This window comes from Canis lupus, chromosome 3 (genome assembly GCF_048164855.1).
Source record: "Canis lupus baileyi chromosome 3, mCanLup2.hap1, whole genome shotgun sequence".
Classification (NCBI taxonomy): Eukaryota; Metazoa; Chordata; class Mammalia; order Carnivora; family Canidae; genus Canis; species Canis lupus.
Genome location: NC_132840.1, coordinates 49914366 through 50039031, shown reverse-complemented (window position 1 = coordinate 50039031; position 124666 = coordinate 49914366). Strand labels below are relative to the sequence as shown.

General features: G+C 43.9%; 2 protein-coding genes and 1 long non-coding RNA gene across 12 annotated transcripts; 1 reads left to right on the top strand and 2 right to left on the bottom strand.

The window, feature by feature from the left end:
* Window positions 1-63441: 63441 nt before the first annotated feature.
* Window positions 63442-82962, bottom strand: TVP23C (trans-golgi network vesicle protein 23 homolog C). Of its 6 annotated transcripts, none has more exons than XM_072821052.1 (7): window positions 82809-82962; window positions 77873-77955; window positions 76369-76513; window positions 71843-71932; window positions 70519-70650; window positions 66433-66561; window positions 63442-64629 (listed from the first exon to the last, which is right to left on the bottom strand). In XM_072821052.1, the coding sequence occupies exons 1-7, from the start codon at window positions 82818-82820 to the stop codon at window positions 64603-64605; spliced, it is 618 nt and encodes a 205-aa protein (XP_072677153.1). In that variant the 5' UTR covers window positions 82821-82962; the 3' UTR covers window positions 63442-64602. The 6 variants fall into 6 exon arrangements, with proteins under 6 accessions (XP_072677153.1, XP_072677155.1, XP_072677151.1 ...); XM_072821054.1 differs by having other exon boundaries at window positions 77873-77950; window positions 82809-82897; XM_072821050.1 differs by lacking the exon at window positions 82809-82962 and adding an exon at window positions 82269-82478 and having other exon boundaries at window positions 77873-77950.
* LOC140630578 (uncharacterized) lies at window positions 82319-94037 on the top strand. The gene is made up of 3 exons (XR_012028300.1): window positions 82319-82941; window positions 83594-83748; window positions 93828-94037. It is a non-coding gene; the product is annotated as an uncharacterized lncRNA (long non-coding RNA).
* FBXW10B (F-box and WD repeat domain containing 10B) lies at window positions 86443-124137 on the bottom strand. Of its 5 annotated transcripts, XM_072821049.1 has the most exons (15): window positions 121640-124137; window positions 119463-119639; window positions 118296-118496; window positions 118061-118188; window positions 117217-117339; window positions 114543-114652; window positions 113059-113259; window positions 106375-106496; window positions 103404-103552; window positions 102249-102391; window positions 96115-96273; window positions 92980-93248; window positions 92028-92183; window positions 88779-88883; window positions 87287-87312 (listed from the first exon to the last, which is right to left on the bottom strand). In XM_072821049.1, the coding sequence occupies exons 1-14, from the start codon at window positions 122142-122144 to the stop codon at window positions 88786-88788; spliced, it is 2541 nt and encodes an 846-aa protein (XP_072677150.1). In that variant the 5' UTR covers window positions 122145-124137; the 3' UTR covers window positions 87287-87312; window positions 88779-88785. The 5 variants fall into 5 exon arrangements, with proteins under 5 accessions (XP_072677145.1, XP_072677146.1, XP_072677148.1 ...); XM_072821044.1 differs by lacking the exon at window positions 88779-88883 and having other exon boundaries at window positions 86443-87312; XM_072821045.1 differs by lacking the exon at window positions 88779-88883 and having other exon boundaries at window positions 86443-87312; window positions 118296-118493; window positions 121640-122369.
* Between the last annotated feature and the right edge of the window lie 529 nt (window positions 124138-124666).

Here is a 124666-nt window from a genome sequence, read left to right as displayed (position 1 = left end):
AGATGGAGCATCCCTGGCCTGGCTGTTTGGATATGCTGTAGGACATGCATGAGCAAGAAAGGAAACGAGGTGTGAGAAAGTTCCATCCTTTCTCTTGAGAAGTCTAGAGAAGACTGTGGACATCTTTGTATGCAAAGGTCAGGGGCAGGGATAGGTTTGGAGTGTGGGGGACAGGTAGGTGATCTACGCCATGGTTTCACAAGACCATGTGATGAAACTTCTAAACTTCAAAGATGAAACTTCTAAAACCTTTGGCAGCTTGAAGGGATTGCTTGAGCTACTTATAGGCCCAGCACTGCAGGTAATAAGGGCTGAAGCTCAGCTGGGAGCCAGACCCCTGGAACAATGAGTTAAAGAACCAGAGTGACATTGAGGCATGACATCAACCCTGCCACTTGACAGCATGCAGACAGCGCTTCGGGAGGCCATGATGCTAATCACATCTGTGTCTATGTTGTTCATGGCGAAACTCCAAGTCTCAAAAAGAAAATCTATAGCCCGAGTTATTTTCCTCCCACAGGGCTTGCCTGGCCTTTGTTAGCTTTAGGGAGGTGCATTTTTCCCTCCTCTGTGGGCAGCAAATTCCCCACGAGTCAGCATGATGTGCATCTGGGCTCACCCACCGGCTTCTATTGGCTGGGAGAGAGACCAGCCAAGTGAGTGTGCAGTGCAAGCCGCTGTGTCACCCTGGTGCTCACCAGCCCAGATATACCCATTGGCTTCCAAGGTCCCTCAGTGTACCTCGCCAGCCTGATCACTGGCCCTCCTTTTCACCTCCCAACTGGCAGGTGCTAAGTACGGTTCCTTCCTTTCATTCAGTGCAGAATGAGTTAAAGCACCCAGGTGGTTCAAGAGTTGGCTTTCAGTCACCTGTGCATGCACCCTGTGCCAGGTACTGTTCTCAACTTTCTACACACTGACTGATCCAATGTTCAAAATCTGTGACATGGACCTAAATGGATGTTCTACTATTTAAATCCTTATTTCACAAATGGAGAAACTGAGACCAGAGAAGTCAAGTGAGTGGCCCATGGACACAGCTCCTCAGAAGAAGAATCAAGATGTACCAGCTCCAGAACATACTCCTTTAAGAAGGAGAAAACAGGGGACACCTTGGTGGTTCAGTCAGTTGGGCATCCAACTCTTGGTTTTTGGCTCAGGTTATGATTTCAGAGTTGTGAGATCAAGCCCCATATTGGGCTCCATGCTCAGCACAGTGTCTGCTTGATTCTATCCCTCTCCCTCTGGAGACAGAGGGACAGCCCAGCATGCCCCATAACATAGCATCTCAAGGTAGATTTCCAGAGATCCATGGCTGTGCTACAAACCACATTTATTTCACCTGAACACTTGTGGGTCCAGAATTCAAGGAGGACTCAGGTGGACAGTTGTCCAATCCATGGGGCACCAGCCAGGGCAGTGAGATGGGAGGGTCCATTTATAAGATGACTTCTTTATTACTTGTCTGGCATTTTGATGCTCCCTAGTCTCTCCCTTCCTTTCTCTCTCTCCCCATGGTCTCTTCCTCCAGACCCATCTGTGTGGCGTGGCCTCCTCACCAGCAGGGTGGTCCCAAGAGCTCAGGGTGGTCCCAAGAGCCAGTTAAGGACTTCCCCTAGAACTAGAACAGCCTCACTTCCACCCTCGTCTATTGGCCAGAGGAGTCACAGCATTTGCCCAGATTCACAAGGGTAGGGCAACGGATCACACCTTCTGGAGCAATGACAAGGACAAATTGCAAAAGAGCATGTGAGGTGAAAGGCGTTGTCATGGCTATCTTCAGAAAACAAAGTCTGCCACAGTGGCTATGCATGGTCTCAGCCCTGGAAGTCCATTCCCAACTGGGGAAGTACTTTCCCCAGATGCATTCATTCATCCACTCAACAAGTAATTCCTGAGTTGGGCTAATAACTCTTGCTAAGGACTGAATACAAAATTTTCTGGAAAATGAGAAAGGTTTAGAAACTATTTTAATATTTCAATTTTTTAAGTTGAATTTCCCATTCTCAGCTTATGTGTGCTTAAGCTCATAAAAAGCAAACCTTGCCTGTCTTAGGCAAGCTCCAGTATAATCTCATTTTAGGAAGTCTTTCCTGATCTCCCCTCCAACATATTGGTAGCTCCCACAGCACCTTGTTCACACACTAGCAGAACAATGCTTATATCTGATTTGTAGCCGAGTTCACATCTAATGCCAAATAATGACTGTCTCCCAACCACCCTTGCAACTAGATAGCCATGAGACTAAGTTCTGCCTATGAAATGTAGGTAGAAGTGGTATGTGCAACTTTCAGGAAAAGTCTCTGAAGGAGTGTAACTTTGTCCTTTCCTTTCCTCTTTCTTGCTGCCTAGAATATAGACATGATAGCTGGAGCTAGAGCAGCCATTTTGTACCATGTGATGACCTTGGAATGAAAGCCACTTGCAGCAGAACAACGAATTAAAGAGCTCAAGCTCTTGACACTGTGAAGGCTCACTCCCACTCTGGAGCCAATACATCTAGGTTATCACATGAGATAGAAATTAACTTCTAGGGATCCCTGGATGGCTCAGCAGTTTAGCACCTGCCTTCGGCCCAGGGTGTGATCCTGGAGTCCCAGGATGGAGTCCCACATCGGGCTCCCTGCATGGAGCCCGCTTCTCCTCCCTCTGCCTGTGTCTCTGCCTCTCTCTCTCTCTATGTCTCTCATAAATAAATAAAATCTTAAAAAGAAAGAAAGAAAGAAAGAAAGAAAGAAAGAAAGAAAGAAAGAAAGAAAGAAAGAAAAGAAAGAAAGAAAGAAAAATGAACTTCTATCTGGCCTAAGCCACTGTTTGGGATTTCCTGCCACTCACATTTGAACCCAATCCTAGCTGATAAAACTTATATCAAGGGAGTAGGGTGGCAAAATTCAGTGCAATGTCTTCTCCACTGAGCTATGTACTGAACTTCTAGTTCTTGGTGGGGAATACTAATTCTACACTATAATTCTACTTCCCAGAGAGGAAAACGGGTAAGGTCGAGTAATAACACAATGGCTTAAAACTAAATGCATCTTGTGCATTGTTTATGATGTCAAGAGTCTGCAAATGAACTCAATGCTTGCTGCTTAAAGAGGGAGAGGGGTGCTGATTAAAATATGGAATATCTATGTAATGGAAATTTTATGTCTCTGTTAGTGCATGAGGCAAATATTATACACAATGATCATAAAATTTAAGTAAAAATTCAAAGCCTTAAAAAAAATTCAAAGCCTTAAAATTCTATAACCTCAAGGGAAAGCAAGCAAAATCAAAGAAAACAGGTTATACATGAAATAGATGAGCAAAAGTAGATAACTGTAGAAGGTGGTCAATGGGCACGTGAGGGTTCATTGTACTTGTGTCTCTGTTCTTGTGTGTATTGGAGACCATTCTGTAATAAAAGTGAAAACAAAAACAAAACCACAGGGTTCTGGGCTCTGTTTTCATTTTTTGTGGGTTTTCTTCACTTTTTATTTTAAAAATATTTTCAAAGGGCTGCCCTTGTGGGAAAAATAAAAAACAAAAGGATGAAAGAGGATAAATGCATATTTAGATGTTTAGATATGCACGAGTGATTGGCCTCTGGAGTGCTGCAAAATTCCAAAATTCCAACTGCAACCAAGGAGGGAAAGGCCGACCACAGGCCAAAGATGGGTCAAAGGCCATCAGGCTGGGAACAAAAATGTCCACAACAAATGAGCCTACTTCATTAAGGAGTTATAGGGATGAGTGCCTGCTCAAAAGTGTTGAATTTGAAAATCTTTAAAACACAACAGTAGGTCTGAACGTTGACTCAATATTGCAATCCTGAAAAAAAAAAAAAAAAAGAAGGCTCCCTTTCCCCTGGTCCTTACTCTGCACAAAATTGATTGCTCCCTTCACTGTGCCCCAGGCCTTGATCATAGGTCTTTTGATGAACTTGTACTGTAGTATAGTCACTCATGTGCCTAATGGACTGCTGCTCTTTGAAAGATTAATGACAATGATTGTTGGCCTTTATTCAGGGCTTATCAGGGGCCAGGCAATATGCCGAGAGCTTCACGTCTATTACGTCACTTGGCCCTCATAGCCACCCTGAAAATTGGGTATAATTTTTAATACCCGTTTTTCAGAAGAGTAAACTGAGTCTCAGAAAGGTTGAATAACTTGCTCAAGGTCACACAAGTAGCAATGAAGTGTGTGGGCAGAGCTAGAATTTGAATCCAGGCAATTTGACTCCAGAACCTTGGAAGACAGGACTTGTGTTCCAATCCTAGTGGGAGATTCAGTGTTAACATTTTAGTTTAAATACAGCAAAATTGAATTCCACAATAGTTTAATGGGCAATACAGCATGCAGAGTTTGCTTCCCTACTTCCATAAATGCAATGACAGGGAGAACATTTTATTACATCTTACGTGACTCATAAGAGCTACTATATTGGTCAACCTCAAAATATTAGGCTAAGTGAAAGTAGCCTATCACAAAAGACACCAACTCATATAAATGTCCAGAATAGGCAAATTCATAGAGAAAGAAAGTAGAGTAGTAGTTGTCAATGACGGGGCCAGGGGGTGGGGGATGAAACAACCGAGGACACCTCCCCAGCTAAAGACTATGGGGTCCTTTGTTGGGGTGATGACAATGCCCTAAAAGTTGACTGCGGGGATGGTTTCGCAATCCTGCTACCATACAAAATACCATTGAGTTGTACAATTTAATCTGATGAATTGTTTGAAATGTGAGTTATATCTCAAAAAGCTGTTATTTTTTTTTATAAAAGGAAACTATCTTCTGAATTATCTTTCCAAATAAATGTCAAAGATTAGACTAGAAGAAGAATAGGTAAAAGATACACGTAATAACAGATAATGATAGCCTGGACAACTGGCCAAGTAAAGAGATATCCAGATAGAGGACAGACACATACACAGATTGAGACATGCTTCCTCTTTATTCTTTCCTTCTTGTTCTCCCTTCTGAGCCCAGCAACTCAAGAGTAGTAGATCTATCCACAAATCATGGCAGTTGCTAGGTAATAAGGAAATACCAAACAGCAAAGACAGTAGTAAATGCCAAACCGTATAGACATAAGTCTTCCTCCTCCAGCTCCTCTGGCACTTTCTTGCCAATTCTGGTGTCTCCAGTCATTTGGACTGCTGTTGCTTCTTTTAGATGTGCACCAAAACTAGAACTTTGCATCATGTTATCAAGTTGGAACACAGGACACCTCTCACCTAGTTGAGCTTTCAATTCAAGAAAGAATGCTGTAATAGAGCTATCCAGAATAGCAGGCAAACCCATCGGAATTTCTTTTATCTGTGGAACGCTTTACATAATTTATTTTGCAAGAGATCCGCATACTTAATTTCATTTTTCATTAGCGACTGTGAATCTAAGTTCTCGCTCCCAGAAGAAACTCTGGAACTACCCAGGGTGCTGGCAGAGGGAATGGGAGGTGAGGCAGGAGAAAGAACAAATTCTCTGAATCAACAGTCTTGGAGCACTGAGAGGTAGGGCCCCAGCATCAAAATGGCCTCCACTGGGGGCCCTTCCTGACCCATCAGTGAGGTACATGTACCATGTCACTCATCAGCTCCCAGAACCAAGCAGGAGGAGAAAGGACTCAAGTGCCTCATAAGGGGTTGGAAGCATGAAAGTGAAAGCAAAATCTTACCTGTTCCAAAGGGACTAAGCCCACTACGACCCGATTTATATCATAGGCTTTCCCTATAAGCCAAGTAGGTGGTATCAGCGTGACGCTCCACGATCCTCACCTTTTGCAGCTACATCAGGAATATGCAAGCTGTTCCCTCCATCTGGAATGCTGTCTCCTCCTCTACCTTGCAAAGTTCTACCCACCATTCAAGACCTCTGTGAGGCCTTCTCTGATCCTTTCAGGCAAAGCTTGCCACTCCTCCTTTGGACCTCCCTAACATGCGGTTCATACTTAGCTCATTGTAAGATTGTTGGCTCTTCACATCTGTTTACTCCAGTGGGTCAGTGGCTTGAGGAGGGTAGCAACCGTGTTTTAGTTACTGCTGTATCCAAGACATGAAGGGCGGGCAACGTGCCTGCCCCACCTCCCATGTGTATTATTGAATGATTTATTTTTTTAGAAGTCCCATAGTTAATTAAAATAGTGCAAGTATATTCCACTACACTCTTAGCATATTGAAAAGCATTACTTTTTATTAAAACTTTTTTTTAGAGGTTTTCAGTTTAAACAAGATTGAGGGATCCCTGGGTGGCGCAGCGGTTTGGCGCCTGCCTTTGGCCCAGGGCGCGATCCTGGAGACCCGGGATCGAATCCCACGTCGGGCTCCCGGTGCATGGAGCCTGCTTCTCCCTCTGCCTGTGTCTCTGCCTCTCTCTCTCTCTCTGTGTGTGACTATCATAAATAATAAATAAAAATTTAGAAAAATACATAAAAAAATAATAAATAAAGATTGAGAGGGTGATACAGAGATTTCCCATATACCGCCTGCCCCCACACATGCATAATCTCCCCCATGATCATATCCCCCACCAGAGTGGTACATGTTACAATTGATGAACCCATATTGACACATCATCATAACCCAAAGTCCATAGTTTCTCGTAGGGTTCACTCCTGGTATCGTATATTCTGTGGGTTTGGACAAATGTCTGACATACGTCTATTATTATAATATTATACAGAATATTTCCCAGCCTTAAAAATCCACCGTGCTCTACATATTTGTCTCCCTTCTCCCTCCCCTGTCAAATATTGATTTTTTATTGTCTCCATGGTTTTGCTTTTCCCAGAAAATCATATAGTTGGAATCACACAGTCTGCACCTTTTTCAGATTCTTTCACTCATAATTAAAATGCATTTATGGTCCTTCCATGTCTTTTCATGGCCAGATAGCTCATTTCTTTTTATTTTTTTTAAGATTTTATTTATTTATTCATGACAGAGAGAGAGAGACACAGGCAGAGGGAGAAGCAGGCTCCGTTCAGGGAGCCCGACGTGGGACTCTATCCCAGGTCTCCAGAATTACACCCTGGGCTGAAGGTGGTGCTAAACCGCTGGGTGCCCTGGGCTGCCCTTTTTTAACGCTAATAATATTCCCTTGTCTGAATGTACCACAGTTTATTTATCTATTTATCTGCTGAAACACATCTTGCATGCTTCCAAGTTTGGCAATTATAAATAAGGCGACTACAGGCATCTGTGTACAGCTTTTTGTGTGGACATGGGTTTCCATTCGCCTGGATCAATACCAAGGAAAACAGTCGCTGGATCATATAGTAAGAGTTCCATTTTGTAAGAAACCGTCAACTGTCTTCCAAAGTGGCTGCACTCCCACCGTCAATGTTGCTCTACATCATCACCAGCATGTGGTGTCATTGGTGTTCCAGATTTTGGCCATTCTAATAGGTATGTAGTGGCAGATATCCCACTGTTTAAATTTGCAATTCCCCCATGACCCATAATGTGGAGCATAAAAACGTTACACTTTCAATGTGAGCATCAAAGATATCACAGAGAGTTTGGAAACTTGTCATTTCTGCATTTTACAATTCTAGGAACTCTGGAGTGGCCTGTGGCTCTCTTGACCTCCAACAGACCCTGGGCATACATCAAAAGTCCTACACAGAAAGTATAGGGGAAGTGACTGCTGATAAATTGCTACTTCGTTGCCAAATTCCTTTAAGATGGATCAGTGCCAGGAGATGGTGGCTTTTCTATAGGAGACAAACTGGATATCTTTCCATTTCCTTTCTAGCCCTAGATTATAGGATGCTGTGTGCCTATAATAATCCCAAAAGGCGTGTCTCTGCCTACTGACCTGGCACAACAGTGGTCTACTCCCTGGCATATTTTTCCCCCAGCAACTGATGACCTAGAAGCCCCAGGCACAAAGCATTCCTGTTCCAGGCACCTCCTACTAACCTAGGAGCCTTAGGAAACTCCCTCTCCTTCTCAAAGCACACGATTTCTTCATTATAAAAGAAAGATCATAATAACACTTGCCCTCTTCACTTTGCAAGGATGCTTTGAGTATTAAAGAATGGATTTGGAAATGTTCCTAAACTGTCCAAGGACCATGCAAATGTAAGAATTTTGCTCTCAGCTTCTTCTTTATAAGCGGATTAGCCAGGCTTGATATGGAGAATAGTTCCATTTACAAGCAGAAAACATTTGACATAGAGTATACTCACCATCATATGGAGCAAGAGCGGAATAATGCACACAGTAAAAGGCAAGCCTAACCTTATTGTGTAGCAGGACAACCTTTTTTTAATCTAATGCTTCTTCTGAAAAATGAAAATAGAAATTTTTCATATTATTTGGAGTTTCAAATACATAAATATCAGAAATTAAATATCATGATTCCAATATGATCCTCTACCCACTCTCCCAGGCTGCAAGGTGCTCTTGGGGTTATTAGCTCTTCCCAAATGGGGAATTTATAATAATAGCTAAAATATAATGAAAATTTATAATGTGCCAGGCCTGATCTAAACATTTTATAAGTGCTAATTTAGTAACTAACAGCAACTTCATAAGATATGTGCTCCATTTTACAGATGAAGAGTCTGAGGCACAGAAAGTGTACGTAATTTGCTTCCAGACACAACTAGAGAGTGGCAGAGCCAGACTTTGAGTCCCCAAATTCTATAGGTTTAATCAACTCCTTAACATAGCACTGATCATTTGAATTAATTTCAATTTGGTTTTCATTCAACAATGGATTAACCTTTTGGACTATCTGTAGATTGAAGTTCTGCAATAGGAAGCCCTCCTGGTCATAGCATAGCTGCTCTGGGGGCATTGGTTCTTAGACGCCCCCTACTGGTACCCACTCCAAACCCCATAGAGGCATCCTGTGTCATCTCTAAACAACCCCATGAAGTTGTTTTTTTTTTTTTTTTAATGTTCTTAGAAAAGGAAACTGAGTCCAGTGGGCCTTACCCTAAACAATGCAGCTATGAAACAGCCAGACTGACACCCAAATCTAGGGGTCCTCTGGGGTCCAGTCTTTCTTGCCTTACCTCACCCACATCCCAGAGAGCACTTTTAGATTTCCCAGGGCCATCCAGATACTTTTCAGTCTCCTGTGAGAAGACACTCTGAATTCTCATTTCCTGGGACAGAGTAGAGGTCATTTCCATTTTCCTGAGAGGCTAGCCTGAAAGCTCGAAAGACATTTCCAATAAAAATTCAAAACACCCTGTGTTTGATGCATTTGATGTAGTACATTTAACAATTAAAAATTTTTTCTTCACGATGGAGCTAAAATCTGCTAAGCATAAAAGGATAAAGGCTTTTATGATATATGTTGGTTCAAGGTACAGAAAGTACTGCAGATATATTAAGATTAAAAGGATAGCAGGAGCCAAAAATTGCAACTAAAAATTAGACTTGCTGCTGGACTTTGTGTCTTTTTGGAAGAGGGTCTAGACGACATAAAATCCTGAAGAACTCTGAGAGGAGGTGGTAGGCACATGGGCATGGTCCACAAGGGTAACATGAAAGTAAGACCATTCTACACCTTGCATTCTCACTAAAACATGGGTCAAGGGCTTATGGTATTGGGCTGGCTTCGCAGAATGACATGGAGACTCCACTAACCCTACTAGAATGTAAGCTCTTTAACATCCAAGTCTGTTTCTCTTGTTTACTTTTGCATCCTCAGCACCTAGAACAGTGCCTGACATGAAAGAAATTCTCGCCACTTTGTTGGGGACTTGTTTAAGAAACTAGCCTGAGGGAGAAATGTGCATCAGTTCAACTCCTGGTGGATCTGCCATAGAGGAGATCTGATCTGTGACACGAACTCCACCATGCTAGGGTAGCCCTCAACTCCAGCTTCTGACCCTCTCTTCCCAGATCTCAAAGCTGCTGGGCCAGGTGATCAGCAGTCTCAAGGGGAGGTTCTAACAGTGCTCAAGCAAGTAAGAAGAATCCTAGCAGGATCACTACTAGACAGGTTAGATGTCATTTTGTTGTTGTTTTTTATCCTGGGATTAACACACAAGAAAGAAAGCATTGTGAAACATTCTGTACCATAAGCATGGGGATGATAGATAGATGATTGATTGATGATGATGATGATGATAGATAGATAGATAGATAGATAGATAGATAGATAGATGATAGATAGATGATACAATGAATTACATAGAATTCATATAAATATACATATATGTGTATGCTTATATGTGTGTGTATAAATTTATTTATATTTATTAAGAAATATACAATGCTGGCTTCTTTCTCTCAAACCTAGTTTGTTGTTTTGTTAAGATAGAATTTTTTAAGATAGAATTTTTATTTCTTTATTTTTTTATTTTTTATTTTTTGTATATTTTTATTGGAGTTCGATTTGCCAACATATAGTATAACACCCAGTGCTCATCCCGTCAAGTGCCCCCCTCAGTGCCCATCACCCAGTCACCCCATTCCCCCGCCGATCAGTTTGTTGTTTTGTTGTTTTGTTTCCAGCCTCCTTCCTCCCAATTGCATAGAAAAATTGTATGAAAAGAAATGGAAATCTCTGTTCTTTATTTGGATGGCTTCCCACAAAACACAGGATCTGCTCTCTGGAACTGAAACATGTAAATCCCTCAGCTGCAAGAGATGTGGTGTGGGCTGAACTGTGTTCCAAATAAAGAAGAAACATGGGAAGTCGTAACCCCCAGTACCTGTGTATGCAATCTTATTTGCAAGCAGAGTCTTTAGAGAGATAATCAAGTTAAAATTAGGTCATTAGGGTGGGCCCTAATCCAAAATGACTGGATTTTTAAGCCACTCAGTTTGTGGTACAACAGCTCTAGGAAACTAATACAGATAGACACTAGCTGAAGCAGAAAAAGCAATATGTCATCAGAACTCACTTTTTCTCGATTTCTCTAAGCTCTGCTTTCCTCGGTCTGGGCTCCACTCCCAGGCAAGCTATCACTATATGGTGGCCCTCAGATGCAACAGACATACAACTTTCCTGTTTCAAGTCCTCTGAGGGAAGTTCTCTTCTCAGGACTTCCAATAAAAGACCTGGAAGCCAGTCTCAGTGACTTGAATCTTGGGCATCAAGTTGGCCTTGACCTCCACTCCAGGGTCTGAGAGTGAGTTAAAGACTCTTCCTCATGTAAAACCAGGGTTCTAATCCCCTAAAAAAGAAAGAAATGGATGCTGAATGCTAGACAGGCAAAATATAGGAAGGAATCTGTAATACATTTGGACGTAAAAGAGTCATGCTTCCATTCAATCAACAAGTATTCACTGCACCAGGCCTTATTTGAGGTACTTGAGATACACAGGTGAGCAAAACAAAGATACCTGCCTTCCTGGAGCTAACACTCTAGTAAGAGGAAGGGTAAAACATTGAAAGCCACAGAAATCACTGTGCCAAATGCAGTGCCTATGCCATCTTGCAGGCACTGAATGTTTGTTGAATGAGTAAATGAATGGAAATAGAAAAAAAATGGATCTGCCAACTGAGCTCCAGCTACCTCTGAAAGTGCATGAAGGGGATCTTGAGGTTCCCAAATGCTATGCAGGACAGGACTTCGGTAGAGAAAAAGGTGGGTGGATCTCTGAACCCCAGGAAGGGGACAATAAATAACTTCATCCATACTGGAAAACCTAATGCCTAATGATGTGACTTTCTGTAACAGACACATGGAAATTTCATTACAAATGGACATGTAAAACCCCTATTACAACAGTCCTTTTATGAAGCTAAAACTGAATGTCTCTTAAATGCTGTTTTTCTGTTCCATCAGGGAACTTCTCACCAGGCTGGCCCAGTATAAAGAAAACTGCTTCTTCTAAGGTGGTGGGGGGGGGGGGGGATGAAGAGCATGAAGTCACTGTATTTTGCAATCAGGTTTCTTCAAAAGCCAAATGTGTTTAAATCCAAAATGCTCCCTCCCTGAATGAGATCACGGATGGAGTGAGTACTTGCAGCTGAGTCGGTGAGCTTTCCGAAAAAGCAGAATTCTAAAAAAACAGATTCAACACATGTAGCTCCCTCTGAAATTCTGAATCATCCAAACAGGTCCCCATTCCCCAAGAGAAGGACGCAGTCTCTTTGTTTGCTTTAAAGCAAAGGCAAAGATAGTGGCCAATGGTTAAAGCTTGAGTAGATATTCACCATCTTCAAAATCATCAATGGTGTTTTGATTTTTTGTTCGCTAATTTATTCGCTCATCAACTAATATTATTTGAGCACTGTGGTCAAGCATAAGAAGCAATGATCAGCAAAGCAGGCTCTGTTCTACTCTCAGGGAGTGTAGGTATGGTTTGTACAGCCTACAGGCATCAATCAACTGCAAATAAACATACAATCTTACGTTGCTTGGAGCATCAATGTGGAGAGTTAATTCAAGGTTAGAGAAGACTTCTCTGAAGAAGTGATAATCTAACTGAAATTGAGAGGATTGAGAAGAAGCCATCCAGTGAAGAGAAAGAAAAAGGAGTCATTCCAAGGGAAGGGACAGAACAGTTAGTCATGAAAAAGAGTGACCCTCCACATGCCTGAAATACACAAGGGAGTGCAGTGGGAAATGAGCCTGGAAGAGTTGCCAGGGACAGACATTGAAAAGAAGCCACATAAAGAAGCTTAATCTTCATCCTAAAAGGAATAGGAAGGTATTAAGTTTTAAGCAGTGGCTGACACCCTCAGATTTGTGCTTTGAAGTTATGGTAGATACAATGTAAAAAAGGATGGGAGGGTCAGGATGGAAGCAAGTAGACTATTGAGGTGGCTGTGACAGTAGTTCATGTGATGGCTGATAACCTGGGATGCTGGTGGAGATAAAGACAATAAATTCAGAACTGCTTAGAAGGTCAAAGCAGCACATCTTGCTGATTCAAGACACACAGAATTGAGTGTGAGAAGATATCAAGGTCAACTCCCGGATCCCTGGCATAACCGGATGCCCAACGAAACCAATTGAGACAGGGCACACTGGAAAAACGGAGGTTTTAAGGAGCAAGTAGCTGGTGAGTGTTGGTGCTGTTGTTTTAATTAATAGACTTTTTTTTTTTTAGCAGGTTTTTTACAGAAAAGCCAAGAAGAAAGTACAACAAGCTCCAACACACTCCCTCTCCCACAGTTTCCCATTACTAACAGCTTGCACTAGTGTGGTACATTTGTCACAATTAATGAACCAATACTGAAACGTTATTATTATCTGAGATCCATAGTTTGCATTAGGGCTGACTTGCACATTTCTACCAGTTTTGACAACTGTGTAGCATCACATATCCCCCACTGCAGTACCATACAGAATAGTTCTACTGCCCTAAAGGTACCCCGTGTTTCAACAATTCATCCTCATTCTCTTGCTCCAAACCCCTGCCAACCCCTGATCTGTTTAATGTCTCCATGATTTTGCCTTTTCTAGAATATTATATAATTGGAATCATGCCAATCAAGCTAGTCTTCTCAGACTAGCTTCTTTCACTTAGCAATGTGCATGTAAATTTCCTACATGTCTTTCTGTGACTTGAGAGCTCATTTCTTTTTATCACTGAATAATATTCCTTTGTCTGGAGCAAGTCACATCTCAGGGTTTAATCCAGTTCCTGAGGTTAAATATGTGTTTAATCAATATTTGTTGAATAAAGGAACTAAATGTCTAACATACTATGTGGTGGCATTTATATAAATAGCCACATGATAAATTCGTTGCTTGATTCAAAATATATTTCACGATTGACTATTATGTGCCAGGAACTGTAATTGTTGCAAAACAGACTAAGATTACTGCCCCTAGATGTTATATCCTGGAAGGAGGAAATAGTGAATAAAATACAAACAAAACAAGTAAGTTATATTGAATGCTAAAAGGATTGTCAAGGTCTGGGAGAAAAGAAAATGTAAAGTAAGGTCCTGTTGGCCAATGTGTGAACTTGGACTTTTCTTGAATGGGATATGGAACTGTTGCAGGTTTTGAGTGACGGAGTGACATGATCCGCCTTGCATTTTGAAAGGATCCCTCCGGTCTGTTGAGAAGGCTGGAAGGAAAGAGGTTAGCCAATGACTAGTGAGTCAAGCAAGCCATGATGGTGGTGTCATTCTAGATACATGATGGAGATGGAATCAACAGGTTTTCCTGTTGAAGGACTGGCCATGGTGAGCAAACGAGAGGAATAATCAAAGATGACTTCAAGGTTTTTGATCTGAGCACTTGGAAGGAAGGACTTGTAATCAACTAAAACATAGAAGAATGTGAGGTACCTGAGTGATTCAGTCAGTAGAGCATCCGACTCTTGATCTCAGCTCAGGTCTTGATATCACAGTCTTGAGTTCAAGCCCCATGTTGCATAGAAGGATGTGAGAGAGGAGGTCTGGGGTTGAACGAGTCCAGAGTTCAGTGTGGGGGGTGTCAAGCTGGAGATACCTACTAGAAAGCTAATGAATAGAGATGTCAAGTAGGCAGCTGGAGCAGTCTGAGCTGGAGATATAGTTGAGAGTCTTAGTACAAAAGATACCCAAAGCCATGAGGCTGAGCAAGATCACCTAGTGAGTGTAGATGGAAAAGAGAACCTGGATGTAGCCCTAGCATTCTCCAACTGTCACCTTTTACCACCTCCACTACTACACCCTGCTCCAGAACCCATCATCACCTGCATTTCAACAGCCCCCAACCAGCTTCCCAGGTCCCACACTTGCCCACCTTTTGTGGCTCTCCTCACAGTGGTGAGGGTGGTCGCAGTAAAAGTCAGGTCCTCTTGCTCTCTGCTCAAACACATTGCCGTGAAGAATGACAAAGATGACCACGATTGGACGAATGGATAAACAAAAAGTGACGTATCCATACAACAGAATATTTTTCAGAAATAAAAAGGACCAAAGTGTGGGTTCGTGCTATAACATGGTTGAACCTTGAAAGCATGGTACTAAGTGAAAGAAAGCCCATCATCAAAGATCTCAGGTTATCATATTATATGTTCCTTGTGTATACTGTGGCCAGAATCGACAAATCTACAGGGACAGAAAATGGACTGGTGGTTGCCAAGGGTCGGAAGGAGGGAGGAGTGGGCAGGGATTGCTAACAGGGAAGGGGTTTCAGAAATTACACAGTGGTGATGGTGGCATAACTCTGAATACACCAAAAACCATTGAATGGTAAATTTTAAATGGCTGAATTGTGTGGTACATAAATTACAGCTTCACGTGGCCATTTAGAAACCCTGCCGTGGCTGCCTTCCTTCATGCAGACAGAAGCCTAGTCATTCAAGGTCCCCGATCCAGCTCACGTGGTCTACTATTTGATCTCCACACCTCTCACCCTGCTCTCGACCCTCCTGCCCCAGCCTTCCCTCATATACACGCACGTCCATTCTTTGTACCTGCTTTTCCTTCATCCTCCATCATCTGCATATTTTACCCCTCACTCCACTCAAGTCCTTGTCCAGACATTACCCTCTCAGCCTGCCATTGCGGCCTTCCTTGGCATCCCACATCTGCCTATGGGGGCAGGGCACTCCTCTCCCTTTACCAATTGTCTTGTTTCCTTCTTCTTCTTTATCCTTCTCATCATCTAGTTCCCTACGTCCTTACCCATCTTTTTATTGCCCGTGTCCCACATGGGAGGTGAGCTCACACAAGGATGGGGTTTAGTGTTGGTTTTGTTCAGTGCTGAATGCACAGGACTTCGGATGGAGCTTGGCATCCAGAAGACAGTCAATAAACAAATATATCTCCAGTGAAGAAATTATTATTTCTGTGGGCTGCTTTATGTGTTCCTTCAGATTGCTTTTCTGGGATGTTCCCCCCACACACACATCCACACCCACACCCACACCCACACCCACCCCAGCAAGCTTTCTACAATGGATTTGCATTACTTACAGTCGAGGGGGAAGAATGTTAAAAAGGAAAAAAAAAAAATCCTACCACTGCTCTCTGCTGACACGGGATGAAATCCTAAAGTCCTTAGCAGATCCTGGTTTTTCTAACTGCCAAAGTCCCGATTCCCTCTCTGCCCTACACCAGAATGAGTCTTGTGTGGCTCTGGTTCCCTAAAATGAAAGTAAATGTTTTCAGAAAAAAAAAAAAAAAAAAAAGAGGTTTCCTTTGCTTAAAAATTGTTAGGGGCACCTGGGTGGCTCAGTCAGTTAAGCAACTGCCTTCAGCCCAAGTCATGATCCCAAGGTCCTGGGGTCCTCTGCCATCTGGGCTCCTTGCTCAGTGGGGAGCCTGCTTTTCCCTTCCCCCCTCCCCCTGCTCATGCGCTCATACTCTCTCTCTCTCTCTCTCTCTCCTCTCTCTCTCTCTCTCTCTGTCAAATAAATAAACAAAATCTCTTTTTAAAAATGGTTAAACAGGTTGTATCTTGTTTCATTCTATTGTGTTTGTTTTGCTATGGGCCTTCCATATCCTTCTGGAGAAAATAGAACCCTAACAAGACCATGGAGCCAGCAACACTCCCTGACACAGATGACCGAGGAGCTGTTTTCTGGTGGCTCGTCTCTAAGGATTAGAGTTCCCTGGAACAAGTCTGAGGAACACCGCCCTAGTCAAACAGGACTCATGGCAATCCAGAAACATCTCATGCTCTCTCCAGATGATGCTGCCCAAATGTGCAACCCTTCTCTGGTTGCAGAGACCCTATTGTTGCTTCAGAACTCAGTGGAACTCAGTGGCACTACCTGTGAAGTCTTCCTCCATCCCCAGCTCTAAATTAAAGTCTCACTCCCATGTGTTTCTACAGAACTTTATTTATATGATGAAAGCTCATGTCACAGTTCTTGCTTGAGGTCTAAGCAACTGTTCAAGTTACTCCAACACCAGACCATGAGTTCCTGGGGGCACCAGTGGTGCTCCCCAATCCCACCCAGGATTCCCAAGGGCCCAGCATGACACTGGGCTCTAGGAGTGTCTGTGCTCTTGGAACTGAGTCTCTGGAGGCAGGTGGGCCTCCCGTGGGGCGAGCAGAGCAGCAGGAAGCAGACTGGAGAAGAACACCACGTGTCCATCCTTTCAACTCTCCCTTCTCAAGGTCTCTGGCACCTCAGGGGTGAGTGTCCCAGAAATCTTTTTCTTACCTTTTCTCTTTCCCTGTCTTTGGCATTCTGTAAAAAGGCTGGAGGGTGGGCCCAATTTTATTGAGATATAACTGACGTATAACACTGTATTCGTTTTAGGCATACAACACAACGATTTGATATTTGTACGTGTTGTGGAATAATCACGATATGCCTAGGTATATCCCATCACCTCACATAGTTACAAATGAGAACTTTTAAGACTCTCTTAGCAACTTTCAAATGTACGGTACAGTATTAGGAACTATAGTCACCATGCCGTACATGACATCCCCAAGACTTAATTATCATAACTGGAACTTTATACCTTTGACCCCCTTCTCCTACTTCTCACACTCCCCACCCCAACCTCTGACAACTACCAATCTGTTCTCTGTATTTATGAGTTCTTTTTTTTCAGATTCCACATATGAGATCCTATAGTATTTATCCTTCCTTGTCTGACTTATTTCATTTAGTGTAATACTGTAAATGTCCATTCATGCTGTCACAAATGGCAAGGTTCCCTCCTTTTTCCTGGCTGAATAATATTCCGATGATAGATAGATAGATAGATAGATAGATAGATAGATAGATAGATCACAACTTCTTTATCCATTCATCCATTAATGGACGCTTAGGGTGTTTCTGTATCTTGGTTGTTGTAAATAATGCTGCATTGAACATGGGCACACAGGTCTCCTTTTGAGTTAGTGTTTTTCTTTCCTCCAGGTATATACCCAGAAGTGGGATTGCTGGATCATATGGCAGTTCCATTTTTAACTTTTTGAGGAACCTCCACACTGGTTTTCATAGCAGGTGAACCAATTTACATTCCCACCTGCAGTGCACAAGGGATCCCTTTTCTCTACATCCTGGCCAACACTTGTCTCATGTTCTTTTTTATAACAGCCATCCTTACAGGTGTGAGGTGATCTCTCATTGTGGTTTTGATTTGCATTTCCCTCATGATGAGTGATGTACTTTGCCCTGTACCTAGTATCCATTCATATGAAAGAGCTGCTTCTAAATCAGAGGATCTGGATTCTAGAATTAGAATCTGGCTCGGATCGTGTCTTATTGAGCCTGACATCTTCTACCAATGTATGAGTGAGCAAAGGAGCTGTCTCGAAAATTAAAAACTCCCTACTCTATCTGTGGGAGGAGGCTTGATCTGCTAGGAAAAGTACTGAACTGGGGAATCAGGAAGCTTCTGTTTGTGTCCAAACATCTCTAATAGTGTAAGGGTGTGTGTCAATCACTTAACTCTTCTGAGACTCTATTTCTTCAATTCCAAAATGAAAGGGTCTCTGAGTAGCATCCTCAACAGCTCTAAGACTAAAGATCAACTTAAAAAGGAATAGCCTTCAGAGTATGTATTTGCTGAGAACTCTATTTTAACACAATCTAACAACCAGATAGTAGAGTCTCCTGTAGTAAAGCTCCATGGTCCCCACCACAATCAATAAGAAGAGTCAGACAAGATTGTCATCCTCCTTGCTAGCCTCGTCAAGACGGTCTTTGAGGGCATGTGCTGTAATCTTCCAGCTGGGTAGAACATGGGTGATCAGGTCAGAGACAGCTTGAGTGTGACTCATACCCACCCTGCATGGCCTTCCTGTGTTTAAAACCTACCCAGAGAACCCATTCATAGGGCCAATTTAAAACACGTGGTCTTCATGTCCCACCAGGACCCTCTCTCCATCCGGGCATCCTGTCCCGATTTAGTTTGGAAAAAATCGTCGCTAGAATAAGGGCTCTGTTTCTCTTGCAGGCAAGAAGTTCGTGAGGAGAATGAGTCAATTCTTCCTGGACTTTGACAGAGCCTCTGAGCAGAGGGAGGAGGACAGGGAATGTTGCTCAGGCAATAAACAGAAATCCTAGAGAGACAATCACTGAGCATTTGTCTTAGGGCCATTCGTGGGACCCTCCCTATAGAGCGGTAAAGTGTCATCGATCTGGTTGGGGGAGGGAGTGGCCCTGACTGGGTGACATCTCCAGCAAGGGAAGGCACAGATGTCTGTGCTGGCTGAGATAAGAGGCTTCTCAGGAAGTCTGAGTCACCTTGGGCTGACTCTCAAAGCATGAAGACCTCACAGCAGCGCAGCCTGGAGGCAAACCCAGCGCTTCCTCCCAGCCTGGGGGCCCCGGGAGTCAGCATTTCCTGTTGGTGTCCTTTGACCTGGGCGGCCACCACCCCTGGGAAGTTTCCGGCCATCCTCACCCCTACACTCTGCAAGCATGGTGTTAACAGGTCTTTGTGTCTCTGCTCATCTTGCATTTGTTTCCTCCGGAATGTTCAAGCCCCTTGTATCACCCTGTGCCAGGAATCTGAACATTCCAGGGTGGGAGAGGCTTCAAGTTACTCATTCCTCCATGTGATTTCCCAATGAAGGATCCAGAGTCCTGAGTTCTGGTCCAGGACTACAAACTACTGACTGTCGTGGTCAAGGCCACTCTCTAAACTTTCCCTTCCTCCTATACCTAATTAGGGGTGAGGAGTAAGATGGAACAATTTGGGAAAAACAGACTTTCAGAACTGGGATGACATTAGGACCTTTAGGCTTCCTGCAAAGCATTTGCTGGCTGACACCTTCCATCATCAGATGGAAAAAAAATTGTTTAAGCTGTTATCATACACATACTCCTTAGTGTAAGTGAGGGAGATCCAAGCAGATTTCTGATGGAAGCAGACTCAACAATAAAGTACACATCTCTCTGGGGGATGTAGGCAGGCCTGGGAAGACCAGGGAAGGGAAGAAGTATGGAGAGAAGATCCATTCACACATTTTTTTTAGGATGCAGCCTCACCAAAGGGACTTTCAGAGATTGTGTCACACAGAAACACGTGTTAGAGCAGAACAGTCATTGGAAGGCAACTAATACACCTTTGATTTTTCCACCCTTGGCCTTGCAAGACCATGACTTCAGAATCATACCAAAGTTTCCAAAGCCAGGAGCACTGTCTGGTATCTCCACTTAACAGCTCATTGTGTTGGGCAAGACATTCAACCCATCAGTCCCAGTATCCTCAGCCATCAAATGGGGATGACAGAAGGATGACGAGGAATAAAGGAACCTGTATATGCCACGTCTGGCAATTGTTTAGTTGAGTTTTTGAAAGATCTTACTTATTTATTTAATTTAGAGAGACAGAGAGAGACTGTATAAGCAGGGGAAGGGGCAGATGCAGAGAGAGAATCCCAAGCAGAATCTGCCCTGAGTGTGGAGTCTGAAGTGGGGCTCAATCTCACAACCCTGACATCATGACCTGAGCTGAAATCACAAGTCAGATGCTTAACCAACCACCCAGGCTCAGTCTGCCACCATGTTTGGCAATTGTAAGTCTATGATAAATGGTAGCATTAAAATAATAATAATAAGAGTAATAGTAATCCCCCCGGATGTCCCAACGACTCTATCTCCCAGAACCACAACTGAATCACCCTCCTAACCAACACTCTATACCCTTCTGTAAGAGGTTTCAAAACTGGAGGACTACAAACCCATTCTGAACTGAACCTAACCTCAATTTTTCACGTGCCTGTTTCTTCAGGCCCACCTGGGGTAAAGATGGAAAACCATCCATCATGATCCTGCCCCCTCTGTGGGTGGGGGTCATTCAAGGAAATGGCAATGTTGGGGATCCCCACAAACAGACCCTTAAACTCTGAAGGAGAATTGGGCACGGCAGTGTGATCAGATAGTAAAGGGGCTGAGGGAGATGAAGACGAAGATTCTTGAAGACTTTTCCAAAAGGGAGCAGACCACCCTCACAGCCTGGTTCTTGCTCTTAGAAGCTAATGAGCCGCAAGAGGGACAGCAGCTGACTGGGTGGATAGCCTGTGCCCTCCCAGGCACCAGAAAGCAGGACATGTCCAGAGCCTGCCCCTGGGTGGCTGCCACAGACAATGCTGGGGGCCAGCTTCCACTGGACTAGTGCTGAGCTGTCCTGCGCCCGCGAGCACTAGTCTTTGTCAAAAGAATGGATTTGTGCAGCTCAGACCCCACAGAGCTTGGGCATTGTGGATCTGTCTGTCTGCATTTCAACTCTGGGCTTCACCCTCTGCTGAAAGTGATCCTCCGGACACACAGGCACCCAGAGCGGAAGCAGCAGCAATACGCAACCTCACTCTTTTATGCCAAGAGTTTTGTGTGGGTCAGGCCAGAGCCCTGTCCTGGGGGCAGTAGAGAGATCCAGAGGAATCAGAAGACCAGCCCCTGGCTGCAGAGAGCTTGCTCTCTAGCCCGGAGAAGGAACCCATAGCACCTAAGGTAACAAAGAATAAAGTGCCGTCTCTCCTGAGCTCTATCATTCTCAGAGCTGTTAACAGTATAGACTCTAGCTCAGCATGTCTTTTTTTTTTTTTAAGATTTTATTTCTTTATTCATGAGAGACACAGAGAGAGGCAGAGACACAGGCAGAGGGAGAAGCAGGCTCTCTGTGGAGAATTTGATGTGGGACTTGATCCCAGGACCCCAGGATCATGCCCTGAGCCAAAGGCAGACGCTCAACTGCTGAGCCATCCAGGTGCCCCAAGTTCAGCATTTCTTAAAATGGGCATTGAAAACTAGAGATCATCCTGGAGGCCAGCGGCTAGGAACCAGAAGATGGTCAAGCTACTGGTGCTTGGGAAAATGCAGTGAAATCTATCATTCACTACCTTTCACACATTTAAAAGGTAAAATTAAGAGTATGTACCTAGTAGTTGGTACAACTGAAATGGTCAAACCCAAAGTCCAGGTACAAGTTACGTAGACTGCGTTATTCATCTTGGCTAACTTTCATTTGACAAGGTGTGGTTTAGCTCAGCTAACATTTTCTCATTATTTGTAGGTCATTCCTTAGAATTTCTTTGATGCTGTTGTTGCTACCGGCTCACAGCATAGCCCCAAGGCACAAAATGCATCAAGTGTTCACCAACAATTCACTGTGGAATTAATTAGTGGTGGAAGCAGTGGCATAGAGTACACTCACATGATAGAAACACACACTGCATCATAGAATAACGTAATAATCACTAACTATAAGCATGGCCTCAATGGGAGTATAGACTGAGAATTTATCATTTATCATTTATCATTTATTATAGGACTGTACTAGGAAATCTGCAAATTCACTCATCTCCTACATACTGCCAGAAAAAGAAACCCATGAACGGGAATTATGACAATTTGTGTCTTCCAATTGAATTTCACTGGAACAGTGAACGATCCACTCAAATCTCTACTGGATTGTCAGTTAAGAAACTATTAAATCACTCACAGATAAATCAAATTTTGTAGAGCAAGTGCAAAATCATGTTTGCAAGAAAAAAAAATAATTTTGTCACTAATGGTGAAGAAGAAACCAAGATGTAGAAACATCATTCTAAATTATACCTGAGCAGCAAAAAACAGTTCATACTATTTCTATGGTCCTGGGCGGGGGGGGGGGGGAAGACTTATTGACAAGTCTTTGACAAGACAGATGTTGGGCTTAGAATAAAATTGCATGCTTTAATTTTAATGTGTCAGTAAATTCCTTATCAGATGATACTGTTGGGCATCATGATAGCAATGCATAGGAACAATTGATATTTTCACTTGTAATTTGTCTAAATCAGAGGTTCTCAACTAGGGTCAGTTTTGCTCTGCCCCTCCCCCCAACACACACACACACACACACACACACACACCCCAAGGGGACATTTGGAAATACCTGCAAATAGTTTTGGTTGTTATGGCTGGGAAGGGAGGAGGAGGAGTGGGGGGGTGGGGGCTACTGGCATCTGTGTGTAGATGCCAGGAATGCTGCCGAGACTTTACAAAGCAGAGTCCTCCACGACAAAGAATTATCTGGCCCAGAATGTCAATAGGGCTAAAGTTGTGACACTCTGGTCTAAATCGCTAAGGTGCAGAATATGAATGAGCTGTATGGGTAGAAAGAGAGAGAGGAGGGGAAGGGAAGGAAGGGAAGTGCAGAGGATGGGATGGGATAGGGCAGGGGGTTAAGTGAGAGAAACATAAAGAGCTTAAAGACTTTTTGTTCTGTCTTTTCTTGAAAATCCATGCTTTGGGAGGAGATATGTGGTTAACGATTATCTTCTGAGTCATGGTGTTCACAAAGCATCTCAGCGTCCATATGATGAAGAATCGGATGCCTGCGCAGCCATCCTATGGAATAGAAGAGCCTAGACCAACAGGTCTCCTCCCATGGTGACTCGGTGTCGAGATAAATCATGAAACTCTGTGACTATGGTCAACTTATGGTCATGAAAGTTCATCTTTCAAGCTTGTCTCTCGAGGAGAGGAGGCCACGCTGAAGCATCTCCCCTTCCACCCTGCAAATCTCAGGCACTGGGTGGGGAAAGTACTTTCTGGAGGCTTTGAAAGGAGGGCTTAAGGTACAACCTGATGAAGATTGCATCGAGAAAGGCCGGTTTCGGGACGTCAGGTAGCTTGTAGGGGTGCCCTACCCCACTGATTTGTTGAGGGTGGATTTTCAAGGCAAGAGCTTCATCCTCATGCAAGGAGCAGGTGTGGTTCAAAAGTGGGCCTGCTGCCTTCCGGGAACCCAGAAGTCCCTCCTGCTGGATGCCCTAACCCACCTGGGGGCTCTCTTACCCCCCCACCCCACACTATGGGGTTAATCTCATGGAAGAGAGAGGGCCACCTTGGCCCTCTTCTCTCCCCTCCATACCAAAGAGAGGGTCTAGCCTCCCCTTCCATGAGACGATTTCCATTCCTCAGCAGGAAAGTAGCCTCCAGGAGAGTGGAGTCGTCACCCCTGCATGGGATGCCCCACAGAGTCCTGCACATCCCGGGGTCAGGGGAGCAGCCACATGCCTCCAGGGGAGTAGGCAGGGGACAGAGGACCAGCAGACCCCAAGGTCCGAGGGCCAGGACACCAAAGCACAAGTCAAAGGACCTCGTGACTTGGCAACTGGACAGGAATGAAGATAGTCCACCAGCGGTTCTGGTGCAGATTGCACCATCCCCGGGACCGATGCCTCTCTCCACCGCCCCCCTGCCCATGTTAGATGGTGGATGACCGAACTCAGACACCTTTCTGGAAAGACGAAGGAGGTAGGAGAACCCAAGGTTTGAACTTAAGAAAAAAAAAAAAAATCCAGAAAATTCCTGACATGACCAAGTGTACTCTGAATCAGCAAGGTTGTGTTTTCTACATCCAGGTGGAATTGACCTCAGATTCCAGAATCTAATGATGCTGATAATACTAATATAAAGATTATAATAAAGAGAGCTCTCTTTCTTGCAAAGCCAAGTACGAGCACTGAAAATGTGAGTTCCCCTGAGCTCCCGAGCTTGGGGGAAATGTAGAAGCTCAAAGGAAGGCATGGATTTCTTTCCTATGGAGAGGTGGGGGAGAAGAAGTTTCAAGAAACGGAATACTTGCCCTTGAGGCACTGATGTCAGACAATTAAAATCCAAACCATGGCAGAGGGGGCGCCTGGGTGGCTCAGTGACTGAGCATCTGCCTTTGGCTCAGGTCATGATCCCAGGGTCCTGGGATCGAGTCCCGCATTGGGCTCCCTGCAGGGAGCCTGCTTCTCCCTCTGCCTGTGTCTCTGCCTCTCTCTGTGTGTCTCTCATGAATAAATAAATAAAATCTTTTTAAAAATGAAATAAGAAAAAAAAGTAAAAATCTAAACCTGGGGACAGCTGCTCTTGCCTTGGCTCTCCTCTGAACTACCACATGATCACATGCTCCACGCCTGCGCTAGGAGTGCTCTGGCCCCAGACACAACTGGAAAGCACTGAGAGAAAACATCTGTAACTTAGGACATTTCCTTGGAACCAATTATTTGGGCGTTGGGGTCTTCAGAAATGCTAGTACTTCCTTTACAGAAACCAGGAACTGGAAAAGACTTGTTCCAAGGGGCCTGTGGATTCCTCTCAACAACAGCAAGCAGAATTTCCATCCACACGTTAAACCCCCAGAAAGCAGCAAGCTAACCACCACCAAAAACAGTTCCTTCTCTCTGGGCAAGCGGGAAGGGACAGACGTGAGTATGTGATAACGTTTCCAAAGCCATCCTTTAACGCTTACTCCAAAACCAAGCACACACCCACATAAAACAACAGACTACAATGCTCATTGCATGTGAGCGGAGAAGTGCTTCCAAAATTATCCAGTCTGGCGACCTCATTCTGCAAATAAGAGCTCAGAGACTCAGAGACGACATGCCCTAATCTTTGTGACCAAGTTAGGTATGGGGACTCACACGGGGAATGGGGCTCTGCTGCTCTAATTCCTAGTGCAGACTGCTTTATAGTCTCTGCAAAGCAAATGTCGAATTTGGTTTTTGTTGTTTTGGTTTTTGGGTTTTGGGGTTTTGGAGTTTTTTCCAGTAGTGGCCTCCTCCGGGATGACAGACAGCAGGACAGAGCAAGGAAAGAAAACCCAACAGTGTGATCCAGAGGGTGGGAAGGGGGTGAGAGGATCCAGTCAGGTTGGTGGGCACTGGCCCCTAATGAGAAAGAGAGCTGGTCCGGACAGGCTGGAGCACTGGTTTCTTTCTTTTCTTTTTTTTAAGATTTTATTTATTTATTTGAGAGAGAGAAAGCAAGAGACAGAGCACAAGTGGATAGGGAGGGGCAGGGGGAGAGGGAGAAGTAGGCTCCCCGCTGAGCAGGGAGCCCAATATAGGGCTTGATCCCAGGACCCCAGGATCATGACCTGAGCTGAAGGCAGACGCTTAACCGACTGAGCCACCCGGGGGGCCCCTGGAGCATTGGTTTCTTTTCTTTTCTTTTTTAAGATTTTATTTATTTATTTATTCATGAGACACATAGAGAGGCAGAGACATAGGTAGAGGGAGAAGCAGGCTCCATCCAGGAGCCTGATGTGGGACTCAATCCCGGGACCCCAGGATCACGACCTGAACCAAAAGCAAATGATCAACCGTTGAGTCACCCAGGTGCCCCAGGGCACTGGCTTCTAAATGTCTTTGATTAGTGATCATTAAAAAGTTTGAGTGTTAGGGATCCTTGGGTGGCGCAGTGGTTTGGCACCTGCCTTTGGCCCAGGGCGCGATCCTGGAGACCCGGGATCGAAACCCACGTCGGGCTCCCGGTGCATGGAGCCTGCTTCTCCCTCTGCCTGTGTCTCTGCCTCTCTCTCTCTCTGTGTGACTATCATAAATAAATAAATAAATAAAATATTTTTAAAAAGTTTGAGTGTTAGATTATAGACAGGGACAATATATTTATATATGGAAGCATATGCAGCAAAAAGTAGACATGTTTTTAAGTTGATATTTTGAAACAATAAATTCGAGTAGAAGTTGACTTAGTATAGTCTGACATTATAACAAATATCCCCAGAACTTCACTGGATTGGCACAGGAAGTCTGCTTCTCGCCCATGTCAGAGCCCAGCATTGGGTGGTCAAGGGGGCTCCGGTCCTTGTGTTCATCTGAGGATTCAGGGTCCTTCTACCTCGTGGCTCTTCCTGTCACCGAGAGCCAAGTTCAGCTGTCTGTGGCTCCAAAGGCCAATACTCAGAGAGGAGTTTTGACTGGAAAGGAACTGTGAGCTTGATTCAGGAGGCCGGCCACCTGGGAAGCAGGCCGACTCTTGTCCAAAGGCCCACTCCAAGGCTTCCGCCCGGCCCAGAGATTTTTAAGGGGGCTTAATCAGTTAAGGAAGTGCAGTGGTGACATTTCTTGAGCAGGTGCAGAGTCGATGATGCCAGCTACAAAATTATCTTGGTGCTCAAGGTTGTGCAAGAAGGTCCGGTTCCTTGGCAACCAGGAGTTGTGTAAAGTTATGCAAAGTTCTTTCTGCAAAGTAGGGCAAGGTCTCCAGGTATGCCAAGGGAGGTCAGTAAAGTCATTTGTGTGACTTTAAAAAAAAAAAAATCATTTTGCTAAAAGATCGCTGAGCTGATCAGAAAGCTAAGGGGGGGCTTCAAATGGACTTGCTGGCCTCTGTGGCCTGGGGACGTTCTGGTCCTTTATTCCCCAAGGCCAGTGGTCTGCAAACCTCAGGAAAAGCAAATTGGCTCTGTTACAAATCAAAGGCCTTGAGTCAGCAAGCGAGGAGTGTGTTACCTTGAAGCAAGTTAACCCTTAAGACCAGCACGGGGGCAACTACACCGTCTCCTCTGGGGCCTTGGGGTCCTCTGTATCCCACCAGCAGCTGGGGAGAGAGAGGGAGCCTTGAAGATTGCACCTACCATGGGGTGGAGGCTGGGGGTGAGAACCAGAGCAGGAAGGGACAACATCAGAGCAGGCTGCCCTGATTCCAGGGGTCCAAACACAGTCACGTGGTCCCAGCAAACTGCAAGGGAAGCTGGGAAATGTAGTCTAGCATGTGCCTGGGAGGAAAAGGTAATGGGGTTTGCTAAACATAGAGCAAACTCTGACACAGAAGTGCCACATCTCCCCACTCCGTCCTTATCCCCAAAGAGGGTTGGGTACCCTGAGGGGTGCATGCTCCCCTGCTTTGGAAACCATTGGCCTGGAGGCCTACATGAAGACCAACCCTGTCAACCCCCTTCCTCTCCCTTAGACCAGGACCCCCAGAGGAGAACCAGATTAGGCGAACAGAGGGAAACATGAATAAGAGCTAATATCACCGAGCACCTACCCTGTGCCCAGCACTCACTGGGCAATTTATGTGTATTAACGCATTTAATCCAGCAGATGACCTGAGGAGGTTGGTGCTCCTATTATCTTCATTTTTCCTATGAATAAAAACTAAAGCTCAGAGAGATTAAATGACCTGCCCCCCAAAATCACACAGAGGCAGGGATGGGACTGGACTCAGACACAGGCTGCAGAGCCTGTGCTGTCAGCAGGAGGGGAAATGGGGCATCACTCCCAGCTCTCTGCAAGCCCTGCAGGTGGAAAGGGGGCAGGGGAGGAGCAGGCTGCAGCTGACATGGCTGACACGAAGGGGCGGTGCAGGGAGGGGGGCAGCCAGGAAGGACGGAGGCAGGGAGGGAGGGTGGGGGGGATAGGGAATGCACAAAGCTAGGCTGTTGGAGCTCACCGATGAAGCAAGCCCTAAGTCGAGGACGTCCAGCACCCAAGTAATTCCCCTTTCATGCTGGGGCCTCCCCTTGATGAAGCTCGGGGTAACCACTGGGAATACAGTGGCCCCACAGGGATGGACACGGGCTGCCCAGACCCCAGCTGCTTTCAGAGTTTACACTCATTGCATCCCCAGGACAAACTCAGCCCTTCCTCTGCCTTGACACCCGGGTCGGAGCAGGTGGGCAGGGTCCTTCAGACTCAGCCATCAGGAAGTGGCCTCTGGCTCTCCCAATGGTCTGGCTCCTCCCTTGCCTTCTGAGGAGTCCACTCTGCCCTGGTTGCACCTTGAAGGGACCTGCTTCTCCCAGGTAGAGAAGCCCTGGGTTGGTGGCTCCAGGCACTGTCACGGCGCTGTCCTTGCTTTGGACTCCAAGGCAGTGAGCATTGAGTGTTGTTTCTGCCATAATCGAGGCTCCGTGCCTCAGTTTCCCTACAGCAAAATGAGCTCAGAAACGTGATGACTCAAACCCCCAAGGAGATCCCTCAATAGCTCTATGCATCTCCACCTCAAAACCAGTGAGTCCTTTCAAGGGGGATGGACGGGTCTTCCTCTGAGGATACGTCGGGTCGTAGTTTACACTGAGATGCAGACATGCCCGGAGTCTCTTCACAGAAGAGAGGTCCGTCTCTGCCGATGGCAATGAGCCTGAGAACATCGCAGAAGCCACACCACATTATGCCACAGAGCTTCCTTGCTCTGACACCTGTTAACTCTCCCCCTGAGGAAAACCTGTGCTGGTTGGAGCTGCCATCGTGTTCAGGGATCCAACCTAGACTATGGCCCCAGCTTCAGGAAAGAAGGAGATAATGTGCCTTTTTGGCATCTACTTTGATTTTTATTTTAATTGCCCCACGTATCAACCCACCCACTTGTTTTAACCAATCTGTACTGGATACGACCCAAGTGGGTAAAAGGTGTTAAGTCCTACAGGCATTGACATACCATCAGCCCACCCTAGGACACTTCGAAAGACTCCATCACCCACATAATCCCATTTAACGCTCCAGCAGTCCCAGGGAGGGGACTGTCCCCCTCCCCACGGCATGGATCACAAAACTGCAGCACAAAGAATACACATGACGTGGTCAAGATCACAGAGGCAGCATCTGGCTGAGCCAGGGTTCAAATCTTGCAACCGCTTGACTCCAGCCTTTAATTCTTTCCACCTCACTCGTCCTCATCCATAAGAAAGAAAGAGACATAAGCCAAAGGGAAGTGTGCTAAGTGAAAAGAAAGAAAAGAAAAGAAAAGAAAAGAAAAGAAAAGAAAAGAAAAGAAAAGAAAAGAAAAGAAAAGAAAAGAAAAGAAAAAGGGTAGTGAAGGGCACACGGTCATGGAAGATCTGACGGTCCCAGGCCAATCATGTATGACAACTATTAAAGGAGACTCTTAATTCTTTGACCTCTTTGAACTTACAAAATCGTTTCTCATTCTATAATTCAATCCATGCTTGTGTCAATGATAAGTTGTTGAAAATTATTGTGTCTGAAAAAAATCTAAGCTCTCTAGGACACATGCAATTATTCATTGTTAAGCCCCGTAGGAGACAGGAAAGACATAGAAGAAGCCATTTGTGCCCTTTTGGGGTTTCTGACCTGTTTAGCCTTTAGAAAACAGTTCCTCTAAATTTCCTAGACCAAGACTTGCTTCCTCTGGTTGGAACAGTGGGAAAGTGCAGGATATAGTGGACGAATTCCCGTCAGAAGTTTCCCAGAGTCTGTCCCTACTCATCCACCACTGCTCCACCCCGTTGACCCATTTGAACTTGGGGTTCACTATGATCACTAGCTCCTCTTCTTCTGTTGTCTGTTCCTCTTGGAAAGCATTCTGACCACTTGGAGATTATTTAATCCCTCATCCAAAATGCCTACCTCCCCAGTCTCGAGCCGACCTGGTGACCTATTGACAATAGTGTCTATTTCATCCCGTGCGTCGTCCCCGGGGAGAGAGTTTGAGAACATCGTGTGTGTGGGACTGGCTGTAGCATGCCTCCAACTGGAAGCCTCCTGACCTGCCCTATGTAACCCTTGCTCAGGCAGTCCCCTGGGGAAGGTAGGGCAAGGAGAGGGCCTTACAAAAAGTCAGCTTAGCCTGGCCTGGTGGCTAGGCCTCTCGGCCCCACACCCTTTCTTCCCACACAATCCCACCAAACACAGCCTCCAGGAGCAGTGAAGGAAAGATGAAGTCAGCCACAGCAAGGCGGTGGTTGTAGCAAGCTTGAGATGAAAACAGTGGGGTTCGGGTGCAGAGGTAGAAAATGATGGGATTCAGGGGCTGCCACCCACCTGAGAACAGGTATAACCCCTCGCTGGGCAAGCTACCCTCGTGCTGGCCTGGTTCTCTCTGCCTTCGCCATGAAGGCATCTCCAGCTGCAGGAGGACAGAGAACCAGACCTCACGCACCAAACCCAGGAGCCTGTCACCACTGAGGCACGGCCTGGAGAGGGTGTGCGGCTGGCCCAGCCACCCCCCTCCCTCCTTCCCCACCCAGAGGGGCCTCAGACCTCATCTGCCCCTCGCAGCCTGCTAGGCACTAGGTAGTCAAATCCATCATGCCATCATGAGGAAGGCCCAGGAAAAAAAAAAAAGATGGAGTCAAGGGGAGTAATCATAAAACACAGATATTTTCTGGAACTAGACCCAGTTGCCTTCCCCATGAATCACCCGCAGAAGCAAGCATATGTCATTCTGTAAAATGACAAAATAGCATGCAAAGGAGGAAGGTGGCAGGCCTCCGCCCCTTCCCTCTTTGTCCCCGCCTGGGAAGGACAGGGATCCCGTTAAAGGAAGGATTGGCAGGCAGAGTTCTGGGGATCCTGTCATGCCATCCTTTGTTTGCCAAGCTCTGGCTCACGACTTCCTTCCTCCAGGCCGGGGGCCTGTCCACCCAGGGTGGGCATGCTGGGGGCTGCTGGGGCTGCCCTGGCTGAGCGAGGGGCAGAGGGCCTCCCCTCCCAGTAATAACCCCTGGGCTGGGGGGCATCTTTCTGCCTTCTTCCCCTCCCTAGTATTTCAGGCTCACTTCTCTCTCTCTCTCTCTCTCTCTCTCTCTCTCTCCTTCATTCTCTTCCAAGGAGATGAGATGCAGATTTGTGGGCTGTTAATGCATTCCAGATGCCAGAAGCAATCTTGGCCGGGCTTGGCAGTGCTGCCATTGGGCCTCTGCTCCACCCGCCAGCCCGCCAGCCACCCACCCCTCCCCTCCCCTCCCCTCCCCTCCCCTCCCCTCCCCTCCCCTCCCCTCCCCTCCCCTCCCCTCCCTCGCCCAAAAGGGCAGCGAGAGAAAACAGGCAGGCTGGCGCCACCTGCCGGCAGCATCTCGAAGCGCAGCAGCGAAGACGAAGAGGATTTTAGGGTGGGGCTGGAGGTTTCGGGTTAACCAGCTCAATTCACAGGATCCGAGTGGAAGAATTCAGTTTATCTGATGAAAAGTCCTTGAGGGAAAAGGTTATATATAAATTAGAAAACTTCAGTCCTTAGAAATACACAGGAAGGGAACTAGGGATTTGTGGAGAGTTTGGGCAGCCCTCTTGGTCTCATTTTGCTACTTTGTTCTCTTTCTTTTCTTTCTTTCCTTCCTTCCTTCTTCCTTCTTTCCCGGCTGGGTTGCCTCTAATGTCAGAGCCTTTGAAGGGTGGAGATTTTTGCATTGGATCTCATGTCAAACAAAAGAAGCCAAGAGAAGACTCCGTGTAAATTAGCCAGCATGTGTGTGGCTCGGTGAAATCTAGTAGGTAGAGGAGGAGGGAGATTTGAAGTAAATGGAGCAATGGAAATTCACGCTCCTGTGATTGTTAGGACAAAGCAATCGTGAGGATTTTCCAGGCTAGCTTATAGGTCATTGCCATGCCCGTCAAACGGGAGGAGACTTTACCATAATGGTGAGTTCTGGGGGTGTTGTGCAAGGAGTGGATAAAATCCACAGGAAAAGGTGATGAGATTTGGGATTAGGATTTGGGGACACAAGAGAATGAAGCCCCCAGAGCCAGGGAGTCAGGTTCCTCCTGCAGCTGGGTGAGTAGCACAAAAACCCAGACCGTAATTTCTCAGAAAAGGACAAAGGGCCCAATCTCCTCAGAGCAGAGAGTGCAGCCCTGGCTGTGTGTCCTCTCCCCCAAACATGGTCCTGTCCCCATCAGATCAGGCCTGACCCAGGATCCTGAAACCACCAGGCCAGCTGGGTGACGATATGAAGAAGAGAGCTTGGACACACTGAGCTTTTAAACTGGGTGTATGGGGAAGAATCAAGAATACAGAGGGTGAGATCTGCAGCAGGTCTGGAGACCAGGATTGTGGGAGATACTGAGAACGTTTCAATGAGACAGAAGAGTTGTTTTGTTTTGTTTTTTTAAGATTTTATTTATTTATTCATGACGAAGAGAGAGAGAGAGAGAGAGAGAGAGACAGGCAGAGGGAGAAGCAGGTTCCATGCGGGGAGCCTGACATGGGACTGGATCCCAAGTCTCCAGGATCACACCCTGGGCTGAAGGTAGCACTAAACTACTGAGCCGCCAGGGCTGCCCTGTTTTTTGTTTTGTTTTGTTTTGTTTTGTTTTGTTTTGTTTTGTTTTTAGTGACTTGTTGTGCATTAAGAATGTATTTCCTGGGGCACCTGGGTGGCACAGTCAGTTAAGCGACTGCCTTTGGCTCAGGTCATGGTCCCGGGTCCTGGGATCGGTTCCCTCGTGGGGCTTCCAGCTCAGCGAGGAGTCTGCTTCGCCCTCTCCCCCACTCCCCTGCTTATGCTGTTTCTCTCTCTCTCTCTCTCTCTATCAAATAAATAAATAAAATATTAAAAAAAGAAAAAAGAATGTTCCCCGCCTCACGCGTACTTTAGGTGGTTTCCTGAAGGACTCAACATCAGAACTCCCTGCGAGTTGCCTTTTTTCAGTGGGGAGAGAAGCAAGTATTTGCTGTTTCTTTGAACCAGCATCACATAAGACGGGGCCACAGGGGCTCCCCGTTGTGGAGTGATTGCACATTCAATGCATGTATGTTCTCAGCACTGAAAAGGAGTAGATAATAAAGACAGATACAGAGCTAGAGTCTCAGACCTTTTTTTCTTTCCTTTAAGATTTAAAGTAAACATGTCCAAACAAAGAAAAAGACAAGCCCATGTTGGTTTGGGTCAGATAGAGATCTGGGCTAAGATATTTTCCCCAGACACCTGGAGGGAGACCTTTGGTCCATATTGCATGAGTGTTGACGAGGCTCTCTGTGGGGATGGAGTTTATTACTGGGGTTCGAGGCTGTGGGATGTGTGCCACCGCTCCCACCAATCTGGGTAGTGAGCGGTAGTGTCCTCCTGTCTTCCTCTGTCCTCCCAAATCCCAGCACGGCGACTTCTTCCGCATGTGGCCCCAGCTAGTGATGTGTCCTCTTTTTGCCTCTACTTTTTTATTGGTGAGGTGGGGATAGAAACAGAACCATTCCCTTAGAGTCAAGAGTCAGCTAAGGAGTAAACAGGTGAAACTGTTAGCACGGAGACCACCATATTGTAAGTGTTCGTTAAATGTTAACCACTCGTGGGGAAGGAGAACTATTTACTGAAATGGGCTCACTCAGGCCCCTGGTAAATATCTGTAGTCTAATTATTCAGTTTGTTCAACCCAGAGGCTACCTGTACTGGTCCCACTGGCTGACTACATCCCTCCATTGGGGAGCTCTTCTGTTGGGCCCAAGGTATCTCTGAGTTGGGGGTGGTGAGGGGTCTGGCTTGGCATCCTTAGCCTGACTCTGGTAACTGACTCTCTTCCACCTCCTGTAGCAGGCTTCCCGTTGCCCGTCATGTGGAGGTGGGGAAAGAGAGGATGTTGGCCGACTACTCTGGCCAGCTGTGAGCTTTGTCCCCTTCCCAAAGCTTTTGGAAAGAGCAGAGAGACATTGCAGGCCACAGATGTCCACTTAGACCCCATGAGGGGGGTGTAGGCCATGTCCTGCTCAGGTCCCACCATTGCCCACATGCCCTGATCCAACCTGGCCAAGGTCTGCTCTCATTCTTCAGGAGATTGGGCTCCCAAAACCCAGCTCCCCTCCCTGTGGCTTCCCTGTTGCTTCTCACCACCTCCAAAGCTCCACCACCTGAGTGAGCAGAGCACCTACATTGGGACCAGGAAAAAGACCCAATAATAGCTTACAAATGGATAAGGGACAAGGCACAGTTGCAGCATTTTAAAATACTTTCGGTGTTTCCGGACCTACTTCTTGGTCACATCTTTTATGGCCATTTCCTCTCTTGAGTTCCTCCAGCCTCTTTATAATGAAAGGGTGAATTCACGATCCAGCCTCAGCTCCTCCACTGTCTAGACAGTGCCCTTGGCAAGTGGGGTGCACTCACTCACGGTGGGGTTGGGGGGGTCCGGGATGAGTCTCTGCGGTGTGGTCAGAAGATGCTCTAACTTCAACTTCTGATTGTTCTTATCTTCTTTTTCAGCTTCTCTTTCTGCGTGTGTTTTAGATTTTACATAGGAGAGCAGTGAAAACTCTTCCTATTTGTAAATCGGTGCATGGGGTACATGGGGTGCGTGCTCACACTGGAGGTGCACAACGTCAAAGGTTTGATGACCTGCATCCTGGTCCACGGCTCCTGTCCGTCATTCTCTGATCTGGCTCCGGGTGGCTTTTCCTGCTTCATCAATCCCAGGAGCAGTTCCCCTCCTAGCCAGGGTGATATTTGCAGCCCCTACCTGCTGGGGGTGAGGGTGGGGGTGGGCAGGCACCCACCAGCCTTCCCAAAAGACACTGGGCTTGGGAGATGGTTGGGCTCCTGGGGGGATGGAGGGGCAGCCCAAGGTCAGGCAGGCACTTGGTGACTTGTGACAGCTGCTGGTTGCAACTAGCCAGGAAGTATTTCAGAATGTGAACAGCAGGCAGCCCGAGCCCAATGTCAAGTCCCCCTGTGGCCACCCCCTTTTCTCCTGTGGGTGGTCCACACTTCCCTGCACCTCTGCAAATCCTGCCTCCATTTGCACTGTCCCCTGGGAGTGAAGTGCCCTCCACCTTTCCTCTGCCTGGTAAAATGCCTCCCATCCTTCAAGATCAAGTTGGGATCCTCCCTTCTCAGCGGAGACCCTCTGAGGGCGCCCCCCCCCCCCCCCCCCGCAGGATTAAGGCCTCCTGCGGTGCTCCCAGCGCGCCCTCACAAGGAGCGCTTACTGCTGCAGTGTGTTCTATGGGCCACACTCACTGTGGCCCACGCTCGCCCACCCCCCTCCCCAGCTCCGACCCAGAAGAAACACTATAAGCTCCTTGAGAGGAGAAACTCATGTGTGTCCACGAGCGCAAGGTGCAGCACCGTTTTATACACCTCTACGCTCGAAAAGAACCTGCCAGTGGACGATTTCCAAGAGGCTAACAGCGTCTTTTAAGCGCTGCCGAGAATTAATGAACCGTGGTGCCCGGTTTGTACCTGCATCACCCCCTGTCTTGGATGGGGTTTGCATGCAGCACGTGATCAGTAAATTCCGTTGGGTCCCTTGTTGGAGGGTCTAGCACAGAAAGCCAGGGGAGGAAGCGCTGAGGAGAGGAAGGGCCGGCCCAGCGCCCCTGAGGCCGCAGGGAGCAAAGACAGCTGAAATTCGGGGAGCCCTCTGCACATGTCAGCTGTGACCGCTCCCCCTGTGGCTTGGGGGAGGAGTTCGGGGCAAAGGGACCCAACACCCCAGCCAGAGTTCCAGCTCTGTGATGGCCTGCCTGTCACCAGAAAGCCACTTAATCCCTTTGACATTCCTCGTAGTAAATGATGACAAGTTAGTGACATGTCACATTTACAGAGTGCTAACTCCATAAGCGCTATGCCAGAACTTTCATTCTTTTTGTATTTTATTAAAAAATTATTAATAGGGGGCGCCTGGGGGGGCTCAGTGGCTGAGCGTCTGCCTTGAGCTCAGGGCGTGATCCTGGAGTCCCAGGATCGAGTCCCGCATCAGGCTCCCAGGAAGCCTGCTTCCCCCTCTGCCTGTGTCTCTGCCTCTCTCTCTGGGTCCTCTGGGTCTCTCATGAATAAATAAATACATAATCTTTTTAAAAAATTTAAAAATATCAACATATTTTTTAAATGGGAAACCTATGTCACTGGCCCTTTTTATTTTAAGGATAATGGGAGGGACAGCCCAGCCCCCCCCTTGGGACATGTGACCTTAGCCAGGCCACTTCCTGCATTTCAGAGCTTCCCAAAAGTTAATCACAGGTACCCGGCCTACTAAAGTTATATTTTATGGAGACACAATACAAGACTGGATGTCAAAGAGCTTTGAAAACCACAGAGCCAGACGGATGTGAGAGATTGTTATAGGCAAACAATGACATTACAGATGTGAAAGTGCTCGCCGCCCTCAAGAACAAGGATCCTATTCCACTCCAGTGTGTCACCATAATAGAGATAGAGTCCCCGGCTCTCGGGGCATAAATCTGCCCGGCTGGAAGCTTTCAGAGAATGTCAAAGTCATAACTCGTTAATAGCAAGGCATCTTAAAAGTCTCTACAGTTTTCAGGAACCCAATGGAACTGGCTTTAGATCTTGAAGAATTGGAATCATTAAGAAACATAAAATCCAGGATGCCTGGGTGGCTTAGTGGTTGAGAGTCTGCCTTTGGCTCAAGGTAATGATTCCGGGGTCATGGGGTGGAGCCTCAGGTCAGACTCCCTGCTCATCAAGGAGTCTGCTTCTCCCTCTCCTTCTGCCCCTCCCCACCCCCACTTGTGCTCTCTTGCTCTCTCTGTCAAATGAATAAATAAAATCTTAAGAAAAAAAAAAAGAAAGAAAGAAACAAAGTCGTAATAGAATTTTCAGTCCAACAATTTTGGGTGTCTGCACCGTACATAAACTGGAAGACAGGTTTTTATTTAATGGGTCCCATTTTCCCATTTCTCTCTGTTCTGATCAGAAAACTGGTCCAGTCTCTAAACTTTTCCAAATCAGAATAACCACTGATTCCACTGGAGAGCTCAAGAATACCATTAAACTCCTCATTTTCCCTTTCAGTAGTATTTTGTGACTCCAGGAAAATAACTTACTTGCAGTATCTAGCAGGCAATCTGATGTCTTAAAAGCATAATATCAGATTTAAATTACAGACATGCAAGGAAGACTCCAGGAATTCAAGATCACGGCTTCATCTGTGGCTATTTAGAGCCCTGGCTCTCAAACTACAGGGAGCTTCAGGATTACTGGACCACTTGTTAAGACACTGATTGCGGGGCACCTGGGTGGCTCAGTGATTGAGCATCTGCTCTTCGGCTCAGGTCGTGATCCTGGGGTCCTGAGACAGAGTCCCGAGCCAGGCTCCTTGCTCATTGAGGAGCCTGTTTCTCCCTCTGCCTGTGTCTCTGTCTCTCTCTGTGTGTCTCTCATGAATAAATAAAATCTTTAAAATATGTATATATTAAACGGCCCATAGAAGACCATTGAGACGTTTCCATGAATGTGGTATACTTCCAATTTAGAACTCCTGGGTGACACTCCTGCTTCCCAACTCCTAAAGCACCCATGGAATGTCAAGCAAACCAACCCTACTACCACGACCAGACTTAACTGCACCAAAGGAAGGTGCCCAGATTAGAAGCCACACTGAATGCAGGAGAGCCCAGCCATCTGCTGCCCTGCTTGGGGTGGCTGGAGGAAGGTGGGGCGAGACCTTGGGTGTGTGCCCTCCCCTCCTGGGCTCTCATTTCTCCTTCTGCAAAGCGAGGATGCTAACTTCCACCAGTGCAGGAGCTCTTTTCCTCTCACTGCCATGAACACAGTGACTTTGTTCTTCCACATGCCACTCCTGGTCCCCTTTTCTCTGTGCTATGTGAGGAACTTGCCAGATTGTCAGATTTGAGTTGGGGAGGGCGGGGGATGTCGGGTGCTCAGAGAGCCTGAGAACAGCCCCCCTAGGAAACCAAGGCAGACTCAGGCAGTGGGGGGTCAGACCCAAATGGCAAAGAGCTTAGACAATGTCACATTGTGGAGTTTAAAAACATGCATTTTTTAGGAGCCTGGGCTTACTGAGTCAGCGATCTGGAACATTCTCAAGAGACTAAACATATCCCAAGAGTGGACTGAATTTTAAACTATGCTTTAAAAAACTTTCTATGTGAAAACAATTGGGCATTTTTTCTTCCAAAATGGTTCTGTGTTTTTCTTTATTTAGATTTTCACGCTGCAAATAAGAAGTATCGAGGGCGTTTCAAGCCTCAGACATGGCGTTGGAGGTCATGGCCCAAAGAGTCATCTGGTCCTAAGATGATATCCAGGGCACCAAGATTTATAGCCTTAAATCTCTCGAACAAATTACACTTTCAGAGCAAAGAGGTAGAATGCTTGCCCTTGCCCTTCTGATTGCCAGTTTGAGGGTTCTCTGTCACAGCATCCACTAGCAGGACACAAGGTTATTTTCAAGCAGGGGTTTGCAGCTGCCACATGCTTAGTTCCTGGTGTCACCTGCCTTCCCCGAGCAAGGCACGTGTGAAAGACCTGTACACAGCCCAAAGCAGGTGAAACGTTTACCCGAGTATCACCACCACCCTCACCGCCCTCCTCCCCACCCTCACCACCTTTCCCCAGTTCACAGTAAAATATGCTTGGACTCCCAAGAGGCCAAAGTTCGTGGTACTGAGAACCTGAACCAGGTAAACCACTGCCTGAATCTCAGCACGAAGCAGCAGGACCTGGCAGGAAAAAGTACCTCCCCCGATTTTCTCAAGTGTGCTCTGAATCCAGGGACAGACAGCAAGGGAGGCCCAGAGACCCAGGGTCGGTCACTAACGGGAAAACCACAGCACCAAGAAGCAGCCTCTGCACTTAGCCACGGGGGCTTCCCTTCTGCCCTTGATGGGGTGCAGCACCTTACCTTGGACTCACGAACTTGAATATGAATTTGGGGAGGATGCGATTCAGCCCATAGCATGTGCATGCAACACCCATGGATTGAGTACCTACTATGCGCCGGCCATGTGCTGGGTGCCGGGGATATGGAAATTAGTAAGACATGGACTCTGACGTTAAGGGGCGCCCCCTCGGGAGGGGCACAAAGGTCGACACATAATTGCAGTTCAGTGCAGGAGCTTCAGTCATAGAGGCACAGGGAGTGCTATGCGGGCAAAGAGAGCCTGAGAGCATCAGAGAAGGCTTCCTGGAGGAGGTGGCATCTAAGCAGTTCTTTTTCTTTAGTTTCTTGGGTTTTTTTTTTAAGATTTTATTTATTCAAGAGAGAGTGAGAGTGAGAGAGATCACAGAAGAAGAGAGAGAGAGAAGGAGAAGCAGACTCGCTGCTTAGCAAGGAGCCCGATGCTGGGTCTGATCCCACAACCCTGAGAGCATGACCTGAGCCGAAGGCACAGGCTTTACCAACTGAGCCACCCAGGCGCCTCTTCTTTTACTGGGCTTTTTATTGTAAAAGTTATAACTGGGGGCAACTGGGTGGCTCAGCTGGTTGACCATCTGACTCTTGATTTCAGTTCCGGTCATGATTTCAAGGTCACGAGATCAAGCCCCACCTTGGACTCCACACTCCACCCAGAGACTTGCTTGAGATTCTCTCTCTCCCTCTCCCTCTGCCCCTCCCCCACTCATGTGCACACTCTGTCTAAAATAAATAAATAAAACCTTTTTTTAAAAAAGAGTTCTACCTGGGCTCAATATAACAAATAGAATAATATAAAGGTTTATGAGGGGGGAAAAAAGTACTAATCTTCCCCTCGCTGCCTACAGTCCCTGCTTATAATTGAATAAAGGGTAACAGTTTCCTTTCCTGTGGGGCTTTGCTCGATGCTCCTACAAATCTATACGCACATATATGGAAGAGTCTTACTAGTTTTCTAAACTCTGCAGTAAAAATGCAATTATGCTGTGCACAGCACTCTGCGCCTTGGTTTTCCCAGTTAGCTCTATCTTAGCCGGTCCTCCAGAGGCCCCAGCTCATTCTCTTTAACCAGCTGTACCTAGAGCAGCTGTGGGCCTTTCTAGCATCTTCGCACTCAGTGTCAGGGCATCAATGCATTTTTTTTTTTACTTATTCATATTTTTCACTCAGTTGTATTTCAATTAGAAATCTCACTCTTGTCACAGGAGTGCGGTGGTCAGACCCTTGACAGCGTAGCATGCAGCTGTCTTCGACGACGCCAGAGCAGATGGCCAGCAGTCTGGCTGCCTGACAGGCTCAGAAGTGCACACAATTCTTAATTCCTGCCTTTCGTTGTCAACCCTACAAATTAACAAGGTGGTTTTCACACCCCAGCTGGAATCTCAGGCAACATACCTAAGCGTTTGGGATGGATGGCACGAGGTGGCAGACTGCCAGCCAGAGGCTGCAGGCCAGCCCAGCCCAGCCAGTCTCTTCCCCATGCAGGTGGCACCAGGTGGCGCTGGGCAGGTGCACCTGCCAGGTCCAGGAAGGACCGAGCGCTGTGTGTCTGGCAGGGCTAACCTGGAGTGGAAGGTGTGGGGCTGTCGGGGTGTGAGCTCTGCGCAGAGCCTACTACTGTGTGATAAGCCAGTCAACGCTGCCACTGACCCAACTGGTCAGTCTGCCCAAGCCAGTTGGGGGCAGACCTGACATTTTATTCCTCCTGGAGGTCATTACAGGCCTGGATAAAATCTTCCACATTGGCTGGGCTGGGGATACCAGGTTCCCCTCACTGTAGGTCCCCCATCCCCCAGCAGTGTTCCCCTAGCCTGGCAAGAGGCCACACAGCCAGAGGTGGTGGACCTGAGCCCAGGCTGCCCTGTCCTTGGCCAGCTCGCTGGCCCACCTCATACCAGTCCTCGCTATGATGGTATGACTGGCAGGATCGCTGTCCCGCAAAGCAGCACCATCCCTCCTCTCAGCAAGCACATGTGCCTCGTTGGGAGGCAGACACATGAGCAAGGACACCGGTGCTACACCAGACATCAATTTTATGCTGAAATGTCGCTAAAGTCATTTAGATTCAGAGAAGGGTGGGAATTGAGTATTTTTTTGGTTGCGTCTTTGTGAAGAACCGGAATCTAGAAAAGCCAGAAGGCAACTTTCTGAACACCAAGCCAAAGAGTTGAGATGGTAATGATCCTAAAATCCAGCTTTCGTCGTGTACCTCCCTTGCTCTGGGGTCCCTCCGTGTGTCCAGGGCAGACTGCGGACGTGAGCCAGGGGGTTACAGACAGCGTCAGGCCAGCAGGGCACCAGCAAGGAGGCAAGGGCAAGAATGGGGAAGGAATCTTGGTGATTGCTGTGAAGGAAATCCAAAGGGTCTGGTAACTGGTGTGAGGTGGGATGAAGACGGTCAGCTTAAGTCTGCTCGGGCCGCAGTAACAAAGTGCCCCAGACTGGGGGCCTCTAAAAACAGAAAATTTTTGTCTCACAGGTTTGGGGGCTAGAAATCCACAATCAAGGTGCTAACAGAGTGGCTCAGTGGCTAAGCATCTGCCTTTAGCTCAGGTCATGATCCTGGGGTCCCAAGATTGAGTCCCACATCAGGCTCCCTGCATGAAGCCTCTTTCTCCCTCTGCCTGTGTCTCTGCCTCTCTCTGTGTGTCTCTCATGGATAAATAAATAAAATGTTAAAAAAAAAAAAAAGGTGCTAAGGTAGGTGCTAGTAGGGTTGGTGTCTCTGGAGGCCTCCCTCCTTGATTTGCAGACAGCCACCTTCCCTCCGTGTATGTCTGTGCCCTAACCCCCTTATAAGGACAGCAGGCCTGTTGGATCAGGGCCCAGGTAATGCCCTCGTTTTAACTTACTCCCCCCTGTAAAGGGCCTGTCTCCAAAGACAGTCACATTCTGAGGGCTGGGGTTTAGGACTTCAAAATATGAATGTGGGGGCAGGGGGTGATTTAGTCCAGAACAGTTAGCAAGAGGAAAATGAGTTTGGTTCCAGGGAGACCAAGTCTTAAGGTGCGGCCAGACCTCCAAAGTATAAATGTCCAGCAGGCTGTTTTGTAGATCTGGGCATAATATTGAGGGGAGGCCATGGCCACATGCAACTAGAAGCAGCTGCTTGCACGTCCAACTCACAGTGTGTGCTGTCCGGGGAAGCATGCAGGCATGGCTTCTCACCCTCCACGTGAAAGTCCAGAAACTCCATCCCATCCATTCACCCACCGAGCTCTGACCAAACCCCAGTGAGTTAGTTCACGCTTGGCACACTCAAAAGAGACTCCTTTGTAAATGAGAGGGCCTGTTTACCAATTAAGCCACAGAAATTCCTGGAAGGATCATGAGCACCAGCCATCCCCCTGGGACATTCCTTCCTGTTGACCATTTGAACTTCTCTCCCCTTCCCCATCATCCTGCACTGATGAGAAGCTGACTGTGGCCCCAGGACTGGGCCCCACTCCTGTTCACACTCCTTTACTTTCAATCCTAAACATATCTTATTAATACTTTGCATCCTTCCCAGCATCTAACACAGTTTCTTTCTGTGCTCAACAAGTATGTGTTGATGGTCACGCAGGTGATCCCTCTTAGGGTCTGGCCCCTAAGAGGGTGCAGTGGAGCACTTAGGAGCCCAGGCCATGGGTCAGACTTCCCAGTCTGAATTCTGTTTCTGCCAAGTACAAGTTGCGTGAGTGGAGGAGAATCAGCTGCTCTGTGCCTCACTTCCCTCATCTTATCAAATAAAGGCGATGCTCAGGTAGCTAACCTCACATGGTCGTCATGAACATAAATGAGGTGATGGATGTAAAGTACTCAGAGCAGCGCAGGACAGTACAATTATATTATACAAGTGATGGCAATTTTTAATATCCATTGTGCACTTGCTGCATTATCTAGTCCGTCTCATTAAATCACCAAGCAAGGGACACCTGGGAGGCTCAGTGGTTGAGCATCTGCCTTCGGCTCAGGTCATGATCCTGGGGTCCTGGGATCGAGTCCCGCACAGGATCCCTGCAGGAACCCTGCTTCTGCCCCTGCTTGTGTCTCTGCTTCTCTCTGTGTGTCTCTAATGAATAAATAAAATCTTTTAAAAAATCAATCAATCCACCGATCTCCCAGACACTATTTGAGATAAGTATTGCCAGCCCTGCTTAAAGAGGAAGCCATGTACCAGCAGCTATTCAACAGGTAACTGGCAGAGACAGAATGTGAGCCTAGAGCTGAGTCTTATGCTTTTTCTCTTTCTACTCCACAAATTAGGCTGGAGAGAATCCTCAGCCAAGAAGAATGGGTCCTCGGGCTCTTACAGAGAACCCCATGGATGCCAAGAGTCATGAGGTGGGGCTCTCACCCAAAACTAAGGGGTTCAAAGATGCCATCATGTCCCAGCTCCTACTCTATATGGTTGGGACCCTATACGCTAAATCAACATCACATCCAAGCTCAATAACTTTCTAATATGCAGCATCCAGAAGGCATCCCTAGTATTCAGTGCCCCCAAAATGTCCCCCTCGGCACCCATCCAAATCTCCAGCATGCCGACATGCCCACATAGCTCCAACTAGCAAAACAGATGACGGCTGGGCTCCCCAGCAGCTGGTCAAAAACATAGGTTGTGACAAGGACAGGTTGTTACTGTGCCTTAGAGAATCGCAAGCATTCCTTCAGCCCCAGGATGGCGAACAGTAAGACACTGTAGGTACTAATTCTAATTAATTAGAAGACATCGTGGAGAATCAGTGTTTCCAGAGAATGTTGGCCGCTAAGACTGAGCTCAGTGGAAGAGATTGACTAGTGGTGTCTGCTGGGAGCACAGGACGGGAAGCAGCGCACCAGATGCACGTTTGCCAATTGCCAACCCTTCTTCAGCCACAGCGCTTCACGTCCACTCAGTTGTTGATGAAGCACCTGGTTATCTGTGTGGTTTATGACAACAACGTGGATATGACACATACGTGCAAAGGCACACGAAGATGAGAAATCAAATAAATATAAATGCAATTGCTATGTAGGGGAAATTCCTGGTTTTTTTAAAGATTTTATTTATTTATTCATGAGAGACACAGAAAGAGAGGCAGAGACACAGGCAGAGTGAGAAGCAGGCTCCCTGAGGGGAGCCCAATGTGGGACTCGATCCCAGGACCCCAGGATCACGACCTGAGCCGAAGGCAGATGCTTAACCACTGAGCCACCCAGGTACCCCAAAATTCCTGCTTTAAAACCTTAGGTACTCTTTTGTTTTATTTATGGGGTAGGGATGTCATGGATTCTTACTTTTCTCAACATTCTTCACAACACAGTCAGTTGGTGTCAGCTGCCTCTTATAGAGTCCAAGCTATAAAAAATTGAGCCATAAAAAATCTTGAGAATGGGCCCCGGATGTCACTTAGCTCAGTCCCTTGGCCACGGCAGGAACACTTCTGGCAACAACCGGACACACCTGTTCAGTCCCTTTATCGACCCTGCTGGACGAGGCAGCCAGTTGAACGTGATTGACATGACTGACATGATTGCCATGAAGCGTTTCCTTAGACTCAGCCAAAATCCTCTTCCTCTAAACTCTATCCATCTGCCCTACTTCTGTCTCCCAGAGCCATATGGGACACGAATACTCTGCTCAACATGACAGGGTTTCTTTTTTTCCTTTTTTAAATTTTATTTATTTATTTATTTATTTATTTGAGAGAGAGAGAAAGAGAGAGAGAGAGAGAAAGGAGGGGTAGAGGGAGAAAGAGACAACCTCAAGCAGACTCCCGCTGAGTGTGGAGCATGACACGGGGCTCAATCTCACGACCCTGAGATCATGACCCAAGTTGAAACTAATAGTCAGCTGCTTAACTGAGAGAGCCACCCAGGCACCTCATCGTGCCTACTTTTAATACCTGGATTTGAAAAAGGATCACACTGAAGTTCTAGAAAGATCTTTGGTCAGATAAAGTCCCAGTGACCAGGAAGCACATATATTTTGCCATTTAAACTTTAATATTAAAAAAAATAAAAATAGTAAAAAATAAATAAACTTTAATATTATGTGTGTTTAGGAGGCTGGGACTCCCAGGAAAGGTATTGGCATCTTGCTTGGCATTATCCGGTAAGGACAGGGCTGCCTTGTCAGATGAGGGGCCTGCTCACTTTCCACCTCATTAGTCTTTTCAAGCCTGGTTTTTTTGTTTGCAAAATGGTGGTAGTTATACCTGTTTCACAGAAATAGTGTGGAGTAAATGATCACATACTGCAAGTACCTGGTAACGAAAAGCTAGAGATTCAGATATAAGAGAATCTTTGGAGAACTTCTGGACCAAGCATTCTTACACATTACTTGTGGGAGGCAAAATGGGATGAGTCTCTAAAAAGTCTTAGTAATAACTTTCAAAATTGTAAATGTGTAGGGAAAGAATGTTTTCTGGGGACTTTCATGTCCAGCCAAGATGTGGTTAACAAGGACTAGACTCAACCTCCCATAGAAAACTGGACAGGAGAGATGAAATAATTTTTTTCCAGGCATCAGACAACAGGCGGTGCATAACTGCAGTGGCTGAGAACAGGGAAGTAAATGAAGTGAGCCTTATAATCACCCTGGCTTTCTGCCTGGAGGCAATTTCTGACAATGAGATCAGGGAGGAGGAACCTAACCAGAGCCAGGATCAAAGATGATCTAAAGAAGGGAGAGTCCAGGCTAAGCAGGTGATCTCAAGTCTGGTCACCTGGGAACAGTGCAAGTCCTGGGTTGTTTAGCTGGGGGCAGGAAAGACTTGGGGGTGGGGGGGCGGTACATGCAAATTGTCTTCAGAGATTAGAAAGTGTGTCATGTTGGGGCACCTGGGCAGCTCAGCTGGCTGAATGTCCGACTCTTGATTTTGGCTCAGGTCTTGATTTCACTCCCCAACCCCCCCACCCAGCTAATGCTCTCTCTCAAAAAATAAATAAATCGTAAAAAAAAAAAAAAAAAAAAAAAAAAGAGGGCAGCCCAGGTGGCTCAGCGGTTTAGCACCGCCTTCAGCCCAGGGCCTGATCCTGGAGTCCTGGGATCGAGTCCCATGTCGGGCTCCCTGCATGGAGCCTGCTTCTCCCTCTACCTGTGTCTCTGCCTCTGTGTGTGTCTCTCATGAATAAATAAATAAAATCTTTTAAAAAGAAAAGAAAAAAAAACTGGGCAAAATGGGAGAATTCTCTTTTAAAAATATAAAGAACTAAACAGGCTAAGAAGAATAGAAAAGACAATGAAAAAACAATGAAAGTAACTGAATCAGGAACTTAAAACACACATACACGTACACACACACACAGGCACACACATGCACACACCATCACCATGCTTAGAGTCTTACAAGCAGATTCTATCAAACATACAAGGAAGAGATAATCCATATTTTGCACAGATTGTTCCAAAGGAAGAAAAAAGATACAGTCCTGAGCTCCTTTTATAAAGCTGACATAACCTTGATACCTTCCTACAAAGAAAACACCAGGCTCAAGCAGTAACTCCAGCCACTGTGACCAAACACTACAGAAAACAGTATTTCCATCTTTACACAAAGAGGTCTATGATATTAAGAGGGAATGCCTGCCAACTCGCTTTACAAGGCAATCCTACCCTTGTAGTGAAATTCAATAGGACAGTTTAAGAAAGTAAAATTTCAAAAAAAAAAAAAAGTACAATTTCAGATCAATCTCACTCATAAACAGAGGAAAAAAATTATTTAAAATACAAAAGCAAACCCAATCCAGCCATACGTAAAAATGGTGAGGGGCACCTGGTTGGCTCAGTCGGTAGAGCACGCAACTCTTGATCTCAGGCTGTGAGTTCAAGCCCCACATTGGGCATGGGGCCTATTTAAAAAAAAAAAAAAAATGAAGGATCATGAAACACACTGTATTTATTTCATGAGTGTAAGGTTAGTTTGACATTAGAAAATTATTTAATATAATTTACCACTAAAAGAGAAAATGACTCTCACAATGAGCACATAAAAAAAGTTTGATAACAATTCATTTCCCATTCATGACAAAATTCTCTCAGCAAGCAGGAAATAGACAGGAACTCCCCTATCTTGATAAATGGTATCTATAAAAATCCAATAGCAAATATATTTAATGGTAAAATGTTGAAAGCATTCCCTTTAATAACAGGAACAATACTATGCTATTACCACATCTTTACAACATTCTACCAGAGTTCCTAGCCAGTGGAGTGAGGCATAATCAGATGAATAATATAAACATTAGAAATAATCAAATTTATCTTTACTTGAAGTTTGCATGATTGTATACATAAAAATCCCAAAGGATTTATACAAAAAAAATCCTACAGTATGTTAAGTTTAAAACATTTAGGAAATGTGTTTGTAGGGGCACCTGGGTGGCTCAGTGCTCGAGTGTCTGCCTTCAGCTCAGGGCGTGATCCCAGGGTTCTGGGATCGAGTCCCACATCGGGCTCCCCACAGGGAGCCTGCTTCTCCCTCTGCCTGTGTCTCTGCCTCTCTCTGTATGTCTCTCATGAATAAATAAATATCTTTAAAAAAAAAGAAAAAGAAAAAAAAAGAAATGTGGTTGTAAAAGATACCATTTATGGTAACAACAAAAAAGGAAAAGTACCAGGGCACCTGGTTGGCTCAGTCAGTAGAGCATGCAATTCTTGATCTCCAGGTCATGAGTTCAAGCCCCACAGTGGGTACCTAACAATAAAGCTAACAAATATATAAAAGATCTCTGGAAAAAATTATAAAAATTTTATTTAAAAATTATCAGGGAATGAAGTTATATGCAACGTTCATGGATCAGAATAATTACTATTGAAAAGATGAGAATCCACCATGGGGTACCTGGGTGGCTCAGTCAGTTAAGTGTGAGAGATCGAGATCTCTCTCTCCATGTGCATTCACCAAGAAAAGGCTGTGTGAGAACAGTGAGAAGGTGGCCATCTGCAACCCAAGGAGAGAGTTCTCATCAAAAAACTGAATTGGCTGGCACCGATTAAGTGTCTACCTTGGGCTCAGGTCATGATCTCGGGGTCCTGGGATCGAGCCCCACATCAGGCTTCCCCACTCAGCAGGGAATCTGCTTCTCCCTCTTCCCACCACTCATGGGAAAGTGGAGAATATTTTGCCCACAATGAACCATGGCAACAGCAGGAAAGAATAGAAAAATTATGAGCAAGTAATATAATTCACTACAGATCTCTATGTAACACCATACCAAAAAAGTCTATATTAAAGGCTTAAAGACATAAATGTAAAATACAAAGTTATGAAACTTTTAGAAGAATATCTTTATGTCCTTAGGGAAAAAAAGAGGTTCCCAAGTATGAGACATAAAAAGAGAAACTGTTACAAAATGTGATAATTTCAATATTAAAATTAAAAACTTACTTTCAACAGGATTTCAAGATGGGACACAACATTTGCAACATGTATCATTGGCAAAGGATTTGTATCCAGAATACATAAAACATCCTTCCCAATATGGTATTACAAATTAGTAATAAAAAGGGAAAATTATTAACTGAATTATTCAGTACAAGGTGCTGAGACAATGGGCTGTCTATACGGGGAAATATAAAATGAGATCCCTACCTCACACTATACACCAAAATAAATTCTGAATTATTTAAAAAGCAAAATATGAAAAGCAACGCTTTCTCATTTTAAAAGAAAATCTTAGAGGGCCTGGGTGGTTCAGTCGGTTAAGCCTTTGCCTTCAGCTTAGGTCATGATCCCAGGGTCCTGGGATGGAGCCCCACATCGGGCTCCTTGCTCAGCAGGAAGCCTGCTTCTCCCACTCCTTCTGCCTCTCCTCCTGCTTGTGCTCTCTGTCAAATAAATAAAATATTTAAAAAATTATTAATAATAATAATAATAAAAGAAAATATTGGGTATCACTATGTACTACTTAAGGAGAGAGTATCTTAAATGAATACCAAAGAGACAAGTTTATAAAAGGAAAGACTGGTAAATCTGATTACATTAAAATTGTGTAAGTCAAAAAAACACACTGATCAAAGTTACAAGTGAAGTTATAGACTGGAAGAAGCTATTTGCAACACATGGCAGACAAAGGATAAATATCCAGAATATTTAAAATGTCCTATACACACCACAAAACTCAGCCCATTTGGAGAACAACCAGATGTTGCCGATGACTATAGCCCAGAGTGGGGTGCATAAGTGTACGCGTGTACCTGCGTACTACTCTCCATACCTTTGCATAATTCCTTGGACTTAAAATGCCCTTTTTATGTTTTGTTCCTGAAATTGGGAAAGAGTTCATGAAAATTAATATTTCTTTCTTTGGGCTTCTCTGGCTAATTCTACATCCTCAATAGACAAGCTTTAAAATATTATAATTCATTACGACCAGTATTGTACTAGTCTGCTTGGGTTGCCATAACAAAATGCCATCGGCCAGGTGGCTTATAAGTCCAAAATCAAAGTGCCAGCCAATTTGGTGTTTTGATGAGAACTCTCTCCTTGGCTTGCAGATGACCACCTTCTCACTGTGTTCTCATACAGCCTTTTCTTGGTGAGTGCACGTGGAGAGAGAGATCTCTCACCTACTCTTCTAAGGCCACCCATCCTATTGGATTAGGATCCCAGCCTTATGATTTTACTTAACCTTAAGTACTTCCATAAAGCCCTATCTCCATACCTGACCATCTGCCATAACTCCACTTCTGTCCTAGGTATTAGGGTATCTAGATGAGCGTGTGGTTGTTGCCAGGCTATCTCTGTAGGTAAGTCTAAGGAAGGGGGTAAAAGACAGGATTCTAGGAAGCAGTGTAATGTGATCCCAGAGAGAGGAAAAAATGTTCCAAGGTGTGTTTAAATTCTCAAGTAAGAGGTGACACCATTCGCTTTGATGTGGAGGTATGAAACAGATGGCCAAGGAAACTCCCCAAGGGAGTGTGTTTTTAGCCTAATTTTTGCTAGATGCTTTCACCATCTGGGTAGCATCTGCTATCCCATCTCTGTTTTGTTTTGCTTCTTGTGTGTGTGTGCATTTTTTTTTTCTTTTTTCCAGAAGGGGCTGCCAAGGCTCAGAAGAATGCACAGGGCTGGTCTTTCGGCGGCCATAAGCACCAAGAGATCCATAGTTACTCACTCTTACCTAACCTTGGCAAGTTTTGCTGCTTGAAAACCTTTGTGCCTTCATTCCAAAATATGAACTTGTAACTAAGCATCAGTAGCTGAACAGACATGCCAGCAGAAGCCAAAAATCTAACAGTATATACACAGTGTCCTGCAAGGACGACCGCCCAGCTCTTGCTGGTGGCAGCCCTACTCATGGCCCCAGATGGCCATGACCATCAGCTGCTTTATCCTTATCTCCTGCTGCTCCATCTAGGGATCCCCCAAAGAAAGCTACCTGTGATTTGGGAACACTGGAAGTCCATAGCCTAGCCCAAATCTACAGTTGAAACCAAGACACATATGTTCACTTTCCCCTGGGCTGTTAGATGGTGGGCACATGCTCAGTAGACGTTTATTGAGTGCCACGAGGTGTCTGGCATGGGGCTATGCACTGAGAATATAAAATTAAACAAGAAAGCTAGGATCCCTCCTGCCATAGAGTTTACAGACACCTGGAAGGCCCTGACAGCTAGTTTTATGTGTCAACTTGTCTAGGCTGTAAGTACCCCGTTATTTAATCACACACTCATCTAGGCGTTGCTGGGAAGGTATTTTGTACATGTGATTAACATCCACAGTCTGTTGACTTTAAGTCAAAAGAGATTCCCTTCGGTAATGTGGGTGGGTTTTATCCAATTAGTTACAGGGCCTTAAGAGTAAAACTGAGAGTTTCCTGAAGAAAGTTGGCCTAGAGATTGCAACATGAGCTCCTTCCCGAGAGCGCTGGCCGCTGGTTGCCCTACAGATTTTGGACTTGCCACCTGCCACAACTGCGTAAGCAGCCAATTCCTTGAAATACATCTCTTTGCATGTGTGTGTGCATGAATTAGATGTACGAGCTCATCTGTAGAGACTTATTTCATGGGATGTATCCTGTTCAGATATGTAGATACAAAAATATGGGCAGAGATAGAGAGAGAGAGAGAGATACATTTCTCTCTCCTGCTGGTTCTGCTTCTCTGGAGAACCATGATTGATACAGGGAGACTCACATGTGCACAAGGCAGTGTCCCAAGTGCTAGGACCAGGAAGCAACATACGTGGTTTGCAGCCTAAGTCAGGATCTCCAGATCTGAAACTTGGATCCATCCACGGGACACACCAGGCCCCTTGGATCAATTCTTTAGGCCTCACTTTGCTCGCATGTAAATGGAGATAGTCCTCGCCTCCTCATAGGGTTATTGCAAGGGGTCAAAGTGGTTAACAATCTGGCCTACACTGGGTTGGAAGTATGAGGCCAGGATTTAAACTCAGGTCTGCCAGGCTCCAACTTGTGTATCCTTAACCCTTGCTCTGTCACCGCACTCTGTCTATTGTTCTGCAATAGACACTTTGCCATAGACAAACCCATACATTGTCATGGCTTCAACTACGCTCTGCAGAGATGCCTCTTAAATTTATTATACCTTTGGTCCAATCCTAAGGTAGAATTCCAGGTCTCCACTGCATTCCAGTACTTGGATGTGACCACTGGCTTCAAACCCAATGTATCTTATTTATTTTAGAGAGAGAGGGAGAAAGAGAGCAAGTGAGCAGTAGGAGGGGCAGAGGAAAAGAGAATCTCAAGCTGACTTGAGGTTGAGTGAGGAGCCCGACGTGGGGCTCGATCTTACAACTCTGAGATCACAACCTGAGCTGAAACAAACAGTTGGGACACTTAACGACTATACCACTCAGGGGCCTCAAACCCAAACATATCTTAAACTCATCATCTTCCCCCACCATCAACAAATCCTGGCTTCATCACTCTCTACTTACATGATTCTGGGAAAACAACTGACCTTCTAATCCTCAGACTTCAGTTGGGGGCGGGGGGTGGGGAGGGTTGGCAAGCAGACAGACAGTTCTTATTTTTTTGTGTCTTATTTTTTATATCTCTGTGCCTGGTATATTGTAGGTACTAGATACACTATTTCATTTATTCATCCAGGATCTATTCACCAGCACTGATTTTAATTTAATTAATTGTACCACAAGAAACGTGAATTTAGTCCTAACTCACTACTTGCAGGCTAATTTTCCAAGAAAATCATTTCCCATTAAACCAAGTAAAAAAAATGCTGCAATGGGCCGGTTTCGTTTACATTTTATGTTGGTGTATTGCCATCTAGTGGACAATGTGCAAGTTACAAGCAAAAAGAGGACGGGGGCGCCTGGGGTCATGAGTCTGTTTAAGCATCTGACTGGATTTCTCCTCAGGTCATGATCTCAAGGTTGTGAAATCAAGCCCCATGTCGGGCTCCACAATGGGCGTGGAGCCTGCTTAAGATTCTCTCTCTCTCTGCCCCTCTCCTTCTCTTAAAAAAAAATTTTTTTAAAGGAAAGAGCGGGCAAAGAAAAGCACCATCCTAGAAGAAATGTTTATAATTATGAAGACTGAGTCACACATGGCATTGTTGGATTTCAACAACCATCTGAGAAACATACAGGCCATGCCTTTTAAATATAACAAATTATAAATGAACACTATAGCAAATTACCAGCTCATATAATCTTATGATCCCTCACTTGTTCTAAGCCAAAACTCAAAATAAGAGAATCAGCATTCTTTCCTACAACTATTTTGCTACATCTGAATTCTCCATGCCATATGTTAGATGAGACTCTAAATTAAAGGGAAGCCACTCGACTAGGAGTTAGATTTCCTAACTGCTTTTCCTTTAACTGCTAAGAACTCTGTTTTCTTTTCTAAGTTACCATCATCAAGTGCTTACTGTGAGCTTGGGGCCATGCTGAATATTTGACATGGATTATCTCACTTAATCCTTGTGAATCCCTCCCCCTGCCAACTCAAGGGGTAGGTGATCTTACTTATGAGACTCAGCTTACCGCCTCATCTATAAAAATGGGATAAATGACTTGTTCAAAGTCAAAACCAGGACGTACAACTGGATCCGGGACCCAGGTGTGTCTGAGTCAAACACAGGTTCTTCATGATTGCATCTTTCCACATCCAACACTCCTGCCCAATTCCAACAATGTTGTGAGGACGAAACAAGTCATGGAGAGCACTTTTTGAAGAAACAGCAATGTTTGAAGGCTTATATGCAAAAGCTTACACAAATCGATGTAAAATGCTCTGTGTTCTAGTAGGACAACCATTACTTTACAAAAGTACCATTGTGGATTGGTCTTTCTCAGTAGTAATGTCCCCTCTTTCATTACTGATTTTAGTAATTTTGATCTTTTTTTTCCTAGTCAGTTGAGATAAAAGTTTGTCAATTTTGTTGATGCTTTCAAAGAACCAATTTTGGGTTCTGTTAATTTTCTCTATTGTTCTCCTATTCTCTGTTTCTTTTAGCTCCTCTCTAATTTTTGGTATTTCTCTCCTTGCTTACTTTGGGTTTACTTGGCTCCTCTAGTTTCCTAACGTGAAAAATTGAGCTATTGATGGACTTTTTTTTTTTTTTTTTTTTTAGTTTTAGATTCATAGCCCAATTGAGAGGAAAATATAAAGATTTTTCATATCTCCCTGTCCTACAATCCATAACTTTCCACATGAGCAACACCCCTCACCAGAGTGGTATCTTTGTTAGAGTTGATGAACCTATATTGACACATCATCACCCAAAATCTATAGTTTTCCTTAGGGTTCACCTTTGCTGTTGTACATTCTGCATCTGGACAGATGTACAATGCCATGTATCTGTCATCATAGTATCACACACAGTATTTTCACAGCCCTAAAATTCATCCTTCCTCTCCACCCCAACCCTTAGCGACCACTGATCATTTTACTGTTCCCATAGTTTTTGCCTTTTCCAGAACTTCCTGTAGTTGGAATCATAATGTGCAATCTTTTCAGATTGGCTTTTCATTTGGTAATATGCATTTGCCTCCTCCATGTCTTTTTATGGCCCGATGGCTTTTTAGTAATGAATAATATTCCATGGTCTGGGGGGTGCCTGGGTGGCTCAGTCGGTTAAGTGTTCAACTCTTGATTTTGGTTCAGATCATGATCTCAGGGTCCTGAGATGGAGTGCTTCATCAGGCTCTGTGCTCAGCAGGGAGTCTACAGGAGATTCTCTCCCTCCCTCTTCCTTTGCCCCTCTCCCTCCACCCTAAAATAAATAACTTTTTTTTAAAGCAAGATATTGAAGTCTCCAACTACTATTGTTAGATTTCCTGACCACATCACCTTTCACTAGCAAAGCAACTCAATTTATCCTCCTCAACAACAGTTACCATTACAACAGTTACATTACACCAGAGTGCATGCCATGACCTGGTACTATGCTGAATATTCTATATGCACTATCTCTTAATCATTAAAATTACTAATAGCGAATCATCAGTAATAATACTTACTGAATTCTTTCTACCTTCAATTCTCTCAGTATTTGAATTTTGGAGCTCTGTTGCCAAGTGCATATATAACTGTTATGTCTTCCGTATGAATTGACCCTTTAACCAATATGTAATATCCTTCATCTCTTGTAGCAATTTTTTTGTCCATTTTGAATATGTCATCTTACAGCTTTCTGATCTCATCATTTCTGATGAGAAGCAAGCTTTTAATCTTTTTGAGCACCCTTTATATGTGATGGATTGTATTCTCTCATTGCTTTCAACATTCTGTCATTGGTTTTTGACAGTTTGACTGTTTGTGTTTAGATGTGGATCCCTTTGAGTTTATATTTAGAACTTGTGGGATCCCTGGGTGGCGCAGCGGTTTGGCGCCTGCCTTTGGCCCAGGGCACGATCCTAGAGACCCGGGATCGAATCCCACGTCGGGCTCCCGGTTCATGGAGCCTGCTTCTCCCTCTGCCTGTGTCTCTGCGCCTCTCTCTCTCTCTCTCTCTCTCTCTGTGTAACTATCATAAATAAATAAAAATTAAAAAAAAATGTTTATATTTAGAACTTGTTGAGCTTCTTAGATGTGCAGAATAATGGACGGGTTTTTTTTGCCCAAGCCCTTCATCAAATTTAGGAAGTTGTCAGTCATTAATTCTTCAACTGTTCTTTCTCCTCCTTCTCAGATGCCTATAATGTGTATATTGGTATACTTGTTGGTGTCCCACAGGTCCCTTAGGCCGTGTCCACTCTTCTTCATTCTTGTTTTTTTCTGCTCCTCAAACTGGATGACTACAGTTGTCCTAATTTCTAGTGTTCTAATTATTCATCTAACTGCTCAAAGCTGGTGAACTCTTCTTGTGAATTTTTCAGGTCAGTTATTTTACTTCTCAGTTCCAAGATTTCTACTTGGTTCCTTTTATTTTCACAATGTTTAATCTTTTTACTGATATTCTCATTTTGCACATAAGTAATTTTTATAGTTTCTTTTAGCTCTTTGAACATATTTCAGACAGTTAACTTAAAGTCTGGGTTTCAAACGGTTTCTGTCGATTTTTATCCCTGGTGTGTGAGCCATATTTTCTTGTTTCCTTCCATATCTCATAATTAGTTGAAAATTGGGTAATTAAAATAATATAAGGTGGCAATTCTGAAAAGCAGGTTTGTTGCCCTCTCAAGATTTTTTGTTCTTACAGAGATTTTTTCCGTGATTTTCTGTAAAGAATAGTTATTCTTTCTGCATTATTTGTCATGTGTAGCCACTGAATCTGTCAGCTTAGTCTTCAGCTAATAATTAGATAGGATGTGCTTAAGCACCTGAAGCAGTATCTCCCACCTTTTGCTGAGGGGAGCATGTGTACTAGAGCACATCTTCAACACTCTTGCAGTTTACAGCTCTGCCTAAGCCTTTATTTTTTCTGTTTGTGCAGAGCCTCAAGACCATCCAGAGCTGAAAGACTGGGGCCTTTTTAGGTCCTTCCTGAGCATGCAAATCCTGTATATGCATATGCTTTTCTGCATCTCTAGAAAAAGCTTAAAGCTTTTCAAAGCCTCCTAAGGACATCTCACTTTAAAACTTTTCAGTTTTTTGACCAGTCTCTTGTTTGCCCCAACTGACATCACCATTTCAGGCAGCTGTGCTGTTTACGCAATTATCACTGATTATTTCCAACAAACAACCTGCAGACAGGGTTTTTCTCAGTGAGTCATGTTAAATAAAGATAAACCCCTTGACTGGGATTTTTTAGGAAGCTGCAAGACACATTGATTGAATAGTGACAATTCTTTTGTCTAACTTCATATCTATTTAGAGGAATTCCAAACTATTCCAGTGGTTGCTAGGCCATTGTCTTTCACAGTTACTGTGGTTCAGAGATGTTGGTTTTCAAGGCTACCACAGAGCTGGGCAAAGGCAGATGGGATCCAGACCAGTTAAAATACTACAAAGCTTATTGTTCTCACAGAGACTCAAACATTTTTCTTGAATACCTGTTCCTCAAATTGTTGCAATTCTTTGGTTAATTTCTGGAGTTTGAAAAAGTTGATTTTGACAATTTCTGCCAGTGTTCTCATTGCCTTTTATGGAGGATCAGAATTTCAGAGATCTTTACTTCACCATTCTTGAAACGCTTTTCCAGGATTTCTTTCGATAGAAAATGAGATACATAAGATTTCTCTTAATGCAATCAGCATATACTGAATTCACTTAGAACACCAGACATTTCACCTATGATATACCATCCAAATGAGAAAATTGTTTGGCTTCGCAAATTTCACAGAATATCAGCACTGGTTTCCAGAGTATGGCATCCACCTCCAGTAAGCATCACAGATTAGAACACCAGAATTCAAGCTCAAATTTATCTGCTCTTCAGTTCCACCTGAGCAAAGAGGACCTAAGGGACAGATTCTCCATTAATAACTGCCAAAAAACAGTGTTTCCTACCCCTTCAGACCCACAGCCACTTGTTATTACAAATATTTTTAAATGCCCTTTTCATTATTCTAACAAATGTATAGACAGACAATATAACTTACCTTGGGCATTTTTCTGAATCAGTATGTTTAATTATAACTTAGGGGAAATAAAAGGAATCAACTTCTGGTGATATGTAATTCAATATGAAAATAACTGGTCACAACTCCTGAAGACACAATAAAGTAGCTTGCATATAGGTATATATAATTACCATGAATGAGGCCACTGCAGATGCAGACCAACGCAGCTGCCATGATTTTGAATTCCAACTCAAATGCCATGAGCAATGCTGCCACTGGTGACAAGAATATTTACCAAATACCCTTGGTAAAGTACTGAACAAAGAGTACAACCTTCTCTTATGTGATAGTTGCATTTTTGGGTAAGTATGGCATATCTACAACAAATGTAAATTATAGCTGATACACATAAAATGGACTTACAATGTAGGCTCAGATAATTACTGTCAGTGCTCACCAGCTAAAGACCATGAGGAACAGAGCTATGGTCACACCAAGTTGGGTTTATTAGCACTCTTTGTACAAGGGAGACCCCACACCATGTGGGATGCCTCAGTATGAGGGTTTTAGGAAGGACTTATTCTAGGATTTGGGTTTGTGTTAGGCCCTTTCTAGAAGGGTTCCACAAATCATTAGGTTTACTCTGGACTGAGGACTTTGAGAAAACAAAGTAATTCTACAATCTAATCTGGAAGGTAGCACAACTAATTGGCAAAGCAGCAGCAGTCACTCATGTAAGCCAGGAAGGGGGGTGTTTGGTCATTTTTTTGTGGCTTACACAGTATTGTTTCTATACTCCAACATGATTGTAGTGTCCTTATTTTCGCCTTGCTCTATCATGGTCACAAAATGGCTTTGTCAGATGTTAGTGTTGAATAAAATTATTTATGTTCAACAGAACGCCATAGCCTTAGCTGTTAGGTTAAAGGTCAGCTTCCAGCAGACAACTGTGGGGGGAGGCATGCTTTCTTTTTCTCATTATAAACAAAATTTTCATGTAATTGTTTAGTGGGAGATACAGAAGTTTTCAGGGATGCAGGACAATATGGGGCTGTAGAGAACTGTCCTATGCTCTACAAGTGCCTGGCATCCCTAGGCTCCACACGTTAAAATATCACCCAGCAAAGTGACCAATCACTGTGTTAACCAACCCCTCTCCCCAAATTACAAAAACGCCCTCCCTTGGGGGTGGCACCATCCCCCTGAGAACCACTGCTGTGAATATCCTAAGTCCAATCCCCACATTATATTGAAGAATATATATATTAAGAATACATCAGACTACACCTTCATAGAACCATCTTACCCAGTTGTATTGAATGGCTTTTAGCCAACCCAGCAGCCAGTGTCCTCTACATAAAACCTCACATGAGAAATATGTAGTCAGCACTGCTAGTTGCCTATCCCTTTCTTTTTCCCCTAACAAAATCTCACATTTATGCAAGACAGCAATGTGCCTACCGAGGTATCTGCTTTTCCAGACTTCCTGACACCTGAGTGACATCATTTTGGCTAACAAGATGTGAGAAGCAGCAGGTCTTCTATAACTTCTGAGAAAGCTTTTTGCTTTTCTGATCAAAGAGGACAGATGCAACTAGAGCCTATAATCTTCTTCCTCAAAAATAGATGAGTCATCTTCAGCTGTGACAGTCATCTTGTGACCCTGAGGCGATGAGCATGGAGACAAAAACTCGCTCTCTAAAGAACTGTTCAGTAACCACATCAACATACTAGCAATAGCCCACTTCCAGACTTCCTTTGTGGAAAAATACACAGACCCTTTTTTTTATCTAAGCCACTATTATTTGTAGGATTTTCCATTACTTGTGGCTGAACAAATTATTAATAGAGGAAATCAAGTTACAACAGACATCTGATGGAATAAAAAAAAATACATTATGTTAAGCCTTTAATATAATACTAAATTGGACAAAAAGCAGTGCTCAAACAACGTGTGGGAGAGGCGTTTGAGTGAAATCTTCATTTTTCCATAGCAGGAAGTCAACAGCTGATGTACCAAGTTGAAAAGCCAAGAAATATGTAAGTAGTGAAAGAATATTATTTAGAGGTATGGAAGTAAATACCCCAAAATATAAAAACAAAAGCAGTTGAAGACATTTGCTTCTGGAAGCAGAATTGAGTGAGATAAGATAGTTGCTTTTCTTTGTAGCCTCTGTAATACTTAATTTTCTGACTCCTGTGCTTTGTTTAAAAATTAATTATAGTGAAAAGTTCTATGAGAACTTTTTTTACTTTTTTTTTTTTTTTTTTTACTTTTCTCTTGGCAATAAATTGTAACTTCTTCAGGAAATTATAAGTGCCCTCCTTTCTTATGTAGAATAATATAAAGGTTTCAAGGAGTGCCTCCTGCTTCTCATAAGATATTATTTCTGGGCACCTGGGTGGCTCAGTGGTTGAACTTCTGCTTTTGGCTCAGGTAGCGATCCCTCGCAGGGAGCCTGCTTTTCCCTCTGCGTCTCTCATGAATAAATATATAAAATCTTTTTCTAAAAAGTAGATAATATTTCAATTTTATTTAACTGAAAACATATATTTTTAGAATGTGCTGTTCAAAACCAGCAATAGACTGAAGTTTGAAAATCACTGCACTATGGTAAAAATTGGCATAACTGAATTTCACCTGCAAATATACTGTTTGGCTTCACATGTGTTTCCTTCCTTTTTTTTTTTTTTTCTTTTGAGAGAGAGAGCATGAACGGGGGAAGAGCAGAAGGAGAGGCAGAGGAGACTCTTAAGCAGGCTCCATGCTCAGTGCAGAGCACAAGAGGGGGCTGGATCTCAGGACTCTGAGATCATGACCTGAGCCAAAGTCAAGAGCTGGACACTTAACCAACTGAGCCATCTGGGTGCCCCATTTCTTATTTTTAAATTTAATTTATAAGCACTAAAATATCAGATTTCATGTAAACATCTAGACTTTTTCATTTCTCTTGAAAAACCAAAAACTCAAGCAACAGAGGGACTATATTCCTGAGTGGCAACAAATGGCTGAAATTGAGAAGCTTCTGGTCCCTCAGAAGGTGTGTAGACTCTCCTAGTTGACAGTTTTTAACTGGTCAACTCCATCTATCTGGTCCCACCTGCACTATAGGGATAAGGAATCCAATTTCTTTTCTTGCAAAAAGAAATAGCATGGAGCTGGGCGCCTGGGTGGCTCAGTCAGTTAGGCATCTGCCTTCAGCTCAGGTCATGATGTCCAAGTCCTGGGGTTGAGCCCCACATTGGGCTCCCAGCTCAGCGGGGAGCCTGGTTCTCCCTCTCCCTCTGCCCCTCCCCCTGCCTGTGCTCTGTGTGTGTGTGTGTGTCTCTCTCTAATGAATAAACAAAAAATCTTTTTAAAAAGTACCATGGAACAATAGAAAGCTTACTGAATGAGGACTTAAAAGTTGTCTAAGTGTGACTTATCAGTTGTGCAACTAATAAGTCAAAGTAGGCTAGTAAGTCATGTTGTGGGAACAAATGAACCAGGTAATCAATTGGCTTACCACACCAGAATTTTCTCACTTGCACTGTATGTCTCATAGGAGTAGGTAGGGAGATTCTGCTCTACAAGTCCCCCTGGGGACCCACACTGGCTTGAGCACCACAAGTTGCCACCAACGGAGAAGAAAGATTAGAGATTTTCCCTTCTTCACCCAGAAATGACACTGGTCACTTTTACTCTCATTTCATAACTACTCACATAGGCTCAATTAATTAAGGGAGCTGGGAAATGTAGAACAAATGGAATACTTGGTGAACATTACTATCTCTTAACACATGCAATCTTCTGTAAATTATCTTACTTATCTCACAGGGCACCTGAGTGGCTCAGTTGGTTAAGTATCCAACTTTTTTTTTTAAGATTTTATTTATTTGAAAGAGAAGAGCACATGAGCTACAGCAGGAGCAAGGAGGAGGGGCAGAGAGAGAATCAGACTCCTGCTAAGCAGGGAGCCCCACACAAAACTCGATCCCACAATCCTGGGATCATGACCTGAGCCGAAGGCAGACAACCAACTGAGCCACCCAGACACCTAAGCGCTGGACTCTTATTTTCAGCTCAGGTCATGACCTCAGGGTCCTGGGACTGAGCCACAGGACAGGCTCCATGCTCAACAGGGAATCTGCTTCTCTCTCACTCTCCCTCTCACTCTGCCCCTCCCCCTGATTGTATCCACTCTCTCTAAAATAAATAAATCTTTTTAACTGCACTACCAGGTATTTACACAAAGGACACAAAAATACTGATTCAAAGGGACACATACACACCCCAGTGTTTACAGCAACACTATCAACTACATAGTTTCCAAATTATGGAAAGAGCCCAATGTCCATCAACTGATGAACGGATAAAATAGATGTGGTGTATAGACAATGAATATTACACAGACATAAAGAGTGAAATCTTGCCATTTGCAACAACATGGATGGAACTAGAGGGTATTATGCTAAGCTAAGTAAGTCAGTCAGAAAAAGACAAGTACCAAATGATTTTACTTATAAGTGGAATTTAAGAAACAAAACAGATGAACATAGGTGAAGGGGAGAAAAAAAAAGGGGAGAGGAAAGCAAACCGTAAGAGATTCTTAAAGACAGAGAACAAACTGAGGGTTGATGGAGGGGGTGAAGAATGGGTTAAGTGGGTGATGGGTATTAAGGAGGGCACTGGTTGTGATGAGCACTGGGTGTTGTATGTAAGTGATGAACCACTGAATTCTACACCTGAAGCCAATTTTACCATACATGTTAACTAGAATTTAAGTTAAAAAACTGAAATTTAAAAAAATGAGATCATACACAAGAAATTTGATGAGCTCTAAAGGGTTATACAAATTTAAAAGGATCACAGAACCTATGGTGAAATTAATATGCTATCACATGTGCACGCATGCGCACACACACACACACCTTTGCCTATTTATTTCAGAGGTGTGGTCACAGAATAGGTACTCTGGGAGCTGTAAAATGCAATGTTGCTTTCATCTGAATGGCACCATGCAGCCAGTTCACCTGCACACGGCTTGGGTCCACATACCCTTCCCTTGGACTCAGGGGGACCCTGGTGACTGTGTCAACCACCAGGGAAGAGCAGAAGTAATGTTATGCGGATTCTCAAACCAGTCATAAGAACACCACGGGCTTCTCTTGCTCTTAGAATCCAGTTGCTAGGTTGGGAAGAAGGCCAAAGAAGCCTACACAGAGACCACACAAAGGGGTCACAAAGGTAGGTGTTTCAACAACAACCTAGCAGAGGTCTCAGCTAACAGGCCACATCAACTTCCAGGCCTGGGGCTGAAGACACCCCCTAGAGTTTCCTGCCCCTAGCCAATGTGTAAAGACAGGCCTTCAAATCTTCCCAGCTAAGCCCCAGATCCTTTTTTCTATATAGCAGAAAAAAGCTGACCCCACCAGGCTATTTCCAAATTCTTGTCCCACAGCAAATTCCTGTCCCACCACTAAATGTTTACGCAGCAGTGTGCCATCTTTAGCACCTATAACAGTAGCATAATTACCACACAGAGGAAAGGACAAAATACATGTTTACTGAATCATTACATCTCAAATGCTATACTTACAGAAACAATCCTAGGGGATGCTAAAAATATACTGTATTAATAAGAATTCCATTAGGCTATAGCAACAGAAAAGCTAAAACAGTTAACACTTCAACAAGCAAGAAGTTTGTTCCTCACCTAAAACTTCCGACGCTGCAGCTCAGGGCTGCTATTCCGGTCAAGGAGGGCTCAGACAATCCCTACCTTATTTCTATTATTCATAAAAAGAGGCTTCCACCTCACAGTCCAAGATGACTGCTCAAGCTCCATCTATTATGTCTACATCTCACCTAGCAGGAAGGACATTTTTTTCAAGATTTTTTTTTTTTTTTTTTTTTTTTAATCTAGCTAGCTAACTATCTGACGTGGAGGAGCAGAGGGAAAGAAACTCAAACAGACTCCCGCTGAGTGCAAAGCCAGAGGCAGGGCTCGATCTCATGACCCTGAGGTCATGACCTGAGGTGAAATCAAGAGTCAAGAGTGGACACTTCACTGAACCAGCCAGGTGCCCCTAGACCCCTCCTTTTCAGAATACTTCCTGCAGGTACATCCATTGGCCAGAACATGCTCATGTAGCCACATTAAGCTACAGCAAGACAATCTGAAGAAAGCTCTCTATTGCCATGTCCCTGCTGATAAATGTCCTCCCTGGAGGATGGAAAAATGGACTCTGGGAAATAAGTCTGCCACATATTCCAAAATTCAATTCATACTTGGCTTAAGATTACAGTTTCAAATAATGACACAGCTACCTCAGGAACCATACCAGTGTGGCCCCTGTCAGACTCTCAGCTCTAAGGATTTAGTTCAGAGCTTTCTGATCAAACACATGTCTTTACAAGATTATCAACTTTCCTCACCAGATAGGTATAAGCAAAATGGCAAATAAGCACTTAATAAATTAATGAGTCTTGAGAAAGCAAAAGACATTTAGTGACAATTCCTCTAAAAACAAAAACATATCCTGGTGGGTAATCTGTGTTTCCTTAGACAAGGCACTCGATCAACCTAAAGTCCCATCTCATCAGCTGTAAATAGGTATCACATGTAAGTGGTTTGTCGTGAGGATGAAAGATTACACGTGTTAAAGTGTTTTGTAAACAGCAGTTTTATACAAATATAAAGTTATGAACCTTCAAAGCTATCACTCCAATAAAGACACTTAATCAATTAAACATCTTTTTAAATTTTTTAACAATGTATAAATACATTCCACAAAATAATCTGTTGGTTAAAAGATTCCAACAAAGTTTACAGAACCAAGAAGAGAATTTGTAGACTCCTAAAACCATTTGTAGATTGTTACATATATTGCTTTAAGAAATATCATTAATACAAATGCATGATTTACAATAGCCCCATTATAGCAAGAAAAAAAAATAGATCCATAAAATGTTTCTTAGGCATTTATTATGCCAAGTATTTAAATGATTATTCTCACTATGACATAAGAATAATACTCTTTTAGTGATAAAAGATAGAATTCATTAGGCCAAAGACCACTGAAGAGCTTCCAGGAAGTTCCAAAGTAAAATCTGGCTCTCCCTTCCAAAAAATAAATAGAACAGCAGCAATCTCTAAGGTATCCCCTAAACATAAACCATGAAAATTCCATTTATATTAATTGGGCCTTAAGTACATGAGTTATTACAAATAAAAATAAAATTTACAAACTAGTTAACCACTGGCCCAAATTTGGTTTGTACCTGCCTGTGAGCGCCTAAGATGAGAAGTTTCATCACAAAGTATATATTATGTTGTAAAATTAACAATTACCTCTAACTTACACATAAGCCAAAGTGCTCACTCTTACCATGGAACCAAAACTTTCTTCTGGCAACAATCTACAGAAATAATATGTACACATCTAGAGTTCTGAGACAGACCGAGAACATCCTCCTACATCCTACTGGATCCAATTACAAAGGTCTCCCTTACAAATGTCCATGAACACACTTTCAGTAATCCGGGATATACAGGTTACAAGGACTATGTGCATACATATGTAAGTCGTGAACCAGTTTTGACAATGTTCCTGGCAACACCATACTTTCAAACCCGAAATGCTAGAAAGAAAATGAACAGTTGATGTGAAAACCACCTTTCCATTTTTTAAAGTAAATTTTAAACTGCAAAAACAAACCCAATGCTCCTCTTTGCAACATGTACTCAGTTTCAAAAGGTTCAGAGTCAAGAATCTCTTCAGTTGCTCCCCAGTGTAACAGAACACAGGAGCTTGCTTGCACTCTCCTCAGGAAGTCTGGTCTTCTCCAGCATTCTGCAAAAGAGAAAGAAATCCTTACTGTAAGTGAGAACTCTTTTACTTGGTGAACCAGACTTCAAAGCACGAGGAAAACATTCCCTATCCATCAGCAGAGCCAGCTGCTACACTACCTTACAGTGCATGGCCCAGTTACGTTAAAAATTCTGGACATGCCAGAGAAGCAATCGATGGTTCCACTGAGACATCCAGCAAGCCAATGTCATGTTAGCAGAGCACCACCAGGTGCCACGTAACTCCACTAACCCGACCCATGTTATGGCAGGGTCAAGGTTCAATTTCCCTGTGCTCAATGTCCCTCCCTGCTTTACAAACACTAAAAACCCAAAAGAAAAAAACTAATAAACACATGCTTGATGGGAACCTGGGTGGCTCAGTCGGTTAAGCTTCTGCCTTCAGCGCAGGTCATGACCTCAGGGTCCTTGGACAGAGTCCCACATCAGATGCCCTGCCCAGTGGGGAGTCTGCTTCTCCCTCTCCCTCTGCCTCTCCCTGCTGTTCCTGCACTCTCTCTCTCAAATGAATAAAATAAAATCTTTAAAACACACACACACACATTTGACAATAACCACACAGTGGACCACAGCAAAGGTCTATCTGGGACTGTGCAAAAATCCCTCAGGAGAAGAATCACGTCCCTACAAGACTATTCGTTTTCTGTACTTTTTATCATTTATACAAGAGAAACTGTACAGTGGAATGAAAGAACAATAAATTTCAAGAGAAAACAGGTGGGTTAGGCCCTAGCTAAGTATCATGTGTTGGTGGTATATCCTTAAGAAGTCACTCAATCCACCAGGGTACCAGCCATCTAAATGTAGTTCCTGGACCAGAAGCAACAGCACCACCTGGGAACTTGCTAGACGTGCCAATTATGAGACCCCACCCCAGGTCAACTTTGGGAGTAGGACTCAGCAAACTTTCTCTTAGACTTGTGGGTGATTCTTAGGCATGTCCAAGTTTGAAAACCATTATCTGGTATTATCTGCACAACCTACTGCACTTAAACAATTGGGAGGTATCATACAAAGTAGCTAGTCAATTTCTCCCAAGCTATTTAACCATTACTACTCACCTATGAACAGTACTTTTTCCACTGAAAACCCTGACTTAAATCTTCATACTGGGAAACTAGTTAAAACTTAATGTTCTAGAAAACAAACAAATAAATCTGAGTACTCTAAAACAATCTTTAATGATACAGTCTTATGTCTCTACTTGTTCTTACTATAAATCCTAAAATCATAATATACATTCTCCAAAACTGCTCATTTTAGAGCCACTAGAATTAATGGAAAGCTACTGAACTTAAAGCAAGTTTTTTAAGGCAATTTTTTAAAAACAGATTGTTATCAACGGTAAGTTATCCCTGTGGTTTTAAAATAATTTCAGGGCAGGGTGCCTGTGTGTCTCAGTCGGACTCTTGATTTCGGCTCAGGTCACTATCTCAGGGATGTGAAATCGAGCACCTGCTGAGAGATTCTCTCTCTCCCTCTCCATCAGCTCCTCCCCCCAACATTTTCTTTCTAAAATAATAAATAAATAAGAATAAAATAATCTCTGGGCACTGACAATACATTTCTAGAATGTCCTAAAAGTCAAGAGTAATTAACATAACTTTATCATCATCTCATAGTTAAAAAATATGTGCCTTAAAAAACCTACTTTTTTAAGTATTTCACAAATAGTAAGAAACTCTCTAAGAATTAGAAACTTCATAAAATACTCAATAAGAATTAGAAATGATTCCATCAGTCACTGGCCACATCAAAATTACCCTCACATCCAGAAAACACTTACTTGTCTTAAAAACTGCTTTCCAAGATAAGATGTAGCCATGTTGGTTAAATTCTTCCTGCTGCCCACCTTGCACCTGATATAGCCATACAGGTTGGCACCTTGTAGCACCACACCCATGATAACCACCGCCTGAAAGAAAAAATAATCAATGGTTACTGGCCTAAAAGTGACCTTTCTCTGTGCCAAAACAAAACACACATATGCCAAAAAACAAACAAACAAAAAGACACCAACAACAAAGCAGATTGTCATGGGAAAAAGAAGGAAAAGGAAGCTCATGGGTGGGGCTTGTGCCAAGGAGACTCCTTAACTTAGCAGAACAGACCTATCTAATACATGCTGAGAACAACACACTCATCATCCACCCAACAAATACTATATTAAACACATATGCTATATAGCAGACCCCATGGCAATGCAGTGGATGAATCGTTCTCTCTCTAATATTTTATGTGCATCTGCAAATAAAGATTTATAAAAATTAAATAAATGAGATTCAGAAGAGGCTCAAATGTTAATTATCCCTTTAACAATCATGAGAGAATGGCCAAGAGATAAAGCTCAACAAACCAGGAGCATGCGGAAGGGCATCTCTGCTCCAAGCTGACGTGTGTGACAACTGGCTTCTGGGGAAGCAAAGCAGAGTAGCAAGGCAGCAATCAACAGGTGTTTGCCTTCTGTGATGAGCAGGGTGCAGGGGGAGGCCTAGGAGGAAACGCACTTTGGCAGAGTGGTTTCTTCCTTGGCCACATCTAGGAACCTACAGGTGACCCCACTAAGAACATTAAAGACTGAGAATAAAAAACTCAAGCCTACTTTTTAAATATCATGGAAGAAAAGTGCATTAGGACAATGTGAGGAGGTCTCATGGGTGGACCTCCACCCATGGAGGGGTGGGCTAAGTTCTTCTGTTAAAGGCCAGATAACAAATATTTTAGGGGGCCAAGGGATCTCTGTTGCAAACACTCAACTCTGCCTTTCTGGCCCAAAAGCTGCCACAGACAATACATAAACAGACAAGGCTAGGCTCCAATAAAAAGTTACAAAAACAGGGATCCCTGGGTGGCGCAGCGGTTTGGCGCCTGCCTTTGGCCCAGGGCGCGATCCTGGAGATCCGGGATCGAATCCCACGTCAGGCTCCTGGTGCGTGGAGCCTGCTTCTCCCTCTGCCTGTGTCTCTGCCTCTCTCTCTCTCTCTCTCTCTGTGTGACTATCCTAAATAAATAAATAAAATATTAAAAAAAAAAAAAGTTACAAAAACAGGTGTTGGGCTGGATTTGGCCCATAGGCCATCGTTTGCCAACCCCTGCTCTAGAATAAACAACTCCTCAACCCATCGGCTGTTAAAAGGATTACCCAGGAAATATTTCTATCTGTAAAAAGCAACACAGCTAAACAGAGTCTCTCTCTCCAATCCAGACTTACTCTCCTTAATCCTTAAGGAGCTGTACAGCTGATTTTAAGGAAGTTAGAGGATTTGAATGTTTAATTAAGGAATAGATTCAAATTCCTAGTAAAAGTAGATTTGTACTTGCTATTTAAAACTTGTGTTTCACAGAAATAAACACATTAGAATTACACAAGGTTAGTTACCTAAATAAATATAAAACTGTATTTTTATTTAAATAAATCTCTTTCAACTTCTCATGCCTCTCAAACTGGGACACTCCTAATATGCCAGGGATCACCTGAATGCATAGACTGAGCATGAGTCCTGCAACACATTTCAAAATGTATTTATAAGTTAAGCAGACATCTGGTTTAAGATGGTTATAGGAAAGCCAGACATCAAGATCTCTCTATCCCTAATATATAATAGTTTTTTTAAATACATAGGTTTAAAAGAGATTTTTTTTAAAGTCTTAAAAAAAAAAAGGCAAACAAGCTGATGCTAATAAATATTTTAAAAGAGGTGGGGGGGGGGGTGCTGGTGGTGGGAGAAAGAGCCAGCTTGGTTTTGCTCTATACAACTCCTAGCTCTAATGGAAATTTAACTGATGATCACTACCCCCAACACCTTAGAGGCAGAAGTTCAAAGTATATAGACAGCTCTGAGAAAAAAATGCAAAAAGAGACATGACTCCTACCACATAACACAAGCTACAAATCCCAGCAGTTTGCCATGAGATGGATGCCCCCTCTGATAAGGAGAAGGAGAAGAAGGACTGGCAATCATTAAGTCCATGTTCTCAGCAGAACAGGGGTAGGAAGAGGTTCCTGGAGAGCCTGAGTGACACCCCCTTACCACCCTGTAGTCTTCACCCAGGATCCCAAGCCACCTTTTTCTGCATAACCTGTCCCAGTTCTGTTTGAGGGAAGTGGAAACAGTGCTAGAGAAGAACGGGGCTGACTCCCCCATATGGATGATAAGGCTCCAGGGCCTCACAAATGATCTAAAGCACCAGTATGGAGCACATGCCCACCCAGGACAAAGAACTGCACTATCTAAGAGAAGGCAAAACTCAAGCAAGCAAATAAGTAAGTCTATAACCAACAGAAATCCAAAAGCAGAAGCCGGGAAGAGAAGTGGGAGAAAGAAGTGTGCCATCCTTCACAGCAGGAAACCAGCACATATTCACTACATTTCCTAATCCACGAAAAGAGGGTGTGATACAAACATAAAGGAAGAGAGACCTGCTAGAAAAACTAAAAATACAGAATAAACCTTCCCAACCCCAAGAAAGAATGTATGTGCATATACAACGAAAAAAAAAAAAAAAAGACCCTATATAGCAAAATAGAGACAAGAATATTAAAAATACAAGGAAAAACATAAAGCCAAAATATACCTGATATCAGTAAATGTTAAAGTCAACTATGAAAAAACAAGATTCATGGTTTGGGTCAAGTGACAGATTATATTTTCCAAAGATGTAGCAATAATACCTGTCCCACATGCTTTTCTAGAACCTCATCAAGCTACAGAGCTTATTTCCCATTCCCTTGAATGAGGACAGGTGGCAAAAGTGATGATTTCTGAACCTAGATTGTTCTCATGGCCTGAATTGTGTCTCCCCAAAATTCTAATGTTGGAAGTCCTAATCCTAGCACCTTAGAATGTCACTGTACTTGGACACAGACTTTTAAAAGAGGTAATAAAGGTAAAAATGAGGCCACTAGGGTGGACCCTAATCCAGTATGACTGGTGTCTTTGTAAAAAGAGATTAGGACGGACGTGCATAGAGGAAAGACCACGTGAAGGAAAAGATGGCCATCCACAAGCCAAGGACAGAGGCCTCACAAAGAAGAAATCAACCCTGCCAACATCTTGATCTGGGATTTCTAGCCTCCAGAACCGAGAAAATGTTCTGTTACTTAAGCCCCCTAGAATGCAGTACTTTGTTATGGCAATTGTAGCAAATAACACAGCTGTAAAAGGCAACTCACCCTCTGAGCTGAGACACTCCAGATTAGAGCTATGACCCTCCAAGGAAACAGTCTAACTGCCATGAGAACCACCATGCTGTGAGGATGCCCAAAATGGCCTTGTGGTGAGACAATGTGGAGAAGCCACAAGACCTCATGAAGAGATGCCTTAGCAGCCTCCAGCCACTGCCTAGCTGCAACCACATGGACCCCAACCCACAGTTTCCCAGGCAAATCCTCTCCAAGCTCCTGAACCAGAGAAACAGTGAGAGATAATAAAACAGCTCTTATTTCAAGCCACTACATCCTGGGAAGATTTACAACATAAGCAATAGACAACCAGAATAAGTTACCAGCTAATATTTTCAGAAAAGCCCATTCTGTTAGTTCCAAACCAAGCTAACCATTTTTGTTTGGCATTTATTGAACATCCCCATCCAACAAGATAATACTGCAATAAATATATGGTGACCTCTGTACAAGGCAGTTGTTAAATCAAAAACTCTGTTAGGCACTTGGGGAATCAGTGAAATGGGATCTTTAAGAGGATTCTGCTCTCCAGTTCAGAGAGCAAGGAGAGTTGGGGACTAGAACTTGGGAAATGTGTGATGGAGCTGCCTATTCAATAGAGGTCCCTAATGTTAACATAGGTGGTTGCTTCTGGTGATTATTCATCAGTCTTCCTAACGAATCAGTCGGTACATCCTCACTGATACTCACCAACCACTTCACTCGGAAGGAGAAAAGCGCGCTAAAGGCAAATATCACCCACAGCACAGGACAGGCAATAAGTCCTAACCAAAAGATTCTTGATTCGGCCTCAGAAACTGTTTTACTCTCTTGAGCAGATGCCTAAAAAAGAACATGAACTTAATAAACCAATATTTTAGCACTTATCAGTAAAAAGTTTAACATTTTTAATTAAAAATACCTTAATTTAAAATTCAAATAAATTAATACAGATGATTCAAGTCCCAAGTTAGAACCCCCCCCCCCAAGGACAGTTAACATATTTACCACTATTTAATTTTAGGAACTAGCTTAAATGTGCTTTAACTCGAGAATTTTGTATTTTCAGTTCAGAATGGACAGTCTGTCATGACCCAAGATGGTAAAGGGTTGTTTCTGACAGGCTTCTGTTCAATTCTTCTTGCACTCTACTGTTTATTCATAAGAAAGCTTTGAATCGCACCATACGAGGTAATGTTCAAGGCAATGAAGGCTACAGTCACCCTGGAGACTAAAATCAAGTCAGGGACCAGAGAAAGAAATGGAATTGGGATTTTGGACAATGACCAAAATGTCTTAGCAATACCAAGAAATTTTAAAGGGTGGTAAGCTGCTTCCATATAGAGTAGTAATATAAAAGGAATATTACTGAGCACAATACTGTGTTCTCAGAAGTGTTGTCAAGGCCTTTCCAAGCAGAAGGCAAACAACTTAATCAGTAGTGTCCAGGAATTCTGTCCTCTGCCTCCCAGGCTGACTTCTCCAAACTGAACGTTCGCTACAGATAAGCAGGCCAACCCAAAACAGATCAGCCTCCCCGAGGGTTCCTGAAGGCAGAAGCTTGAAGAACCCTGTTCTGGTTGACTCTGACTTTCTATCTACTTATAATCCCTCTTCTTTTCTTTTTCCTGCCCACATGTGGGAGTGAACCATGGGAGCAAGAACAGAAAAAGGTGCTGGAAGCAGTTATCTGCTGACAGGGAGAGATCCCTGGAGACATCAGGCACAGCCACACAAAGCTAAGAGACCACAGAGATCATTTAGGAGCAGCCCCTAGATAAGCAGCTTAGCACACAGTACAAACTCTGACCCCAAATCCTTTCTCAGAGGCTTCTTTCCTGTATGTGCCTTACTTCCAACCTCAATTAGACAGAAAACGCAGATAGTTTGAGAAGGCCGTCTGGTTTAGTGCTGACAAGCCAAGCGATCCGGTTAGTACTTTTCATCGTGAATCCCCCACCCAAAAATATTCAAATGTAATCTACACATAACTTATTGAATGACATTTTGGAAAAAAGGGGGGAGGGGGATTTACCTTCCTGGACTCAAACACCCAATGGCTTTTTCCATCTTCATCTATATGATTCCACCAACGCAGACCAACCATGAGTCTACCGGTGACATTCTGATAAAGATTAACATACACACATTTTAAAAGCATTGTTTAAAAGACCTACCATAAGGTCATATCTTAGTGCAACATATCACAAACCCAAAAAATCTTCGGCTTTTCCTCCATAATACCCAGTTAACAAAGACCACCAGGTAGGCCTGGACATAAAAAATAAAGAAAACGCAACAGCAGGACCAGCAGGGGTGGAGGTGACAGGGTAAGTTTATCAATAAACATCACCCTAGGGTGCCTGGGTACTCAGTCAGTTGAGCATCTGCCTTTGGCTCAGGTCATGATCCCGGGGGTCCTAGGATCCAGCCCCACACCGGGCTCCCTACTCAGCAAGGGAGGGGTGGGGGGCTGCTTCTCCTTCTCCCTCTGGTTCTCTCTCTCTCTCTTTCTCTCTCTCTCACTGTCTCACATAAGTAAATAGAATCTTTAAAAAAAAAAAAAAAAAAGAAGAAGAAGAAAAAAGTTTCTATCAATTATAAGCCACCCAGACTATGGTACTGTTTATAGCAGCCCAAACTGATTAGACAGTGGTGATAGACCAAGGCTTTTTTTCCTCTTATTAATGTAATAAACTACTTTAATAGCTCTCTCAATCTTTATTTACTCAACTAATATTTATTGAGCACCTACTCTGTGCTACAAATAAAATGGTGACTAACAGATACCACCCCTGTCCTCATGGAGCTTCAAGTGTTATGGGGGAGAGAGGCAGTGAACCAATGCACAAATGTGCTGCCACCAACTATAGTTAAGTGCGGTGAGGGAGAAGTGCAGGATGCCTTAAGTAAGAGGAGAACAGGGAAATCTGATCTAGTCTGGGAGTCAGAAAATGTCTCCCTGAGGAATCAACTTTGGGAATGAGATTTAAAGGATAAGCAGGAGCCACTAATGCAGAAGAGTGTTAATTAGAGGTGCCCACTAACAGATTCAGGAGTTCTGTGAACTTGGTGAGGAAAAAAAATTCTATCTTCATTTTCACTAACTTCCAGCTGAAATTCAGTTTATCTTTATATTATAAATGTAGACAATAAACCCCAGTAGAATTATCAGTACCTGTGACTTGGACCAATAAAAACCAGGATATTATTTGCATTGTATTAGACCTGCTGCATGTATCACAAAATCGTGCTTATGCTCATCACGGCTTGGGAAGCAATTAGACCTGCCTCTAGATCTTCTTGTTAATGCATTCGTAAAGAAGCACATAGTACAAAATCAGAAATTTGCCTTTCTTAATGTTTTCATTATATGTCAAAATAAGTGACTTCCTTCGTAATCCTACATATTTTCCTTCGTGTATTTAAAAGCGCTCATAGAAAATAAATAAATAGATAGATAGATAGATAGATAGATAGATAGATAGATAGATAGATAGCGTTCAAAGCTTCGTGAGACTGTGAAACCAGTCTCACATGGCACAAAAAAGGTTAGGGATCCTGGGGCCATGGTGATGGGGGGTTAGAACAATATTCCAGAAGAACAGTCGGCACAGAGCTCTGAGGAAGAAAGTAACATAGATAGATTTATAGGACTTGGTGACTGACCGGATTGGGAGTAGGAAGTAGGAAGAAGGCAATTCCTATGACTGATTTGCTCAAGTTAAAAACCAGTGACTCAAAAAAAATAATAATAAATTAAAAAAATAAAAATAAAATAAAAAAATAAAATAAAAACCAGTGACTCGAGACCCTGTGAAAGGGAGCACGAACAGAAGAGCAACATCTCGGGGCCAGAGGAGAACAGTGAGATTCCATCCAAGCGGGGTGAATCTGAGGTTCCTTCAAGACAATGAGGTGAGACCATCAAGAGGACAGACAGATGGGTCTGCAGCTGTGAGGGTAGGCCTGGGCTGGCAACTGAGGTCTGGGGGTCACACAGCTCACAGACCACCGGAAATCAGAAGCACAGACATACTGCCCAGGAAAGGAACACGGAAAGAGAAGAAAAAGAGGAGCCTTCACGCCAAAATCCGTATTGAAGAAAAAGGCTAAGGAAAAGAAAAGAGCTGGTAGGAAAGACGGAGGACAGCTAGAGGCCGATTTTACTGGCATTTTCGAACACCTTCTCAGAATATTTTCACACTGTTTTCCCATTTCCCCATTCTTTACATTTCTGCTTTGATCATTAGATTATTTTCCAAATTTCTCTTGGGCTTATTGTTTTTTGTTTTTGAAGCTTCTGGACCTCTAATAATAAAAACCTTTAGTCTGCCATTTTTCCTCCGAGTTCAGCCTTCAACACATTCTGAAAGTTTCGATCATTGACACTAACTTATAAATAATCTGTATTTATAGTCTGTTTCCTGTTTAAGCCAAGAGCTTTCACCAGGCTGGCTTTAATTTGTAATTCGGATTTTAAAAACCTTTTTTTTTTTAGATTTTATTTATTTGAGAGAGAGCACAGAGATCGAGAGAATGAGTAGGGGGAGGGGCACCTGGTCATTTCATTCAGATCCTTTAGACCTTATTTTTTTGTCGCTTTGATGTGTTAGACTCCTGTCACAATAATTTTCCCCACCTCCCTCTAGAGCTTCTAACAGTTTCTCCCTACACACGGTTGGAAGGAATGTCACTCTGTGAATGGTCCTCACTGTGACTCATAAGATGAGCTTCTCTGTTCCCCTAAGTGCTGTCTTACTCTCTATTTAGTCTGATCATATTACAAATACCAGGTTTCTTTTTGTTTCAGTTGGGCTGATTATGATTACTATCTTTGTGTCCTTTTACTTTTTCTAATGCCACCATTTTAGTTAGATCCTTCGGTTGGAACTTTTGATTTCTGACCCAATCTTCAAATTTTTGTCTCTTAAAGAGAGTTTAATCAAATTACATTTAGTATTATAACTAATTTGCTACTACTTCCATCACCTTGCACTCTGCCTTGTGACATTTAAGCTTTGCTTTCCTTCTCTTACTATGTGAACTATGCTTTAGTTGCTCCTAGCCTCTCCAACACTGTAGAAGATACACAACTTATTTTAAATTTTATTAAGTTACTATTAAAATTCTAAAACGATTAGTTAACCTTTTTTAGTGTCAGAAAAGGAATAAAACAAAAACCCCATAGAGGCTATTACATTTAAAATTGCTTTAATAATCTTTTATTTGCCTCTTATTTTTATTAATAAGTTAAAATTAAAAAATTAAAAATTAATCTCATTTGCCAAGTGCACTGAGGTTTATAAAGATCGTGATGCATCTCTGTTCTAACAAGTTTCCCAACCGGGCCTCCCCCTTCTACCAAGTCCATTTAATAATTTCCCTATTCTTGACTTCTTAATTTTACATCGTATCTCAATGGTTTGGATATCTATAAGTAATTCTGCCACAGATAAAAGTGATATTTCTAAAGCCCCTGTTTAAAAATAAAAAAGAAAGAAAGAAGTTTATCAGAAAATATACTTTTGGGCAACGTTTTTTTAAAACTCTAAGCCCAGAAGGATTTAATTTATTTATAAACATTGGGAAATGACCAGGAAGAACTGACCAAAGGCCTAGTTCTCTTTGGCTAAACAGAGATTACATGAAAACAAAAAGAAACATTCCTCAAAACAAAATTGTGACTGGGATACAGTAAACACTGCAGAGCATAAAGCAACAGAAGAAATTCAAAGAAAGACAAGCCAAAGACAGCACAAAAGAAAAGCCTACATAAAAAGAGACCTTTATAATCCTCATTCTCAGCATTTCGCAGCGTGTGGAAGCTGGCCAGCACCAAGCCAGCCACTTTCAGTGTCTGTAAGAATCCAGAGGTCTAAAAATGGTGGATCTGCAGACTGTGAATATTGTAACATCTTCCTGGTTTTTGAATCAATATACATCTCTCTGAAATCCCAAAATTAGCTTTTGGTTCTTTTTTTTTTTTTTTTTTTTTGGTATTGTTACCTTTGATTTTTTTTTTTCCTCACCATTTTACTAGGAAAATTTCAAGATACACAGAAAAGTCAACTTTTACAGTTACCACCCACTTAGCTATTACTAGAGTCTACATTTAATATTTAATATTAATATAGTTACTTTATCCTATGTTATATGTCCATCTACCCACGTACCTGTCTATTCATCTATCTCTCCACCTATCACTCATTTGAGTGTAAAGCCACTTACTCCCTCCTATCCCTTACAACAGTTTCTGAACCTCAGCACTATTGACATTTTGGGCCAGGTAATTAAGCAAAACAGGAGGTATGAATGAGAAGCAGTATCTTCCCCGGCTGCTTATCACATTTTGTCTGTTTCATTTTATAGCTGATGTAGGCTGACATAAGGCAGAGACAAATCAGTGGTATTAACACGATGAGGGCTGACATAGGTAACAAAAAGATAACTAATCTAACACAAATCCAAACTGTTAAGAGTAATTTTTTTTCACTTTTTACATATCATTCAATCTCATCATATTAAATACAATGTTAAAATAAAAATGATTAAACCTACCTTGACTGCCCAAAAGTCACATGACAACAACAAGATAATTGTCACCATACAGGCAATAAAGCTGCTGCTGAACAATTCACAGAGAAGATAGACTACAATTGCACTGACTCGAAAGAATAAATGGAAAAATGATGCCACTGGATGTCTGAAAACCAAAACAAAATAAAAGAAATGCAATTACATTTCACCACAGGTACTGCAGACGGAGATGAATGTTTCAGCCATAACATAACCATGCAGAGTTTTGTCAAAGCAAAAGAAATGACTTGAGGAAGAAGCAAACCGCCTACCTCTCTTTTTTCCTAAGTCCCATTATTTGACTAGACCCTGTTGTCACAGAAAATACACTATGGAAACAGGACTTTAATACCTCACTGAATATAAGCTTTCACAAAATATATAATGAGAAACTTTGCCGATCTTGGAGAATTAAGAAAACTATACTCTTAGGATTAAAATCCTATCTTCACATAAAAAACTCATTCTGGAGCACCTGGCTGGCTCAGTCAGAAGAGTGTGTGACTCTTGATCTTGGGGTCTTGAGGCAAAGAAATTACTTAAAAAAATAAAAAATAAAAGAATTCCTGGGCCCTCAGGAAATCACTTCAGGCTTTAAGGCAAAGTAACTATCAGGTAGACCTGTTTTTAACAGCTTTATTGAGATATAATCCACATACCATACAATTCATCTATCTAAAGTGTATATCCCAATGTTTTTTTGGTATAATCACAGAACTGTGCAATCACCACAATCACTCTCAGAACTTTTTCATTACCCCAAAAGAAACTGTGTCCCCACTGGCAGTCCCTCCTCACCAACCCCAACCCCACCCCATCCAGTCATAAGGCACCACTAATATATTGCTGCCTCTACACATTGGCCTCTACACTGGCAGTCCCTCCTCACCAACCCCAACCCCAACCCCACCCCATCCAGTCATAAGGCACCACTAATATATTGCTGCCTCTACACATTGGCCAATTCTGGACATTTCACATAGATGAAATCATACATTATGTGGTCTTTTATGACTGGCATCTCTCACTTAGCATAACATTTTCAAAGGTCAGGTAGACTTTGTAGTAAGCAAATTTCTTTAGAGGGAACTAAATTTGGAATAGAAATATGTTTGGCTTGACATGTTCATGTTATTTTATTGATAAAACACATGATTTTGAAATTTACATAGTAAACCAAACTGGAATGGGTCTACAGAAACTAAAGAAATGGTATGTTCTTGGTAAACAGGAGCTAGAAGTAAAAATACCAATGATCACAAAATCGGATTCACAGATGTGAAAACTCGGCAATGAGTAAAATTCCATATGCCAGTTATTCCCAAAGCAAATCTGAAAGGTCCTCTTTGTCTCAGATCAAAGCTCAAACTAGTGATGTCCACTATTCATAAGGACATAACAAGCGTTCTGCCTCGAATCCCATCAGCTGGTGCCCATCTACAGACAGAACAGCACTGGGCACTCACACAACTCTTAAACCTCCTACCTGATCTTGGATTTTTTTGGTCTGTTACTCGTCTCCTCTTCCGCATCAAACAGGGAAACATCCTCAGTGTCGTCATTACTGTCCTAGCAGGAAAATTAAATCTCCATGAAGTAAGGTGAAATTCAGTACCCACGTGCCTCCCACAAAGAAGGCAGCACGCCAAAAAAAAAAAAAAAAAAAAGAGGCAGCACGCCAGTCCAAATGGAAGACAAGAGTAAGACACTGTCATGGACATCAGGGAGTTCACAACCTAGGGAAAGGGCACCCCAAGATCATGTGGCAACGAGCCATCACTCCCCGCTGCTGAGCCCTATGAGAAAACCCAGGGGTGCCAATGATGCTCCTGCAAACTTCCCACGTGCGCTCTCAGCGGCTCTCTCCCCAGCCACAGCGAAAGCAGAGACCATCGGGGACACATTCGATGCTTTTGGCTCCTTCATGAAACCATCTGCCTATAATATCCTTGTTTCCCTGGCCCCTTCTCACCCTTCGATTTTTAGCCAAAGTGAACGCAAACTGTTGGTCTTGGAATCTCCTGCCTCCTTGGGGGCTTAACTCCATCAATTTTCCCTTTATTTACACTTCCTTGTCTCTTCGGCTCTTCCAATTGGATCTTTCCAATCAGGAAATGAACTTTTTCAGGTGTCATTTATTTCTTGAACAAGATGTTTTAAAAACCCTCATCCTGAACCTCCCCTTCTCTCTTTGGCATTGGTCCCACTAGGCATTCCTCCCTTTCACAGCCTTAGATTCTAAGTGGCTAAGATCCCAACTCATTGCTTCAGCCTCAAGCACAACAAACCTGCTTTTACACCTTGCCTAGTGCCAGCCATCCACCACTCACCTGTCTTTACCTCATCCCTGCCAGACTCCAGACCCTCATTACCCACAGAAGTCATCTCCCTTTTTTTTTTTTTTTTTTTAAAGATTTTATTTATTTACTCATGGGAGACACACAGAGAGAGAGGCGGAGATTCAGGCAGACGCAGAAGCAGACTCCCTGCAGGGAGCCTGATACGGCACTAGATCCCAAGACCCTAGGATCACAACCTGAGCCAAAGACAGACACTCAGCCACTGAGCCACCCAGGTGCCACAGAAGCGATCTCCCTAATGTGAGCCACACCAGGTCATTCCCCTCTGCAAATCTGTTCAGTGGTTCTCCTCCATGTATAAGATAAAACTTAACTCCTCCATGCATAGTACAAGACGTCTCATGATCTGATCCCCCTACTTATCTTCAGACTGTCCCTCCCACTGAGTAATGCAGCAGCACCACTGCTACATGTTCTCTGAAAACACCATGGTCTCCCATCTGTCTCCCTTTCTCATGTGTTCTCCACACAGAAAACTCTTCCTGTCTCCATCCTCTACATAGCTCACCATTAGGCAACACCAGATCTCTTTCTAATTTCAGCTAAAATACTGAAAGAACTAAGAAACTTTCACTGAAATCCCCAGGCTTCCCATTTCCCATGTTCCCACAGCACCAGGACAAATGCTCACCTGCACAACCATCTCAAGGTACCTGCAGGTCTCCAATGACTACCTCCATCTAGACTCTATGCTACAGGAGAGCAGGGAGTGTCACTCCTCGTGCACTGCATTGTAGTAAGTCCTAGTGTCCAGTAGAGCACCCTGCCAGGTGGTACAGTATTTATTGAAGGCAACAGCGAATGCACAAAGGAGGTGACTGCAGACTATGATCAGAGACAGGAGAAATACAAGTGCAAATGAGAGCAGGGGAAGCAAGAAGCTCATTTCTGTTAGTGAGTTCTGGAAGAGGGCTTCTGTGCTGGGCACTGACAGAGCAAGGGGGCCCCCTGTTCACACAAGGGACTTGGTGTATTTTCAAAGGCAGAAAGTAGAAATACACAGGTATATATAGGGAATGGCCAAGAAGTCCACATGGTAAGTGAACAGTGAGAGAAGCAGAACAAGAGCTAAAGCTTTAAAAGGAAAATGGACTCAGAGATCGGAGACCAGTAGTTCTCAACCTTGGTCTATAGGCTGGAATTGCCTAAGGTGCTTTTAAAAAGGAAACAAAACAAAACAAACAAACCCTGATGTTTGGGTCCCCACCCCAAGGTTCAGATGTAATTGGTCTGGGGAGTGGTCTGGGCATCTGGATTTTTTTAAACTCCCCTCCCCAAGATGATAAAAATGTGCAGCCAAGACTGAGATCCACTGTATGATGCTATGGATTGAGACTTCCGCCCTTGATCCCAACAGTCCACAATTTACATCCAGCAGCCAGGGTGACCTTTCACACTTAGATTATCAACCTCCTGACAACCTAGAGGACTTTGAAAAACTGACTCCCTATCAGGACCCATGGTGATCTAGCCCCGCCCACTTCTAAGACCTTATCTCCGGACACCCCCTTCACGATCTGTATGCACTGAATAATGCTTCCTCTCCCTCCTGCCAAAGACACCCTGGTTCTAATGCCTGGAATTCATAAATATGTCAATTTACTTAGCAAAAAGATTTTTTGCAGATGTGACTGAATTAAGGATCTTGAGTGGGGAAGTGGAGCCTAGATTATACAGGTGGGCCCAACGATGTAATTACAATGGTCTTTATAGAGGAACAGAGGAGGGTCAGAGTCAGAGAGGGTACTGAGACCATGAAATGCAGAAGTCAGAGAGATTTGAAGATGGAAGAAGACCACTAGCCAGGAATGCAAGTGGCCTCTAGAAGCTAGAAACAGCAAGGACAAATCTAAGATTCTCTCCTAGAGCCTCCAGAAGGAACACAACTCAGCCAATACCTTCAGGTTAGCCAGCCCTCAGGACTCATTTTGGACTTCTGACCCAGAACTGTGACGTGATAAATCTGAATTAAGCCACTAAATTTATGATAATCTGCAGCAACAGGAAACCTATAGAGTAACTGTGCCCATGCCACACTAAGTCTTCTTTTTAATTCCTTGAACATGCCAAATTTGCACCCCACTGGGTCCTTTTACATTTGTTCTATCTAGTTCTTCCTAGAACACTCTTTTCTCTTACCCTGTTCTTTGTAAAACTGGCTTATTAAATAAATACCGAGCGCCAAGCACTGTTTTTAAGTGGTACACCCTGTAATAAGAAAAAAGACAAATAGTTCTGCACTTTTGGAGCTGCCTTTACCAAGATGGGGAAGGCTGTGGGCACATCAGGGTGAAATTAAGAGTTTTGAACTTTAAGCTGAAGATTCTGATATTAAGAACTTTAAAAAAAAAATTGAGAATAGGAACCATTAGCATGTCCTGCGCACAGGACTATCACATTCCAATTTAGGTATTAAAAGGAAAATTCTGGGGCAGCCCCGGTGGTGTAGCAGTTTAGCTACTAGCCCAGGGCGTGATCCTGGAGACCTGGGATCAAGTCCCACTTCGGGCTCCCTGCATGGAGCCTGCTTCTCCCTCTGCCTGTGTGTCCCTGCCTCTCTCTCTATGTCTCTCTGAATAAATAAAAAAAAATTTAAAAAAAGGAAAATTCTGGCTACTGTATGGAGACTCTGGGAGGGAGAGGGAAAGACAAAGACACAAAGCTATGAGGCTGGTTTAGGATTCTAATCCTAATAACAGAGTCAAGAGGTAATGGGTTGCTCTAGGGTGGATGCATTGGAGGCGGTGAAATGAAGTGGACGCCTGGGTGGCTCAGTCCATTAAGCTTCCAGCTCTGGTCGTGATCCCAAGATCAGGCCTTGAGCAGGCAGCCTGCTTCTCCCTCTCCCTCCGCCTGCCTTTCCCCCTGCTTGTGCTCTCTCCCTGTCAAATAAATAATAAAATCTTAAATTAAAAAAAAAAATGGGAACAGTCAGCATGGTGTTTTTCTTCAGCCTGGGTTCACGTTCTGAAAGCGGAATCTAACCATCATTGGAGGGACGTCTGGGTGGCTCCGAAGCTGAGCATCTGCCTTCGGCTCAGGGCGTGACCCCGGAGGTCCCGGGATCGAGTCCCAGGTCGGGTTCCCTGCGTGGAGCCTGGGTTCCTCTGCCTCTGTCTCTTCCTCTCTGTGTCTCTCATGAATAAATAATTAAAAATCCTTAAAAAAATAATAATAACCATCATTGGATCTTCTCCACTCAAGCGACCTCCTCAGAGTGGTCTTTTCTGACCATAAATTCTAAGGTTGTCCTGTTTCTCTGATACTTGCCACATCACTGTGTGTTTGCCCTCATTACCTGAAAACCTCCTCAGCTATGTGACTTATTCTCTCCTCCCACCCCCGGCACCATAAGCCTGTCTGTCTGTACTGCTCACAGCCCTATCCCAGGCCCAGAACAGTGAGTGCCAGGCCCATAGTAATCCCTCAGTAAGAAAAAAATACCTACATTTTTTAGTGAAAGTGCACTATAAGCAGCAAAAAAGTTTCTAGCATGGGAAGAGATTATTAAATGATTCTTACTCATCTGGTCGCAAACGGCAACTAACTCTTAAGGGCACAGATGCGATCACCAAAGTGGTAACAATCACCACTGGCGTCACTCCGGCAACGGACGCACGGAGGCAACGGACGCACGGAGGCCAAGGCTCCATCCCTGGCGGTGCCTCCTCCTCGCACTGGACGGCGGAGCAGCCCTCGGAGTCCCGGAACGGCTGGGGAAAGCCGGACCACCCGCAACTTCACACCTGAGAGCGTCCCCGCAGCCCGGCACCCGCGCCGCCCAGCGCCCCGCGTCGGCGGCCACGGGGCTTCTGCACAGGCGCAGCCGGGCCACCCTCCTCCACCACAGGCCTCGGGGCTCCCGACCGCGCTCCCGGACACGCGCCCGCGGCCCTCGCCCCCCCGCGGCTCCCACGCCCAGGCTGGGGCTGCAAGCGGGGCTGCAGGCTCAAGGGCCCGGGGCCGCCACACTGGCGCCCCTCGGACCCGGCAGGCCCGGCGCCCAGCCACACCCACACCCACACCCACACCCGCCCTCCAGGCGCGCCCGCAGCCCCTCACCTGCTGCAACATGACGGCCCTGCGCCAGCCCCACTTCCGGGAGCCACGTCAGCCCCGCAGCTGACGCGACGCGGTCGCCACGGGAGGGGCGGGACAAAGGACAAGCGCGGACCGTGCCCACTTCCGCTTCCAGGTGCTTCCCAAGGGGCGTGACTGCGGGGGCGGGGCGAGCACGTGGGCGGGGCATCCGGGGCGGAGCGCGAGGCCGGTTGGGGTCTCGGGGGCGGGGCGAGGGCGTGGGCGGGGCGAGCTGGGGCGGAGCGCGAGGCCGGTTGGGGGGTCTCGGGGGCGGGGCGAGGGCGTGGGCGGGGCGAGCTGGGGCGGAGCGCGAGGCCGGTTGGGGTCTCGGGGGCGGGGCGAGGGCGTGGGCGGGGCGAGCTGGGGCGGAGCGCGAGGCCGGTTGGGGTCTCGGGGGCGGGGCGAGGGCGTGGGCGGGGCGAGCTGGGGCGGAGCGCGAGGCCGGTTGGGGGTCTCGGGGGCGGGGCGAGGGTGTGGGCGGGGCAAGCTGGGGCGGAGCGCGAGGTGGCGGGCGGCGGGCGGCGGGCGGCGGGGGTCTGGGCGAGCGCAGGGAGGGACTCGGCTCCCGTTAGCCGGCTGCGAAGCGAGGACTGAGCGGGGGCGGAGGGCTGGTCCCAGCGGAGCGAAAGACCCTGGCGAGAGCATCCCCAAGGCTCCATCCGTGACCTGAGAGCAAGGGGCGTGGGGCCCTATTGTTTCACAGTTGCATTGTGTTTGAATGTTTTACAGCATATGTTCATGTACTGTATGTGTACCCTAAATTGTAGAAGCAACTGAAAAAAGATAAACGTGCTCCTGTAAAGAGGCGGGAAGGTGCTAAGAAGAAACGAGATGGAGGGCTCTAAATGCAGGGAGGAAGACAGGCCAGGAAACAGGAAGGAACAGAGGTTGAGAGCGTGGGTTTGAGTCCCTGCATCTCCAGGTACTAGCTGCCCAGCTAGCTTCTACGTCCATCGCTCCCCAGTTATAAAGTGGGGATGAAAACAGTATCCCAGGGCAGCCCGGGTGGCTCGGCGGTTTAGCGCCGCCTTCAGTCCAGGGCGTGATCCTGGAGACCTGGGATCGAGTCCCCTGTCCATATTGGGCTCCCTGCTTCTCCCTCTGCCTGTGTCTCTGCCTCTCTCTCAATCTGTGTCTCTCAAAATCTTTAAAAAAAAAAGGAAGAAAATGGTATCCCAGTAGGGTAAACGTGCTTACTAAATGGAATTCTTATTACTGCTTTTAAGTTTAATCGCTGGAGGTATCATTTCACTCCGTGAAGGACCTGAAATTCAACGACTTTACGTCATCTCTGACACTGTGATTATAATAGTGTGATTGTAACAATAGCCTATCTGCCCAGCCTACATCAAAGTGCTGTTGGGAGACTCATGGAATTAACACATTTCCTTCATGGAGGGGATCCCTTCCATAGAAATCACAATTTTTACATGGCTATTTATTAGTGCTGCGTTAATTTACTTGAGAGTGAGCAGGGAGGAAGAGAGAGAGAAACTGAAGCTGATGCCACAGAGAGCGCAGAGCCAACTCAGGGCTGTATCCCAGGACTCTGAGATCATGACCTGAGCTGAAATCAAGAGTTGGTTGCTTACTGGACTGAGCCACCCAAGCACCCCTGCATTCTATCTGAATCTATTACTTCCTATGTCAAAAAAGCTTGGTTCAGTCTACCTGCTGTGCAGGCAAAAGCCCAATTCTTCCCTACTGTGTTTTTCCACTATCTCCTTTACTCTTCCCATAAAGCACTTCTCTTCTGGTCACTAGATGCGTGGAAGTTTCTTCCCCACGCCAAGCAATTTTCTGGAATACCAGCTGGGTATCCTACAATTCAATTCAATTCTGACAGTATCTATCAGGAGATAGAAGCCAGATCCCACAGGTTATAGGCTCAGTCCCAGAAGACCCTCACACACATGTGTTTGCACTCTCTCACACACACACTCTTCAGATGCCACTTGGAGGCCCAGTTTCTCACCTGGGCTTCTGACCAACTGGCTATAGATCAAAGGTTCCAATGACCTCCTTCTTAAGTTCAATTAATTTGCTAGAGGGGCTCACAGAACTCAGGGAAACATTTACTTACCTGTATTAAAAGACACAGATGAACAACCAAATAAAGACATACAAGGCAGGGCAGCCCTGGTGGCTCAGCGGTTTAGCGCTGCCTTCAGCCCAGGGTGTGATCCTGGAAACCTGGGATCGAGTCCCACGTCGGGCTCCCTGCATGGAGCCTGCTTCTCCCTCTGCCTGTGTCTCTGCCTCTCTCTCTCTCATAGAGAGAGAATTGCATAAATAAATAAATTTTTTTTTAAAAAGACATATAGGGCAAGGTCTGAGAGAGTCTGTGGAGTTGGGGTGTGTCACCTTCCCCATGTGTTCACCAACCTGGAAACTCTCTGAGCCCCATGCTATTGAGATTTTTATGGCGGCTTCATCACAGTAGGTATCATGGATCATGAACTCCATTTCCAGCCACTCTCTCCTCTCTGAAGGAAGGGGGGGGGGCTAAAATCTCTAACCTTCTAATCCTGACTTGGTCTTTCCGGTGACCAGCCCCCATCCAGGAGCCATCCAGGAGCTCACTCTGAGTCCCCTCATTAGAACAAAAGATGCTCCTAGTGGTCATATCAGTTAGGAATTTATAAGGGTTTCAGAAGCTCTGTGCCAGGAACTGGGGGCAGAGACCAATATATATTTTCCATTATTTCACACCATACTGTGGTCATGCTGAGCCATCAAGGAGAAGCCACCCCTTTGGATAGGGCTTGAGCTCTCCAATGGGCCATAACTCCCATAGTGTACTACATTTTTTTTCTTTAATTACTTGCCTCGTCCCTGACATCATCCTTGGAAGGTCTAAGTGGAAACATCAACACATTTGATATGAGTGTCCTTCTTTGAAGAAAAGACAAATATGCTTAATTCTGTTCCACAGGAGTTAGCTCTGAGAAGGAAAAGAATACATAATGTTCTCAAATGCAATAGGTCAGCCCTACTAAGGGCCTCTCCTTTTATTTTTTGTTTTTGTTTTTGTTTTTTGTTTTTTTTATTTATTTATTTATGATAGTCACACAGAGAGAGAGAGAGAGAGGCAGAGACATAGGCAGAGGGAGAAGCAGGCTCCATGCACCGGGAGCCCGACATGGGATTCAATCCCGGGTCTCCAGGATCGCGCCCCGGGCCAAAGGCAGGCGCTAAACCGCTGTGCCACCCAGGGATCCCAGGGCCTCTCCTTTTAGATTAACTGGACTCATTGAGCTTCATCAGGCTTCAGTGCAAAAATACCAGGGAATTCCAATGCATTATTCCGATACAGTATTATCAGTTCATTTGCTATCAGAATAATAGCACTAAATTGGTGGTGATGAGTGGTATTTAATTTTCCAATGATCACTTTCCCATCTCCCACCAGTGATGTTGGGCTTTCATAAGTTTCATTAAATGGTTTTCAGTGGGAACACAGATGGCAATCTCTCCCAGTAACCCCACCCCACCCCCGTTTTCTTGATGATAGTATCAATTCTTTGGTTCTTAGGAAGATAATTAAGACTACCCACATCGCCAAGGTATAGTCCAAAACAAACAAACAAGCAAAACAAAAGGCCAAACACCAACATCCACTTGGTTCTCTGTTTATTTTAAGATGTTCATTTCCCAAGGCTGGTTCAGATAAACATGTTTTGTCCAAGTTCAGGGGCTGCTGTTTTCCCTCGCTTCATGAAATTATCGATAGGTAGCCCTTTGATTTTCCTGATCCATGCAGCTTTGCTGGCTTTTTCTGGATTGACCACTCCACTGGGCTCTCTGGCCTGATACTCCTTCATCTTGGCTTCCCCATACTCTTTCTCCTCCTTTACCGTCAACAACATGAACTCAGTGTTCATTCTAAAGGGATCAAGGGTCTTGTAGAAGCGAGGTCGTTCTTTCTTGACAGACTTGGTTGTCATGCCCATTGGTGGAGCCAGCATGCGGTTGGGTTTAATAACCTGCAGGCTGGTTAATGGGCTGAAGTTGCGCACGGTCCCATCGATGGAGCTGGTCGCCTGGTCTTCACCCCTGAGGCTGCTCTCGAATCTGGGGCGGATAATCACAGGCTGGGGTATGGTGGACTGGACCCTGGGACTGTGCAAAGAGTTCTTCAGGTTGGGCTGCAGTTTCTGGATCTCAAGGGGAATATTGGTTTGTTTCACATTGATGGGAGGGTGGTTCCACCTCAACCTATCGACTGCGTGTTGGACTGATTTTCCTTTGAAACTCAGGACCTTCCTTGGATGGGAAATTGAAGGTCCCCAGGCATCAATGACTTGGGTTTGGGGCCTCCGGGGATAGGCAAACTCCCCTGAATTATGAGCCTGCTGCAGGGCATTAACTGTCAGAAGGAACTGATCTGGCGACATAGGGATTTGCCAGCGCTTTTTCTTTGAACGCCTGATCAAGTCTCCAGGAGTTTTGAGTTGTCCTTCTTTTTGTACTTTTTCCCCATCCTCTAGTTTTTCAGAAAGAGAAAACAAAAGCAAGTCAGAGTGTTCCATGAAAACCAGTAAGTAGTTATGCATGAAAATTAAACCCATTCTAATGGCTGTGCAAACTGAGGTCTTTGTTATCCAATGGCCATGCCAAGATGTGGACAAAAATCCTCTGTGACACTGGAAATGATGACATATTCAACACAACAAGTGTTTAATAAATCTCCTAGAACCTGAGGACAAGTGTGTATTAAACTCTAGATATGCATGTTTTGGAGGGAAGGGATATAATCCCAGTATTTCACACATTTTGAAACCTCCCTGTAGGAGGGAGCTTCACCCCTCTTTTATGATTCACAGAAAATAGGCCTTCTAAATTTATAGTAATGAGGGATGCCTGGATGGCTCAATGGTTGAGCATCTGCCTTCGGCTCAGGGCCTGATCCCATGGACCTGGGATCAACCCTGCATCAGGTTCCCTGCTCAGTGGGGAGCCTGCTTCTCCCTCTGTCCATGTCTCTGCCTCTCTCTCTGTGTCTCTCATGAATAAATAAATATTTTAAAAACATAAAATAAAAAAATAAATTTATAGTAATGAATCTCTAAACAAAAATTGTATCATAAAGTTTGATCTCCGTCTTATTGATTACTAATCAAACTTGATTCTAAATGATCTTTGGGCATTTCCAAAACCAAAACAGCCTCCAAAATATATATCACCTCTAGGAAATGCAAAATATCACAACATAACCAAAAAGTGCAATTTCTGAAAAGGAGTTCCTAAAATGTTTTTGAGTAATAGCAGCAGTTCCAAAAGCCACTTGACATGAACAAGAGATTCACTCTAGCATACTAATACAATCAAGGCTTCCAAGATGCTAAATACCTATGAAGTAACAAGGATGTCTTCACACATGAGCAAATCTATTTTATCTCTCCCATTTGGGCTTTTCAATCCCTACAATACCTCACAGATATACTGAAAGCATTATCCCCATTTTTTAAAAAAGATTTTGTTTATTTATTCATGAGAGACACCCAGAGAGAAGCAGAGACACAGGCAGAGGGAGAAGCAGGCTCCCTGCAGGGAGCCCAATGTGGGACTTGATCCCAGGACTCCGGAATCATGACCTGAGCCAAAGGCAGACGCTCAACCACGGAGCTACCTGGGTGCCCTGCATTATCCCCATTTTACAAAAGGAATAACTCAGTCATGAAAAATAGAAGTTATTTGTCTAGTCCAACCTAACAATTAAAAGTCTGTATCCCAAATTATGTCAATGCATAACTAGCAAATAAAACGCAAAGTGCACTGAGCATATAATTTTCCTTGACAAAAAGGGCTTTATCCCAAGATGTTTGTGTATGGGAATACTAAGAAGGAAGTTTCAAATATCTCCCTGTCTACTTTGTTAGAAAAATAATATCTCATTAAATTATTAAATGTTGTGGGGAACCTGGGGTGGCTCAATGGTTGAGCGTCTACCTTTGGCTCAGGGTGCGATTCCAGATAGGATCAAGTCCTTCATGGGCTCACCGTAGGGAGCCTGCTTCTCCCTCTGCTTATGTGTCTGCATCTCTCTTTGTGTCTCTCATGAATAAATAAATAAAAATCTTTTTAAAAATTATTAAATATTGTTAAATCATTAAATATTATTTAATAATTACAGTATTAAATGATTATATTACATATTATTACATTCCTGTTAAATTGTAAAATATTAAGTATTTTTACTAAAGCATACAAAAATAAAATTAAGATGTCAAAATCTGTCCTTCTAATCTCATAATAAACCACTCTGCATGTGTGTGTGAAAACATACATAGCTTTTCTCCTCTAAGAAAAAGAATTGTGTCGGGGCACCTGAATGCCTGAGTCAGCTAAGCGTCTGACTTGACTTTAGCTCAGGTCACAAGATTGAGCCCCACCCAAGTCAGGCTCCCAGCTCAGTGTAGAGTCAGCTTGAGATTCTCTCCTTCTCCCTCTGCCCCGCCCCCACACTGTCTCTAAAATAAATAAATAAACAAAATCTTAAAAAAAAAAGGAATTGTGTTGAAAAAGTGGGGTTAGAAGGAAATACCTCAACTTAATAAAGACCATATATGAAAAACCCACAGCTAACATACTCAGTGGTGACACACACACACACATATACAGAAGAATATTACGTAGTCATTAAAAAGGATGAAATTATGCCATTTGAGACAACATAGATTGATCTGGAGGGTATTATGCTAAGTTCAATAAGTCAGACCAAGAAAGACAAACACCACATGATTTCACTCACAAGTGAACAAGTGAAACTTAAAAAAAAAAAAAAAAGAATAAACAAAAAGTAGAATCAGACCTAAAAATACAGAGCACAACCTTATGTGCAAGTAGTTGTGCAAGTGGTGGGGAAATGAGCAAAATGGGTGAAGGGAAGTGAGAGATACAGGCTTCCAGTAAAGAAATGAATGAAGTCTCAGGAATAAAAGGCACAGCATAAGGATTACAGTCAATGATATTGTAATAGAGTTGTATGGGGACAAATGGCAGCTACACTTGTGGTGAACAGGGTGTCATATACAAATCTGTCAAATCCTTATGTTGTACATCTGAAGCTAATGGAACGCTGTGGGTCAACTATACTCAAATTTTTTTTTAAGGAATTGTGATGACTCATTGTTCATTAATGTGTCTTTTTTTGTATAAGAATATATTGTGAATCTCTAAGTCACTATATGTGGATCCTCATGATACAATTTTTAGCTAGTAGATCATATTCCACAGTATGAATTTTTCTTTATCAACTTAGTCATTGCCCACTGGTGGACATTTCATTTGTTAGTGATCAACTTTAAAGAAATGCAAATACTATTTTTATTTATCACATAAGCAAGTGCAAAATTATGGATAAGCAAGTACAAAACTATGGATAACACCCAGTTTGGGCATGGATGCAATGGGAGTTCTCATGCATTGTTGGTGGGACTGTAAGTTGATGAATCATTTTTTAAGGATGACTGTGGCAATATCCTTCTGAATTTTTTCTATTTTTATTTTTTTATTTCTTAAGAAAACACCCTCAAGGCAGGGCTTAAACTCATGACCCTGAGATCAAGACCTGAGTTGAGATCAAGAGTCAGATGCTTAACCAACTGAGCCACCCAGGTGCTCCTCTAATTTTTTTTAATCCAAAGAAAATAATCAGTTATGCTAGTGTTATCTTCTTTTTTCATTATTTTAAAACATTTTAATTCCAGTATAGTGAACATACAGTATTATGTTAGCTTCAGGTATACAATATAGTAATTCAATCATTCTATACATTACCTAGTACTCATCATGACAAGCGTACTCTTCATCCCCTCCACCTATTTTACCCATCCCCCCTACCCACCTCCTCTCTGGTCACCATCAGTTTATTCTCTACAGTTAGGGGTCTGGTTTTGGTCTTTATTTCTTTGTTTGTTTTGCTTTGTTTCTTAAATTTCACAAAAAAGTGAAATCATATGGTATTTGTTCTTCTCTGACTGACTTATTTCACTTAGCATTATACCTAGATCCAAATGGAAATATTTTTCCTTTTTATAGCTAAGTAATATTCCAGTGTGTGTGTGTGTGTGTGTGTGTGTGTGTGTATGTACCACCTCTTCTTTTTTTTCCAATTCTTTTTAAATTTATTTATATGTGAGAGAGAGCATGAGCAGGAAGGACAGAGGGAGAGGGAGAGAGAATCTGAAGCAGACTCTGCGCAGAGCATGGAGCCTGATTGCAGGGCTAGATCTCACAACCCTGAGATCATGACCTGAGCGAAAACCAAGAATCAGTCACCTATATATCTGAGCTGCCCAGGCACCCCTATACCACCTCTTCTTTATCCATTCATCTATTGATGGACACTCGGGGAACTTCCATAGTTTGGCTATTGTAAATAATGCTGCAGTAAACAAGGATGTAATATCTTTCCAATTTTTATAGGTTTATTTATTTATTTACTTACTTACTTATTTATTTTAGAGAGAGAGCCCAAGCAGGGGTAGAGGGAGAAAGAGAGAAAAGCAGATTCCCCACTAAGTGCAGAGCCTGCTGTGAGGCTCAATCTCACGACTCTGAGATCATGACCTGAGCTGAAATCAAGAGTCAGATGCTTCACCAGCTGAGCCATCCAGGTGCCCCAATATCTTTCTAATTTTTAAGGGCAGTTATCCTTTGCCTCCGCATTGCCACTCCTAAGACTTTACACTATAGATATACCTCTATGGGTACATAAACATTAGGTATATTCAAGGATGCCCATTGTTAGTATAGCCCTCCTGAAACTTAGTTTTACCCTCACCTTGAAGCTGGTCTTTATAGGGAATTTGATTCAAAGAACCACTATTACATTAGCAAAAAATATTTGAAAGCAATCTAAATTTTTACCAAAGTCTCTCTCAAAAACAACAAAGGGATGTCCTATTCATGATGACACACCAGTCCAAGAAGTGAGAAGTCTCAGTGGCAGGCATGGGAGGCAGCCTGTGAGCCCTAAACTGGAAACACAGCTCTTCCAAAGGTTTTCATGCTGGACCTCAAGTTAGTAAGGAAAACCAATAACCCTTCAGCAAAGTCAGACATTTTACCCACTCTGAATTCTCAAAGATAAGCAAAGTCATTGACTTGCTGAAAAACTAGACAGGACAGACCAAGTGAGCAATAGAGAGACAGGGAGGGAGAGGATCTTGCCCCTGATCTGGAATAAAATATCACCATTGGTTGTATCTCCTGTGAGGGATTTTGTTTCAGAACTCTCTTGTCCACCATCTATGCCATTTGCTTCCTTAGAAACAGGACTTGCTCTCTTCTTGCCATCTCTCCGGGGCGATTTTAACTTTCCTTGACTTTGAGGTGCCTCTAATAACACTTCTAAAGGAAGATTAAGGAGGAAATCATAGTAATTACATAATTCAGTTAGGTCTAAATAATGGGGGCATAGCTGGTAATTTGGCTGATTTTCACCCAAACTATCACCTTGTTGTTTGTCGTCAGGTGACACTAGGTAAGTCGTCTGGAGCCTGAGGTCTGCATCACCTCCTGCCTCTTCTCTCACCCACTTTTTCAACTGATTGTCAAGCTTTAGGCATTATCTAAACCTACTGGTCTCTCTTTTCAAGACAGAGCTCATCATTTGTCGTGTAACACACCTGGACGCGATCTCTTGATGTTCTCTCTAGAGCCGCAGATCCAGTTTCACATAACAAATATGGGACAAGTGAAAGGAAGGAGTCTGGCATTCCACACACCACTCACACGCATGTACACACACGCGCATCTGCTTCCTACTAGTATTCTCTGGGTATGCATGTTATCAACCAGGGCTCTAGAGATAATACATTCTGCATAGAACATTTTTCTATGGTATAATAATATCTTGTCTCTGTTCTAAGGAAATAATTATGCAATCTATGTTTGAATGGGGGTGGAGAGCGTTGGTTGTTTTTCGTTTTAATGGCAAGTGGTAAGGGCCAGTATCATCTACTGTACAAAGATTCTAGTATGTTTGTAAACCCAGGTCTTGAAAATCAGGAGATTCTCTTGAGCTGGAGAATGGTCTCCCACCTTCCTTAAAGGTTCTCATACAGAAAAACTAGTCCTGCCAGCCCCCCCTCCCCAGGTGGTTCATCGGGTACCACTGAGGTGGCCTAGGATGCAGCTCTCTTACCTGTAGGTACCTTGGTTGCCTTGAGGAAAACTCGGGACCTGTAGGGTTTACTTAATAAGGACTCCTGGGCCACAGTTTGTTTACTGGACATGGAGTCCTTCAGGCTGAAAACCTGAGTGCTAGACCTGGAGAGAATTTCTGTGAGGCCATTTTCTTCCCAGTCATCCTCTTTATCCTTCTTCTTTTGTTTGGCCCGGTCCGGAGCATACTGCCACTTTATATTCTCAAACTGGAACATGAGAATATTGCTCTCCGTGTTGATCACCATCCTGGAACCAAAACAACAAGATTGCCCACAAAAGGCAAGGAGGCCACAACTACCCGGCCTCCAGCATTTCAAATACTGTCCCATCTGGGGCAGCCCCAGTGGCGCAGCGGTTTAGCACCGCCTGCAGCCAAGGGTGTGATCCTGGAGACCCAGGATCGAGTCCCATGTTGGGTTACCTGCATGGAGCCTGCTTCTCCCTCTGCCTGCTTCTCCCTCTGCCTGTGTCTCTGCCTCTCTATCTCTCTCATGAATAAATAAATAAAGTCTTTAAAAAAAAACAAAACAAATACTGTCCCATCCAATGCTAAGCCCAAGGGCCTAAGAAATGACTCTACAAACAGGATGGTGGAGGTGATTGGAGGGTCTGGAGCCATGAATGGTAGCAGGCCAGGCAACAGGGGTAATTCTCTTTAAAATTAACTGTAAGCAGGGTACATATGTTTTGATCACTTCACTTTTCAAGGTAAAATATTTTAAAATAAATTTCCGTTCATAGAGTGAGTGCCAAGTCCCTAGGGTGCCCAAAGCAGAAAGGTTAGGTACTCATTAATGTCTTAAAATTCACTCTTTTTTTTTTTAGGGCACAGCATCCAAATGCCATGTTTCGGGGATCCCTGGGTGGCGCAGCGGTTTGGCGCCTGCCTTTGGCCCAGGGCGCGATCCTGGAGACCTGGGATCGAATCCCATGTCGGGCTCCCGGTGCATGGAGCCTGCTTCTCCCTCTGCCTGTGTCTCTGCCTCTCTCTCTGTGTGTGTGTGACTATCATAAATAAATAAAGATTAAAAAAAAATCAAATGTCATGTTTCATTGCTGTGATGGGGGTAAGGAAAATTCTGTAATGGGGAGGAATTTGCTCCCTCGTTGACCCTCCAGCCAACTCTCCATCCCTCTATCATTCCAGGGTCCCTTTGCATGTTCTACATTTAAACAAAACAGCTGCATTTTTATAAAGCAGGATGATTTCCATCTTCCCTAATCCACATTTCTATGCCCTGGTAGGAAAAGAACTCCAAACCTGAGCCCCCCAGCAGGGCCCCGGCCCCCCAACCACCCACTGGTTTCTGTTGTCCACAATGCTCATAGATCTACTCTGTGCCTTGATCTCCTGGAACCATAAACAAGAAATGGCAATACCAGGCGTAGGTTCCTTTCTGCTCTGAAATGCTGAATTTGAACCCCGTAACTGTCAGCATCAACTCTCTGTAAAAGTGGCTTGTTTTGGTTAGAAATGCTAGAATGAAATTTGGGGAATCATTCCAATTAGGAATCCCTTTTGGACTCCACTTTTACTCAGGTTCAGAGGAAATTGTCTCTCTTTGGATGTCATAAAAAAGAAAAGGGGATCCCTGGGTGGCGCAGCGGTTTGGCACCTGCCTTTGGCCCAGGGCGCGATCCTGGAGACCCAGGATCGAATCCCATGTCGGGCTCCCAGTGCATGGAGCCTGCTTCTCCCTCCGCCTGTGTCTCTGCCTCTCTCTCTCTCTCTCTCTCTCTCTCTCTGTGTGTGTGACTATCATAAATAAATAAATAAATAAAAGGTCAGGGGACTCCTGGGTGGCTCTGCAGTTAAGCATCTGCCTTTGGTTCAGAGCGTGATCCTGGGGTCCAGGATTGAATCCTGCATCGGGCTCCTTGTGGGAAGCCTGCTTCTCCTTCTGCCTATGTTTCTGCCTCTCTCTCTCTCTCTCTCATAAATAAGAAAGAAAGAAAGAAAAGAAAAGAAAAGAAAAGAAAAGAAAAGAAAAGAAAAGAAAAGAAAAGAGAAAGAAAGAGGGATCCCTGGGTGGCGCAGTGGTTTAGCACCTGCCCTTGGCCCAGGGCGCGATCCTGGAGACCGGGGATTGAATCCCACGTCGGGCTCCCGGTGCATGGAGCCTGCTTCTCCCTCTGCCTATGTCTCTGCCTCTCTCTCTCTCTCTCTCTCTCTCTGTGTGTGTGTGTGTGTGTGTGTGTGTGGCTATCATAAATAAATAAAAAATTAGAAAGAAAGAAAGAAAGAAAGAAAGAAAAGAAAGAAAGAAAGAAAGAAAGAAAGAAAGAAAGAAAGAAAGAAAGAAAGAAAGAAAGAAAGAAAGAAAGAAAGAAAGAAAGAAAGAAAGAAAGAAAGAAAGAAAGAAAGAAAGAAAGAAAGAAAGAAAGAAGAAAGAGAAAAGGTCAGAGGTGATTTTTTTTAATGGGATTATTACCTGGTAACTGAAAAGTGTCCCTTTATTGAGAATTCTTACCAACCCTGCCCCTTTAAGATGGGAAATAGCACTAGTATAGTAGCATTAAAAGGAAGGCAATCAGGCTCAGGAAAATTAACTGATTTCAACTGAGCCGGTGCAAAAGTTAATTCTATTTGGGCATTTTCACAAAATATTGCCTTCAACCTAGCCTATGACAAATACAATACTACCTAGAGATAGTCACAATTCTGGTTTCTGTAAACTAACCTGCTCAGCTCTGCCCCACTGAACACTGGACCCCCTGCTAATACCATCCCATACCCTCCTATGAGTCTCTTTGCACCAGGAGTGAGTATCAGAGACAGAAGGTCAGAAAAAGAACGCTCTGCAAGCAACAGGGGCTACACATCGACAGCGGAGCCACACTGTACTCACTGCCTGATTAGCCCAGACATCCAGGACAACTTAAGAGTAATGCAAACCCTGCTTGCTAAGTTTTGTGCAAAGTCTGATTAGCCACTCTCCCAAAATTATTATTGCCTTTCTACAGCCAAAGTATTAACTTTCTACAGCTAACATTGTAGGGGGAGCACCCACTCTCGCCTACTGCCGGCAAATGCAGGGCTGGTGTCCCAGAGGAGAAGAAAATCATCCAAACGAAAGAGCTCAAGGCTCTGACCTCCACGCCTACCACCCACCTGTTGCCCTGAATAAAGAAGGACAGCACAGGATCACCTCTGCCATTGGCTTTCATCACCTTCAGACAGTTCCCATTTAGGAAATTGTAAATGCGGATCTTGCCATCTGCACAGGCACTGATTACCCGGAGGAAGAGTAGAGCCACGTGGAGCACTTCCCTGGAAAGGAACAGAGCAACAGGCAGTACATGTCGGCTGTCAAACTGCTGGGGTTTGTTTGTAAGCTTGGGGTATGTTGTGGGCATGGCTGGGAGGCTTTGGTCACAACTGCCCTGCATGTGATGTTTGCCATCATTTCATAATTCTGGATGCAAACCTTTAACCTTCAAGACATGGTTGTGCCCTCTCCTCCCCTTCTGCTGTAAGTTTTCCACCAATCTGGTCGCAGTGCCACAGGATAGCAAGAAGCAAAGGCTTAGGTCATGGGTTTGTGGGATTTTTTTGTCTTTTGTTTTGTCTGATCATAGATTATCACATATTTCCTCTTACAATTTGGTTCCTACCTGCTGGTTTCTACAAAAGTCATGCAGAGTAGTGCTTGATGTTTTGATTACTTTTCAAGCAGCATTTATAGATAAAGAACAGAACAGATGGGAAAATGATCATCTTTATATGAAGCAAAAACCTGATATTTCAGCAGTTTCATTGAGGGTCTTAAATTGATGGCTTCTGTTCTTTCAGTGAAATATCCCAAAGGAAAATTGTTCCCAGGGATGAGAGCTCCCTTTTGTGGTAACCAGCAGAAACAGAGAGAGGACCAGGAGGCTTAGATGCCTCCAACAAAACCTTCCTACCACGGCTGTGGCCAAGTGGGACTCCAGGAGTGTGGAATATTCAATTCTGCAAAATACAATTACCCCATTCCTGTTAAGGATACTATAAAGTTGAATTTGGTGCCACCAATTTGTTAGATCTTATGTGCAAAGCAAGTCCTTTGATCCCTGCCATCTGTACCCATCCAAGTCCATCCATGGCCCAACTCATGTGCTACCTTCTCCATAAAGTCACACTTTATTTCCATTTCCCCTTTCCCATAGACACATGCACAAACCTCAGGTACACTGTTAGATTCTCTTGGGCAGAACACATGTCTTACTCATCTTTGCATGCCCAGCACCTAACACAAGTCCTAGCCCATAGAAGGTCCTCAATAAATATCTGTTGAAAAGGCAAGTGTCAGCTCAAGTTTCAGAGTATGATCATTGATACAGTAGATTCAAAGAATGACATCCACCCCATACCATTTGGCCTTAGCCCTGAATCATATCTAAGGGCCAGATTAAGACGTTTCAAAGCCCCAACTTCTAGCAAAACAGAAACAACAAAGACTTTGAAAGGCAGCAGCATGCTTAGCATGTTAAAGGACAACAAAAAGGCCAATGTGGCTCATGTGATAGATCAATCAATCAAATGATGACTCACTCCACAGTGTAAAATAAGTATAAGAAAGTCCAACAAAGTTCTAGTTTTATTTTTAAGATGGAAACATAAAGCATTTATTGGTGCCTTAAATGCATCTTAGTCTACTTGTAGGAAAATCCAGAGCTAGGAGAGATACCCTATGATAGAAGGGTTTGTCTCTTTCAAAAGTATCTATTTTGATCTTGCAGAGCTAGACCTGCACTTCTCATAGGCTCTGATGACATTTGGTAGTTCAGCCTATACCATTATAGCCTCGTGATGGAAAGCATGGGCTCTGGGATCAGAAAACCTGGGATCAAAACTTGATTCTACCACTTACTGACTGTGTAACTTTGAGAAAGTACCATAACCTCTCAGTCTTTAGTTTTCTCCTCTATGAAAAGGGGTTAAAGGGCAGCCTGGGTGGCTCAGCGGTTTAGCACCGCTTTCAGCCCAGGGCATGATCCTGGAGACCCAGGATCAAGTCCCACGTCAGGCTCCCTGCATGGGGCCTGCTTCTCCCTCTGCCTGTGTCTCTGCCTCTCTCTTTCTGTGTGTGTCTCTCATTGAATAAATAAATAAAATATTTTTAAAAAATGAAATGAAAAATGGAGGGTTAGTGATTTCTGCCTCAGAGGACTGCTGTCAGGATTAAATTAATGAAGGCACCTTTCAGACAGCCCAGTATCAACCCAATAATGATTATTATGATCCTATCATAGCCCAGTCTCCTTTCAGATTTTATCTCACCCTAGAAATAAGTCATTTCTTTCTTAAGTCTCCTTTTTTGTTCCTTCTTTATCAAAAGACACTGCAGAGAGTGATGTCAGGAAGAATAGTGGAAGGAACTCCAAAATCCTTCCACAAAACCCTTCCATAAAAGCAATGAAAAAACTAGCAAAAACTATCACACTCAATTTTTTCAGAACTCTGGAAAATAACCAAAGGCTTACAGCAACCCAAAGAGCACTCAGACAAAAAAGAATGGCTTTGTCCCAGTACAAAGAGTGAACTTTTGATATATTGACTTACCCGACATGGTCCCATTTCCAACCCCCAGCTCAGTGGTAACCATGAAAATAACAGCCCACATTCCTGGCACTAGAGGAAACAGAACAAATTTCCTTTACAACAAACTTCCTTTACAGCCTCTCTCAAGGCTTCCTGGAAGACTGGCTCAAGAAGTTTGTCTTTATTTTGCCATAGTAGGAACTCACCCAATGCTAAAGCCACTAACTTGGCCGATGGGGGGAGGGGGACAGGTGGAGGGGGCACAGTATTCCTTGAAATCCTTCATAGGCAATTATTGTAGTCACTGCTGCCTAAGGCAATAGATATCCATTAGATCAAACATTACACTAACCAAAAAGCTTTAAAGTTAAAACCAGGAAATAAAATGTCCATAAGGATTTTGAAAAGTTCAGGCATATTCTTGGGACTCTATGTGGCCATATACAGGGTTGTACACATACTGAGGAAAGACCTGAAAAAGCCCTAAGCTCTCACTCTTAGCTGACCTTAATATTCTCCACAAGCAAAAGTAAGAGCAGAGCTGTAAACTGTCTGGCTGATTGAAAGTTTCCCTCAACAGGCACACAGAGCTCCTTGGCAAAGAGTGGGAGATATTTTACTTCCAGGTGTTCAAATAAACCTTATTCCAGTCAGTGCACTACCCAGCTAATAGAATAGAGGTTTCAGCAGTCAAACAAGACACCTATACAGACTCACTAAACAAACACACAATAAAAAACACAACCAACCCTGGGAATGGGGAAGAATATGATTTCCAGAGACATCATATTAAAATATGCCAAACGCCCAGTTTTCAAATATATATATATATAAAGCATAATAAGATACTAAAGATTATAGAGAGGAAAAAATTTAATCAATAGCAACCATCTACAAGGAAGCCTAATGGTTGGACTTTCAAGACAAAGACTTTAAATCATCTATTCTAAACATGTTCAAATAGCAAATACATGTCTACAAAACTAAAAGAAAGTATGAGAATAGTGTCTCACCAAATAGAGAATACCAATAGAGTTAGAAAATACTTTTTAAAATGTTCAAATAGAAATTCTGGAGTTGAAAACTATAATAACTGAAATGAAAATCCACTAGAGGGACTCAACAGCACATTTATGTAGGCAGAAGAAGCAAAAGACTTGAAGAGGGGTCAATTTAGATTTTCCAGTCCAAAGAACAGAAAGAAAAAAGAATGAAGACCAATGAAGAGAACCTCAGAAGCCTGTGACATCATTAAACATCAACACATCATACTAAGAGTTCCAGAAAGAAAGGAGAGAAAGACGCAGAAATATTTGAAGAAGTAATACCCAAAAGCTTTCCAAATATAATGAAAAACATTAATCTACAAATCCAAGAAGCTCAACAAACCCAAACTGTGATAAAGTTAAGAATTCCACATCTAGATATATCATAATCAAACTGTAAAAAGCCAAAGTCCAAGACAATATTGAAAGCATCAAGAGAGAAGCACCTCATCCCATAAAAAGGATTAACAACTGATTTTTCATCAGAAACCAACAGAAACTATGGAGTCCAAAGGCAATGAAATGACATACTCAAAGTGTTGGAAGGAAAAAAAATAACTGTAAACCAAGAATTCTATATCCATCAAAAGCATCCTCAAAAATGGAGAAATTAAGACATTCACAAATAATCAACACTGAGAGTTCATACTAGCAAGAAATGCTATACAGGTTCCTTCAGGTTGGAATGAAAGGGCATTAGATAGAATTCAAATCCACATGAAGAAACAAAAGAGCATCAGTAGAGGTAACTACCAATGTAAAAGACAGTATAAATGTGGGGTTTTTTGTTTAAAAGTCTTTTTTGGGGGATCCCTGGGTGGCTCAGCGGTTTAGTGCCTGCCTTCGGCCCAGGGCGTGATCCTGGAGTCCCAGGATCAAGTCCCACATCAGGCTCCCTGCACGGAGCCTGCTTCTCCCTCTACTTGTGTCTCTGCCTCTCTCTGTGTCTCTCATGAATAAATTTTAAAAATTAAAAAAAAAACATTTGGATCAAGAAGACAGAAGGAAGACCCTTTTCTTCAGTTCTTCTTCCACCAAAGGACAGATAGCATGACACCTACATTGTATTCAAAAGATGGGTAACAGTCCCATCGTTAGATCCCTCCAGCAAGGCAATCTGCAAATTGGTCCTCATTACCAATCAATTAGAAACATTTATTGAGCACTTCCACGGGCACACCACTACTACAGTTGAGTGGAAGAGGGGCCTCACAAACAAGAACACTGACCATGTCCTCCCCATGTCTATGGATTTGCTGTAACTGTGAAGGTATCAAGGACCAATGTGAATGAGATGTTGAGGTTGTCATTCAATGGCAATAGAATGGTCTGAGAAGGTCTCATTGCTGAGGTGGAGTAGGAGGCTCCCAGGTTGACAGAATGGCTACCAAACTTCGAGGTTTGCTGGGAACAGGTTCTTTTCCAATACCTAAACTAAATCCTACAGAATCGTGCTTGGAAGGTTTTAAAAACATATAGTTAAAATTTTCAGGTGATGTCATAAATATTGACTCTTTCAAGTTTTGATGATCCAGATAACATGCTAAGAGGCTTACTGGTCATCACATAAAGGTTGGATAAATCACGGAACAGAAGCCCTGCCCAGCACACGCTCATCAATAATGTAGTCATACACCACCAAGAGTAAACATACACATGTATACTCAAATCCCCTCCTACCTCCCACAAAGTCAGCGTGTCTGCTCAAGAGGTTCTTACGAAGATATGAGGAAATCTAGGGCCATATTTTACTAAACAACTATCCCCAATAGATCCCCTAGAAGATCCATTTATACTTTTAATCAATTAAGATAGTATTTTGTTTCCCTAGAGTTTTTAATAGTGCACTCAGGGGAAGAAGCACCATTTGTAGTGTATAAGAGTGACATAGCCTATAAACCCATGGCATGGCAGAACCATTAACTGACCACAATATCCTTTCCAAACAAGCTCAGATGTGACCTCAGACTACTTCTTAATTGGCTCCAAGCAGCCACCACCACTAAATTGGGATTGGAATTGTAAAATGAGATCCATTTGCTGTCCTAGAATAAAACGTAGCCAACATGGGGCACCTGGGTGGCTCAGTCAGCTAAGCATCTGCCTCCAGCTTAGGTCATGATCCTAGAATCCTAGGATTGAACCCCATGTCAGACTCCCTGCTCTGCTTCCCCCTCTCTCTCTGCTCCTCCCCCCGTTCATGCTTTCTCTCTCTCAAATAAATGAATAAAAGCTTAAAAAGAAAGAATGTCACCAACAGACTCAGATGAAAGCTCCTTTTTCAAGCCCTTATTTTTAAAACTTTGGCACTTGGATGATTTTAAGCCTTTGTGAACATAAGCTTCTTGGGATAAAGACCAACTCCAAGTATTTTGTTTATTAGAACTGGCATTTTTGGGGACAGTTCTGCCGATATTCATAAGTTTGGTAGACAACAGATATAAACGTATCATGTGTGTCATAAACATAACATTTCAATAATTCCTCAAAGTCCACATCTAGTACTGCTATTTCTTAAGAGAAATAAGTGACAGTGGGAGATGAAATGGCCAAATGGGGGCAGAGTGGGGATAAGTAACAGGCAGAGGGGACAAAAGGTCAGCAGAGAGCAGAAGGGACCAATCTGCCAAAAACCAAAGTGTAGGCTATGAGGGAAAAGGCTTTCCTGGTACCTACTTTGGATGCTTGAAGGCCATGAGGCACCGCTCATACTTTCCCACCATGCTCCAGGCCATGACCAGGCCATCAGCACTTCCCGAGAGGAGATGCCACTGGTCAAAGCACAGGCACTTCACGGCTCCCTCGTGGCCACTGAGAGTCTGCAAGAGAAGATGCCTCTGTTTCCAGCCCATCTTCAACTCAGATTGCGAGTTCTCCAAGGGCCAAAGCTGAAGGCTTCTTTAGGTGAATTGCAAAGCCACACTCTGCCAATCCATGACTACCACTCACTTGGTATTTACCGGAGCCAACTTTACTTTTGTTCTAATAAGGCTAGTAGTGTCCATGCCTCCCTCTCTCCAGAGCTCTCTTCCCATTGAAGGAAGAATGTGGTCAGGGAGAGGCCTTGCTCTTGGTGGATCTGTAGCTGGGAACAGGTCTCATCTTCCTGGAATACTAGAGAGGGCCAGAATTCACCACCCTCTGCTGCCGCAAGGTGTAGAAGGTGTAGGGCCAGGCATTCCATCCCCAGTTCCTTGCCAAGACCAGAGGACACCTGGGGTATCCCTGCACCTGTAACTGCTGGTTAGACCATGGTGACAACAAGATTGATGGGAAAAAATCCACCACCCAGGCCAGCAGATTCTCACTGTGCTCCTGTGCTCCTGGCACAAATGTATCTCACCACCACCCACTAGGGCCAGGGGGGTTTCAAACCCAACATTTTTGTGTGTGTGAACATTCAAGCACTTCCAAGACAACCAGTGTTCTCTTTTCACCAGAGAGTGAGGAGAAAAACCACTGTGACTTTGTTTGTTCCCTTACTCCATGCAAGAGTTGGGGTAAAATGTTCTAGAAAAGGAAAAGTCAGTTTACCTCTGCTATTAAAAGACCCTGAACCCATATATCATACCGAGTCAGAATGTAGCCTTCTACCACCACCTCCATGAAAATGTGGGTCATGTGATCCTTGACCCTCCACTGACTCCAAATGGCCCCCTTTGGTGGAGGGCAAGGAGGAGCTTCCACATCAGCTCTTCAGGACCACCCTTTTGGAGACTGTAAGTTGATAGCTTTAGGGATTCTGGGGAGCTCCATGGGGGAGGCCGTGAGTCTCATCCAGTCCATCACCACTAGGGTGCCCCTTCCCCCCACAACTTACTTCCCTCTCACCTTTACTAGCTGGGCCATGACAATGTGCCACACTTTGACCAAGCCCCGCTCGCAACTGCTCACGATGTAGGTGTCGTTGATCCTGGTGGCCAAGATGGGGTCTTTGTGTTTAAATGTCTTCAGACACTTCCCTGTTTCTATGTCCCACTCTGAAAGGGAAGGGAAGGGGAAGAAGAGGGGCATGAAGGCAGGTTAAGGTAGAGTTCCATACCCCATCACAGAAGCCAAGCCCATCAAGTCAGACCCTAGAAGGCCGTCACCCAGCCCAGCAGGCTCACCAACAGCTCTGTGTGCCTCCAACTAGAGCTCCCGACCATGGGCCCCTGGGAGAGCCAGCAATGCACACACCTTGCCTCTAAACCTAGAATTTTGTGTTGGGGTCCAAGTGCTAGACAGCTCATCTCTAATAAGCCTCCTTCTTGAGCCTGAAAACTACTTGCTATTGAGTGGACTCCAAGAAAATCAAGGCATGTGTTCATGGCATCATTGCTTCCAGACACTATTCTCCTGACTCACCCTTTCTACCCCCCAAAGAAAAGAAAGCTATCTATCCTTATTTACATTTTAAAATATTTCTGAATCTGACTTTTGGATTTTACTAACTGACAGATTGCCACAGCTGGGGGCAGGCTTAATGCTGCTTCTATATAGATGGTGCTGGAGCAACTGTCTAGCGTACTGTAAGTGTTGGGAAGTATGAAAGTAGAAAGGTAGGTGGGAAAACAGAGCTTAAGGAAAAAACTGAAATTAGGCACCACAAATTCATCAGGCCCAAAGCACCTCTCAGGCAACAGGATGCATAATCTAAGACAAAATAATAACCACAGCTGATACTTAACCTATAGCACTTACGAGCCAGGCACCATTACAAGTGCTTGACATGTATTAACTCCTCTTCACAAGACAATTACTATCATTATTCCCCACCACACAGATGGGGAAACAGGCATAGAGGGGTTCAGTAACCTGGTCAAGATCATGCAGATGATAAGCAGATAGAGCTGGGTTTCAAATCCAAAGATTCTGGATCCAGAAGCCATGCTCTTAACCACATACATTAGATTAACCCTAACATATAAGAATGTTTTTCTTCATGTATTTTTACATATCCATTAGCCCTTTTATCCAATTAGAAAGAAGAAAATTGAGAGGCACTTGGCTGGCCTAGTAGGTGGAGCAAGAGACTCTTTATCTTGCGGTTGTGAGCTTGAGCCCCACATTGGGCATAGAGATTACTTAAAAATAAAATCTTCAAAAAAAAAAAAAAAAAGGAGAAAGTTAGAAGATAAATTAAAAGAATCTATGGGGCATTCCAGGTGGCTCAGCGGTTTAGCGCCACCTTCACCCCAGGGCCTGATCCTGGGGACCCAGGGTTGAGTCCCACATCAGGCTCCCTGCATGGAGCTGGCTTCTCCCTCTGCCTGTGTCTCTGCCCCGCCCCCCCCCCCGTGTGTGTGTGTGTGTGTGTGTGTGTGTGTGTGTGTGTGTGTGTGATGAATAAATAAATAAAATCTTTAAAAAAAAGAAAAGAAAAGAATCTGTGGGAAGGTGCCCTTGTTTAAAAATTTAACAAAGGGCGCCTGGGTAGTTCAGTAGCCAAGCATCTGCCTTTGGCTCAGAGCATGATCCCGGGGTCCTGGGATCAAGTCCCGCATCAGGCTCCCTGCATGGAGCCTGCTTCTCCCTCTACCTGTGTCTCTGCCTTTCTGTGTGTGTCTCTCATGAATAAATAAATAAAATCTTTTTTAAAATAAATAAATAAAAACTTAACAAGTGGGAGGTTACATTTCAGATCTCTAATTGTCTCTTTTTCCTTCTATTTTGGTAACCGAGGCAGGTGGGAGGACCCCAGGGGAAGTAGGCAGGCTGGGGTCTGGGGCTAGGATTCTATAGGATAAAGCTCATGATGCAGAAGGCCCTTGATAATTTGGCCTCAACAAACTAACTAGCCTTATGTCCAACACCACATGCTGTAGTCCAGCCATACCAAGCAAGGGGAAGTTCTAGAAATACATCATTTTTTCAACCTTCTGTGAATTTGCCTGTGCTGTGCCTTCTGCTTATAATGTTCTATATTCTCCCTCTGCCTGTAGAACTATTTATCCTCAAGGCTGCACTCAAATAGCACCCTGTCTGTGGTGCTTTCCCTGTTACTCTTATTTCTATGGTCCCTTAGAATTTCACATGTTGGGGTGCCTGGGTGGCTTAGTCAGTTAAGCATCTGCCTTTGGCTCAGGTCATGATCTCAAGGTCCTGGGATAGAGCCCAGCATCAGATTCCATGCTCAATGGGGAGTCTGCTTGTCCCTCTCCCTCTCTCTCTGCCCCTCCCCCTGCTCATGCTCTCTCAATCTCTCTTTCTCTCAAGTAAATGAAAATCTTAAAAAAAAAAAAAAAGAATTCCATGTGTTGGTTAGGAACACATGATTTAGAGTCAGACAGCCCTGGGTTCAAGTCCCCACTCTACCACTCAGCAGCTCCAATTCAGGGCAAGTTGTTTTTCTCTCTGAATTTTAGATTCTTCATCTGTATCCATGCCATAGGCTTCTTGTGAGGGTTAAATAATCAATATGTGTAAAGCATCTATGTCAATCACAAAATTAGTATTCAATAAATGGCAGCTGTTATTATTCACATATTTATTATAGCCTCCATTGCATACTCATGTATCTATCCCCATTAAGAGATTATGAGCCTCTTGAGGAAATAAAAAGCCATATTGAAAGGGCCATATTATATTCATTTTTTACCTTAGCACCTAGCAGTGTCTAATATATTGTAGGTATTCCATAAATAGTCGTTAAATGAATGGATCAATAGATACGTGGATGAATGAATGAATGGATGGTTCGATGGATGGTTGGATGGATGGATAAAAGAATGTCTTCCTATAGAAATGAGCAAAACAAGTATTTTGACAACCCATGGATTTGGGGAAATTTCTGAGAAAGTTTAAGGAATTTCTTTCTCACCTTTCACCTGGCAATCTCTTGCTCCAGATACGAGCCTGTTCTTATATAAATCCATGCAAGTGATTGTCCCCTGGTGGCCATTGAAGATTCGTATACAAGCCCCACTTTTCAGATCCCAGAATCTGTGGAATCAGGCCAAAAAAAAATGTTTTTGAGATTTTTCTGAGGGCCCAAAGGGATCATACTGTATATGACTTCCCTTAGATCAACATTTGTTGAAAGGCAGCAAAATTCGTGGTCAAGCTTAGAGTCAGAGGTCTGGATTTGAATCCCAGTTGCAGCTTTGGGAAAGTTACTTAATTTGAATCCCGGTGTGACTTTGGGAAAATTACTTAATTTCTGTGTAAGCTTCATTTCCTCATTGGCAGAATATAAATGATAACTATGATAGTTACACGTCATTGGGGTTTTGTGAAGAATTAAATACACAAATGCAATGATTGTCAACTAGGAGTGATTTCCACCCCTAGGGGACATTTGATAATGTCTGAAGACACTTGGTTGTCTCAAGTGGGAAGAGAGATGCTACTGTTATCTAGTGCGTAGAGTCCCAGGATATTGCTAAACATCCTCTAATGCACAGGATAGCCTCCACATGAAGTATTTTACAGTCCCAAACTGAGAAACCCTGCATTAATTCATGTAACATTGGAGCAATGATCAACATGTAGAAAATGCTTAATAAGTGTTGGTTGGTATTAGGTGGAAGAGTTTCTAGAATTACCATCAGGCTTAAAATCCATGGCACTGATTCAACAGTAGGGCTGATTTTCAAATAAGAACAAAAGAACAATTTACTTCAGTCACTTAGATCTAAAATATTTTATGTGTATTTCTAAGACATATCTAAGAGATATATAGGAACATGTATGAGTCACACCATTTTTAATAAGCAAACCTGCCTGAGGTCTTTGAACTATCACTGATACCTCCACTTCAGCCAGTTTGCTTTTGTGACAGGGCAAAGTGTAATATTAAGATATTGGGCTCTGGGATCCCTGGGAGGCGCAGCGGTTTGGCGCCTGCCTTTGGCCCAGGGCGCGATCCTGGAGACCCGGGATCAAATCCCACGTCGGGCTCCCGGTGCATGGAGCCTGCTTCTCCCTCTGCCTATGTCTCTGCCTCTCTCTCTCTCTCTCTGTGACTATCGTAAATAAATAAAAATTAAAAAAAAAAAAGATATTGGGCTCTGAAGCCAGGTTGTCTGAGGTACAATCCCAGGTCCAACACTTACTAGCCGCATGATCTTGGATAAGTTAATGAACCACTCTATCTCAGTTTCCTCACATGGAAATTGGAGATAATAATGATAGTTACTACCTCATAGAGTTATTATGAGACTCGGCACATAATAAACAATTAATAAATGTTTCTTTTGTTTTTCTTTGAATGTGCTAAGCTTTTTCTTCCAATATTCCCAAAGGTCCTGTGGCTTTAGCTGTCTGTCAGAGCCTGCTATGCACCCACAGTGCATTTAATGATATCCCACTGGCCTGGAAAAAAGCAAGTTTTGAATTTCTGTTTCTAGCAACATGGCCAACCACGTGTTCAGGTTGTTTTTCTTAATTTGTGCAGAAAAGATATTTGATAAACACTTTTAGAGAAATAGGAATAGGGATACCTGGCTGGCTCAGTCAGAAGGGCATGTGACTCTGATCTTAGAGTGGTAAGTTCAAGCTACGTTTTGGGTACAAAGATTACTTAAATAAATAAATAAATAAATAAATAAATAAATAAGCTTTAAAAAAAATAAAGAAAAATAGGAATAGGAATAGAAGGAACTTCCTTGATTCCACAAACTTATAAACAAAGAGTCATAACAGCAAGCATTATACTTAGTGAAAAAACTATAGATGTACTCCCTTCAAAAAGGAGAACAAGATAAAGATGCCTGCTCTCACTGCTTCTGCTTAACTGGAAGGTCTAGGTAAAGTCAGAAAGAAAGAAAAAGAAAAAAGTAGCATATAAGTATTAGAAAATAAGATAATTATCGTAATTATTTCTGTTTGAAAGACTATCAGCATAGAAAAACCAAATCAGCACACATACTTTTAAAACTAATAAGAGAGGTTAGCAAGGTTACTGGATACAAGAACAATCTATAAAAAATCAATATCATTGGTATAGAGATACCAGCAATAATCAATTTGAAAATATAAACAAAAATAAGATACTATTCACAATAGCAATAAACTTATATAAAGTTTATAGATATTAGGGATCCCTGGGTGGCGCAGCGGTTTGGCGCCTGCCTTTGGCCCGGGGCACGATCCTGGAGACCCGGGATCGAATCCCACGTCGGGCTCCCGGTACATGGAGCCTGCTTCTCCCTCTGCCTATGTCTCTGCCTCTCTCTCTCTCTCTCTCTGACTATCATAAATAAATAATAAAAAATAAAAATAAAAAAAAATTAAAAAAAAAAGTTTATAGATATTAAATAATAATACACAGACTTAAAAAGAATAGATAGACTTTTATAAATAAAATTTTAATATTTTTTAAAGAATTTATTTCCAAGTAATCTTTACATTGAACGTGGGGCTTTAACTCACAACCCTAAGATTAAGAGTCGCATGCTCTACTGATTGAGCCAGCCAGGGACCCCTATAAATAAAACCTTAAAGGTCTAAGAAAGAAAAAAGAAATGAATGTGTTGACCAAATTAGTCAATAAACTCAATGCAACCACAATCAAAAGTCTAGTTTATATTTAAGTTAATGAACCTACTCTAAAAACTAAAAAAGATATATACTCTAGCTAAGTTACATTAAAAAGAATAAAAGTAAAAAAAAAAAAGAAAGAAGAAGAAAAGTAAAGAGTAGAACTTGCCCTACCATCATATATTATAACATTATCCTAATGCATAGTTAAAAACAAAACAAATTAAAAGCTAGAATGTTCCTGATTGACATCTCAGCAAGTTATTTTGTGGGTATCAACAAGGTTATTCTCAATTTTTACGGGAAGAATAAATCCTAGAATCGCCAACACAATACCAATGGAGGGAAACAAAGTTGGAAAACTGACACTACTTGACCTCAAGACTTACTGCAAAACTATAGTAGTCAAGATGGTGTGGTATTGGTTAAAGAACAAATAGATCAATCAATGAAACTAAATAGAGAGCCCAGAAAGAAATTAGCAGAAATATAGTCAACTGGTTACAAAGATAATACAATGAAACAATAGTCGTTTTAACAAATGCTACTGCAACAACCCATAAGCAAAAAAAGTGAATGTAGGCACCGACCTAACACCCTTCACAAAAATTAACTCAAAATGAATCACAGACTTAAATGCAAAGTGTAAAACTGTAATACTCCTAAAAGATAATGTAAGAGAGAACTAGCTGACCTCGGGTATGGCAATGATTTTTTTAGATAAAACACCAAAAGCACAATCAATGAAAAGAGATAATTGATAGGCTAGACTTCATTAAAATTAAAATTTCTGCTCTGCAAATGACAATGTCAAGAAAGTGAGAAGATAAGCCACAGACTAGAAGAAAATATTTGCAAAAGGCACATCTGATAAGTACTACTATCTGAAATATACCAAGAACTCTTAAATCTCGACAATGAGAAAACTCTGGGATGCCTGGGTGGTCCAGCAGTTGAGCCTTTAGCTCAGGATTATGATCTCAGGGTCCTGAGATCAAGTCCCGCATTGGGCTCCCTGCAGGGAGCCTGCTTCTCCCTCTGCCTGTGTCTCTCCCTCTCTCTGTGTGTCTCTCATGAATAAATACATAAAATCTTTAAAAAAAAAAAAAGACAATAATTCTGATACTAGAATGATGGATACATGTCATTATACATTCGCCCAAATTCATAAAATGTATAGCACCAAGAGTGAACCTAAGGTAAACTGTGGATTTGGGGTGATTGTGATGTGTCAATAGATGTTCGCCAATTGTAACAAATGCCCCACTCTGGTGGGGGATGTTGGTAATGGGGAAGGCTGTGAATATAGGGGAGCACAAGGTATATGGGAAATCTCAGTATTCTCCTCTCAAATTTGCTGTGAACCTAAAACAGCTACATAGAAATTGTCTTTTTTTAAAGATATTTTTGATGCAAGATCAGAAAAACAAACCAATAGTCTAGAATAGAGAACTCACAGAGACACTCTCATGTATGTGTGGGGAAATTACCATGTGATAAAGAAGGTACCACAAGTCAGTGGAGGACACGTAGATTCCTTACTAAATGTTGCTGTGGGGGAAATTGCTTGCTTTATTTCAAAATAAATAAATGAAATGGAAATTCTACCTAACACCACGTACCAAGTTGGACTTGGTTAGGTTAAAGAACTTAATCTTAAATAGGTTAAAGAACTGAATGTAAAAGGTCAAACTATAAAGTTAATAGGACAAGGGGTGCCTGACTGGCTCAGTTGGAAGAATGTGCAACTCTTGATCTTGGGGTCATGAGCTCAAGCCCCACACGGGGTGTAGTGATCATTTAAATAAATAAATAAACTTTTAAAAAACTTAAAAACTCAAGTTAATAGGACAAACTATTTTTTTAAGATTTTATTTATTTATTCATGAGAGACACACAGAGAGAGAGGCAGAGGAAGAAGCAGGCTCTGTGCAGGGAGCCTGATGTGGGACTCGATCCCAGGACTCCAGGATCACACCCTGGGCCAAAGGCAGGCACTAAACCACTGAGCCACACAGGCGTCCCAGGACAAACTATTTTAAAATATCTTTGTGAACTAGGACTAGAAAGACTCATAGACAGAAGATTAAAAGTATGGATAAACTGATACATTTTATTACAGCAATATAAATAATTTTTATTCAGCAAAGGACACTATAAACAAAGTTAATGGAGTGATGAAGGAATAGATGATATTTGCAATTTTTAAAATGACAAGGGACTAATAATACAAAGAAGAAAATGTAGAACTGCAAATCAAGAAGAAAATTAGAGGAACCCCAGTAGAAAAACAGGAAAAAGATACAATCAGGCCATTTATAAAAGAGAAAGCAAACTTATTAGTAATCAAAGTATACAAATGGAAATGATTTTACACATATCCATCTGGTATTTGGATGCACATATCCAATATTTTGAAAAAGGAAATTAAAATCTAGATGATGCCCAGTGTTGGTAGGGAAAGAGATACAAGAGGTCTGCTAGTGAGAATATGGACCCATACAGTCACCGTGGACTCCAGTTAGTACTTGGTCAAATCAGGTAGCACCTACCCTATATCCCAGCAAGTCCATTCCTAGGTATATATACCTAAGAAATCTCATAATGTCAATAAGGGGACAAAGATGCTCAAAGCAGCATTATTTGGAGCAAGCTGGTGTCCTTCACTCGGGAAGCAAGCAGGTGAAACATATTGGAGTACTACATGACTAACCAGGTGGTAATGGGTACATCTTTGAAACATAGGATGAGGGACGCCTGGGTGTCTCAGTGGTTGAGCAAGTGCCTTCAGCTCAGGGCATGATCCCAGGGTCCTGAGATAGAGTCCCACAGGAGCCTGCTTCTCCCTCTGCCTGTGTCTCTGCCTCTCTCCCCGTATTTGGGGACAAGATCAACATTTAAACCAATGGACATCCAGTAAAGCAGATTGCCCTTCATAATGTGCATGGGCCTCATCCAATCAAATGAAGGCCTAAAGAGAACAAAAAGAACAACCTCCCCTTACTCCAACAGCGGGATTCTCCAGCAGACCACCTGCAGATTCATCGGCACCCTCAACTCTCCTGGGTCTCCACCCTGTGGGCCCACACTGTAGATTTGAGACTTTGCAGTCTCCATAATCACGTGAGACAATTTAGTATAATAAATCTCTTTATATATATATAAAGACACACATCTCACTGGTTCTCTTTCTCTGGAAACCTTAATACACACATATAAGAGTATGCCCAACCTCATTAGTAATTAAAGAAGCTATGATTAAAACCACAATAAAGATTATTTAAAGCCCATCAGATTGACATTTAATATCATTGGTCTTGAACATTTAAAAGTGTTGGTGGGATCTAGAAGAAGGGATCCTCTCATACCCTGCTGATGAGAGTGTAACTTAATGCAACCGTTTTGGAAAATAATTTAGCACTCCTACCAAGAAATTGCACTACAGGGGCACCTGGGTGGCTCAGTGGTAGAGCGTCTGCCTTTGGCTCAGGTTGTGATCTTGGGGTTCAGGGATCCAGTCCCGCATCAGGCTCCCTGCAGGAAGCCTGCTTCTCCCTCTGTCTATGTCTCTGCCTCTCTCTGTGTGTCTCTCATGAATAAATAGTAAAATCTTTAAAATATGTTTATATGTGTATATGTGTGTGTGTGTACATTTTCAAACACTATTTTGCTCCTAAAGCATATTTCACACCCACAGAAAACTACTTTCCCCTGAGGAATCTATAAAAAGAAATACAGCCATCATCTAAGAGTGCTAGAAAAGATACGTTCTGATTCACAGCCTTCAACTAGAAAGTAGCCTGATAATAGCTATAAATCTATCTCATTCAAAGTTTAAACAGTATACAAATTATTGGTTTTTACCTGGACAAATAAAGAAGAAATATTATGGGATATTCAAGAAATCAGTATCATTTAAGGTAACTTTTCAAAAAATACGAAAAGGAAAAAGCATGCATGCTTCTTCCACAAACTGACTTTGGGCCTTGGGTAGGGTGGACCACGACTCCCTCAGACCACTCACCTGATACTCAGGTCATAACTCCCGCTTAGCAGAAAGTTCTCCTCCTCACACAAGAAGAGAGTGCGGACACTCCCAGCATGGCCTCGGAACTCGATGGGTAACTCCTTTACTTGTATGACATCTAGAAGCTGGATCTTACGGTTGGATGACACTGCCACCAAATCTCCCCCAGAATAGTGGATGACTCTGTTTCGGTCCCACCTGAGTTGCCAGGGAAAAAGATGATCCATGAAAGAAGAGTTAGTGTCCTTCCAAGAACTCCCTTAGGACGGTGGCTGTCACCCTCAGCGATAATATAATGGAAAGTTCAAGGCCTTCTGACAAGGGATATAGCAGAAGGCACATCCTTGGCTGACCCTTACCTCATACTATACCAAAAAGCCATTTTAGGTTGAAACCTAAAGACAAGGGGTCCCTGAGTGGCTCAGTCAGTTAAGCATCTGCCTTTGGCTCAAGTCATGATCCCAGGGTCCTGGGATGGAGCCCTGCATCCGGCTCAGGGAGTCTGCTTCTCTCTCTCCTCCTCCCCCTGCTTATGTTCTCTCTCTCTCTCTCTCACTCTCTCAAGTAAATGAATAAAATCTTTTAAAAAAACTAAAAACAGACAAAACCATGAAAAAATCTGCTAGTGTATGATAAATCCCCAAGAGAACAGAATATGCATCATTTCCCAAACTTATTTGACCATGGGAAGCCCTATACCAACTGCATATCCCACTGTTTCTTTTGTTGTTGTTTCTCTTAACCAATATCCAATGAGCACATATCAGGTTCCAAGTCCTGTGCTAACATAGGATACACAAAGATGAATTAGATGTGGATCTTGCCTACAATGAGCTTGTAGTCAAGTAAAACAGGGTAAGTTAAATTAATTTTCCAATCATAAGACTTTCAGCAAGTAGATAAAATATGAGCGAGATGACCAAATCATTTATAGTCCAAACTGAGACTTTGTTATTGTGAAAGGGGACACTATTATTAATAACCCCAGGACCACAGAGTAAAGCGGGATTTTTTTTAAGATTTTATTTATTTATTCATGAGAGACACAGAGAAAGAGGCAGAGACACAGGCAGAGGGAGAAGCAGGCTCCCTGCAGGGAACCTGATATGGGACTCGATCCCAGAACCCTGGGATCATGACCTGAGCCAAAGGCAGACACTTAATGAATTGAGCAACCTAGGCACCCCAAAACAATGAAAATATTTCAAAAAAAGCAATGCTATCATGCACATGACTTGTGTGAATGACCACTGATCAGTACACCAAAAATTATAACAGGAGAGCATCCTCCACCCACTGCGAAGAATGGTGCAAACATCCAGCATCTATGCTCCGGAGGGATCTCATGTTCATGGTGGGCCAGAGCTTGATGTGATGAAGGACTGCCTTCCCAAGTGAACAGGGGTCATGGGAATCCTAAAGACACCGTTGTGGATGATTCAAGGGTCCCTGAAGACCTGGATTCTGACCCCGGTACCTACGTGTCAGAGAGAATGCGGATATTATAAGTCCCACAGAAGATATTTCTCTCTTCCATCTGGACCTGCTGAGTTTCCTGGTTCTGGTATGCGGCCCACAGGTTGTAGTCATTCTAACAAGGGAACACTCGGAGTCAAAGCACAGTGGCAACTTTACCGGGCCCCAAATATGCACCCCCTAAGGTCTTCCCCGGCAAGGACAAAAGGGCCCAAGGATTCTTCCTCTTTGGGCTGTGGCTCCTCATGGGAGGGACCCATGAGCAAGCACCATAGTAATCCACAGTGAGTCAAGGTTCCTGACTCATCCTTCATCTCCTTGTAATTTCCATGTGTTCTGATTCCATGAACTTTCAAGGTCACTGATCACTCAACTTTTCCAAAAATGAGCTCCCAAAGGGTAATGCTCGTGAAATAAAATCACAGGTGCCCCCTGACAAGCTATGTTGCAGAAGTCGGGGTTTTGTGGTTATGCTGCATACGCCTGACAGTACAAAGTGTGCTGGTGGGAACTCAAGCAGTATGTGAAATCACAGCCACACACTCCATGCGTTCGTGCCTGGAAGTCTGCGCACATAGGCAAGCTTGATTTCTCCTTTCTCCAGGATCACGGCCCGGCTGCAGGCAGCGCTAAACCGCTGCCTGCGCCCCTGGGGCTGCCCGGTCCTTCCTTTTTAAAAGCTCCTTCCTTCCTTCCTCTCTCCTTCCCCCTCCCTCCCTCCCTCCCTCCCTTTCTTCCCTCCATCCCTCTCTCCCTCCATGGCACACTCTGAGCCACTATGGCATGCCAGACATGCTAAATTCTGGCATAGATGACTCTACCAGACTCTCAGCTTCACTCCTCTTTCCAGCCATACTCTTCACCCTCAAATAGCAGGAAATGACAACCATGATAGCAGGAAACTGAAAATCAGGGTGAATTTATCATGAAACCAAAGAAGACCACAGCATCACGTTTAGATCTGGGAACATCTCTTCAAGGTCTCCTTCCCACCTAGACTTCTCAATGCCTATAGACTCTTCCTGGGGATGCCCATTTTTCTCAGCTCAATCTCCTTCTTGATCTCTAACCAAGTAGTGTTGTTCACCTAAAAGCCTCTCCCCAGAATCTGTCAACCAACCTCCCCTCCCATGTCCAAGTAGCTCTGATATCCTGCCTTGAATTAATCAAGACTTCCTTGACTTCTCACGGCCTGGGCTGGAATCCCTTGGCTCTTGTTCATCAGCTAAGCTTTGAAAGCCTAGAAGCTCCATGGTGGAGTCATTGGGAGCAGAAACACCTGATTCCAATCCCAGCTCTGCCACTGACCAGCTAGGAGACCCTTGGCAAGTTCTGGAACATCACAGCCTTCATTTCCACATCCATAAACTGAGAGCAAGGGTATCTCCTTGATCTACAGTGAAGATCAAGTGAATGATGTATACGAAGCCCTTGGCACCACACCTGGCACACTGGTCAAGCTCAGTGCCCATGGCAATCACCACCCCTCAGAAGCACTCACCTATACCTTTCCCTAGCAGACCTCCTAATTGTCTTGCTCCCTCATGTGTTCTCATCTGTTTCTCTCTCTTTTCTTAAATTAGAACATTTCTAAAATATCAAACACTGCCCAGGTAGTCCTTTTTGGTTGGGCAATTACTAGCTATGTCACCTAAAGAAGAAGGGTGTTAGTTTTCTTATACTTAGAGCAACAAGCTCAGAAAGAGCAAGTCAGTGTGTATCTCTGTCACTCTATCTGGGAGACCTGAAACTCTCTGTGCCTCAGTCTCTTCATCTGTAAAATAGGTAAAGAGACCAACGCAAAGACAAAAAACAATTGCAAGTCAAATGAAGTCCACCAAAGTATTTTTCTTTAGCCCACATAGATTTTTTTAAAATGCTCTTAATTAGTTGCCAGCATTTAAGGAAAATGAGAGACGTCACAAGATAACTCAGATTTCTAACCTCTGTTTAAAGCTCAGATGGCTAAGGAGGTTGAGGACCACAGTCTCTTATGGCAATTATCAGCCGGAGCTGAATAGCAACCAGCCCCTTCAGGTGGAGAGAGAACTCTCCAGCTAATCCCGCTCTGTCACACCTGTTCACACCACCAACCTCCCCTCATTCATGTGACCTGTCTCGTCTCTACAGATATATGAACTAGATGGTCTCTCTGGTCCCTTCTATCTCTCAAATTCTAACTCCTACTACACAGCTTCCCTATGAGAAGCTAGAGTCTGGCCACCCCTCATTAAGTATCCTTTTTTGTCCACTGGATAGATTTCAGAACAGAAGGCCTCTGAGTAGAGAATTGGGGACAGGAATATGACGGTTTTAGGAATGACCGCCATGTCTGGAAAAACTGTATATAGAGCTCAGAGTCTTTTATCTGCTCTTCATCGTTGCCTGAGATTTCCTGGGGGGGTCTATGGTTAAGACTCCCAGCTATTACTGACATCCACTCATTTAACAGATGAGGAATTTAAGGCTGAAGGAGAGGAAGTCACTCGCTTGAGGACACACACCACAGGACTCTGGTCTTCCTTAGGGAACATTGCCTCCCATCCCCTAAATCCATGCACTACATCCTATATCCTCCCACTTTCTCTACCTTCATGTGACTGCTGAGTCTGGACTCCAGCACAACTAATGAGAACAGGACACTCACAGTGACTTGCCCCAGATGCCACTGCAACCCACCTTGGTTCTCAGTTTCCATTTCTGATTTTTCACACGTATGCACTTCCCATCATCGGTCATTTTAGGAACTGGGATAAAAAGCTTGTTGGCATAATTGGGATCGATTCCCGTTGTGTAGGATCCCTGAGGAAAAAAATAAACATAGAATGGTTGTCTTGGCCCCTACTCTCCAAGAGGAGGGGGAAATCTAATGCTTGGCAAGATCTGAAGGGTGGGTAAACTCTGGCGAAGGAAGGCCTAGGCCTGGCCCGTTAGGCCATTAGTGCGCACAGATTGGCGTAAGGTGGATAAGGAATACCAAACACCTGGAGGGACACCGGTGAGAAATGGCCGCAGTTCTCCGCTTCCCAGAGTATGGCCCACCTCATAACGCCTGCCTCTTCTTGTCTTCTGATATCTGTCTCTTCTGGGAAAAATTCAAGCTACCAAGGACCCATGATTCAGGTTAAGGCTTCAGGCAGGAAACAGAAGTAAAACTGCCAGAGCTAGACACTATCCAGGAGAATTGCATTTTAACCTAAGAATATACTTAGTGGTCTTCGAAACATCTGCAGACCATATGGGGAAAACAACCCCCTGCTCTGTGAGGTTTCAGAAAGGCTCTGCCTCTCTCTTCCTGAGAGGTTTCTATACATGCTGTCCCTGCTGGATGCACTGGCAATGGGGTGATTAGTGGGGAGTCCAGACACAAAGGAGGTGACTACGGAAGCCTACAAAGCAGCAAATGTGGAGCAGGAGACCGAACAAGGCTCTACGAAATAGACCAGAAAGGCCCACAGTCAGGCCAACCTCAACACAGAAATGAGGCTGGTGTCCAGAGCGACCTTCCCCAGACAGGAAGTACCTGCAAGAAGGCAATATGGTTCTGAATGAAAGTATGCATCGACAAATCCATCTTGACTTGCTGAGCGAGGGCGGCCCAGTGCTGGCTCACAGAAGTGCACCTGTTCAGGCTGTTTTTATCCAGCATACCTGGGGAAAACAAAACAAAACAAAACAAAACAAAACAAAAAACCTGGACCTGGGAACCTCCCAACTGAGCTGTGATGAGCAGCATCTCAAGAAATAGCCCAGCGTACTTAGAATATATTTGGAGAGGTGGATGGGCAGGTAACGGATGAAGTCTCGGTATTTGCTGACTCCAGAAGACAGGTCTTTGACGACATCCAAGTCAACCAACAGATCCGAGGGGGTGCTTTCTGCCTTGGACATGCCCACTTTTCTGGAAAACAGCTTATTCATCTCGGAAATACACTGGAGTGAACTCTTCCGTTGTCCTTCTAGAGGAAAGCCAGAGAGGGGTTTGGATGAGATTGTCTCTATGGTAACTCCAGGCCAAAAGAAGCTCTCAGCAAACCCTCTCCCGGGAAATGAAGCTCATCGGAATTCACCCTCAGACCACTGGATTTCTGTCATCTCTTCTGCCAAACTGGAAATAACAATCTCCCCACCAAATACACGAGGACTTTTCAGCCTTCCCAGTTCAAGGAGATGCCAGTAGAATCAAAGCCCCGCTCAGGTGAGATGGCCTTGTGCCTAGAAGTTCCTTAAACTATCCCAAGGAAAAAATGTGAACAATTTTGTAAAGGGAGCAATGAATGAAATGATTCGGTCAAGTGTTGATAACTATTGAAGTTGAGTGATGGTTATGTGGGGTGGTTATCAGACGGTCTTATCTGTTTAAGAGATCTGGAAGTTTCCAGATAAAAAGTGCTTCGTGTTTCTTGTAATTATGTCATGCAGAGCTCTCACTTCACAAACCAACTTAGGAGAGCCTTGAGGTTGGGTTCCAGCTCCCCACTGCTTTTGTTTCCTCCTTAAGACTGAATCCAATGCTGCTGCAAACAATAGTCACCGGTAGGCTAACTTCTAGAGGTGTCCACCTCACCAAAGGTCAGGGGCCAGATGAGGGATGGTGGCCCTGGGGCAGAAGGAGACTCCAAGGGAAACCCTTTGATAGCTTCCTTTCTGAGCTCTATTTTCAGATGTCTCTCAGAGACACCAGGATGGAGAAGCGAAAACATGGCCTTTAGGGTTGTCATGACTGCCTTCAATCCTTGCTTCTTCCCTACTTGATGTGGGATTCAATGACGTAACAACTCCTGGTGCCCAACTCTTGGTGCCCAGTGAATGTTCAATTCCCAAATCTCCCACCCCCAGATGCCACTGCCCTAGCCGGCTGCTCCAACTCCATCAGGACTTCCCGAGCTCGTGTCTATTAACTTTCTTGCTACAAGCTGACTTACCAGTATTAGACGCTTCACCCTCTGTGTTCTCAAACAAATTTTCTTTCCCTAAAGTTCTGGACAAAGGGAAGGATGTATTCCTGGTGCTGGCTGCCCAGAAAACACCTGAGGTCTCAGTCTGCGGGTTGTAGTCTTTCTCAGGGAAGAAAAACAAATCACTGGTGTCTTGATTGAGGCCTGAAAAGCAAAGGGCCAGGACAAGGTTGTTCTTTAAGAGGGGGTGTGGAGGAAAGGAGGTGAGATAAACTTTTATTTCTACTTGCTTCTCTTTTATCTACGTGAAATGGACCGGGCCAGTTATGTCTGGTTTTTACCGAGGGGCAGGGGGGACTCCGAGTTTCTATGCAAAAATTGCCAAAACTCTTGTTAGGTTTTGCCAGCCCATCTACAATGCAAATTATCTCAGAGCCCCATATAAAGGAGAAGAGGGCTGTGGGCAGGAGCTGAAAGTGGGACAATTTTTCTGCAGTGCCTGCTTAATTTTCTTCAACAATATCAGTAACCGCCCTCGAGTCAAATTAGAAAAAGAATTTAAGATTTTATTTATTTATTCATGAAACACACAGAGAGAGAGAGAGAGAGAGAGAGAGAGAGAGGCAGAGGGAGAAGCAGGCTCCAGACAGGGAACCCGATGTGGGACTCGATCCTGGGACTCTGGGATCATGACCTGAGCCGAAGGCAGAGGCTCAACCACTGAGCCACCCAGGTGCCCCTCAAATTAGAAAATTTAACTTAAGAAACATGCTCCCCTAGGAAAGAGGGAAGCTTGTTTCAATCACTAACTGGGCTCCCACAACTCCAGTCCAAGTGCCTGACCCCTATGGTGGGTGGTGAAAGCCTTCCAGGGGGAAACCACAGAATGCTGTGTGTGTACAAGCCAGGCCTTCTGGAGTCTTCCGGCTCCTGGAGGGAGCAGCAAGCCGTAGGACACGTTCCGTTGGGGAGACCTGGTTTCCAAGCCCCCTCCTGCATGACCCAGGCCGCACCACTCAAAGTTCAGTGTCCCCGAACTTTGGCTTCCTTATCTACAAAATTAAGGAGCTGGACTGGTGGATCTCTGATCTAATTTGCAGGATGCTCTGATTTTTCTTTTTTCACCATCTCCAATCTAGATTTTTATTCTTTTACTTCCCTAACCCACCAAAGAAATCACATGGGATCTCAGTGTCCCCTGGGTTATCTAGCTTTGAAATTCTTTTGGATGCTAATAGTCTACAAATATGACCACAAAACAGGTCTCTGGACATTTAGAAAATCCCCACCTTCAAGAGCTCAACACTGAGATGCTGAGACTCCTCCATCTGATGGCTCCTCTCAGCCTTCTCCCACCCCACCCCCCACCAATCCTGGGCTGGATCCCCCCCTTTAATCTCTTGCCTCTTTGCTGGTTTCTTTTGCTTTCCCCATCCAGGTGGTTAAACATTTCTAAGACACTCTCACCCACACCCTAGACCAATGGCTCTCAAGGTGAGGTCCCCAGACCAGCAGCAGCAAACTAGGAACTTTTTAGAAACGCAAATCTCACGTCCACCACTGAGCTGCAGAATCGGGAGTACTGGGGGAGGGTCCCAGCCCCGGGCTTTCAAAAGGCTTCCCAGAGAATGTGATGCAAGCTAAAGTTTGAGAAGGCCTGCCCTGCCCTTATGAGGCCCCTTTGCTGTCTCCAGCCTCAGACAGACCCCTCTGCCAGGTTGGAATTTATGCACCAGAAGGAAGATGGTGGAACAAATGGGCAAAAGCCCTAAACTTTGACCTCTTGGCCTGGCTTCTGTGCAGTGCAAACTGAAGGGCAAAAGAATTCAGAAGCCATCCCCTTCGGTCCCTACCGAACCCAGTCTAAACCCTAAGCCAGTAATGCAGGAACCACACCACACCAGAAAGCAGTAGAGGTGCCGACCAGCCGTACGTGGGCCTAAGTCCATTTTCAGTGCCTGACCGTTACAAGTTCTATGCCTCCTTCTGCGTTTGCATGTTATACTTTTCTAGAAGGAAGTCACGTTCAGTGATTTCTCCTTTGGGAAACAGGACCGCATGTCGGGATGTCAGGCTGAGGAACTCTATCCTGCATTCTGGAAAATCCCCATCTACCTAAGCTTGTCCACACCTCTGGTCCCTATGCGGCCTGGCTTCCCAGTCTTCGGAGGGCCCCTCCGGTCTCCACCCGTGGCCTTGTTTACCTGAGACGTTGTTCCTCTCTCTCAGAAACAGGACTCTGATGACATTGGCAGCAGTGAGCAATAACTTGGGGTCGCACATTTGCAGCAGCAAGAGCGTGTAATTTGCCTTGGTCCGGTGGGTGCTTTTCCCAAACCAGTACAGGATCTCCCTCATCTTCTGTTCTACCGTTTTGTCCAACATCTGGTTCAGGGAAGACTTGACGATTTTCCCCTCCTTCCTGCTGAGGTTGATCCTGGAGTGGCTGTAGATGAAATCCTTCCCTTGCGTGGTCTGCAAGATAGTCTGAAAATAGTGCAACAGATACAAGCTATCCAGCTGCTTCAGGATGCTAACTAGAAACCGCTTCTGGGGCACCTCTCCGATCCTTTGGAACCACTCTTTGGTAGAGAAGATCTTCCAAGCCAAGACGCATGTTTCACACTTCTGGCACACGGGGACAGAACTGTCCCCCTTCTCACAACGAAAGTAGGGGGCATTCCTGAGCCTTGAGTCCAGGTTTTCCATGATCCTGAGATGACCAGCTCATTTTATCCTTGCCTGTTGTCAACCCTACCAAACACCAGAGGGTACAGGAGAAGCTGATACATATCCCAGTTGAGCCTTTTCTATTATAAACATTTCCCAGAGGAAAGGTAAACCTGTTGGATGGAAAGCTTCTCTCTCCCAGAAACTGCCGGTAGAAGTCTGGCTTTTTGTACTGACCTCCTAGGAAACATGGCTTTACCGTAAGTCTCCTAAACCGGGCACTGCCTAGGAGGAGGCAGTTGCTGTATATTCTGAAAGAGCTGGTCATCTCATTTCTAGAACAACCAGAGGAGTGTTAGTCAAATTGAAGGAATACAGGCACCCCTTTTAAAGGAAAAAAAAAAATACATATATCATGTGGAGCTTCGATTGTTATTAATGACTTCTAAATATTCATGGATATAAAACTGGATGCAGGGGCACCTGGGGGGCTCAGTGGTTGAGCATCTGCTCAGTGGTTGAGCATCCCCCGGTCCTGGGATGGAGTCCCACATCGAGTTCCCCACAGGGAGCCTGCTTCTCCCTCTGCCTGTGTCTCTGCCTTTCTCTGTGTCTCTCATGAATAAATAAATAGTTTTTTTTTAATTGGATGTAAACTTCCTACATGTATAGCTGTTTGGTTATGAGGCAACTATCCCAATGATCTTGAATATGTTTATATTCGTTTTCTAAACCCATCGATGAACTGAAAATGCAGATGTTTAATATGAATGTAAGTTGTTTCACTGCTTCAGGATGCTAACCAGAAACCTCTGCTGGGAAGCACTCCTTCATGGGAAAAATTTCACACAGCCTCAATGCCTTACACGAGGATGTGTGTCTGGGTGGCAGACACAATCAAGGGGGTCACCGCTTGGGGTACATTAAATTGAACACAAACCCAAAGAAGTGATTGAAAGTAAAGAACTTTTGATTGCTTGGCACAAGCAAGGAGACGGGAGATAGCTCTCAAAACACTGTCTGTCTGTGGGATTAGTGCAAGAAGCTTTCATTCAGTATAATAGGGGGCAGAGGCAAGGAGTTTGCATACATATTAAGGAATTTATATGTATTCTATTTTTTAGGCGTCTTGGTTCAATTGCTCATGCCTAGCATGTCCACAGGCTCGTGCATGCATTACATCCAAAAAATGGCAGAAAATTCTGCCCTTGGGTGGAGATCTTAGTATCGTAATGAGCTAAAGGTAAGTTCACAAGTGGGGAGACAGGTGCAGGGGCAGGGGTAGGGTTGGATCTGTGCAGATCCTCAGCTCCAAGCTGGCTCAAACTGGCTCCTGTAGGAGCATCAGGAGAAATACCTAGCTAGCTGCTCTCAGGTGAAACACCCAGCTTGGCAGCTCACTGACAGGAAACGCTGGTTCTGCAAAACACAACGCATTCCTTCCTTGGCTGTTGGCCTCTTGTCCGTTCCCCCTCTTCCTTCTGCTGCTAGCTTTCAGCCCTCTGATTTCAGTACCTTGGGGTTGCATCCCAGCCAACAGTACAGCCGAGTGAAGAAGAGAGAGCGGTCTGGGCCCAGACTCCTGGGTTTGGACGCCAGCCCAGCTGCTTACTAGCTCTGTGTGCACAAGCACAGTACTTAACCCCCTGTGCCTCAGTCTGCTCATCTGTAAAACAGACGAGTTCCTACCTCAGAGTCTTTTTTTTTTTTTTTGAGGATTAAATGAGATAATATACACAAAGCACTTAAAAGACTGTCTGTTAATATTCAGCCCTCCCTAACTGCTAACTACTGTCCTGTTGTTGTCATTGGGATCATTGTTCTGGGCAGCCAAGTAAGCAAAGCGTGCTACATACAATCTTTACAAGAGTGCATGTGCATACAGTGAGGTGCATGTGAAGAAATGCATGTGTCTGTGCATGTTTTTAAAAGAATAATTTCAAAGGGGCACGTGGGAGGAGGCTCAGTCGGTTAAGCATCTGGACTCTTGATTTCAGCTCAGGTCATGATCTCAGGGTTGTGAGATTGAGCCCCCCATTGGGCTCCGTGATCAGCGTGGAGCCTGCTCAAGATTTTCTCTCTCCCTCTCCCTCGGCCCCTCCCCTACTTTCTCCTCTCCCTCTCTAAAAAAAAAAAAAAAAAAAAAAATACAGCTACCTTCTAGGATTAGATCAGATATGAGACCAGTCATCACTGCTCTTGTTCTTATCATTATTTCCCTAGGTTAAGCCAAAATGTTTGCAATAACTGAGCATTTCTGGTGCCCACGCCTGGAGCCCTGGCACAGTTAGAGAAAGGGATTGAATATCATTGCCCAGCTTGGTGTCAATAGCAGTCACACGCAAGGGTTGGGGTTAGGGACAGGAATCAGGCTGGGGAAGAGATCTGTACCAACAGCTCAGCCTCTTCTGTCTGAATTAGTATCTGGAGAAAAGGTGAAAAGTGGATTAACATCTAAACGACCAATTGGGAAGGCCAGACACAGGATGATGGTCAGGAGGAAAGAGCACCCAGACACAGAGCACAGAGCCCTGGGGTGTACAAGCAGGAGACACACTACC

Excerpts from the sequence above, each read along its gene's own strand:
- TVP23C (XM_072821050.1), bottom strand. The coding sequence starts at position 82,399 with ATGGAGCCTTGGCCTCCGTGCGTCCGTTGCCTCCGTGCGTCCGTTGCC. Across the intron at positions 77,951-82,268 it reads TGCCGTTTGCGACCAGATGA|TAATGACGACACTGAGGATG; the intron begins GTAAGAATCATT and ends CTGCTAGGACAG. Across the intron at positions 64,630-66,432 it reads GAAAGCAGTTTTTAAGACAA|AATGCTGGAGAAGACCAGAC; the intron begins GTAAGTGTTTTC and ends TCTCTTTTGCAG.
- FBXW10B (XM_072821044.1), bottom strand. The coding sequence starts at position 122,144 with ATGGAAAACCTGGACTCAAGGCTCAGGAATGCCCCCTACTTTCGTTGT. Across the intron at positions 117,340-118,060 it reads ACCATATTGCCTTCTTGCAG|GGATCCTACACAACGGGAAT; the intron begins GTACTTCCTGTC and ends TTTTTTCCTCAG. Across the intron at positions 92,184-92,979 it reads GGCAACCAAGGTACCTACAG|AAGTGTTATTAGAGGCACCT; the intron begins GTAAGAGAGCTG and ends ATCTTCCTTTAG.